This window comes from Mustela nigripes, chromosome 10, assembly GCF_022355385.1.
Source record: "Mustela nigripes isolate SB6536 chromosome 10, MUSNIG.SB6536, whole genome shotgun sequence".
Classification (NCBI taxonomy): domain Eukaryota; kingdom Metazoa; phylum Chordata; class Mammalia; order Carnivora; family Mustelidae; genus Mustela; species Mustela nigripes.
Window position 1 is genome coordinate 61,326,359 of NC_081566.1, and position 142,707 is coordinate 61,469,065.

At 49.1% G+C, this 142,707-nt stretch overlaps 3 protein-coding genes across 8 annotated transcripts in view; 1 reads left to right on the plus strand and 2 right to left on the minus strand.

The window, feature by feature from the left end:
* Positions 1-4,591, minus strand: part of LOC132025746 (carboxyl-terminal PDZ ligand of neuronal nitric oxide synthase protein-like) — a 262,674-nt gene extending 258,083 nt beyond the window's left edge. For 2 of the 4 annotated variants that reach the window (XM_059413435.1, XM_059413434.1), the window contains exon 1: positions 4,394-4,591. In XM_059413435.1, the coding sequence (XP_059269418.1) occupies positions 4,394-4,498 (105 nt within the window). In that variant the 5' untranslated portion in view covers positions 4,499-4,591. The remainder of the gene's footprint in view (positions 1-4,393) is intronic. The other 2 variants (XM_059413436.1, XM_059413438.1) reach the window with 2 other exon arrangements.
* Positions 4,592-43,870: 39,279 nt separating this feature from the next.
* Positions 43,871-78,047, plus strand: OLFML2B (olfactomedin like 2B). Of its 3 annotated transcripts, none has more exons than XM_059413439.1 (8): positions 43,871-44,254; positions 46,794-47,057; positions 48,808-48,915; positions 59,978-60,154; positions 65,153-65,384; positions 67,022-67,534; positions 76,381-76,557; positions 76,990-78,047. In XM_059413439.1, the coding sequence occupies exons 1-8, from the start codon at positions 44,078-44,080 to the stop codon at positions 77,589-77,591; spliced, it is 2,250 nt and encodes a 749-aa protein (XP_059269422.1). In that variant the 5' UTR covers positions 43,871-44,077; the 3' UTR covers positions 77,592-78,047. The 3 variants fall into 3 exon arrangements, with proteins under 3 accessions (XP_059269422.1, XP_059269423.1, XP_059269424.1); XM_059413440.1 differs by having other exon boundaries at positions 67,025-67,534; XM_059413441.1 differs by having other exon boundaries at positions 65,159-65,384.
* Positions 78,048-96,833: 18,786 nt separating this feature from the next.
* Positions 96,834-142,707, minus strand: part of ATF6 (activating transcription factor 6) — a 208,974-nt gene continuing 163,100 nt past the window's right edge. Inside the window, exon 16 of the mRNA XM_059413442.1 lies at positions 96,834-101,743. Within this exon, the coding sequence (XP_059269425.1) occupies positions 101,535-101,743 (209 nt within the window). The 3' untranslated portion in view covers positions 96,834-101,534. The remainder of the gene's footprint in view (positions 101,744-142,707) is intronic.

Below are 142,707 nucleotides of genomic sequence, written 5' to 3' on the forward strand. Positions count from 1 at the left end.
GGCAGGAGACAACATCCTCAAATAACATGCACATCTCTGCAGACAGTGTATGCAGAGGGGCACAAAATCTCGTAGCCAACCATGACCCAAAGACAGCTTCGGCAATCTCTCCCACCCCGTGTGCACCCATACAATGTGGCCTTAATGCTCACCCCTCAGGAATGAAGTCCACCTCTCCTCCCCTTGAATCTGAGCCAGCCTATGGCCTGATTTAACCAACAGAATAAAAAAATGACCCTGCGTTAACTTTGGACGACAGGACTTCAAGGCTCTGCCTTCGTTGCTTGGAACACTCCCTCCCCAAACCCAGCTGCCACATAAAAGGGCCATCATGCTATGAGGACATCCAAGCGACCCCATGGAGAGAACCACCCCTGGGAGAACCGGCCATGTGAGAGAGGCCTTCAAGGACCTTCCAACCCGGCCCAGCCACAGCTAAATGAAGCCAAATGACTGAGCCTATCAACAACAACACGTGCAACAGAAGAACAGCCCAGCCAAGCCCCGCCTGAATTCCTGGCACACAAAATAAACAGATGCTGCTTAAAGCCACTTCGTGTTCGGGTAATCAGTTAAGCAACAAGAGATTCCTGAAACTGACTTGAAGCCTGGATCTCATCTTATCTAGTGAGGTGAGCCTGGGTCAACAACTTCCACTGCACTGCAGTTTCCTCGGCTATAAAACAGGGGGTTGTGTCCTAGGTAAGCTGAGGTGCTTTCCGGTTGTGACAGTCTGCGCCAGACTCATGGTCTCCAGGAAAGGTTGAGGCGATGAGCCTGGGTATACAGACTGGGCATCAGGAGGAGGAACCGGAACCAGGAGACAACGGCCCTGGGGCAGCAGCAGCAGCTCCATGGCTCGTAGTAAGTTCTCACTAAATATCAGCTAGAATCAGATGGTCGGAGCAGTTCTGTGATGCTAGATGAGTTAATCCCTCTGATCCCCAATTTTTTTCATCAGAGAAACAGAGAGGACATGAATGCTTCTGTTTCTACCTGAAGAAAAGGCTTTGTATGGGAAAGTCCCATGTGAATTAAAAAAAAAAAAAAAAAAAAAAAACCACCTACAAAATGCATAAACACCAAAGCCATGCCCAGTCCCCTCCTCACCCAGCACGGGGAGACAGTCGGTCAGTGGCACTGGCTACCAGGAAGACACATGGGGACAAAGGGAGAGGCAGGGACAGAGCAGCCACATAAGCCATCAGGCCGAGTGAGATTTTACCACCCACCTCCCAGCAAGGATCAGTGGGCTAGGCACCCATGCTGCCCACGGAGGGCAGGTAATTAGGAGCAGCACCCAACCAAAGGGGATATGTGCAAACAGCCCGACACTAAAAGTTTACGGAATTTCCTACATCAGAGTCCAAGAGGCCAGCAACCTGAGAATGCCCCGCCAGGGAGCCATGAATCAGACCACCGCCCGGCAGAGTGGACACTCCATAAAAATGACTAAGTAAGCACGCGATCTGGGAGTCTGAAGGAGTCAACGCTCCCAGCAGTTGAAATGCTGGCTTTGCCATCCACAGCTGTGTGCACTACAGCAGGCAACAACCCCCCCCCAGCCTATACCGTCATTTATAAGACATGAGGAGACCCGCCTCCAGGGAAGCAGTGAGAATCACATGAAACCACGCATGAAAAACATCTGAGATTAAGTGCATGATGTTTTTTGTTTTCTTTCTTTCTTTTTTTTTTTTTTTTTTCGAGGGGAGAGGATGGGGGGGAAGGAAAGAGCATCTTAAGCAGGCTCCTCAACCAGCCCCATCGGGGCTCAATCTGTCGACCCTGAGATCATGACCTGAGCCGAAATCAAGAGTCCGACGCGTAACCCACTGAGCCACCCAGGTGCCCTCATGATGTTGTTTCTCAATGCGCCGACCGTCTGACTCCCAGACACCCTTCCACCCCAGCCGTACCCTTTCAATCCCTGCAGAGGCCTGAAGATGAGTGGCATCCATCCACACAGCCCCTCCATCCAGTGTTGATTCTGAAAAACTGCCAGCGCTTGGGACAGAAAAGACCTGGGCTCATTTTCCAAGGGGATCTGACAAGGCCCCGAGATTACATTTACATTTCCCAGCCCGTGCTTTTTTCCAAAACGAATGTGGTGCAGATTTAACCCTGACATCCCAAGGAGCGTGAAGGTCCACAGACCCTGCTCTGGTGGAAGGTGGAAACCAGCCCGAGGAGGCTGGGTTTTTTTCTGGGACAGAAAATCGGATTCCACCGCTACTCAGGTCCCGGCTGATGCAGTTTGAACGTCCTGGTGTCCAGCATCGATTACAAAGGGCTGGGAGTTAGGACCAGTCCTCAGTCAGCCCTGTGCTTTCTCCTCTACCTTGCCGTTCTCAGGGCAGAACCCCTTGGTCAGCTGTGTCTCAGATCTGCATTAGGAACAGCCTGGACCAGCTGTGGCTCCCCATCCTCTAATCAAGCACCACTGTGTGTCAACCTGGGGAAGTCACTAGAGGAACTACATCATGCCCCAGACATTTGCTTAGAAAAGAAATTCCATGTAGGGAAGGTGAAGGTAAGATCCAGCAAGTTGGAGGCAAGCCTCAAGCCCAATATTTCTCAAAATCTGGTCCCAGCCACTTGCATTAAATCACTACAATCCCCCTTAAAGGTACCCAGTCCCAGGCTCCCCCCCAGATGAGTCAAATTAGAATTGGGGGTGGCAAGAATCTGACTTTTCAATAGGATTTTTATGCCTGTCGCGTTTTGACACCTCGTCGGGACCAAAGGCAGAGACTGTGCAAAAAAGAATTAAAAAGGGTTTAAAACACTTTAATTCTTGATCCCCCTTCTTGCCCTCATTCTTGTGAAACAGAGCACTGGTGAACCAAACAAGACAAAGCCAATTCCCCAGTTTACGGATATCCAAGAAAACTGAATTATGGGCACAATGAAAAGCCATGCTGTACAGTGACAAAGGCTCACCAGAGCAACAGGCCTGGACAAAAATTAACCCAAACATCCCATCTTAGACCAACCAGATCTATTCTGAGAGAAACAAGATAAGATCTTGGCTACAGCCCCACTCTGGCCCCAGCCATACCCACTAACTCCGCTCTGCATTCCTCCACAGGGTCTGAGTGGGATGGAGGCAGGGGTGTCCTAGGTCAAGCAAATGTGGTTGGGGGAAGGTTATGGGGTGGTGGGGGAGTAAGATTCACCACTTCACACATCCCCATGAGAAGGAGAAAGATCTGAAGGTAACTGACTGCATTGGGCACATGTCAGACACTCAAAAAATGTTTCACAAACTGAAGGAAATAGCCACCTGACGGAATCACCCTTGCCTGAGATAACAACCTGCATCTTCAAAGCCAGGAAGGAAAAAAGGGAACGGAGAGTAAAACAGTCTCCACATCTAAAGTAGTGTCTTTTTTCAAAACCAGCAAGAACCTAAAAAACAACCTCCTGGCAGGGGCAATACCTTCTGTCACTTATCAGCGACAGGCACGCTGCAGGTGCTGAGAAACTCTGAGTCTTTGGGGTCAGGCGGCACGAAGGAAGAGCAGAAGCACTTTCCGCAAGCGATGGGCAGCGGGAGCCCAGCTGCGATCGCAGGAACCAGAACGCCTCCCTCTGGGAAGGGCATCCCAGGGGGCCAGCCTTACCGCGCACCTCCGGGTCCAGTCCCGAGGCTTGCGCCCCGCCCCCTCCCCAAGGACCGACCCGGGGCTCTGGCCTTGGCGCTGCAAATTCCAGTCATCCCCGCTAAATTCTTCAACAGCGGGTCCCCACTAGCTGCTGAAACTTAACATTACGCCACAAAACTAGCAAATGGGCAGCTTTCACCCCTCCCCCTTCAATGACTGGCGCCTGCAAAGAAGTCCTGGCAAATCAGGCATTTAAGAAGTGACTGACACCTGGACCCGGTTACCTGAAATCTAGAACAAAAACAAACACAGAAACACCCCTGTAATATTTTCCTCGATCAGGAAGTAGGCATCCCCCCCTTTAAAAAAGCAAAAACAAAAACAAAAACAAAAACAAAAACAAAACCTTCCTGAAAGCACCTCTCCCGCGGGATCCCAGCAGGTAAATAACACCAGAGCTTCCCCAAAGCGATTCTAAAGAATCAGGGGTCCAGGCTGCGCTCCCTCGCTGGCTTCTCCTGCTCGGAAGCAGGGATCGGGAAGTCGGGCAGTCCCGGGAGGTGAGGATGGGGGCGTCCGCAGGTGGGAGGAGGGGGCGCAGCAAAACCGCCCAAACTTCCCAGCCGCTCTGAAGCAGTTCTGGGCAGGAGCCCGCGGAATTCAGTCCCGACCAGGGGAGTCCCCTCCCTCACAGAAAGGCCCCCGACATCAGCCTGGCCCGCCAGCCCCGCGTCCGCTCGGACGTGCCCCCAGGCGGCTATTGCCCCCCCTCGGGGGCCCCTCACCTTGGCCTCGAAGCAGATGCCGTGCTGGAAGGCGTCCTCGTTGTGCAAGGGGATCCGCAGGTCGTGCCCATCGTCCACAAGGTTGTACTTGGTTTTGCTGGGCATGGTGGTGACCCGCGGTGGACCGGCTCCTCCAGAGGCGGCGGAGGGAAGGGGCTGGCCAGACCCGGGAGGGGTGAGGAGGGGAGGGGAGGGGAGGGGAGGGGCGCAGGCGGCCGCGGGAGCCGGGACCCGAGCGGCGCCGAGGGCCGGACGGCAGCGGGCTGCGCGGCTGCGGGCGGCGCTGTGGCCGCACGATTCCTGCGGGCGAGGAGGGCGGCGGCGGCGGCGGCGGGAGCGGGCGGCGCCGGGCCGGGGGAAGGGAGCGGTGGGCGCGCGGCCCGAAGCGGGACCCGGCGCGGCGGCTGCCCGGGACCAGGAAGAAAAGGCGGCGGCGGCAGCAGCGGCGGCGGCGGCGGCGGCAGCAGCGGCGGCGGCGGAGCGGGGCGCCTGTCACGGAGACGCCGGATCCGCCGCCCCGGAGCTGCTCCTCCTGCGGGGCGGGGCCTGGGCCGGCTCCTCCCACGGGCGCCCAGGCCCCGCCCCTCGCCCGTACTGGCCCCGCCCCGCGACGCCCGCCTGCAGAGCAGGTGAAAGTCCCCGGGAGCGCCGGACCCGCGCTGCCAGGCAGGCGAGCCCTGCGGCGCGGCCCGCGACCTGCACCGTGCTCCCGGGCGCCTGGGCTCAGCCCTGCTTCTGTTTTTATGGTCACATTCGGAGCCGGGTGCCGAGGGTCAGCCGCCGCAGCAGCGCCTTGGATGTTTTGTTTTTGCTGTGGGGGGGAGGGGCGGTGTTTATTGTCCGGTGTTTATGTTCTCCCGGGAAGGCCCAGCTCCTGGCCCAAATACATCCAAATCAGTAATTCTGAGAGTTCCTTTTCCCTGGAGAATCAAGATTGTACCCAGTGGGGGCCCATCACAGCCGCTTTTTCTTCGGAACGTTTTGTTGGAGCGGTGATTTGTGGCTTGTGTAATGGGACCTGGGGGATGCCTTTTGGAATGGTGTTAATATTAAAAAGCCATCAGCCTGTGGAAATGGAGGAGGCCAAAAAAGGAATACTAAGCACAGGAGAATCCTCAGCCTTTTCATTTTTCTTAATTAAACCTTCTGTAACCGGCTATGGACAAGATGAACTTCCAAGTTATTTCCGATTGTTCTATTCTTCCTCCCTCCCTAAATACTTCAGTCAGTTTGCCCGTTAAGAAGAGACCCCTTTGCTTTTCTCCTTTACATCTAGAGCTTTTGGCTTGCACAAGGTGCAAATGAAGGGGTCATAAGAGTATCTGCCAGAGACACCTGCCAAAACTTCATAGGCAGTGGTACAGAATAACTATGATTTCCTTGGCTTCCCATTACCAAAGCCCCCAAAGACAACCAAACACTCTGGTGCCAGTGGGAGTCCAACCTGAGATCACGGAGACCAAATAGGCACCTCTTGAAGGTTGAATTCATCACCTTTGATGCCCTTTGATCCCGACATGTCCATGTGCGGAAACTCTCAAACCAAACATCATTGACCGTTACGGGGCAAGCTTGGAATCACCACAAAGCAACACAGTACTGCTTGCAAAAGGCATATCTTCCTATGCCACTTCCATGATAAATTCATATAACAGAATGCCTTACTGCCAAAATTCTACTTCTCATATTGTCTCATAGTGCTTAAGTACAATTGTCCTTGCCTAAATTTTGCTCACTCCCTATCCGCTGAAATGACTGGTCAAGATGTAGCATCTTCTGAGATATCCCCTTAAATAAAAGCAAGCTGAGAACTGGAACAAATTCATCACATACTTTATGCTGAATAGACTTTATTATAGTCATAAATATTAGTTAGAGCCAAAAATCACTTGCACTGAGGAAAAGCACCACTAACATCTTTATAAATACAGAACATGAAAGTCTAATCAAGCATGTCTGACTCTTTGAATGTCACCATAGTTTTAATATATGCATCATAACCTGCTCTCTGAAATCTGGAACAGAACTCAACAACTTCAAGACAAGACCTCAAGCAACTACGCATTGACCTCTCTTATTTCCTCCTGAATTTAGTCTTTTGACTCCAAAGTGCCTTTTTTCTAGATTTCCTTGGGCCCTACTGGACTGCTAAATTTTTGGTATTTCCTATATAACTCTCTAACACACGGTAGATGAGACACAAAAAGCTGAAACCCCAAAGATATTTCAGGGTCTAATACAGTGACTACTCTGTAGTTGACATCTAGTTGTAATTTATGGAGTCCAATAATAATAACTAATGTTTGCTGAACTTTTTCTATGTGTCAGGCATTTTTCTTAGAGCCTTATGTGTATTATCTCATTTAATATTGACAACACTCCAAGGGTCGTCCCATTTTTTAAGAACCGAGGCACACATGTGTTATGAACTTTCCCAAGGTCACACCAGAAAGGAGAGGAGCCAGAATTTGAATCCAGTTCTACGTCATGAGGTGTTTCCATCATGGCCTGGATTGCCATGAAACTCTTCTTACTACAAACAAGATGCATATCAAATTTAGGGTCTATGTTTTATTTGGATGTGCATTGGTGCTAAGCTGTATTCCTTCCATTTTAGTTGGATGAAATGTTCCAAAAAGAAGGGGACTGTTCTCTGCTTTGACCTCCACATAATACGTCAGAGCCACACAGGCATAAAAACACCCTTCTTCCAGAAACAATGGGCATCCAAAGTGAATTTCCTTATTTTTTTAGCAGTGATCTCAATCTTGTTTTTGCACCTTTAAATATAATTGAATTTCCCACAGCATTTCCAAATCTATTTTTTAAACAAGTCAAGTTTTATCACTTTCCATATCCTTCTGTATTTAAAAACTGCCTAAAACAATTTTAATCTGAAGTACATTTAAAATATAAATTGCTAAGGCGTATAATACTTGCTGTGTTAAATTTTATTAAAACTTTGTTTAAAAATGAATTGAAAAAAATTCCTGAGTCCCTTTAGAACTGGAAATTTCTCAAAGATTCTCTAAGCCAGCTCCCCCCACCCTTTTTTTAAATAAGTGACTCTTTTTTTTTTTTTTTTTAAGATTTTATCCATTTATGAGACAGAGAGCAAGCAGGAGAAGGAGCAGAGGGAGGAGAGGGAGAAGCAGACACCCTGCCGAGCGAGGAGCCTGACACAGGGCTCCCATCTCAGGATCCCCCCCCCCAGATTGTGACCCAAGTCAAAGTCAGCTGCACAACCGACTGAGTCGCCGTCACCCCTAATTCACCTGAAAGAAACACGAACCTGGGAGAGTAAGTAGCTTGCCTACATCTCACTCTAAATGAGAACTCCTACTTCAGTGATCTTTTCCTTACACAATGATGGGTTATAAGTAAATTGACAGGAAACTTTATTTTTAACACATATTTGGAGCTGAGAAAATTCATTTGCTTTTGGTTGTAAAACAACTGCTTCTCAATGTACTTCCTGTGCATTTTCTTACCTGGTCATAGGAGATAAGTACGATCAGTATACCCATTTTACAGATGAAGAAACTAAGAGAGGGAAAACTTGTATACGTCATAGAGCAATAGGTCCTGGGAATCCTTCCGTGAGTTTAGCCACAAAGAATGAAGATAATGTCAGCTTGCCCAATACTGCTCAGATACACACATGGAAATAATTCAAAATCTTTGTAGAAATCTTATCAAATATTAAGAACACACAACGATTTCCTCCTGCTAGATAACATTTAGCTCCCAAAAGTTCAAATTCTTTTTTCACGGCATTGTTTTTAAGTTGCCTGGGGCACAGAGAGATAGAAATTGTTAGCCCCTATTTTATTCTCAGTGGACAAGGATGACTTTGTTCGAAACTACTGCAGAAGGGGTGAGAACTCAGAATTCAGGGTTCAGCACTCAATCTGAGCTCGAATCTGCTGAAACAAAGGACCGGCCTACATTATTTTTTCCCCTTAAAACTGACAGCCGTGACCTACACCCCTATGCCAAGGGCAGGCCACATTTCCCATGTATTTATTTTAAAGGTGAGCCTCTCTGTCGACAAAATCAGGTGTGTTATGTTTTTATAAACTAAATACTCTTTCAAATTGACTTCCACATGGAAGTTTGTGCTCCAGGCCTTCTGGCACAGCTGGCCAGTGCAGAGGAATGAGGCAGGAAGAAGGGAGCCGTGGGGAGCCGGGCTGCAGCTCCCCAGTTCTGGCCTTCTGCAGCGCTTTCCCACTCATCTCTGAACCCGAGAGGCAAGAAACAAAGAGAACGGAAGGTCTTGGACATTCTGGGAAGGTCTGCTCACTGCCTCACAGCCTTCGTTCTCTTGGAACACTTGTGCAATGAGATCTTGAGGACGGAGCACAGGCTGCAGGTCTTAGCCAAAAGCCTTGATCTTAGCCAAAAGGCCGAGAAGCCTTGGGTTTGCGGAATTTTGAACTGAAGGCAGAAGGCTGGGTGCCTGGCAGGGCTCTGAGCGCCCTTTCTCATGGAGATTCTTCTAATCTCTCCTGGGCGATGAGACCATTCCTTGCTTTTTGAATTCAGCTTTCCTTTTCAAGTTAACAGCTGTCTTTCTGGGTTCTGTTTAATATTTCAGGTGAGAAATTTTTATTAATTCAACAGCTTCTCACCAAAGTGCCTTGCGATCAAAGGCAATACAATCATTTTTGACAAAAACTAACAAGAGTTTCTTCATTGGGGGTGGGGGGTAGCAGGGGGAGTCAGAGAGGTATATACCGCAGGGAGACAGTTTTGAAGGGTGGAGGGTAATGTATGATCTGAGTATAAAAAAGGATCCTGGGAGGAAAGGGAAGTCTTCAAGAGGGAGGTGAGGCTCAAATCCAATCTGAAACAGGGGAAGGATTTAATAGTACGGCAGGAGGAGCACCGAAGACGTGGATGCAGGCCTGTAGAGACATTAATCTACAAAGTGTCTTCAGGAGACACTGAGGGGACCAGCTCCCTGGAGGGAGAAGCCTGCAAGTAATTGCCCTTGGAGGGAAGGCTGGTCCCAGAGTCTGGGTGCACTGTGCCAACGCCGTCAACACCGAACTGCCAGGACGGCGCTCCTCTGTGGGAAACGTGTGAACAGGGATGTGACCTGGGGTGCTAATTCAGAAAGATCACCCCGCAGAAAAGGAAAAGAAAACAACATGCTGTCCCTGACCCTTTTATTTCAGCTACAAATGAAAAAATTGGTGCCAAACAGATGATCGGGTTTTCATACCATGAGATTGTGTTCTCCCGCACCTGCAAACAAAGGATGATGAAACAGAGCTGCAGCAAGTTTCCCTCAGGATGGCGGGCCCCAAAGCACCCCCCTTCGCATGCTTCCAGATGCTTCCTAATTCTTGCTTCCATTCCGCTTCAGCCTCAGGCCTTCCCATTGGGAGACTATTTGCGGATTATCCGTATGGTCCTCCGTGCAATTCTCTGTGGTGTGTGTGTGTTTGTGTTAATGCTCTGTGATGGCAAGGAGAATTTTCTTTAGTTAACTGCTCTGCACGAAGTTGGTTTTAGGACCTTCACTTTTATTCCTCCTAACTTAAATCTCGGTTCCTAAATCTGGGGCTATTTTCCTTCGTTATCTATTTAAAACACAAAGTAAGCCCAGCTGTTAGAGTTGGAGCTTATCTATTCCACTCAATCTACTCTGTGGCGGTAGCTGGTCTTGGTCCCTCTTTATAAAACCCACATTCTTAAGATAAGAAACCATGGGGGGCTGGGAGAGGCCTGACCATTTGACAACACTGTGGGAAGCCTTGGAAATGCAATGTAAGTAAATATCTTATTTTCAGATCTCTCTTTGGAGGTGCAAAGCTGCTAAGCAGCTTTGTAGCAGCTTAAAAAATAAGTTTCCTCCAGACCACTTGTGTGCTTTAAAAAAAAAAAAAAAAACTAAAACAAGAAGAAAAGAAAAATACAGATGTGCAATGTGCCCAGGTGTGTTTGGGCATTTAATTTTCCCTCCCAGGTCCCAGATCACCCACTTTGGGCTTCGAGTGTTCCGAGAGCTCAGTTTCCGTGACCCCAGACTCTGATCACCTTTATAGGTTCCTCTCCCCACCACCTAAGGTTGTCTTTTGACCTGCATACAAAGGGAGTGGCATGAGACTTTTTTTTTAAAAAATTACAGGCATCTCAAGATAAGTTACCAGCAAATGAAGTGTTGAGGCCTTAACCAGACCCAGCTTCGGCAGTTTCCGTCATCAGCAACTGCCTCACTCCCTTAAAAGGTCTTGAAATCTCCTTTATAAATCCCTTGACATCACCAGCTGGCCCCTCTCCACACCACTCAGAGCGTTTTTCCTGGAGGGGCCTCAGAATTTTCCACCTCTCTGAACAGCCTCGTCTGTGCCATTCACCGGCTGGAGGCAGCCTCTGTAATTTGAGCTTCTAGGTACGTGATAACAGGGTAACTGCCGCCAAGCTTAATTCAGAACAAATGTTCCTCAAGTTCTTACCTTTTTCGAAAAGCTGCCAGTCTAACAGCTAGAACCCTGACAGGGTCGGGGGGCGAAGGTAGGAGCGGGGCGGGACTTCTGGATACAGGTCTGATTGTCCATTCTAGAGGCTGGGCACACCATTGGTGCGCTCTCGGGGTCCCGTGATCTGCCTGTAGTGGCCCGTGTCCGTCTGTGAGATGGGCATCCTTCCCCATGGCTGCCTACTGTGCTTCCAACACATGCTCCGAAAAAAAAGCCCTCCCGGAGCCTAATGAGGGAATGGGCCATTCTAATTAGTCAAATTTTCTGGTTAGTGGGGAGTTACCATGGATATAGGATTTACCAAGGAGAATGAGACGAGCATACAAAGCACATTTCTGAACAATATCTGCACACCTGTGTTCATAGCAGCATTCGTCATAATAGCCAAAAGGCAGAAGCAGCCCCAATGTTCATCAACAAATGAATGGAAAAACAAAATGGGATATATAAAAAGGGTGTTTCTGTGGGCACCTGGATGGTGCAGTCCAGTCGGTGAAGCATCTGCCTTGGGCTCAGGTCATGATCCCACAGTCCTGGGATGCAGCCCTGCATCCACTCTCTGCTCATCGGGGAGCCTGCTTCTCCCTCTGCCTGCGCTCATGCGATCACATAAAAACATAAAAAGTATGTGTCTGGAGATACTGTGACGCTTCCTTAAGGTGCATGGGTTTCTTTTGGAACCACAGGTCACCACCATGAATATCAATGATCGCTCTGTGGATGAGCAGAAAAGCTCTGGTTAATCCAGTGTTCCCATGGGACACGCACTCTGTACGATTTCAAGTCCCTCTGGAGACAAATTGGGCTATTGAATGAGAAAGCTAATAAACAAGAAGGCTCAGGGGCTACCTCAAGGCAGTTCTTAACGCTTATTTCCACGGGACTTTGACAGACTGGCGCTTCAAGGGTTAGAGGAAATGAATTTCCAGCTGAACCTCAAGGGTAAGGAAAAAGGCTTACATTTCCCAGCTGCTGGAGATGGATGTTATTTCATTCCAGATGCATTTATTGAGTGCCTACTATGTGCCGGTACGTCACTCATTCAACAGACATTAATAGTCACTGACTGTGTGCCCCATGAATGACTCTGAACAGTAGAAAGAAATCAAACAATTCCTATTCTCAGGGCGCCTGGCTGGCTCTGTCAGTAGAACGTGTGAATCTCGGTCTCGGGGACATGCGTTCAAGCCGTACGTTGGGTGTGGAGCCTACTTTAAATAAATAAATAAAAGTTCCTATTCTCCAGGAACTCACTTTGACCCATCAAGGAGTTAAGACTGGTATTCAGACAGTGCAAAAATATTGCTGTAAAAATGCCTCTAAGGGTTCAGAGGAAGAGAAGTCACTTGCCTGGCAGCCAGGGGTACGTGGTGGTGGGAGGTGATGTAGGGAAAGCTTTGTGGGGGAGGTACTAATTTCTCTTGGCATTAAAGGACTATAGTATATCCATGGCCAAGGTCAGAAAACGGCATTCCAGGCAGAGGAAATAGCCCTGAGACTCGCGCTGTCCTTCAATATACTGGAGGCAGTGGAGCCCCCATCCTCCACAGACGCACTGTGAGGTTACCCGAGACTTCCCTGCGGTCAGCCAGTGAGCCCTGCTCAATTGTCCACTGAGCTCTGCAGGTCCGTCCCAGATTAACGCAAGGCCTTGGCCACAGAGGTGCGGGACTGGCCAAGACCCGGCTGACTGCACACCTCCATCCTGCGTGTTTGCATATTATTCAGCCAGAAAATGATAGGGTCCCAACAAAGAGCTTTTCCTCCTGTTATAGCCAGTAAGAGGAAAAAGAGATTTTTTTTAAAGAGTGGTTGCTTATTTAAAGGCCACAATTACAGGAGTGGCTGGGTGGCACAGTCAGTTGAGCATCTAACTCTTGGTTTCATCTCAGGTCATGACCTTTGGGGTCATGGGATCGAGCCCTGCATCAGGCTCTGCACTCAGTGCAGAGTCTGCTTGAGACTTCCTCTCCCTCTCCCTTTGTCCTCCCATCCCCCCATCCCCTGCCCAAGCCTGTTGACAGGCCTGTCTTACACCTTTGCACACATATAGCCACATACATCCATGATTTCAGGGGCAAGAAGGAACGGGACCACCCTGATTCTGTACTCACACCCTGCACTGCAAGGCAAAAGGAGAGAATCCTTTATTTCACAACACAAATCTCCCAGCAGTGATTACACGTTGAGCTCTGAGAGTCGCACGCTGGCGGTGTGTTTTCTTGAAGTCTGCTTCTGTGGAGGGAAAGCAAGCCTTCCCCCACCCCGTCCCCACCACCCAGAAGGGAAGGGCAAAGTACACAGAATGATCTCCCTCCCGGGACATATGGGAAGATACCCAGCATTGACCCTGACCTTATCTCATCAAACTCTCACAACTCTGGAGGCTGGAGACCACGGACTCTTCTTAGAACTAAGAACTGAGACCTCAAAGTCAACGCCTGTCTGTTCCAGATTCCACACAGCATCCAAGTGTGTGTGTGTGTGCGGGGGGGGGGGGGGGGGGGGCGCGGAATGTAAAAAGAGGCACCAGAGACAAACTTTTCCAAACAGACAATTTTGCCCAAAGGTGACCTGATGCATGTGTGTGTGTGTATAAACACGAACACACACACATACACACAGAGTTGTGGGGAAGACGTACGAGGACAAGACCAGCTGTCACACTGCCTGAGCTTTGTTTTTTGGTTTTTGTTTTTGTTTTTAAAGTAAGCTCAACAACCAGTGTGGGGCTTGAACTCACCACTACTAGGATTAAGAGTCGTCTGCTCTACCTACTGAGCCAGCCAGGTGCCAAATGCCCTGCCCCCCACATCCCGAATTTAAATCTTGGCCCATCCCTCTTGAGCTCTGTAACCTTAATAACTAACCTTGCTGTGCCTCAGGTTTCCCATCTTTGAAATGGGAACAGTAATGGCAGGTATGATGTGCCCCCAAATCACATGGGATGAAAGAATGAGGTGGGGTTACAGATGAAATAGGATTGGCCATGAGTTGCTAATTGTTGATGAGTTGATCATAGTACAAGGGGGCTCATTAGATTTTTTGGTCTGCTTTTGTATGCTTGGAACTTTCCATTTAAAGAAAGTTTTAAGCAGTATTATTCACAAGAGCCAAAAGTCAGAAACAACCCAAACGTGCATCAGTAGTTGAATGGATAAATAGGGTGCCTGGGTGGCTCGGTTGGTTGAGTGTCAGGGTCACGAGGTCAAGCCCTACATGGGCTCCTCTCTCGATGGGGAGTCTGCTTCAGATTCTCCCTCTCCCTCTGGCCCTCCCCCAACACTCTCTGTCTATTTAAAAAATAAAAAGAAGAACAAAATAAAACATGGTGTATACATATGTTAAATATTATTCACCCTTAAAAGGAAGGAAACATTTTTGAAGATTTTATTTATTCATTTGACACAGAGGGAGAGCCCAAGTAGGCAGAGCAGTAGACAGAGGGAGAAGGAGAAGCAGGTTCCCAGCTGAGCAGAGAGCCCAACATGGGACTCGATCCCAGGTTCTCAGGATCATGACCCGAGCTGAAGGTAGACACCCAACAGGTGGAGCCACCCAGGCCTCCTCAAAGGAAGGAAATTTTGACACATACTACCACACGGATGAAACTTGAGGAATTATGCTAAGTGAAATAAGTTGGTCACCAAAGGACAAATATTGTGTGATTCTACTTATAAACAATACCTAGTGTAGAGATTGCCGAAACCAAGTGTTGGGCGCTCAACAGACAGAGCCACCCAGGCACCCCGCATTCCTTCTCTTTAGTTTTTGACTTCCACAACCCACTCCACTGTAAGTCTGTTTGCCTGTGGCTACCTTGACGAGAGGGACTTTCTGGAAAGGGGCATATTTGCAAAGTCAAGACCAAAGACAGGGTCCTTGTCTTCCTCATGGCTCCTCAGAAAGAGTGGTGAACTCTGAACACTGAGAGAACCATGCCCTCTCAAGAAGGCTTCCAAGGATCCTACAGCCTTGATGTCTCTCTGTACGAGATCTTCCTCAGACTTCTGTCTAGCCTGACGTGATATCCTTACAAAACAAGGAATGAAATGTCAGATGTTGCCTCAGTACAGGGGTAACATGGTCTCCCCACAGAGTCTTTTTAGAGTCCTCTACCACACCCTGGGCTCTGAGTCCAACCTCCATACAAGCACCCCTGGAGGCAGTGAACTTTGCCCCATCGACCGGCCTCCATGTTCCCTCTGCTCGGGAGCTGGAGACTAACACCTCAGAGGACTATGCCTCAGTCCAAATTGCCTCTACTCTCCTCACCGTCAAGACTCCTACTCAGTGCTCACCCTCCCTCCCACTCCCTGATTCACTCATCCGTTTATTCATGTAACAGTGCTACATGCGTGCATTCGTCTCCCTGCCCCAGTGAGTTGGTATGATGTGTGATGCCTAACTCAGGAGTGGAAATGAATTGTCGAGGCAAGCTCCTCTGGGCTTCGAATACTATTAAGACAACCGCCCACATGGCAGCGGGGCCGATGAGTGACAGGACCGTTGTGCTGTGGTGTACTGTGCTTCGAAGCTGTCACTCCACACACTGCTAGGCAGCTTGGGATGGTCACACAAAGGTTATTTCATCTTTCTCCAGATCCTGATCCCACCATTAGCTGAGATCCTAGATTAGGGAGACCTCATCATGAGATTTCCACCTCCAGTTTGTCTCCTCATTTCCCTGAGGAAATGTCGTTCGCAGCCCCGACATGGTCCCCATCACAGCTGTCTTGCCATACTTGCTCCTGGTCACCCTGGGGTCTGTGTCTAGGACAGGGACATTTCAAAGGCCCAGGGAAGCAAGAATCCATGCTGTTCTATCACTTCCCATTTCCCCTTAGTGTTAAAGATGGATGGATTGATTGATTGATTGATTTGAAAGAGAGAGCGAGCAGTGGACTCCCACTGAGTGAGGAGCTCCGTGATGCGGGGCTGGACCTTGCCACGCTGAGAAAAATCACCTGAGCGGAAATCAAGAGTCGGACGCATAACCGACTGAGCCACCCAGGTGCCCCTTCCCTTACTATTTAGAGCAATTTAAAACACTGAAGGAACACACTTTTAGGGTTAGCACCTTCCACCCCATCCTTTTACACAGGAGAAAACTAAAGCCCAGAGAAGTTAATGACTTTTGAAAGACCACACAGCTAGCTGATAGCATAGGTGGAGCTGGGACTCGAGCTTCTGGGTCCTTCCGTGAGCCTAGGAACCTGGGATTATCTACCTGCCACACAGAACTCCGCAGGCACTCCAGACACAGACCGTTCACAGCGGACTGCCGGACTGACGGACTGCCGCCTGGCTCCCGCAACTTGCTTTCCTTCCAGGGGCAGCTCTCTGTACAGTAACATAGTCTCTGGTGCCCTCAAGGGGCCAAACCGAGCAGCGGCGACTTGCTCACACAAGACAGCGTCTGGATGCAGCCTGGGAACCGAACCCTCTGATCCACCCCCACCCCAATTTTATAGAATACTTGGGAATCACCTTTTCATTTTGAAGACCATGAAACATGTTGAAATGTGTCAAAGCACATTTGAAACATAAACTGCCCCTGACACTTTCAAAAGCCTAGGCCAGAGCCGGGCCTGCTCCCAGAAGAGCCTCCCCAGAGCCTGAACTTGAAATGCCTGCGCAGCTAGGGGAAAGTGTGAGGTGCCTCAGCCAGAGAAAGGGGTGCTGGTTTTCGCTTTCTGGGTCCCAGGAGCCACAGAGCAGAGTGTTCAGGCCTGAGAGCACTGGTGAACGGTGGGTGCTGACAATGAAGCAGGGGAAAAGGGAAGCCATGGAAGCCAGAAGCCCAGGGGCTGTGGGGGAGGGAGGACGTGAGATGCTGCAGGGATGGGGGACCCACGACGGCTGACTTGGATAGGAAAGACCGCAAGACGGAGAGCCAAGATTTGGGGAGAACTGGGCGTTCCCCACTCTTTGTTCTGTGATAAACATCCAGAAACCATGGCCTTTCTTTACTAACCACTGACATAGACTATAAGTAAGCAAATTTAGCTATTCCATGATCTGTTCCCATTGCCCTGTTGGACAATGGAAAATGGATACTTAACTTGTAGCTCATTTCCTGTCCGACCCTCAGATGATCCAAGTCAACATTTATCGATGCTTCTCTATGACGGGCACCGCGATGCCACAAGAGACCAAAGGGACTCACACTCATTTGTCTCGACATCCTGCTTGGCCAGTGCAGAGCAACCTGGTAAGTATGAGATCTGAGCAGTGTGATTCAGGACAATTAGAGATGCTGATTCCCCGTGCCAAGTGTGGAATTCTAGGCCCTGGGCTTTCTGACTGGGTGCTGTTCTTATTTACCTGACCCATGGGACTGTCCCCTCCTTTCCCCTCCTCATGCCTCACGCCTTTGTCCCCTCCTCATACCTCGCTCTCAGGAAGATGCTTGTATGAGTCAGTCATTGATGCTAGCTACTATAACAAGCAATCCCGAGTCTCAGTAACTTAGCCCATGAAAAGCATTTCTCACCCATGCAAATTTTTTTTTTTTTTAAGATTTTATTTATTTATCAGAGGGGGTGGGGAGAGCGAGCACAGGCAGACAGAATGGCAGGCAGAGGCAGAGGGAGAAGCAGGCTCCCTGCTGAGCAAGGATTCCGATGTGGGACTCGATCCCAGGACACTGGGATCATGACCTGAGCCGAAGGCAGCTGCTTAACCAACTGAGCCACCCAGGCGTCCCTCACCCATGCAAATTTGAAGTGGAAGTTTCTGGTCAAGCAGCTGGTCTGCACAGCTTCTTCTAAAATGGTTAGTCAATTTCGCCTCAGGACCCGGGCTCCTTCTCCCTTGTGGCTCCGCCTTGTCATCTCCACGGGATCCTCTAAATGCTTCTAAAAGACAGCCAGTCTGAGAGAGGAAAGGCTGTTTCAGCTCAACCAGGGGGTTCACACATCACTTCTGCCCCTGATATTGCAGTGAGAACTAGCCACATGGTCCCTCACACACGCACCAGAAGCCGGGATCCAGGGGTCCCTGGCTGGATAGCTACTTGTTGGCGGTAACTCTGCATCTCAGAAGGGAGCATGACATTTTCTGCTGGTCATCCCCGCCCAAACAGCACTGTGGAATAATTAGGTGTTAAAGTTCTGCTATGAGACACAAGAAATAAAATGGATTTTTGACTTACAGTTTGTTCTGCATAAAGACAGGTCACAGATAAAAGTGTGCTCCCTGTTCCAGAAATTCTGAGCTGAGGGGCACCTGGGTGGCTCAGTGGGTTAAAGCCTTTGCCTTTGGCTTGGGTCATGATCCCAGGGTCCTGGGATTGAGCCCCGAGTTGGACTCTCTGCTCAGCAGGGACCCTGCTTCCCTCTCTCTACCTGCCCACCTCTCTGCCTACTTGTGATCTCTGTCAAATGAATAAATAAAATCTTTTTTAAAAAAAGAAAGAAATTCTGAGCTATAAAGGCAGAGATGGCATAAGACACTGTATTTGACACTAAAGTAAGATGTGGTTTGAGGAATTGGTGGCAGATGAACAGAAACTCCAGCCTCCTGCAGGTGCCTTGACCAGCTCAGAGAGAATTGGATTTGAGGCCCCTGGTATCTGCACCTGTTCCTTTAAAATTTGAGACCTAAACCTCAAAGGGTTTCTGATCCAAGGTGTGCATTTGCCATACCTAGAGGTGATGATTTGATTATATATTTTATTTTATTTTTTAATTTTTATTTATTTGAGAAAGAGAGCACAAGCAGGGGGAGTAGCAGAGGAAGAGAGAGACACAGACTCCCCACTGAATAGGGAGCCTGACTCGGGGCTCGACACCAGAACCCCAGGATCATGACCTGAGCCAAAGGCAAATGCTTAACTGACTGAGTCACCCAGGAGCCCCTTGATGATATATTTTAAATTGACTGACAATTTGGCTACCGAAAATAGTATCGTTAAAGTGCAGAGAGAGTTCTAAGATCTGTTTGAATATCTGAAACAGTCTGTTTTGGATAAAATGATTAACACTTCACTCTTCAATCAAAAAATAGATATTGGGGCTCCTGGGTGGCTCAGTCGGTTGAGCATCTGACTCTTGATTTCAGCTCAGGTCATGATCTCAGTGTTGTGAGACTGAGCCCTGCATCGGACTCCATGCTCAGTAGGGAGTCTGCTTGAGACTCTCTCTTCCTCTCTCTTCCCCTCTCCTTGCTTGTGCTCTCTAAATAGATAGATTGATAGATAGATAGAGATAGATGATAAAAATCTCTTTTAAAATCGATATAAATATTGCCCAAGCCTAAGATCCTGCCCAACCTTTTGTCCTTTTGTGTGGACCAGGGGGAGAAGGGGAGGGGAAGGGTCAGCGCAAAGACTGTATGGTCAGCTTTGTGGAATGAACCCACGAACTAGTGAGAAGTGGGTCCCCCAGAAGTAAGGAGGGTCCTAGAGTATGCACTCTCTCCCTTGCCTGGAGCTCTGTGCCAAACACAGAGAACAAAAGAGGGGTCAGAAGAATACTGAAGTCATGGAATCCTCATTCATTCTTAGTGCCAATCCCTGACCATGGACCCATGCATTCTAAAATTCTCCCTGACTAGGACTGCTCCAAAAGCCTAGGTGGGGACTGGCCTGTAAGCAGGGGCTGGGCTAGCTCTAGCTCTAAGGGCTTGAGAAGCAGGGGATGGGTAGACAGAGCATGATCATCATCAGAGAATGCAATACAAACCACCCGTTGTGGTTAGTGGTGTTTAAACTAAGATTAAATTGTCCTCAGGCTAATGAAGGGGCGCCTGGCTGCCTCAGGTGGTAGAACATGCCACTCTTGATCTTGGGATCATGAGTTTCAAGCCCACACTGGGTGTAGAGATTACTTAAAAACAAACAAACAAACAAATAAATAAATAAAACTGTTCTCCAGGCTGATGATCTAAACTTAGTGCACGTAAGTATCATCCTGGGGAGGAGATTGTACCAAAATGCCCCAGGGCACCAAGTAGAAAAGTTTTTTGGGTCAGGACCAGAAATCTGTGTTTTTCAACAGCATGACGAGGTAATTCTCCAGTAGGTGTTGTGGACATAGCCGACAACAGCTGTGGGCTCTGAGGCTACAATTTGGTGGCTTTAACAGAAATAGAAATGATTTCTATCACCATCCAGGAAAAATTAAAATCCCTTTTTTAAGGAAAATATTCGTGTCACTTGACATAATCTTATCATAGAGCTTTCAGAAGTTGAATATGTATATTTCACTTCTTGGCAGTACACATTTTACATTTTGAAGCAGTGATCCAATTTTTATATTTTTGAGGCTGATTTTGTGTCTCAAGAAAGCGAAATGTTAAGTTGCTCATTTAGGCACAGATGTGTGGAGTCAGTGCTGTTAAATATCCCCAGTGTGGCCAGGGAATCGTAGGTCCTTTTTGAAACAGGCGGTAGAAGGACAACATGGATCTTACACAACACAGCAGCTGTACAAAAGTGTTCTGTTTAACTAAAACATGCCCAAGAATTCTGAGTGCTTTTCTTCAAAGGTGGTGGGGATTCTAAGTTTTGTTTTGTTTTTTTTTTAATTTGGCAGAGAGATCACACGTAGGCAGAGAGGCTGGCAGAGAGAGAGGGGGAAGCAGGGTCCCTGCTGAGCAGAGAGCCCAATGTGGGGCTCGATCCCAAGACCCTGAGATCATGACCTGAGCTGAAGGCAGAGGCTTAACCCACTGAGTTACCCAGGTCCCCGGAGATTCTAATTAAACTGGCCTCTAGTGGATTTTTTATTTTTTTTTAAAGACTTTATTTATTTGAGAGATAGAGACAAAGAGAAAGCATGAGAAGAGGGAAGGTCAGAGGACGAAGGAGACTTCCCACCAAGCAGGGATCCTGATGAGGGACTCGATCCTGGGACCCCAGGATCATGACCTGAGCAGAAGGCAGATGCCTAACTGACTGAGCCACGCAGGTGTCCTATAATGGATTTTTAAAAAAACAAAAACCTGTTGTTTTTATGCCTTTCCTTTTCTTTTTTCTTTTCTTTTCTTTTCTTTATGTAATTTCTGTGCTCAGCGTGGGTCTCAAACTCACGATCCCAAGATCAAGAGTTGTAAGCTCCACCTCCTGAGGCAGCCGGGTGCCCCCAAAACAATTGTCTTTTGTTTGAAATGTTTCTTTTTTTCAGGGTGAGTCGCATGAAATACTGCAAATGTTAGTTTTTGTAGAAATAATGAAATTCTACATATAATAGAAAACATAATCAAGGACTCTGAGTTGAAAGTGGCCTTAAAAGTAAACTATTCCAGCTGCTCGTCTGATGCTCACTGTGGGAACGATGCTGGCCTTGGAAGCTAAGGCCTGCGTTTGAGCCCCGGCTTTGTCATTTGGGCAGTAGCTGTATAACCTTGAACATGTGGCTTATGCTTTTTGGTCTCCAGTTCTCCATCTCCACAATAATGGGGTGACCACCACGGTCTCTCCCAACCCCGACATTCTGTGACTCTTTTCTTGTGACAGTCTTCACCTTCCTCTTCGTATTTATTCATAATCTGAAAAAGACAGATGAACTGATTTTTACTTTGCAAATTACCCCTCGATTTAGAATGAATGGATTAGAATGATTTTGTAAAATCTGTACCTAAAATGAAAATTTCCTCATCTAAAGTGCTTAAAATGTGAATAAATAAATAAAACTCCCAACAAAATCAGAATGGGAGAGCATGCTCTGACGTAAGGCTTCAAGAAGACAATGGCAACCATCCTGACAATGATGCTTTTCTGTAAGTAGAACCTGTATTCAAAGTGGAATTACTGTGTTCCTCACTACAGACAAATAGGGCCATCAAATATACAGTTGTTATCACAAATGATCTCTGGAGACACAAGCTCATGCTTTAAGAGCTAAAACTCAGCATCTCTTTAATGCCTAATGGGATGCACCACCCTGCTTGAACATGAATTTCCATCTGGAAAGTGACTTCGTTTTAGCTTCTAAGTAATCCATGGAAGAACATCTTGCAAGCCTTTCTTCAAAGATAACAAAGATAATCATCTTAATTTTGAAAGAATTGATACAAATGCATAACTTTCTTTAGATGCTCTGCACTTTCAAAGCACACCGTATGAACTCACTGAATTATTTAAATTAAATAAAGCACCAGATACTCAACAAATTAGATCATCAGTGCAGTTTGAAACAGCCTGGGCATTGGAGTCTTGACTGCCTCTTGCTAGCTGCATGATTGTAACAATTTACATAACGTCTTTGAGCCTTAGTACTCTCATCTGTAAATGGGAATAATTCTACACAAACACTAAGCCTAATGGGAGAAGCTTTTTTTAAAAGATTTTATCTATTTATTTGAGAGAGAGAGGAGGGGGAAGAGAGCACAGAGGAAGAAGGAGAGATAGAAGCAGACTCCCCCCTCACTGAGCAGAGAGCCAGACTTGGGGCTCCATGCGAAGACCCTGAGATCATGACCCAAGCCAAGGCAGATGCTTAACCTACTGAGCCACCCAGGTATCCCCTAATGAGAGAATTAAATAGATAATACCAAAAAAGGAAATTGTGAAAAAACAACTCATATTATCCTTAGAGTGAAAATCTGATTTCTTTCTTCCCTAATGGGTTCTGATCACCAATTTCAACTTGTAGGTCTCCCCCTCCCACCACCCCAAACACCAAGCAATTCTCAGACACCAGCTTAGTCCTATGATTTAACTCAATTCTGACATTGTCTATGGAAATAGTATTAGATTCTGCAGGCTAAGTGACTGGGTCTGTAAGACGTCCCCCGCTCTACCTCACATGCCAATTTCAAGCCCAGGTTGTCACCTTTGGTCCCTTCTGAACAAATGGCTATAAATCAGAGGTTCCCATGAACCAGCCCCCTTAGGTTTGATTAATTTGCTGGAATGGCTCATAGAACTTGTAGAAATATTTCATTTATCTAGATGGTTTATTATAAAAGCATATAACTTTGGAAAAGCGAGATGCAAGAAATGCATAATACAAGGTGTGGGAAAATGCACAGAGCTTCCATGCCCATTCCAGGTGGACCACTCTCCCCAAATCTCTATGTGTTTAACAACCAAAAAACTCTCTGAATATGTCCTTTGAGTTTTCATGGAACCTTCATTACTTAGGCATGATTGATTAACTCGTTCGCCTTTGGCAACTGATTCAGCCTCTGCCCCATCTTCATCCCCAGTGGTTAGGGAGGTAGGACTAAAAGTTCCAAACCTCCAGTCACATGGTTGGTCCTCCTGGCAACCAGACCCCAACTTTTGGTGGGGTCTAAAGTCATCTCACAAGAAAAATAAAAAAAGACTTTATTGCTCTCATTGCTCTCATTACTTTGAAAATTCCATCAGTTTCAGGAGCTCTGTACCAGAAACTGGAGGAAGACCAAATACATGTTTATTATAAGTCACAATGTCACACCCCCACCAATGGCAACAAGTCCACTTTCATGTCTATTCAACGCCCTACTGGAAGCCATAGCAATAAGACCAGAAAAAGAAATAAAAGGCATATGGATTGGAAAGGAAGAAATAAAGCTGCCTTATTTCTCAGACAATTTGATCACCTGTGTATAAAGTTCTGAAGAATTTATAAAAAAATAAATTAGAAGTAATGAATGGGCATAACAAGCCACAGGACATGATGTGAATGTACAGGGAGAACATATGAGGAAACTATACTGGGAAGCTCAGAAGTCAAAGCAATAGCAGACAATTTAGATAAAAAGAAACCATACAGTCATGGCATGTATCCCACACCCTGGTTTCATGAGAATTGTGTGCACTCGGTTTTGCACATGGTCTGTTTTCATAGGCCTGCCTTGAAAGGAAAAATTTAAGTTTTTTAAATGAGCAAATATATCCATGAGATAAGCTAGTTTGCAATGTTAGTCTCAATCACGCACATGACCTTAGAGAGTGATGGGTTCCTTCTGGAAGTCCTGAACTTCTTCTTGCAACTTGAATACACAAGAGAGGGCTTCTTGTGAAAGCTACTGAATTTCAGTATGAAGTGAATGTTGCTCACAGTCACCACTGATCTGAGAAAAAAACCAAGAATCCATTATAATGTGATTGACACTTTTAATGGGTTTGTTAAATCTTCATGCTGTTCTCCAGTGGGAAAGACTTGCCTGTGCTAACATCAGTAAGCAAATTTTCCTATTGCTACTATAGATTATATATGAGAAATAATTCTTCTTATTGATTTTGCAAATAACTGAAAGTTTATAGAACAAAGACTTCAGTATTTTGCTGAAAAGAATACAAGAACTCATTATATGAGAAGCCATATAAGTGATCTATGTCATCTCTAACATCAGTAGCTTTATATAACAGAAGATTCAGTTACTGGAATTTAGAAACATCCATATACTTGCCTAAGCATATCCTGTGTTTTATGAGTTCTAAGATAGATTTTCATGGTGCTAATTTAACCCTGTCCTATGGAAAAACCTGTTTTGAAATAGAATTAATTATATTTTCTAATACACATTTAACTAAGACAACTGTTAAAATAAGAATATCTTCCCATTTGTCACTTAAGATGATCAGGCACAGTGGTATGCATACCAACTTGAGAAATAGTCTTATGGTGGGAAAAGCACTATAAATGGAACCAGAATACCTAAATTCAAGTCATAGTTCTGCCCCTTAGCAGTTATTTAACCTCAAGAAATTACTTAATATCTGAGCTTCAGTTTCATTTTCAAAAGGAAGACATAAAAAAAAAAAAGGTGTTTTGGGGGATCATCATATAATCGTATAACCAAATACTGCCACATACGTCAAGACCTGCATTTGCATTTGCGTCACGTGGAGTCCAGTGCAATTAGAGTGACTAAAACCTTGCTGGTAGTTCAAACAGAGAAAAATGGGGCAAGAACTGAGTCACAGGGCACAGGCATCCTGAACTCAAAATACCTCCACTTTAGGCATCAGCACTCCACTTTGGGAGTTTTACTTCTTTGAAAACATGACTAACGTCTCCTGCTGAGAGAAGACTAGATGATATTGCAGCATGAATTATCATCACAGAAGAAAAGTTTAGTCCTTAAATTATTAGAAGAATTCAGGGGTGCCTGGCTGGTTCAACAAGTAGACCAAGCGACTCTTGATCTTGAGGTCATGAGTTTGAGCCCCACATTGGGTGCATAGAGATTACTTTAAAAAATACTATTAGAAGAATCTAACATGGTAGCAGCAACACTCATGGGTCAATTATTGTTCGAACATTAGAACATATCAGACTTTACTGCAATGGTGTTGTCACTTAGAGGATCACTGGGTGACAATCATCAACACAAATGTAGCTGTGAACCCAGTTCTAGAATACCCTTATGTCTGACTTCTAAAATACTTTCAAAATAAAAATACGTGATTAAAAAATTAGGATGGAAAGATATAAATATCAGATTTTTCCTTATTATGACATCAGACAATCACAATGTCAGATTTACCCTCATTTCACTTTTATATCTACACCATTTATAGGATGTTTTGATGAGATGTTTATGCATGAGTACATGTGGTTGATAAAATCACTAGCAGAGGGAAGAAGTAGGCTAATTATGTGACCAAGAAAAAGAAAATTAATGTAGATAATCAAAATTAGATATCAGATTTTTCAAGACAGCATCTATTAAAAGTAGGTAATCTTCTTTATTTTGGTAGGGGTTTGCTGATTCACTCTTGGCCCTTGAAAGATAACACATGATTATAGCCCAAGAATGAGAAGCATCTCCCATTCATGCAGCAGTGACTAATAAAGCTCTAGGCTTATTTACCTAAGCCTTGTGCAGACCCATTCTGGGAGTTAGCAACAGGAACAGAACATCCTCATGTATTCTGGCTTTAACAAAAAGGACTTGTACTTTGCCCTATAATAAGGGTTTCAGAAGTTGGAAAGTTCTATGTATGAGTCACCAAGCTCCAACTCCTCCTCTCTAGAATCTTCCTGGTAGTAAGAAGGCCATAACAGTTCTAAACATGGTACTCAAACACAACATTCACAGATAGAAAAGGGATTGTCTCTCCTGGTGTGTCCTCTATAGGAGAGAGAATAACTTTTCCCAGAAAAATCTTACTAGTGCCCACCACATTCCATTGGCCAGAACTGTGCCACAGGCTCACCCCTAAATAAGTAATTGGCAATGGACATGGGACTAATCTGAGTGGCTTAAACCAATCAAGACTGAATCCTGAGCAGGGAATAGGGTTACCTTCTGACAAGTCACTTGGGTAAGAGATGGATCACTGTGGGAAAAAGGGAAAGAAATGGGTGCTAAATGGACATAAATATGTAAACAAATAAGCCATGTCTTCTACTCACCAAAATGCCTGAACTGGACATGAAGAGGATAGTTGGCCAGTTCAGCTCTCTAGAGATATAACTAGATTGTTTTTCACACCTGGGGAGGTTGTCTACTTTCTAATAATTATTATTTATTGACTATTTTTATAATTCCATTTAATCTCCACTTTGGGTTTATTAGTAAATAATGATATTATTTACTAATATCCAACGGTTGTATAGTGTCCCCCAAAATTCATGTTCACTGGAACATCAGAATATGACCTTACTTGGAGATAAGGTCTTTGCAGCGACCTTACTTGGAGATAAGGTCTTTGCAGCTCGAGTTCAAGTAAGGTCTTACTGGGTAAGGATGGGTCTTAATCCAATGACTGGTGTCCTTATAAGAAGAGAAAACAGAGACACACAGACACAGGAGAACACCAAATGAGGCAGGCAGGGATTGAAGTGATGTGTCTACAAACCAAGGATGCCATGAGTGCCAGCAACCACCAGAAGCTAGAAAGAGGCAAGAATGGATTTTTCCCTAAAATTTTCAGTCACATTGGCCTTGCTGACACCTTGAATTTAGACTTCTAGTCTTTAGAACCATGAGAGAATAATTTTGGCTGTTAAGCCATTTAGTTTGTTATAGTTTATTACGGTAGCCCTAGCAAACTAAAACATTAGCTATACACCTCTTAATCTTATTTTTAGGGGGTTGTTTTAGAGTTTACAATATTTTTAATTCTTCATCATCCTTTACTTCTGAATATTATACAATCTCAGGTATAATTTAAGAAACAACACTATATTTCACTCCCCCCCATCCTTTATTCATCCTTTATGCTATTCTACTTATGTTATAAACCTCAGAATACACTGGTTTTTTAGAAGTTTTTGCTTTAAACAATTACATTTAAACATATTTTAAATTAGAAAAATTCTCATATATATATATATATATATATATATATATACATATTAATCATTTCTTGATTTCTTATTTCCTCCTTGTATATCTGCCTTTCCATCTGGTATTATTTTTCTTCAGCCTGAAGAGCTTCCTTCAGCATTTATTTTAATGTAGGTCTGCTGGTGACAACTTTTCTCAGCCTCTGATTCTCTAAAGATATCTTGATTTTGCCTTCATCTTTGAAGAATATTTTTGCCAGATATAGAATTGTAGGTTGATAGGCTCTTCTTTTTAAAATTTCAGCACTTTGGGGCACATCTGTGTGATTCAGTTAGTTAAGCATTGACTCTTGGTTTCAGCTCTAGTCATGATCTCATCGGTCCGGGGATCAAGCCTTGCAATGGACTCCATGCTCAGCAGGGAACCTGCTTGAGAGTCTCTCTCTCCCTCTGCCCTACTCCCTGCTCTCTCTTTCTCTGTGTCTCTGGAAAAATAAATATTTTAAAATAAATAAATAAATGTCAGCACTTGAAAGAGTGCATTCCATTGTCTCCTGCCTCGCATTGCTTCTGATAAAAAGTCAAGAAATTCTTATTTTTGCATTGCTATATATAATGTGCCTATTTTTTTTTTTCTTCTGGTTGTTGCTAAGATTTTCTCCTTCCTATGGGTTTCCAGCAATTTAATTATTACGTTCCTTTGCGTGGTTTTTGTGTGTGGTGTGTGCGTATTTTACTTGTGATTCATTTAGTTCCTTAGGTAATTAGGTTTGTCATTTTTATCAAAATAGAAGTTTTTCAGTTCCTGCATTTTTGCAGTACTTTTCTTCTCTCCCCTATGACTCCAACTACACATATATTAGGTCACTTGGAACTGTCCCACAGGTCACTATGTGTTTTTTCCCAACTTTCTCCCCTCTGAAGTTCAATTTAGATTGTTCCTGTTGCTGTCTTCAAGTTTACAAATCTTTTTTGTATAATTTCTATTTAGTGAATGTATTTTTCAGTTCTAGAGAGTCCACTGGATTCTTTTGTCTTTCATTTTTCTTCTTATATTCAGATTTTATGTTAAACTTTTTTTAAGATTTTACATTTTTAAATTTTTAAAAAGATTTATTTATCTACTTCTGTGAGAGAGCGCGCAAAAGAGGGAACACAAGTAGGAGGAGTGGGAGGGGGAGAAGGCTCCCCGCTGAGCAGGGAGCCTGATGTGGAGCTTGATCCCAGGACCCTGGTATCATGACCCAAGCCGAAGGCAGTGCTTAAAGCCTGAGTCACCCAGGTGCCCCAGGATTTTACTTTTAAATCATCTCTACACCCAAAATGGGGCTCACATTCACAACCCCAAGATCAAGAGTCACCTTTACCGACTAAGCCATCCAGGTGTCCCCATATTAAACCTTCTTAAGGCTTGCTTCATTTGTTTATTTGTTGTCTGGGATAATCTATGTTTGGTTCCCCCCCCCCCCATAAATAGTGAACATGTTTTTTAAAAAGATTTCTTTACTTTTAAGTAATCTCTACACCCAATGTGGGGCTCAAACTCATAGCCTCAAAGTCCAGAACTGCTCCATTGACCAAGTCAGCCAGACACCCTGTACTTTTTTTTTTTAAAGCAAGTTTAATTTTGTGTTCAGACACAGTTATTTTCAGAATACCTTGAATCTTGTGAGAATTGTTTTTAAGATTTTTTTAGGGTAGACTCTCTATAGGTTTTACTCAGTGGTATTGAGAGGTTTTTACCTCTGACCCCAACCAATTCTGACATCAACTGGATGTCCCATGATGCTATTCAATTCTGTCACTGACTAGGTGGAGATGGTGTCAGACTCCACAGGTTTCAGGGCTCAGTCCCACCAGAATGTCATTGCTTCAGGTGCCAGCTGTAAGTATTGGATCCTGAGGTTACCCACCCTTCTATTCAACTTGGCTCTAAAGTCAGAGGTCCCCACACTCTCCCCCTTCAGTTTCCATAATTTGCTTGAATGACACAAAACTTGGGAAGCACCTTACTCACTATTACTGGTTTATTATAAAGATGGAAGTCAGGAACAGCCAAATGGTAGACATGTAGAGAGAAAGGTGCAGGGGCCCATGAGGGAGAGAGGCGTACCACCCTCCCAGCACGTTGATAAGTTCACCAACATGGAAGCTCTTCAAACTTCATTGTTTAGGGTTTTTTATGGAAGTTTCATTATGCAGGCACAGTTGATTAAATCATTGGTCATTGGCGACTTAACTTATTACCAGTCCACTTCCCTTTCCCAGAGGTTGGGCAGTGAGACTACAAGTCCTAAACTTCCAATCAAGGCTTGTTCTTTCTGGCAACCAGCCCTCATCCTGAAGCTGTCTAGGAGCCTGTCAATAGCCACCTCATCAGAACAAAAGACGTTCTATTGCCCTTATCACTCAGGAAATTCCAAGGGTTGTAAGAGCTCTGGGCTAGGAACCAGGGACAAAGACCAAGTATCTTCCTACATACCACTGGCATGCTGGCAACTGTTTAACAACTAACGCTCTCGGGGAAAATAAAACCCCAATTTTAGTGTATGTCATGAATGCGGATTTCCTCGGTGTAAATATCTCATAATGGCAGATGTCCGGCCTTCCACACAATGTCCCTGAAGGTGCGGTTAGGAAGAGACATGCACCATCGGCTCTCACAAACCAGCGTGAGCCAGCTCCAACACACCCCTGCCTTTACTCTGGTCCCAGGTAGCCCTAAAATGGAAGCGTAACAATCTTGGGTCTCTACTGAATGCATGGGTGTTGGAAGAGATCTTCCACTCCGAACTATGAGAAGTTGAACATCTGTCCATCCCATGTGAGCTCTGAGAATGGCTCATCATATCTTTCCAGTCACTGCTCCTTCTCTCAGAATTTTATTTGCGTAGGTTCCATGGAGTTTTATCCTACACACGTACAGCTTCGTGTTCAGCAAGGTTTCAAGAGGGAACCTTAAGATTTCTGAATCTTTCTCTTTTTATCTCCCTTCTCTCCAGTGCTCTGCTTTGCATATCCACATCACCTTCACCCACTGGAACTCTGTCTCCTCAGCTCGGTGAGACGGTGGGCATCTTCTTGGGTTTCCCACTTCTCCGCCACATTCTAGAAAGGGCCTCCAGGCAGGAAACTGTTAATAATTGTAGAACTCACCTGGTCCAGGCAGGAAACGGTGTTAAAAATTGTAGGGCTCTCCTTGCTTGCTTCCTTTCCCTCAGGGATCACAGTTCTATGCCGCCTGGGGTGTCGGGTCCACGCAGTTGTTTCTTACATTTTGTCCAATTTTCGGGGTTCTCTACAGGGGGAGTGCAAGTCTCCGTTGCTGCCAGGAGAGGGAGTCATCCTCCTGTTCCCACTTAAGTGGGGCAGGTTCCTTTCTTACAGGGAGATCCCCCGTTTCCGGATTTCGTATCTCGGATTTCATGTTTTCCTTTTACAGAAAAGGAGCTTCGCTGAGTTCTGCTTTGACGGAACCCATCAGCCTGCCACTCCTGCTTTACCAACTGGATTGCCCGCCCGCCCTGGAATGAGTCTTACGAAGCCAGCATCCTGGAAGAGGCACCATTCCTCTGGGTTGTCCTAAAAGAGCACAACCACCTCAGCAGCAGACTAAATTGCTATCCTCAGGTACCCCCGGTTGTTATCTGACATTGTCCATAACAGTGTCAGGAGGAAGGCTTTACCTCAGGAGATTCCGAAACCAGCACGAGGACTAATTCCGAGTAACAGAACTCACCTCGGCAAGTGAGAGGGCAGGACAAGTTGTTACAATTAGTTAGGCATAAGAGAATAATTACTCAACATTTGACTGTCTTTATATTAACGTCAACATTTTCCTTGTAAGGAAAGTGGAAAAATCATTAGGCAAGTATGTCTCAGAGGCTTGTGTCTGTTCTGAAACAATCTCAATTTCCCTTATTTATTCATTTTTATTCATTTATTTATTTATTTATTTTTTTATTTATTTATTTTTGAGAGCACAAGAGCATGAGCAGGGGGAGGGGCAGAGAGAGAGAGGGGGGGAGAGAGAAACTTCAGCAGGGTAAGCTCAGCACAGAGCCTAACAGGGGGCTTGATTTTAGGACCCTGAGATCAAGACCTGAGCTGAGCTTGAGAATCGGACGCTTAACCGACTGAGTCAGCTGGGTGCTCCCACGTTCCCTTTTTCAGCAGCCCTGTCTAGCTTGGCTGACCCTCTTCTGAGTGCCCCAGGCTGTCCTTGCTGCATGCAAGTCTGAGCTGGACACCTCTCTGTCAGCGCCTTTCCTGTCAGAGGCACAGCTCTCCTTCAGCCTCTGTCTCAAACCGCTCGCTTCTACTTTGCATGTCAGGGTCGTGCACAACCAAAACAGCGATGATATTTTTTTCCTTCCAGCAGGCTCTGCCAAATGCCCCCCAGTGGTTACCTGTCATCGCGCAACAGCCTGTTTTCTTACTGGTGTGGTGTGTTCCTGCGCTGTGGCTGGTGTAACAAATCACCCCCAAACTTGGTGGCTTAGCACAGCAGGAATTTAGTGCCTCACAGCTCTGGAGACCAGATGTCCGAATTCAGTTTCACGGGACCCGCTTCAAGGTGTTGAGAAGGCTGCACTCCCTCCAGAGGCTCTAGGGAAGATTCTGTTCCCTGGCTCCTTCAACTTTAGCAGATGCTGGCATTCCCTGCCTTGCTCCGACTTTTCAGCCGTCCCCTTGCAGTCTCCCTTGGCTCCTTCTATCACTTCTCTTTCTCCTTTGTGTGTATCAACTCTTCCTCTGCCTCTCTCAGATAAGGACATTTGAGACGGCCTGTGGGGCCCACCTAGATAATCCAGCATAATCTCCTTGTCTCAGGATCCTTGAAAACATTTCAAAGGCTCTTTTCCCAAATAAGGTAATACTTCCAGGGATTAAGATATAAAGGGGGCGGGACATCTCCAGCCTACCCCCTGGGGAGTTCATGTCTGTGTATATTCCTTTGTTACTGCTGAATTCTGTGAGCCTAGGCTTCTGGCTGTGGCACTTTGAGGACAACATCTAAAGAAAGAGAATCCTAGAAAAAAAAATGAACTGAGGAACAATATGGCGACCATGGACCCCTGTGTAATATTATTAAATTAAATACGCTTTCTGTCTGTAGCAATTAAAGATTTTCCTAGGGTGCCTGGGTGGCTCAGTGGGTTAAGCCGCTGCCTTCGGCTCAGGTCATGACCTCAGGGTCCTGGGATCGAGTCCCGCATCGGGCTCTCTGCTCGGCGGGGAGCCTGCTTCCTCCTCTCTCTCTCTGCCTGCCTCTCTACCTACTTGTGATCTCTCTGTCAAATAAATAAATAAAATCTTTAAAAAAAAAAAAAAAGATTTTCCTTTCATCCACTTTGGATTCACTCTAGTCAAGGTTACCCTATGGCTATAAGAAGTCCAGTGACATACACAGAGAGTGTCCAGGGGGCACTACCATCTCCATTTGTTACATGATCTTCATATATTCTAAAACAGCACAGTTTCTTAGCCTCAAGAGAACCTAGTCTCAGCTTCCCTATGACCCTGCAGCTGCACTACTGGGTATTTACCCCAAAGATACAGATGACGTGAAAAGAAGGGCCATCTGTACCCCAATGTTTATAGCAGCAATGGCCATGGTTGCCAAACTGTGGAAAGAACCAAGATGCCCTTCAACGGATGAATGGATAAGGAAGATGTGGTCCATATACACTATGGAGTATGATGCCTCCATCAGAAAGGATGAATACCCAACTTTTGTAGCAACATGGACGGGACTGGAAGAGATTATGCGGAGTGAAGTAAGTCAAGCAGAGAGAGTCAATTATCATATAGTTTCACTTATTTTGGAGCATAACAAATAGCATGGAGGACATGGGGAGATGGAGAGGAGAAGGGAGTTGAGGGAAATTGGAAGGGGAGATGAACCATGAGAGACTATGGACTCTGAAAAACAACCTGAGCGTCTTGAAGGGGCAGGGGTGGGAGGTTGGAGGAACCAGGTGGTGGGTTTTAGAAGAGGGCATGAATTGCATGGAGCACTGGGTGTGGTGCAAAAACAATGAATACTGTTAACGCTGAAAAGAAATTAAAAAAAAAAAAAAATAGAACCTAGTCTCACAAGGCAATGCTCACAGCTACCTTTAGTCACCTGAGAGTTAAGTGGGGAGGAAAAGATAGAAAATGCAAAAAGAAACATTCTGGGTCACAGACTGAGAGAGGAAAGCATAACAAAGAAGGGAAAGTAAAGGGGAAAAAATAGCTTCACTTGAAGAAAGAGTCAACCAACGAATCAGCAAGCATTTAATGAACAACCAAAATACACAAAACGTACAAGCCCTGTTGAGGGAAAGAAAACAAGTATGACATCATCCATGCCAGCAGAGGGTCTCCCACCTCAGAAAACTAAGATGAACTTACGAGCCCTCAAGACACCGTGACGAGAAGGGGCAAGATACATGAAATCAGCACAAATCAGACTGATAGACCTCGGCAGCAGATGGGTTGTGGGAGCAGGGAGAGAAGAAAGCATTGTCGATGCCTGATGACTTTGTCAGTGATCAAAGACCATGATGGGCGCAGCCTGGTCCCAGGGGACTAGGGGAGGAGGAGCAGCTGGCTTGGGCATGGAGACAGGAAATTGCTGGGTTTGAAGAGGGACAGCAGACAGCAGGTGTCACTCTACTCCAGGCAGAACAACACAAAGCACTCACTGAGCTACCAAGGGACCATAGAAAGCTGTGACCTTTTGTAGCCATGTCCTGGCCTGGGATCCTGTCCTGACTTTGTCTCCTGCAGGGCTGGTACAGATCCCAGCAAGCATTAGAGACTCCCACTGTGTACAGACATCTGCGCTGCTGGTGGCTCCCGGGAGCTCTCTGATCTGAAATTCCACCACTGAGGATTTTGATCTTGGGGAAGCTAAGGCCTCAAACCAGGGGTCACAGGTTCATACGCCTTGGAGTTACCTAGGATGGTATCTCGTGGAGAAGGGGTTCCATGCAAACCAGATTGTGCGCCGTTCAAATTCAGAAACTAACAAGCAATCACTGTGCTGGCCAAACTGAATACATCTTAGGCAACCACCTTACAACCTATGACTCAGGCCGTTCTCTCAAGGGATATGTTGACAGATACCTGATAGCAAAGTCTTGGATGCTCAGGAGACAAGGGTGAGGGTAGGCGTAGTAGATATTAGATTATGTAGACAAAGTAACGCTTCTGTATACATAATTTGTTTCTTTTCCGCATTCAAAGGCCTCCAAATGCCCAAGAATTGGAGACACTGTGCCAGACGTTCAGGAAGGCCACGGTCCTGTTCTGTCCACACGGAACCAGTGGACATGGGAACATACTAACTGATTCAGGCCCCGCCATACCTCGGACATTCATGAAGGTCCCCACCTTCCTGTTTTTGCCACATCATTTAGACTGACTTAACCCTTTTCTTTAAGTAGATCTTAAATTAATTCACTTTTTTATTTAGACTCTTCCTTTAGACTTTTCCTAAGAAAGGCTGAATGCAGTTTGGTGTTTCAGGGTCCTGACTTTGAAGAAATAAGCCCCGAGTGCCAATCTAGACTGTGCCCCCGCTCTGATCACCTCCACTGTCTGAGTCTCTGTGTTTTCATCTGTGCCATACAGAGAGCCACACGTGCCTCCCAACAATGCCTTGAGAATTCATGACAAGAACATTGAAATCACCGGAGAAGTGGTGCTGCTGTGAATGCAGGCCTCTCTGTTTGGCTGGTCTCCGACCCAGAGTGAGCTGCTGGGAGGTCTAGAGCTGGGACCTGCGGCCCGGGCCAGGAGGCATGCTCGCACGGACTGACCCACTGCTGCCCAGACCCGCCAGCCTCTCCTGCCAGCAAGCTCTGGGGCAGCACCGAGTCGAGTCCCATCTCTCCTCTCCCACCTGCCTTCAAGGGGCATGTGTTGGCTGCACAACCACCATGGTATAATTTGAGGGCAGCCTGATGCACAGGCGTTGAGGAAAATGCACCGAGGGTCTATCCCGCTCGGATAACAAATCAAGCTGCTTGGACAGAGGAGTCCAGAATGTTTGGGCTGCAAGAGGCCACCCTGGAAATCATGGAGTCCGACCACTTCTCTCTCGGCAAATGGGCAAAACTGAGGCCCGGGACTTGCTAGAGAGGCCACAGCAGGAGTAGCAGCATTGGGACTGAGTGCCACTTCTCCCGATGGGACTGCTCACTGCCACAGCCAATTGCTTTCCCTTAGATGTGTCCCTTGGCCTGCACGTGGCCAGAGAGCCTTGAGAATTCCAGAAGGAGAGGTTTCTTGTGGGTGAGAAGCTGAAGTCGGGTTTTAAAGGTTAAATGTTGGAGGATGTGTGTTGCTTGTGATGAATGGCGGGACCTTGGAGACAGACCTGAGATGGAAGCCACCTCACTACTCACTAGTCGTGCGCTCTTGTTCTTGGGCAGGTCAGGCGATCTCCCGACCTCCCATCCCTGCCTTGCCCCCCCCGGAGGTAACACTGCCCACAGCGCAGGATGGTTGTGAGGACGACATGAGATTTTTGCACCTGGCCATCGTCGGTGCTCCAACCATCCTGAACCCTGGGGGGACACACGTTTATACCGCATGGTCTGCCTGGAGTTATGCAAAGGCAGCCTGGCGCTGGACACGTGATTCTAGGTCCAAAGGAAGTGACGCTCACACACTGAAAATCTCTTGTGAAGCAATAAAAAACATGAACGGTTTGGAAGCCACACTTAGCACTGAGAGGACAGCTCTGAGGGGCTTTCTTCTTGTAAGAAGAATGGGAGGTGGAGCGCCTGGGGGCTCAGTCAGTTAAGCATCTGCCTTTGGCTCAGGTCATGATCCTGGGGTCCTGGGATTGAGTCCCTCATCAGACTCCCTGCTCAGCAGGGCGTCTGTTTCTTCCTCTCCCACTCCCCCTGCTTGTGCTGCTTGTGCTCTCTCTGTCAAATAAATAAATCTTTGAAGAAGAAGGAGGAGGAGGAAGAGGAGGAGAATGGGAGGGAAGCAGGGTGCTATCAACGGGATGGAGAATGACCAGGAATGATGGATGGAGGAGGGGTAGGGAAGCTTCAGGGTTAATTGAAACAAGCTTGAATTGGGGTTTCTTCTTTTCTTTTCTTTTTGAGAGAGAGAGGAAAAAAAAAAAAAAAAAAAAAAACGTGAGCAGGGTTGGGGCAGAGGGAGAAGGAGAAAGAATTTCAAGCAGACTCTACACTCAGCACAGAGCCCAATGTGGGGCTCAATTCCATGACCCTGATATCATGACCTGAGCTGAAGTCAGGAGTCAGATGCTTAACTGACTGAGCCGCCCAGGCACCCCAAATTAGGTTTTCACATGGAAGAAAGCAATTTTTAGAGGAAGTAGAAGAAAATTGAAACTCCGCGGTGATGCTGCTCTGTCCCAGCTGCATCACTGCTATCTTAGGTGTCTCTCCTTGGATGGGAGGGTTGGCTCTCAGAGCACAAAGCTGGGTTTCCTCCTGCCTGGAGTGAGGCGTCCCTTGGGTTTTTTCACAGGACTCCGCATTAGGCCAGAGATGCCTGTGACTGCCTTGCTCTGCTCACTTCCTAGTTCTGGGCTCTGCTCTAGGTCCCCTGCACAAAGCCCTCCCGGACCCACCTACACCCTCCCCCCAGCCCCATCCAAGGGCAGCTGCAGCCTCCAGATGTACCCGGGCCACCCTGCCAACAGCGGCGAGGGGGCTGGCCGTTGCCTCCAGGGCTCCATGTCCAAGGACACCACAGGAATTGCTCAAGTGTAAGAAAGTTACCTGTTTAAACCTTAGTCCCTGAAACAAAGCAAGACCCCCAAAAGGGAAAACTTGCTTACCGAAGTCACTATCACCAGATGGGAGGAGCAGAGATTCAAAAATTATAATTTCTCAGGTAACGAAATTGAGGCAGAGAGTTTCTACGAAATTCACATGGTGACCCAGAAAGGGGAACGGTCATCTCCCAACATTTAATACACGATGACCATGTGCTCAGTCAGTCAACATTTAAAATGCTCCTGTGTGTGAGTGCGGCAAGCAATGGGTCAGGCATTTTTGTATGTAACTCTAATCTCCACAACAACCTAGTGATGTTCAAAAAGTAAGGTTTAGAAGAGATAAAGCTTGCCCAGGGTCACCCACCGGATAGGTGGTAGAATTAGTATGAACCCAGGTCTGTGCTTCTGCAACCCCTACAAAGCTCAGGCTAGAATCACCTATCCTGTTCCCAAGTAAAGCTTCACCTTTGGATCTGTGTCTGAGTTTCCTCTTGATACTGAATCGGAGACCTTTATTAAGGCACCTGGGATCTTTACATTCCTCGTGATTTTTAGCATTGGAATTGGGGGGTGAGTTCATTCCTGTAAGGGTAAAGAAAGAAATGTTGCTGAGCACAGAGAAAATGGAGGATGGTGTCTAGATGACTCTCAAGTCGGAAGGAAGAGACCATAGAAGGGAAAGGACTTGCCCTAGGTCACTCGTAAGTATGAAAAGGCCAAATTTCATAGCCCATCTGTCTGACCCCAAAGCCCAGACTCCCCATGGCCCCAGGCTGCCTGATGAGGCTAGAATTAAATGCTCTTCATGCACCCTAGAGAAGGGAAGGAAGCGTCCTGAAGAGTACAGGAATGGACGGACCATTTTCAGTGGCTATCCTACCACAAGAAGTATCTACAACGAGCTCAGAGCCACAGGCGACCATTTAACCTGGTGCCCGGGGTGGGGAGAAGTCCCATCTGGACTCGTTTCATGCCAAGCTAGAAAAGATACCTCCTGGGGATGTGGGCACACAGAAAAGTTGCCAAGGATATTCTTAGATACTAATTTGGATTCTCTCTTTCTCTTTCTTTGAGGCAGGATAATTTGGATTGTCTCTTATAAGGAGATATTTTTGCTTTTCTATAAGATGATGAATTTACATTAAATAAGTGATTCTTTGGAGGTCAAGGGGAGACAGAGAGAGAGCCAGACAGCCATGGGCAAGAGTGAAATGGATACACTTTGACTTGTCCGGTCCTCCCAGGGACTTGCTCCTCTTTCCACTTTGTTTCTACAAAGTGACCTGCCCCCCTCCACACTCACCTTCTGTGATTAGCTCAGGGTTATGCACCTGATTCATGGTGGGTGAGACCCCCTTCCTTGGGCATCTGGCGTTGGCTCCGAGGAGGAGAACGTCTTACCCTCTCTTCAAATACCTGTGGCCTGGACACCTTCTGTCCATCATATGGACCCTAGTGACACCGAAGCCTTGGGTTCTGTGAGATACCCCTAGACCCTTATAATCAGTCTCCTTCCCCACCCCGTCCTTCTCTTTGTTACTTACAACTGAGGATTTTTATCAACATCCCCACCCTTCTGCACCCTCATACCCAGAGTCACCCAGGCACCCGAAGCAGAACTGTTACAGCGACATCAGGTGTCTGTGCGAGGCAGCACAGGCGCGTGAATGCTCGGAGAAGGCGCACTATAGCACAGCACCTCGTCCGTGGCAGAACTGCTCTGTTCGTGAGCCTGGAGAGGTGTGGGGGGGGGGGGCACGGGGAAAGGGGAGACAGAGAGGAAGGCAGGGGATATCATGGTGGGCAGGAAGCCAGGGGCTGCTTCAGTGTTCCTGACTTGTCCCTATTGGGGGACCTGTCCCTAATAAGGGGGCTCCCTATTCTCCATCCACGGGGACTCTGATGGGAACGGTAATTCCTGGCGCTGGGCCATGGAGCAGCGCTGGGAAATCCTGTGGGCAGGCAAAGAGCCTTTGTCCATCCATCCCTCTCTGGGTCATCACAAGTCACAGAAGACAGGGGTGCTCCCCTCCGAGTCAGAGCAATGACCCATCAAGCACAGGCCCCGGGGAGGTCTGCAGACAGAGACCGGTGCCTACTGCTGTCCTGTCTGCCTTCTCCTCTTCACCCCTCGGCCGTTCATCTCAGGGACAACAGCCCATTCATCTCAGGGACGACGGCCCTCTCCTCCTGACCCGAACCCTCTCATGGCTTCTCACTGCCTACAAGACACACTCCCATCTCTCCTGCAGTGAAGAAAAACATTTTTCTTTCCTAAAATCTCTTAAGACAGAAAAAGCTCTTTTGTGTGCTTGCTGGGGATCGCACATTTATAACCTTCAGAACAGGGGCTCCCCAAGGCCAAGGTCTTGTCTTCTTCGCCTTCGTGTGTCCCACAGGCCTGCAGAGCACCTGCCTCCTAACCCATGTTCCATAATGAGTTAAATGGAGTGAACGAAGAGAGAAACTGCCGAAGATCAAAGTCAAAATAAGAAGCGGAGCAGGCAGCAAAGCAGGGCGAATGGGGAAAAAAGGCTTCATTTTCAGCCGAGCATTCCATCATTCCTTCCCAGCATTTTATGGCAGTTGCCTGGCAAGGCTCCCACGCCGCAGCGAGCCAGGGAGGGGGGCGGCAGAATGACGTTGCCCGTGGGAGTTCGCCTCGCTCTTTGATGCTGTGGCCGTGGGGCAGGTGCATTGGGTAAATTACTCACTGAGGTGGCGGGTCATTTACAGCCGCCCCAGCTTCACCTGGCAGAGGAAGCCTCGGTCTTCCACGGGCGGGCGATTCATAGCAAAGCCGAGAGCCTCCCAGATAAACTGGAAAACAGATACTCTTGCCAGAAGCAAACTCGGCTGGGGAGGCCTGGTGGATGCAGCGGCGGGGGAACCCCAACCCTTCACCTGACTGGAAAAGGTCCTGGGGCTCAGGCAGCTCAAGGGGCATGTTCCAGGCTTTCTAAGACCCTGTCCTCTGAACATTTGGAGGGGAAGCGTGTCCATCTTTGAGCCTGCCTTCTCACTTGCAGAAGGGGGTGACAGACAATAGCCACCTCCGGGGTATCTTGAACATTGAATCATGCCTGGTGCCTGGTGAACAGTCTGTAGAGAGTAGCCCTCATACATTGTCTCAAGGCCTCAGTGACTTCATCTGTTAAACGGGGAGAGCAATACCTATTTTGCACTAATATGCTAAGGTTCAAGGATGCAAGGAACTTTTTGTTTCAACAGCTTGGAGGTTCTAAAGCCACATCAAGCTCTCCACGGGATCTTTAAATCAGGCGAGCAGTCCGGCAGGTGCGAGGAGTGCCATGGGCAGCGTACCTCAGTTTCTGAAAGGCAGGCGATAAAAGTCTCTCGAGAAACGTTTATAGACATGCTGAAGACATGGGGTGCTGGGCGCCGACGCCTCTGACTGCCTGAACGAGCACACACTGAAAGCGTTAATACTTTTCCTATTCTGGGCTTAGCTCTCTAGAACCTAGCCCTGTTGGAATGAATATGACTTATTAAAATTAATGATTAGAATTAAGACAGAAACCATGCTTACTTAATTCGGAAAACTTGGACAAGGGCAAAAGCGGCAAGATTTCAACAGGATGAGAAGATGGGCTGAAAGTATCATAATAATCAGAGGGAAAAAATGTAAAAGCCTGTACTTGGATTTAAAAACAAGAAAAAGAGGAAGACTATAGCTGGAAAGCACAGGATGGAGGAAACCAGCTTAAATTCATATTTTTTTTAAAAAGGAAAAAACTACATTAAAAAAATAAATTAATGTGAATCATTGGTGCAGTGTAACTGCCAAAAAAGCAAAGTCAATCTTGGGCTACATTAATAAAATAACAGTGGTTGGAAAAAGAGAAAAAATGGTTTCAATATGCCCTAACATCTACTCAAAACTGGGGCCTCTCTAGAGAAAAAATAACCAGAAAAATGGTAGATTTGAAAGACCATGTGGTCTGAGAAATAGGTGAGTAAAATAGAGACAGAAGGTGACCGTGGGTGTAATAAGCTCAAAAAAAGAGATTTAATTTTTTAAAAGATTTTATTTATGCATTTGACAGAGAGAAAGAGAGAGAGTGTGTGTGTGTGTGTCCAAGCTGGGACAGTGGCAGGCAGAGGGATGGGGGAAGCAGACTCCCCACTGAGCATGAAGCCCAACAAGAGACTCCATGCCAGGATCCTGAGATCATGACCTGGGCTGAAGGCAGACATTTAACTGACTGAGCCACCCGGCACCCAGAGAAAGAGGGGATTGAGAAGGTACTTGGTTTCTATCTTTAAGTGAAAGAAAAACTCTCTTGCTGGAAAGGTCTTAGACATGTTCTGGGTAGGACCATAGGACTGAGCTTTAAATATTATATATATATATTTGTTGTTGTTATTTATTTGAGAGAGAGAGAGCATGAGCAGGAGGAAGGGGCAGAGGCAAGGGGAGAAGCAGGCTCCCCGATGAGCAGGGAGACCAATGCAGGGCTCTATCCCATGACCTTGGGATCATGATCTGAGCTGGAGGCAGAAGCTTAATGAACTGAGCCACCCAGGTGCTCTAGGACTGAGCTTTAAAACAAAACTTTAAAACAAATCTTTAAAAGGAGATTTATTTCAGTTCTATAGGAGAAGGGCTTCATGGTCGTGGTCATGGTGCCACGGCTCCAGGCACCATGGCCACCATCAAACACAGGAAGTGGGGGCACCAGAAAGCTCCTCTCTCTTATTTGTTTCCTTTATCAGGAGGCAAACTATCTTTTCTAGACTCTGCAGATTTATTTTATTCTATTGGCCAGAACTGAGTCACATGGCCACCCCTAGCTGCCAGTGACTTCTCTCCGAGAGACTGGAGACTTGGAACGTCCGGTAGAAGAGAACAGCAAAGGGGTAAGCTAGGCTGGCTTCGACCACTTATGATGGAGTAAAAAAGCCAATACCCTAAGAATAGTAGATGGGGAAAATGGAAAGAGCTTGGGCCCTTGATGACATCACTGAGCTGCTGAACTAAATTTAAAACAGCCAACTTCCAGTCTTCTTAGAGTGAGAGAAAAATAAATTCACATTTGATTAAGCCATTGCTGAGTTTCTGTTCCTTGCAGTCAAGTGCACACTGGTGGATACAAAGATGGTCTTTATGAAAGTAACTGGGATATATCCAGCCAGACCACGTGTAGCTCCCATTCATCCAACCAGTTTGCTGGAGCATCTTCTTGGTTCCAGGCATGGGCTAACCTCTGGAAATGTAACAGCGACCAGAACCAGACAAAAGCGCAGCCCTCGCTGACTGTTACATTCTAGTGGAGAAGACAGGTACGGCTGAAGCCACCTACCAAGGAGAAGAAAGACGGAATTCCCATAAAAAGGGTACAAGGTACCATGGCAGCATGCGGCAGGGGAATCGTCCTGGAGTCCGGGAGGGCTTCCCTGACACGAGCCGGCCAGTCCGAGATCTGAACAAACCACTCTCAGGCTGCTGTCTCTGCCTGCAGTGGCCTCTCTCTATTGCCTGCCTGCTGTTGTTGGCCTACCATCTGCTCTGTTGAAGCCTTCCCGCAGTCCCAGATCCTCCACCCTCAGCCTCCCACGCAGTCCTGACCTTCCCGCTGGAAGGGACCCCTGCCTCCTCCAACGCTGTTGGGAAATGCTCTCACCTCAACTTAAAATTTGAGCCCATCCCACTCCTGGAAAACAGGGACGGGCTTATCTTCCCGAGAAGAGCAACCTCGCTCGTTTTCTTGCACTTAGCCAACATTCGACACTTACTTCAACTGAATTTGGAAAAGTATATTTTATAGCTTTTTACTCCCATCTAGTTTCAGAAACGATTTGATAGTTGCCATCGAGTACTTTGCAGATGTATGTATGTGTTTGTGTGAGAGATGTTTCCACCAACCCAGACATCCAGAACCTTGGATTTTTGTTCAAGAACTCAGATTTAAAAAAAAAAAAAAAAAAACTATTAAAGCATATTAATAAAGACTATCATTATACGTGAGTCCATGACCATCGTTCCCACGAGCTGAACTCGGCTTAGTTTATCACTGATTATTACAACGCTCATGCCTTAATGTGAGAGGCAAGGAGTTCGTATCTCCCCAGATTTATAACACTTTTCCCATCTTTGAAGGGGTCTGGCTCTGTTCGGTATTGTCTGCGTGACAGTTGTCCCGGAAGGCACAGTGCCTTTCCTCGGATCCACACTTTATTAATCTCTACAGTAGGTACATAAAAGGGACACAGACTAAGGGACACGGTAACATAATCGCACACCACTGAAAGAGGACGCCCTCTCGGGGATCATCTAGCGACCCGTCCCGAAGCAGGAAGACAGTAAGAGCTGGTCTCTGGGACAGTCACGGATTCTCGGGCAGAAGCTGCGCCCACGCGGACCCGCAGAGCCTCAGAGCCTCCCAGCCGCGCTCCTCGTGCGGAAGAGTCACAGCGGTCGGGACACACTCGGGCAGGGAGTTCGCCGGCCGTCCTCTGGGGGGAGGTATGGCCAGACGCAGCCGCGGCGGCCGGCCCGCGAGCCGCCGGTGGCGCTAAGTTCAAAGCGGCCGAGCGGAGCCCGGGAAAGGGGCGGCGGAGAGCCGGGCTCCTTCTCCCCCGGGGGCAATAAAAGGAGCGCGCCGAGGAGAGGGGCGCGGGCCCGCAGCGAGCGCCCGGTGCCCGCCTCCAACTCAGCGGGCGCGCGGCTCCCGCCGGACCCGCACAGGGAACCCCCAGCGCGGGGGCGAAGTTCGCGGGGGGAAGGGGTGCGCGGAGGCCACGGGGGGAACGAGCTGGACCCGGCCCGGCAGGCCGCCCGCACAATGGAGGCCCCGCCCCTGCCCCGCCCCTCCTCCTCCCTCGCCCCTTCCCTCCCTCCCTCCCTCGCTCGTTCCCTCCCTCCCTCCGCGCCGCCCCGCCCCCGCCCCCCAGCGCCGCGCGCGCCCGGCCCCCCGCCTGCCACCTGAGCCCTCGCGCGGACGCCGCGCTCGCTCCCGGGGCCACCGCCCCCGCCCCCCTGCACCGCCCCCCGCCCCGGGCCGCGCCCCCGCCCCGCGCCCGGCTCTCGGCCGGGGCCGCACAGTCGCGGCGGCTCGCGCCGGGGAGGACATGAGCCGGGGCCCGGGGGCGCACCCTCCCGCCGCGCTCAGCCGCGCCCAGCGTCCGCAGACGCCCTGAGCCGCCACTCCCGGGCCGCGCCGCCCTCGCGCCTCAGTGCCGGCCCGCAGCCCCAGCCCGCCGCTCTCCCACGGGCGCAGCCCCTCTGCCCGCGTCCCTCATGGCCAAGCCTCTGCTGCTGGTCGTCTGCGGCGCTCTGGTGGCGGCCGGGGTCCAGTGGGGGCCCAGCGCGCCCCCCGCCGGGACGAGCGAGCCCCCGGACGCGCCGACGGTGGCGCCCACGGAGGACGAGACGCTGCAGAACGAGGCGGACAACCAGGAGAACGTGTTGTCGCAGGTAGTCTGCGGGCCCTGGCCACCCCGCGCCCCAGGCCCCGGGCCGCTGCGCCCTGATTCCGGAGGCGATTCCTCAGCGGAGGGACGGGGTCCTCCTCCTGGCGTCATGGGGTCTTTCAAGGTTACCGAATCGGGAGAAAGGAGAGAAGGAAGGCAAGACTCCACACAGCTCCTTGAAAAGGAGGGTTAAAAAAAAAAAAAAAAAAAAAAAAGGATTCTAACCCAAACCTCTAGTTCCAGGGCTGTGAAAGCGTGGTGGTCTCTTGCCTGTGTGGCTCTTCGTGGGAAAGGGGACGTGACAGCAGGCGGGCGTGTGGGCCGGGAGGCAGACGGCTCTCCCCCGGGGTGGCACTTGACAGCCCAGAGTGGGACGCACACCAGGAAGGAGGGGGTGAAGACAGAACAGCGGCAGGTGTGATGCCCCCCGGTGGCCCCGCACAGGGGGTACCAGGACAAGAGCCAGCATATTGGAGAGGCAGGGGGAAATGCAGATCTGCTCTCCTCTGGTGGATAATCGGTGGGGGGTGAGTGACAGACAGCTGATTGTGTCGGGCTTTGTGAAGTGTCCCTTTGCAAAGTGCTGGGTTTGACCCAACTTCAAACACCCTGGTTTGTGTTCTATTAGCAAGGGACCGGTGGAGCAGTAAGACTTGGAATGGCAGGAGTGCTGGGTTGGGTAGGGCCGGGTCTCCTGACCGTCTGCAGCCCAGGTGCCTGCAAGGGACAGCTCTCTCGACCTGCACGCGCTCCAGAGCTGGATACAGTGTGGTGGGTGTTGCCATCACCCTAAGGATGGGGCTGGCCGAGGGAGGGGGTCTGTTGTGCTGCCTGCATCTTGCTAAGTCCTTGGGCTGGGTGTTGTCTCCTTTCCGGAGGAAGATCTCTTCACAGTGATGTTATCAAACGCTCGTGTTGCCCTCACCCTTTTCCTTCAGAAGTTACACTGCTTGATGCCGCATAGCCCGATAGCCTCACACTGGCTCCTAAATCGAAAGGACATAAAAATCTGTCACAGCGGGGCTCTGGAGGACCCTGCATGAAAGTGTTCCTGAAACCCGAGTCTAGGAGAGGAAGGAATCCACCCAAGGTCCCAGAGTGGGCTTTGCAGGAATCCAGGCAGAGTTTCAGCGAGCAGACAGCCACAATTTACTGTCTGTCAGCCCATAAAGAGCAGCCGCTTCGGTCACCCTGCGCGGTGACTCCTGCTCTGATCCATTCTGTATTTGACAACAGCTCTAAAACAAATATTAGTGTTAGAAGAAACCCAGCCTTTGCAAGAAAAACATTACAAGCCTTCTTCCCCTAGACGGCATCCCAGGAACATTCCCACCCCAGCAAGGGCTCTGCCTGCCTGCCAGGGTCCTTAGTCAAAAGAAGGGAACCCTTTTCTGTGCCTGGAAAGGGAGAGCTCCGCGGCTCTGTGGCTGGGGAGCTGGGGAGGAGCCTTTTCCCCCAGAAAGCCTGCTTCCATGGTGTGCTTTCCTGCCTGGGGAGGCTGGCAGGGGCGAGAGCTCAGAAGGAAATGTTTAGCATTGTAGAAGCAGCAAGTGCTGCCAGGTTGCTGTCCTGGCTGTGGCCTAGGGCTTGGGTTCAGAAGCTGTTCTAGGAGTGAAAGGAATCCTTAGGCTGAGTAGACCTTACCGAGTTCTGGGCCTGTCTCTTTTCTCCCAGGTCTCTTTTTGAAACCGAAACTATCCTTCAGGGACGCCTGGGAGGCTCAGTCGGTGAAGCATCTGCCTTTGGCTCGGGTCATGATCCCAGGGTCCCGGGATCGAGTCCTGCAATGGACTCTCTGCCCAGTGGGGAGCCTGCTTTTCCCTCTGCCTGCTGTTCTCCCTGCTTGTACGGTTTCTCTTTCTGTCTCTGGCAAATAAACTTAAAAAAATCATTAAAAAAGAAAAAAGAAAGCATCCTTCGAAGGTCAGATCAAGTACCACTTCTCTGGCACTCGGCTGGGGCCTCTCCGGCCAGTTTGAGCCCGGCTGTACTGCACCACATCAGGACACTGGCCTCTCTCTGTTTGGCATGGCTGTGATCTGTGTGGGTGTTGCACCGCGAGCTCCTGCGAGTGGGCTCTCTGGCCCGTCCACTTCCCTCTCTTAGCCCCCGGCACCGTCCCGAGTGGGCACCCTATGAGTGGTCCGTGAGGGATGAGGCTAGAGGCAAAGCAGCCTTCAAACCGGCGCCTCAGCCCTGCCATCCTCTCTTCCGTCCTGTCCTTTCCTTTTTAAACCTCAACCTGGGCTCTAGCGAAGGCAAGGGCTCATCTGTTTTTCCCTTGAAATGATGAAAGCCTAAGGCCCCCTGAGAAATGCACAGCTTTCCAAGACAAATGAAGACAGCTGAACTCCTAAGCGCCTTCAAGGAAATTTCAGTGTCAGCAAATCGTGTTCCGATGACCTCTTCTCCCGACTGTTCGGAGTCGTCTGAGGTCTCCGGCTAGTGCAGGATGTTCGACACAATGAAGGCAGACCCTTCCTGGGAGCCGAGCCGATACCTCTGTTTGCACACTCAACCCCTTCCTCTGTCTCTGTGTCTAGTTGCTAGGAGACTATGACAAGGTCAAGGCTGTGTCTGAGGGCTCCGACTGTCAGTGCAAGTGTGTGGTGAGACCCCTGGGCCGAGATGCCTGCCAGAGGGTCAATGAGGGAACCTCCAGGAAGGACGACTTCTACACCGTGGAAACCATCACCTCAGGCTCGTCCTGCAAGTGTGCGTGTGTGGCACCGCCATCGGCCCTCAACCCCTGCGAGGGAGACTTCAGGCTCCAGAAGCTGCGGGCAGCGGACAGCCGGGACTTGAAGGTAGGACCAGGGCGGTGCGATGCCACGAGTGGGAGGGTGCCCTAAGGCCTTTGGGTAAATGGGACCTGGCTCAGCCTGTTAAAGGTCATGTCCCAGCATCTAGCGTGCTGAGTGCGTGTCCGAGGCCGGTCATCTGGCAAGCCGGCCATCCACAATCCCGATATCTGAAGGGGATGCTGAGAGCAAAGTGTGCCGGCCTCTCCCTGTGGAGCCAGGGAGGCTGGGCCTGGGAGCAGCTGCTGTGCCCAGGGGCCAAAAGAACTCCATGTTCTTCTCCGTGAGAGTTATTGCCACGACTTGCTGTCGGCCCAGAATGCACCCCAGAGGCTAGAGACATAGGAGCGAGCCTGGTAGTCCTCAGCACCAGGGCCGGGGTGAGCCAGGGCAGCAGAAGCCTGGGGCCTGCCATAGGTCGGGATCAAATGGAGACCCGGGTCCCCAGGGTGGGGAAGCTCAGGCCTGCCTGAGGCCACTGCACGGCTGGGCAGAGAGCTTGGCCCGATCTTCACAGTGTGGGCTAGCCGCCTGCAGACAGGCCAACTTGGGTACAGATCTTGGCTTTGCCACTGACTGTGATCCTACTCACGGCGCCTCAGTCACTTGCCTGACCTCCGTCTCCTTGCACAGAAAGTGGGGACTACAGCATCTCCCTTGCGGGGGAGCTGAGATGGCATACCTTAGCAGAATGCCTGATACACAGTCAGAGTCAGGAGCCACTGGTCTCGCTCGTGGATGACCACGCAGAGGGCCACCATGGAGCCTGGTACCTGCCACACACCCTATGACCAGTGGTCATGGATTCCCTTCAAGCAGAGTGGGGTTCCGCAGCAGGTGCTTTAACATCCCGTCCCGGAACTCAGCTGGCCTCACAGAGCTGCAGCCCTGCCTGTAACTACTTTTGGGACTGCCCTGTTATGGGATTGTCTGGGCCCTGAGAGTTTCTGGAACAATCATCTATTAGGAGTCAGAAGACCTTCACAGATTCCATCCTGTGGCTCTCCCCCACGATCGAGCTGCCTTCCTCTGGTGGGAACCACGAGTGTCTCGTACATGGAATTCTTCACCCAGTAGCAAGGCCGGGAGACAAGTGTGTCCGGCAGGCCCTTCGGGGACTGGTCCTTGGCTGGCCGGCTCAGCTTAGGCATCTCTCATCGGCCCCTTTGCCTGCACTCGGCGTGCCCTGGATGCCCCCAGAGCCTCAGCCGCCATCCTCCCAGGCCGCCGGCAGAAAGGCTGGTGCATCTGACAGCTCTTGCCACCTCGGAGAAGGGTCACTGGGCCTCCGTTACCCCAGGGTCAGGTTAGCTTTCAGTGCTGAGGGAAAATCGCTGGTAGGTTCTAGGCCTTCGGGAGACGATGAAGGCAAGTGTTCCAGAAGCACAGAAGAAGTTCCTAAGCCCTGTTGTTGAGTATTTGGTTCGCTTGCTGTGGGCCAGGTGCTGTGCTGGGTAGCTTGGGGAGACTCCTTTGAGCTGAGAGAATAGGAGGTCTGGACAGTTTGGCGAAGGTTTTGGTGACCAACAGCTCTCTGTTGTTCACTTGTCCTTACAGGATTCTTCCATTTGTCTCATCCGTGTGTTCTAGTTGTCAGACTGTCTCCCACCCCTGCTCCTGTGCCCCCCACACACAAACGCTAGTTTCCAAGGCCACCTCCCTGTGGAGCCTCCAGCGTGGAGGTCCGACAGGAAGCATCTCGTCCCGGGTCTGTCGCACCCCAGCCTTTGACTAACCCCCCACTCCTGTTTCCTAGCTTTCCACCATCATAGACATGCTGGAGGGAGCTTTCTATGGCCTGGATCTCCTGAAGCTGCATTCCGTCACTACCAAACTGGTGGGGCGGGTAGATAAACTGGAGGAGGTAAGGTTTTGGCTATGCTTTTTTTCTTTTTAGCTTTTATTTCTTTATTTCAGAGAGAGAGCGTGGGCGGGGGGAGGGACAGAGGGAGAGACAGAATCCTCAAGCAGACTCCATGCTGAGGGCAGAACCCAACACGGGGCTCGATCCCAAGACCCTGGGATCATGATGTGAGCCGAAATCAAGTGTTGGAAGCTCTGCCGACTGAGCCACCCAGACCACCCTGCTGTATCTTTGTCTGATCAGGTCCAAAAGTTTGTATCAAACTCCCCACAGTAGTTTTTCAGAAAGCAGGTATCCTGACCAGACTTAACCCATCTTCTTCTTGGAAAGACAAAATAGTAAAAAGCTCACCCCAAATCATGCCAAACTGTTGATGACAAAGAGGATCTGTGACATATAAATGTAAATATCTTTTTTTTATAGACAAGAGCCATACACCCAACATATTTCTGTTTTTACCTTGACTTCCAGGAAACTCAGAGCTAAATGAAATCTCAGAGTACAGTAAGCATCTTACTTCCGGTTTTGAGGTGGTAGCATCTCCCTTCTGGGAGTAGGGTTGTTCATCTCTTCTTCTGGTTTTGTTTCATTATTTCAACTGTCCTGCCGTCCGTCTCCCTACGTGCGTGTGCGTGTGTGTGTGTGTGTGTGTTTGCGTAGATCCATCTCAAATCCGCTTTAGAGAAAGAAGACGTAAAAATGATTACTAATAAATAACATTCCCCACTGGAAAGCTTTCCGGCTCCTCTCCCGCTGGAAGGACGGACCGGTGGTGTAATTCTCCCAGACAGACATCACGTGGTTCCGACGGGGCTCCCGGGACGTGCATGGCTGGCTCCACGGTTTTCAGCAGGCGGTGCGGGGGGTCTGGTGTGAATAGAAGTCATTCACACAATAATAATGTTGATGCCGTTTTGTTGCTGTCCTGCTTCAAAACAGAGATAAGTCATTTGGTCACCAGGAAGGGAATGACGACCACGCAGCCTCCTTGGTTGGGAGCTTACGGGTATGTGTCGTCTACTGGTGCCCCGTTCTTCAACTGATACTTGAAACAGTGACTCAAAAAATTAGGTCTGTTTAAATTTTAGACTGCGACTGTCAGCACTCCCCTTACGCTTCAGAAAATGTTCCCGGAAAGTGAACACCACTTCCTTGTCCACCTGTCCTTGGGCCCGACTCCCGCAGTGCTTTGATGAGTGCTTTCTGAACGTGGCTGTCAGCTCTGGGAGGGTTGGTGGGTCCACAGTCACTTGAGTTCCCAGGTCTGGCGAGAAGGGTCAGGGCCGTGGAACCCGAGCTTTCTGGACAGTTTGAAGTGGCCAATAGGACCACGTCAGCCCACTCTTCCTGAGGGGCCTTTGCAAGAGAATTAGGCCTAATCTTCACTCTCTCTTTAACTTCGACGGGTGGAGTGAGGAGTTTGGGAACGGTCAGCACCATCCTGCTACCAAAGGCCTTCATCCAGGCCCGGGATTAGTTCTCCCATTTACAACTACTTTCTGGTTCCTTCAGATGGGTTCAGAAGGGATCAAGCCTGGATCCAAGTTGACCTTGGAAATTGGGAAGTTCTTTTTCCCTTGGCCCCCAGAGCCATGCAAATGTGAGATGCTCCCTTTAAAAGGGGGTTAACATTTTATAGGGAAAGGGCTGACAGCCACCTCTGCTGCTTTCACTGGACCTTGGCAGCCACTTGGTTTTCATTCTGTCTCAAGAGCACAGACCGGGAAAGAAGGCTCCTGGGTAGAGCACAGTGCTCAGGAGGCCACAGTCAGGTGCTCAGCCTCCGAGGGCTCTGCTCAACTCCATAGTCAGGCAGCGAGCCTTTCCTGCTGACAGAGGGTAGGCCTGCATGTAGTGGGCAAATCTGGTGCAGTGACACTGCCCCGGGAGGATGGTGTCCTCTGTGTAGGCACAAAGTAACTGGGTTTTTGCCAAAACCAATCTGAGGTGTATCGATCAGAGCGATCTCTTTTTCCAAAACCATGGTATGTCGAGTAGCAAAAACTGGCCCTTTATATTAACATCAACAGCCCTGTATACTCCCACAGCAGTTAAGGCTTTGAACCATCCCATAGACACTGAGCGCTTTTGCTGCCGCAAGCTGGGTAGGATGTGAGTGAGGCCTGTGGTAGGTTCTAGGGAAGTGGAGGCAGCAGCTCAGGCCTTCTGGCTCCTGGGCCAAGGCTCTTTCTAATCAACTCTGTAAGCTGCTTTGAGTCCTTGCTCTCTGCCCCGGGATGCATCAGTTTTTCCTAAGCAGAGCTTCAAGCAACAGCTCTTCCAAGGGCATTTTTAGGCTGAGCTGTGGCTGCGGCCTGTGAAGTCCTGTTGAACAAGATTAAAGTGGAACAAGAGGTTCCCCCAAACAGACTGTCCAGGGCTACCAGGCGCAGTGGTGTGGCCGATGGCACAGATGGGGCCAGGCTCCGGGCCCGCAGAACAGAGCACTGTCTCCTTGTGTGACATTCAGCCTCTGTCTCCTGGCTCAGGCTGGCGGACTCGGTCTGCAGTCTGCAGTCACTGGAAAGGCACAGTGTTGGGTAAATGGAAAAACCAGTCCTCCAGCCGGGCTCTGCAGGAGGAACGGACGTGAAATTCCGCTTCTGGTCTTTGGATATTCTGGAATCCCAAGGGGGGTGCTTTGGAGGTCAGACCAGACAAAGGGGTCAGATTGGAGGGGCATTTTGCCCAGAATAGGATCAGTGCTTGGCAGTAGAAGCGGGCACACGTGTGAACACCACCCCCCACCCCCCATGTGTATGTAGAAATGGAAATTCCATTTGCAGACGAAAGAGGAAGGAAGGAGAGAGAAACAGAATCTAAATGGCTTGAGTCTTGCCTTTTGGTAAAATCAGCTCTAAGAGCTCTGGTTAGTGGGGAGGTCTTGGTTAAGCTTTTGTTTTAACTTAAGGATTATTTTCCTTAATTACTTTCCTTTTATGTGTGTGTTATTTACACACATAAAAAAGAACATAAGCAACAAATGTACAACTTAATTATTACAAAACAAATACCCATGTAACTATCACCCAGCTCAGGAAAGCTCAGCACCCCCCACACGCCTCCCCTCCCCCAAAGGAACCTCTATCCTGACTTTTATGTTAATCATCTTCTTTGCTTGTTTTTTTTTTTTTTTTAAACATTCTCATTACCTAAGGATGCATCCCTAAATATAACAGTTTTGTCAGTTTTTGAGCTCTAGGTAGGTATATAGAGTCCTACAGAATTGTGTGTGTGAATGTGTGGGTACCCGTGTATGTGTGTTGGGTTTCTTTTACTCAGTTTTGTTTTTTTGGTTTGTTTGTTTTGTTTTGTTTTGTTTTGTTTTGTTAAGTAATCTCTGAGGCCAGCGTGGGACTTGAACTCACAGCTCTGAGATCAGGGGCTGTGTGCTGCACTCACTCAGCCCGCCAGGAGCCCCTCAATTTTGTTTTTATTTATTTAGTTATTTATTTTTAAAGATTCAGTTATTAGAGAGAGAGCATGAGTGTGCGAGAGCAGAGGGGGCAGAGAGAGAGGGAGAAGCAGGCTCCCCGCTAAGCAGGGAGCCCAACATAGGGCTCGATCCCAGAACCCTGAGATCATGACCTGAGCCGAAGGCAGATGTTTACCCCACTGAGCCACCCAGGTGCCCCTTTTCAATTTTGTTTTTAACAGTTACTTATGTTGTTTTGTATCCTGTGGTTCATTTATTTTTACTGCTGTGCCGTATTCTCTTGTGTGACTATAGCGTAATTTATCCAACTGTCCTACTGAGGAGGGATATGGGGTGTGTTTTCAGGTTTTTAATTCATAATAGCCCTGGGAGCTCCCCTGTATACACACAGCCCCATGTGTGTTCCCGGACCCAGGCCTGCGGGCACTTCTCAGTGCTGTGTAAGTGGGAACGGAGCTACCGGGATGTGAGTTAGGCTAACCTTCAGTTGTAGGGGCGATTGCAGAACTGTTTTCCCAAGTGCTAGTACAAATTTACGTTCCCTCCAGCAGGGTATGGAAGTGCCACACACGTCCTCACCAACAGCTGGTACTGTCAGACTTTCCAGTTTTTGTCAGCTTGGAGAGTGTAAGAGAGTCGGGCCATGTGACTGTATTTCAGAAACCTAACCCCCAAAACATCTCTTCTGTTCGCCTGGTGGAGGCCTGAAGCCCCATGGGCATTCCTCTAGAACTGGCCCCAGTAGAAGTAACATCTGAAGTGGTCAGCAGGTCAAAAACTTTTTTTTTTTTTTTTTTAAGATTTATTTATTTGACAGAGCACATAAGCCAGGGAAGGGGCAGAGGAGAGGAAAAAGCAGACTCCCTGCTGAGCAGGGAGCCCAATGTGGGGCTGGATGCCAGGACTCCGGGATCTTGACCTGAGCCAAAGGCAGACGCTTCACCGACTGAGCCCCCTGGGCACCCCCAAGCCAAGAACCTCTAATGTGGTAGACTAAGGCTGGCCATTGGGAGAGGCTGGGAAGGAGATAAGAGAGGTATGAGGGTGCATTGAAATTGGGGGTGAGTACACAGAACAGGAGGCAGCAGAGATGAGAATCAGAAGTGTAGAAGGAAAATCTGCAGCTTCCAAAGGCGAGGGCAAACCCTGGTCATGGCACTGATTCAGCTAAGAAGAATTTACCCCGAGCTCTGAGGGCACCCAGAGACCCAGAGCTGTGTGGGCTGCCCGAGCCTCGGCATGGGGACGCAGGCGCGGGCTACAACTCAGAATCCAACTGCTGCTTCCAGGAGGTTTATTAGCAAAGTGGAACAAAGGACGGAGGGACAGATCGCTAAAATAATCTCTTATAGCATCACAGTCTTAGTAGGATTAAGTCATTCCCTAAAGAGGGCAAATCTTTGGGAAGAAGCGCCCCACCCCCATTCAGCTGTGGGATGCACCTGTCCATGTTTGTAAGTACTTAGAAATGGGTATGACCGTGTATACACGTGCCTTTGTAGACGTGTGCGTGTGTCTACAAAGTGCCTGCAGCTCCCCAAAGTGCGATTTCTGTTGCCGAAGCCCGGCCCCGGCTGCCGGGTGCGACTCTTCCCTTTCTCTTGCCCTTCTCTGCCGGGCTTTGCGAAACGTGTCCATGAGCACAGGGCATGGTCACCGTGGAACCTTGTGTGTCATCCGAAGGCTTTTCTCCTAATGGCATTGTGTCCAAGTAAGATCTCACATCTGTGATGTGTTTACCAGGCTCAGAACTGGCCTGCTCCCCAGAATGTGCTAGCACAGACATTGCTACGGCTTCTCCTTCAGCCCTGACGATGTGGTGGCCTTTGGATTTCTGGTCTGAAAGGCAAGATCAAAGAGCATTCCCGACTCTGGGGGGATATATCTTTTCACCAACTAATAGGAAAATGTCATGTGCGTCTGTGCAGGCCTGGCCGCGAGTTAGGTCTCTTTCCAGGCCTCCCCTCTCTGCCCGCCCTCTGTGCCCATCGAGACACCCCAGGTGTTCACTCTCCTTCCCGAGGAAATCTGCGTTTGCGGTGAGGCATTTCATGCCTCTCCCACTCCAGGGCAGCCTTGGAGAGGAGTCTCACCCACCCTGTCCGACCCCAGTGTTGTCACCTTGGAAAGGGAAAGGCTTCAAGAGAGTATTTCTAAGCTACATTTCAGCTTTAATGTTATTTAATTCAGCTACATCTGAATATGAGTTCTCCTGGGGTTGTATATATTTCAAATCTAATTTGTCACTGTGGAATGAAAGGTTTTCTTTTCAGCTAAGCAGACTGAAGGTGTGAGAGGCAGCCCTCCATCTGCTGCCCTAGGAACAGCTTCTAGCTGCCAGGACTTGAAGGGGACATTGTGCTATATAGACGGGTGAGGTTACCCCGATCCAGAAATTCAGCATCAGAGGCCTGGGACTTCTTGGTTCAACTTGTCTGACTGTCCTTCCAGGCTCTGGACTGCTTGAAAGCGACCTGAGCCTGAATCATCTCTATTTCAGTGTGCTGGCTCCCCACCCAAGGTAGACTAGACACTCAGCAGCTGTTTGGTTGGGGGAGTGATTGAAGGGGCAGCTGGTGGCCCCTGCCCCTGGGCCAGCCTGTCCAGCTCCGTCAGCTGTGGTCCGGGATTGTGCCAGGTCCTGCCTGTCTGCTCAGCTGGGACACCGGCTGTTTCTAGCTGCTCTCACCCTCCAGCACTCTCACTAGGGGCTGGAGACAGCTGTTGGCTGGGGTGGCTGTCCCAGGCCACCAGGTCCTACCTGTGTCCTGGAGGGCTCAGAGGGGGAAGGGCAGGTGAGCTGCTGGGAGCTCAGAGCCCCCAGAATCCGGTCGCCCACACGCTCACTTCACCCCCTCAAGGAAGGCCGTTCCCTGTGCCCTCTGGCTTGCCATCTGCATCGGGCCCTGGGCACATTCAGCTAGCGAGTGATAGGGGTCAGGTGGCCTCCTCGGATGTGGAGGCACATGCCTGCTGCAGGACTTAACCCAGCTGCAGTCTGGCTTTGTCTCCTCCTGCAGGGGCCCAGTGCGTCTTTTTACAACCCAGCAGCCTCTCCGGGGGACGAGGGTTCTCACCTTCCCTCTTGCCCGAGCTGCCAAACCTTAGCTCACTTCCCCTTTTCCGCCTACATATCTGCTCCGGATGGCGAGGGCCAGCCCTGCTCCAGCTTCATCTGGGGGCATCGTCGGCCTTTGTGCAAGAACACAGAAGCCTTCCAGAGCTCTGCACCGTGCTCGCTCCCGTCACCCCCAACGCTTTCTGCTTACGCTGTCACCGTCTCACCCAGACACCCCTGTCCCTGTCCAACAGCCAGACAGGGTCAGGACACAGTCTGTACCTGTGAAACAGCTTCCCTACATCCATTCCACCGGGCTGCACACCTCCCACGGCCTGACACCCGTGTGCCGGCTCTGCCCCCAGCTCCACCAACTTCCAGTCCCCTGTGCCCAGCAACCCTCCAGGTTTGCATACTTCCTCCCCTCTGGTGTGCATGCCTCTGGCTGTATCAATGTGAGACACGTGTCCCCTTCTGGCAGTCTGGGCTTGCTCTCGGTGGGCATCTCCTGGGCCCTGGGGCCAACGCCAAGTCCCTCCAGTCCATGGCACATGCTCTGTGAACCCTGCTCATGTCCTTGCCTCTGCTCAGATCTTTATGTGCCGTGGCTGGCTGTGTCCAGCCTCTGAGCCAGCCCCGTCTACAGGCCCTTCCTTTCTCCTCCCTGCCCTCCTCTTCCTCACATCAGCATCCTTGGCGGGGGCTAGATAGGCCCCCATGCCTGTGTCCTCCACCGCATTGCTGGCACCACCTGTGGGCCAAGCTGCACACACTATCACCATCATGGCTGCAGCTGTCCGGAGGGGAAGAGCCTGAGGCCTGAGGCCATGGGCTTCGCTGTTCGGCCAGAGCAGAGTCAAGAGCGCCCCATGTGGGCAGTGCCCCGCGTGCTTCCTGAGAAGTGGCACACGAAAAACCTTGGTGTGGGGAAGCAAGAATCTCAGGGGATGGTGGGGGGGCCCTGAAAGGCCAGCGCCCCCCCCCCCCAGTAGAGGCGGCCGAGTCGGGGGTGACTGAGGGGGTGGTCGCTGCCCTGGGGGACGCCCGCTGGCCCAGCCTGGCAGGCCAATGGGGTGATGCCCCTGCCTGTTGGCTGTTTACTCGGCGACTGGCTGACTTTTCTGTTCCTGGGCGGGGGGAAGGAACCGTATAGCTTCTGTGGGTTCTCAAGGCCAAACTGTACCAGACCCTCCTCTGTGGAAACTCCAGATAACGGCTCCTTGCTCAAATGGGAAAGGGTATTGGGGATTTATAAGTCAGGGAGAAGAAGTCCCGTCCAGGGACCTAGAAACCCCAAGATCTGGAGAACGGGAGCCGAGTCCATGGGGCTGCCCCTTTGCCTCACAGCGAGTGCAGAGGCTGGTGCAGACTCTTGCAAGGTATTCAGGAATCCGGTGGGATCTTGTTTGTAGCAAGGCTCTGCGGGGCCAGGCATTGGGTCCACCCAGCAGGGAGTCCTAGGGCCGCACCGCAGCCCCCATCCTAGAGACTGGGTCATTGACCTTCCTGACGTCTCGGGAGATACAAGTGTCACCCGCCGTGACTTTGACTTTTCATTGGTTGGTACTTTCCTGGTCCTTTGACTTTTCATTGGTTGGTGCTTTCATCCCTTTAAGGAGGGTGGTCTTCATCAAAGCAGGGTCCTGCAGGGTGTGGCTTACACTTGACCCCTGAGGCCCAGCATGGAGCGCGTGAATGTATTAATGTGGAAGTAACACCCAGAACTCCTGAGCCTGCTGGGCTGTGTCGTATGTCTCAGGACCTTGAGTGGTAACAGGGGGGAGGGGCCCGAACCTGACACAGCAGGTGCTCGGGGATGCACAGAAATCTGTGAATCCTGGGCGCCTGGCTGGCTCCCTCGGTGGAGTGAGTGCTCTTGATCTCGGGGTCATGAGTTAGAGCCCCATATTGGGTGTAGACGTGACTTAAAAATCAAATCTTTAAGAACAAAAAAAGAAATGTGTGAATCCCACGGAGGCACCTGGCACCTTTCCTGTTGGCCCCAGAAAAATCTGGGTCCTATAAAACTGCCTCTTTTGAACATTTGGGCCCCTCTTTTCCAGAGGTGTACCCCAAGCTTCCTACCTTTAAAGCAGCACTTCGCAAACTTGTCTGCAGATTGCCTGGGGGTCTGGTTAAAAAGCACACTTCGATTCAGCAGGTTTGGGCGGGGCCCCAGACTGTCTTCCTAACAGCTCCTGAAGGTGCTCCCCGCTGCTGGTCCGTCCCACTTTGCGGGTCCACTGCACCCCATGTCTCTGCACATGCACATGCGCAGTCTCTCAGAGACCCCAAGGCCACACTGCAGTATTCAAGGCCCCTCTGATGGGCTCCCCATGGTTCCAGAGCTGGCTGAGCACCAGGACCCTCCCGTAGGGATCTTAGTGGTCCTGTGAGTGAGTTTCAGAGACAAGGACCAGGAGACTAGGTGCTGGGCTCAGCTCTGCCACTTTTATTTTTATCATCCTGGGCAAATCCCATCATTCCTCTGGGCCTCAGTGTCCCCATCTGAGACATATTTGAGTTCTGGGATCCTCCAGGGGCCTAGAAACCTCAACTGTAATATCCTATGAAATATAATAACCACTTTGTGTGTCCCAGGCACTTCCTCATATTTTAACTTATTTACTCATAGGAATTCATCGGGAAAGTGCTAGTATTGCCCCATTTTACCCCTAGGGAAACAGGCACAGCGAGTCTGATTAGCCCAAGATCAAAGAAGTAGCAATAACACCAACATGTGAGCCAGACGGTTTCCTCCAGAATCTGTACTCTTAACCATTGCCCTCAACTGCCACTGGTAACACCTGTCAAGAGTGACTATTCATCCACTAAGACTGCTCGATCCAGCTGTTCCTGAAAGAAGCCTTCTTTCTCAGGGGCATTATCTCTTCCAGTGAACTCTGTGCAATTTAGAGAGGCGAGCTTGGCTTGAGCCCCACAGAAGCACAGCAAGCCCTTCCATGTCTCAAAATCTGCCATGAAATGAAATGCCAGAAAAACGGCATGGCCAGGGGTCCTGGAGTCTGGTTAGTTTTAACAAGTACCTGGTGCATTCTTTGGGGCAGCCCCTGTAGGAGCCACCAGAGCCACAGTGTCTGGGGGTTACTATCTGCCTGGGTACTTAGATACCCTCTCTGAGCTACTGTGCCTTTCCTCTGTGAGTTTGAAATATCTTGCCAGGTGGCAGGGGTCTGACCCTTTACACTCCTCGTATCTGTCTGCTAAAGATGGAAAGCAAATGCATCCTCTGTTTTACGTGTTTGCTTCCTCTACCCCCATAAACAATGCTTAAAGAGAACATCCCATCTGAAAACTCAGATGCAGGACGCCTGGGTGGCTCAGTTCATTAAGCGTCTGTCCTTGGCTCTAGTCATGATCTCAGGGTCCTGAGATCCAGCCCTGCGTCAGGCTCCCTGCTCAGTGGAAAGCCTGCTTCTCTCTCTCCTTCCACACCACCTCCATGTCCTTTCTCTCTCAAATAAATAATCTTTTGTAAAAAATAAATAAAAAATAAAACAAAAACTCTAATGCTTATGGAAACTTTAGAATACCGGCCAGAGTTGGACAATGTTGGATCTCAGGCCAGTAAACGTCTCTCAAAATAACCTGAGGAGAAAGGGCACCTCTGAGCCTGCCGGTAACTGTCCCTGGTTCAGATCCCGTGCAGCGTCCCCTCCTCTAGGACACTGTCTCTCCCCTGTCCCCTCCCTCCTCTGAACTCCGTCAGTTCACCCTTGCCACTTGCAGAGTCCAGTGTGCTGGGTCATCTTCCTCCCGCCATGTGGGCCTTTTTCCCAGTTACAGTCGGCATCTCCCCAGCACCCCAGGACAAAGCCCCAGCAGTATTTGAGCCTTTTTTTGGTACCACACTCTACCTTAGACACACGGGAGATGCTTACTAGTATGGGTTGGCTGAAGTACACCTTTGGTCCCTTCCAGTATGAACCAGACCTGGAACACAGGTCATTTGCCAAATGGGGGTCATTTAGGGAAACTTTTTATGGGTCAATAGGAAAGTTTGAAACCTGCCCGTGGGTTTTCTATGTAACCAATGCCTTTAAAAAGTGCCAGGGAATAGTTTGTGTTCACTAGAAAAGCAGACTAAATAGGTATCTTTGGCCACGTCTTCTCAAATTGCTTTTTTAAAGACTCTTCTTTCATTAATCGAGCTCCTGGTTCACATGTTTTGGGTCCAAGTGAGTGGAATTTTTTGTCGTGTTCGTATTCATGGGTTAAGGGGGCACGTGCCAAGTACCAGTGACGAAAAAGAAGCTAGGTGTCCTGGTGACCCAAAAACACGACAGCATCAGGGTTAGGAAAGCCATGGGGGCTTTGGGAGGGGGGGTATCTCCTGCTGCAGGACATGCTGGAGACGGGCTGCGCCCGCAGGACTGCGCGGGGCCTGGCCCGCAGTGCAGGGGGTCAGATGCTCTCCAGGACTCGGGTTGCTCCCTGGCCGCTTTCTCCACCCGTCTCCATGCACCCAGCTCTGAGCCAAGAGAGGGGCTGGCTGCCTCCTGCGCAGCTCTTCCATGGATCTTCGTGACATTTTTTTCCTTTCTCAGGAAGTTTCTAAAAACCTCACCAAGGAAAATGAACAAATCAAAGAAGACGTGGAAGAAATTCGGACGGAGATGAGCAAACTAGGGAAAGAGAACTGCTCCGGCGGCGTCCTAGACGGCATGCCTGACGTGCGCTCGGCTCTGCAGAGGGACGCGGCTGCAGCGTACGCCCACCCAGAGGTGCGGCCCTGGCCCTGAGGCAGCTGGGGGTGGGGGGTTGGGAAGGTTTGGGGGGTGCACAGCCCCGGGAAGCACACGGCCAGGCTTGCACCTGTGCCAGGCTCTGTGCGTTTGGATCCCTTCACAGCCATGGTCACATTTCTTCTAGACGGCCCTTCTGTAGGTGTGATGGGGCAGGGGACGGGTCTGTGGTACCTAATGGTGAAGCCCACAGGGGCTCCGAGAGGAAGCGGTGAAGCCCTGGCCCCACCCCGCCACCCGAGTGAGGAGTGAGGAGGAGCGGGCATGCTCCTGGGTTGTCTGGGCCCGTCGTGGTTCACTCCTGCCGCCCTGACATCATTACTGACAGAACCTTCTTCGGCTCTCAAAAGCTCCCCAGTTAGAAACAGGAAGTTGTGGGGCCTCCCTGTTCACACAGGGCTTGTGGTGCACTCCGGCCGTCCATCGCCCTCCCGGGTGGCTTTCCCCCGGTTGCGGCAGGCCAGGCGGAGATCAGGATCCTCACTTTCCAGAGGAGGGGACACATCCCGGGACGCTCGTGGGGCACCTCACTCGGCCACGGAGGCGGTGGCAGGGCTTCTCAAACCTCTGTCTCCTCCCACCCAGTGGCATCCCGGCGCGAGCCCCCCGCTGCCCGTGCATAAAGGGGAACGTTGTGTGATGGGGTCTGGAGCGATGCCACAGGACCTGCTTATCAAAAATGCCCCCGCATGGCACTGGTTCCTTTGACCCCAGTTAGGAAGTGACGCTCACATGCATTTCTGTGGCTCTGAGTGTTGCCATTTAATGTGGTGGTTGTGTCCCAAGCTGGTGCCCAAGAAACAGTATCTCTTTGGGAGCTAAGCCCTAAGAGCGGAAGAGGAGGAAACAGTTTTGGTGGCAGAATGCGGTGTGTGAGCCGGTCTGGGTCAAGTGTCAGAAGAGGGTCCTTGGCAACAGGGGACAACAGCAGTTAAGAGAGGCCTTGCTGGCGTTAACCGGGCCAAGGGTGGGTGGTGGACGGCAGAGCCTGGATTCCAGATGGACCCTCCTGGGGCAGCAGGCGGGGTGGAGGGGAGCAGGGCCCGGGACCTCCAGAGTCGCTGAGCTGCGCCGTGTGCCAGGGCATGGAGAAGGGCTAAGCATTGCTACCCCGGACTCCGCCGGGGTCAGTAGGAACTGGGACAGGAGAGGAAGTCAGCCTGGGCTTGGAACTCTTGGAAACTCATCACCGTGGTGCCAGGTGGGCAGCAGCCGTGGGTTAGGAGGGCACCCCGGGCACATGTGTTCCCAAGGTAGGACGGCAGGCGGATTTGGACTTTGGAGGCAAGAAGCCCCAAAGACGGTACGGCACTCGCACCCTGCCCAGCGTGTAACTCAAAATAAAACCAGTTCCAAACCAGAAAATAAGGATAAGGAAGGCCAATAATTTTCTGGCTTTACCCATGATGACTACTTTGATGCTTTTTTGGACGTATTATATTTCTTCAATGATTATTTTTATTCTCGTTTTTAGTTGTCCCCCAAAAGGCTAGCTACTGAGCATGTGTTTAGTCTGCTTGGTGGGTCATCCTTGAACAGATCTGAGCTTATAAACCAAAAAGCCAAGGACATTTGGGCTGGAAGGGACCTTGGCGGTACCCCCTCCCCCCACCCGGGCCCAGCGGCTCCTGTCTCAGCCCATCTGGCATGTTCCGCTGGCCCCGTGCCCCGTGGTGTCCGGCATTCCCCATCCTTTCTGGCTTCCAGCTTCCCGCTCGGCTGAGCTGGAGAATTCGGCTGTTGTCTTGATGATACATTACGTGGTATGTTCAGCAACCCAGCTCATATTTCCTGAGGGCAAACAGTAACCCAAATCAAACACACCAAACTCTTTTTCTCTTTGCTCAGCAAAGCCCTTTCCCCTCCTGAAATTCCCATTCATCACTCTGCTGAAGTTAGCACAATCCACCCAAACGGGTTGGAGGGGGTGGTGGTTAGAGCCAGGGCCAGGGAGGGGTGGGAAAGTGGGAAGCACTTGGGAAGAAGTCCCAAGACTAGGATCCAAGAAGTCCCAAGACTAGGATCCAAGAAGTCCCAAGACTAGGATCTTCCTCCCCTTCTTTATCTTTCCGTGTCTTTAGTGCACCCAGTGCTAGAAAGGAGGCACGTGGAGGCGAGGTTTGGTGGTTATTTTCAGGGTTCTCCGTTGATACTGGGGCTTCTCGGAGTGGTGAGTGGCAATATGTCAGAGGCCTCTCTCCAAGAAGGTCTTGCCTGGAGGGTTGGCAAGGGGCTCCGGGGGCTGGGTTGGCAGTGGAGAGGGCAGGGTGGGAGCTGGGACATAGGGACGCCAGGAGGTGAAGTCATACAACAGGCTCCCGGATTAGCAGAGAGAGGAAAGCAAAGCGTGGTGGGGGCAGCTGCCGCCCAGCTCAGCCTGTCGCCAGTGAATCCAAGGAAATTATATGTTCTCTGGCAGAGGCTGCCATGGTCTTGCTCCATCTCCTTGGCTGGGAGAAGGAACTGCAGTTCCCGCCTGTCCCGGAGAGCCTGGAATTAAAGACAGTTCCTGGGGTTTACCATGAAGAAATGGCAACCCGCTTTCGCAATGCACAGGAGACCAGGGTCCAGCAATTAGCTGGCCCACAGCGTCTGAGTCAAACATGGGGCCTTTATCTGCTTCCCAGCCTCCTTCCCCAGTGGGAAAGGAGGGATCCCCACGTCTGCTGGGCACCGGCCAGACCAGGGCCCTGTGCGCTTGAGGATGTAGACGAGTTTTTGGATAGCAGACAAGTTGGTCCCATGGTCACGGGTGTGGGCAGCGTGGCTTCATGGCTGGAAGGGGGAGGGCTCTGAACACAGCAGCCCTGCCCCTGCCTGGTAGGTGCCCCCTCTGCCCTTCAGCAACTAACCAGCAACCAACTCGCTAGATGACGCCGAGCCCCCTTTTCCTGGCTTGCAAAGTGTGGATAGTGCTGTCTGCCCTGCCCCGTTGTTGTAAGGGCCAAAACACCATGAAGGTCAAGGTGGGTGCTCCCTGAAACCCATCACCACGGGCCCCGCATCCCTGCATCTCTCGTCCAGAGCACCACGGTGGCAAGAAATGGGAATTGAGGACAGGCTAGTGGCAGGTGTGGGGGCTCCCCAGGACCCCTCTCAGACCCCCGCCATGGGGGCTGGCCGAAGGGTGCTCCTGGCTTGCAGGAGTCCTCTCCACAGTGTGCTGGGGCGTGAGGAGCTGTCGCGTCAGCTCTGTCACCTGGGTCAACTCTTTTGTCACAGGAAAGCCTGTAGCCTACTGTAAAGCATCATTTGACAAAATCCCAGTGCCCGTCATAAATGTAGCCTGTTCTCTGGGATTTGTAATGGGTGGAAAACTCACTGTCACCAGGGTGCCTCAATCAGAACATGCAGCTCTTTGATTTCAGGGCTGTGAGTTCGAGCCCCATGTTGGGCATAGAGATTACTTTAAAAAAAAAAAAAAAGTGTCAGTGTAATAGGTCCTAAGGAGCACCCACTCGGGGGACTCAGAGATGCGCAAGAGATGGCTATTCTTCCAGCTCCTTCGAGTCTGCAGAGGCAAAATCCTTCCACAATGCCCGTGGAAGGCAGGTGGGGAGAGGGGCTATGACAGGAGGTGTGGACTTAGTCCGTTGGAAGTTGTGTTCAGCTTTGAGGAGAAGCTGCTGTTCTTTCACAAAGAAGGAGCCTCGGAGGCAGGCCGACCTGGCCACTGTGCTTAGCTGCACGATGCCGTTAGTGAGGCCCGTCCTCAGAATCCCTTCGTGGTCACAAGATGGGTGCCCAGTGGAAGCTGCCCCATGCACATTGCAGGCCACACCGACCAGGAAGAGTGCGAAAGATACCTTCCAGCTGACAGCAACCCCCCCCCCCCTTTTTTTAAGGATTTTATTTATTCATTTGACAGAGAGAGATCACAGGTAGGCAGAGAGGCAGGCAGAGAGAGAGGAGGAAACAGGCTCCCTGCTGAGCAGAGAGCCCGATGCGGGGCTTGATCCCAGGACCCTGAGACCATGACCTGAGCTGAAGGCAGAGGCTTTAACTCACTGAGCCCCCCAGGCGCCCCTGACAGCCCCCTTTTAAGGAACTTTCCCAGCAGCTCTTTCCACCAACTTGTCCTATACCCCACTGGCCAGAACTTTGGGCCGCTCCCGCAGAGCCAGTTTCCCACTGGAAAGGAACAGGAGACGGGATTTGCATTCAGTCAGTCAGAAGTCTCTGCCACAACGTGTGAAGTGAGGACTGAGAAAGAAAGATTAATTACGAACGAGAAGGTCTGGGAGTATTTTTTTAAGGACCTGAGATGCTAGCCAGGCCTTGAGAAATGGGTAGGTTATGGTAAGTGGCTCTGGATGGGAGAAGGAAATGGGCTTCCAGACAGAAAGAGCAGTCAAAACCAAGAGCCCGGAGCTTAGGAGAGCCAAGGCCGAGAGGTCAGCCAAATGCCTGATGGACCAGGGGTCGGGGCTCGGAGGGGCAGAACTAGAGAGAAGAATGCTGAGCTGGGTCAAGGTGCATTTTTAAGAGGGGTGTAAATGCCAGGCCAGGGACCTTGGACTTTCTTCTGGATGCATCAGGGTGGGTTGGGGTCATTCCTTGTGACGGTGGAAGTAAGAGCTTCCCCCAGAGGTGGGCATCTTGGGCCTCAGGCCTCATGTCCCGGCCCGGGCACCATTGTCCGTCCACACAGGGATCTCCCTGGAAACACCTGATTCCAGATCTAAGTCACACAGCAGCCCTAGCCCAGACTGAGAGGATGACTGCACGCTCTGAGAAGTACAGCGTGGAGGTCAGAGACACACGCTGGAGTCCGGGTACCAGGGTTCAAATCCTGCCTCCACCACTGCCCAGCTGTGGGACCTGGGGCAACCTCTCTGTGCCTCAGGTTCCTAACGTGTAAATGCGAATGGTAAAGAGTTCCTACCCCGGAAGACAGTGCCTTGCCTGCAGCTTTGCCTCCTCCCGACCCCTGCCTATCTGACCAGTGACCCGGCCTTCCCTTGTGTCCCCTCCGAGGAGCAGTATGAGGAGCGGTTTCTGCAGGAAGAGACCGTGTCCCAGCACATCAACTCCGTCGAGCTCCTGCAGACACGGCCCCTGGCCCCGCCCCAGGTGGCGAGGCCCCAGCGGCCCCTGCAGAGGCAGGTGCACCTGCGGGGCCGGCCAGCCTCCAAGCCCACCGTCATCCGGGGCATCACCTACTACAAGGCCAAGGTCCCCGAGGAGGAGAATGACATCGAAGAGCAGCGTGAGTTGGGGTCAGCAGGCCGCTGCGGAGGCAGGGCGGAGGGGAGGGAGTCAGTATTTGGACCCTCCCGCAGTCTAATGACTGCTGTGGCCTCGCAGAGCCAGCAGGGTCATGGGGGAATTGCCTGCCGAGACAAAAGACCGGAGTTCCTGCTGTGTTTCCTCACAATTTGCTGCGCTGCCTCCTCCGGCGGGTCACTTGAGGTCTCTGGGCTTTCGAAGATCACGATCACGTAGCAAAGCTATAGGGGACTTCAGTGCCCTCCAGTCCTGTTTTAAGGACCCTGAGGCTTGTGGGGAGAGGGGTGCTGTGCTCAGGATAGCACCTGCTGTCCCTGCCTCCAGGGGACCCGGGCTTTTCCCCTCTCCAAGTTTGTGCTCACCTAGCTGTTGACGTAATCAGTTTGCCTGTCTGTTCTCTTTTTTAATTACTGATTTGTGGGAATTTTTTTTTTTTTTTTTTTTTTTTTTTTCTTGAACAAGTCCATTGTCAGTGGTAAGTGCCGCACACGTTTTTGCCCTGCCCGGGGACTGCAGCTTCAGTTCCTTAATGGTGGTTTTGACAAACAGAAGAAACGCAATTTGCTCTTTATTTCATTTGTGGTTAGACCTCTTTGTGTCCTAACAGAGCTTTGCTTCCTCATATGCCTTCTCTGCTCAAAACCCTGCCCCCTCCTGCATTTCACTCAGAATAAGAGCTGAAGGCCAAACACAGCACCCAAATCCCAGGTGACCCAGTTCCCGTGCCCTCCCCGCCATCATGGGTTACTCTTCCTGCACACCCTCTGCCTTGTCCACACTGGACCCACTGTAGGCATGTTCTGGCCTCAGGGCCTTTGCACGCTGCTCCTTGCCCCAGAATACTCTTCCTCAGATGACTGCTTGGCCAGCTCCCTGAGCTCCTTCAGGCCTCTCTCATCTCCATCCTGACCACTTGATTCATTACTGCAAGTCTCCCCCTGCCCCCTGCCAGCTCTCCAGACACGCCTCATCCTACTCGAATTTTCTCCTCAGCACCATCAAGTGTGCTGTCTATCTGTTCTTTAGTGTCTGTGCCACTAGACAGAAGCCCCATAAGGGCAAGATGTTTGTTTTGCTCACGGTTGTTGAGTGTGCGCCATAAGCGTGCTGGACGAATGGACAGGGTGACTGGCTTCCTCTGGGCTCCATGGCCGTGGGTGCAGGTCCTCCCCACGTCCCCGAGCCTGGGTGAAGCTGAGAGGCAGCCCCGTCAGAGACCCTCCGGGGAACGCGGTGCCCTCCCATCCCTGCAACTTCTCACCCTCTTCCGGAATCCCAGCCGGGCTCCATCTCTGAACCAGGGTGTCGTGTTGAGGGAAGGAACCCTCTCATTATTTTTTTCTAAAGATCTTGTTTATTTGAGAGAGGGTGGGGGAGGGAGAATACAAGTGGAAGGAGACGGAGAAGCAGGCTTCTTCCGTTGAGCAGGGAACCCGACTTGGAGCTCTATCCCAGGCCCCTGGGATCATGACCTGAGCGGAAGGCAGATACTTAACTGGCTGGGCCCCCCAGGCGCCCCAGGAACAGTCTTCTTAATCTTCCAAGTGCCACATGCTCTTGCTCCTCTGACAGGGTTCCTCCCCCTGAGTCACAGATGACCTTGTGTTTGTTTCCCAGAAGATGAGTTTTTCAGTGGTGACAATGGAGTGGATTTGCTGATTGAAGACCAGCTTCTGAGACACAATGACCTGCTGACCAGTGCCACCCGGAGGCCAGTGGTCACCCGTCAGGGCACCACTGGGATGAGTGACACGCAGACCTCAGTCCTGGCCGCGCCCTCAGAGCCCAGCACCCCGGACCCCACCCTGTCTGCCTCAGTGGAACAGTTCTCAGCACCACTCCAGACCTCCTCCGTGTTTCCAGGTCCCACAACAGAGGCAAGCCTGGAACCTTCCACTCAGGTACCAGCCACCACCGTGGCGCACACAGCCACCCAGCAGCCTCCGGCCTCAGCTTCCCCGCCAGCGGCCTCTGGGAACCCATTTACTGAGGCTCCACACATGGCCCTGGTGCCTCCTACCACAGTCCGGACAGACTCGCTGGGGAGAGATGCTACCACGGGGCAGGGCACAGCCCCTGCCAGCCCCACCCTGAGCCCAGAAGAGGAGGATGACATCCGGAATGTCATAGGTGAGTTCCCTCCACCTGGCCACTGTGTCCTGCTCAGCTCTGGTAACGGGCTCAGCCTGGGGGTAGGAGAGAGAGGAGAGAGAGGAGCCAGAAGGCCGGAAGTTCCTTCCTTCTTTGGAAGGAAAAGCAGGTGGACTTACACATCTAGGGGTGGTGTTGTTGCTGCTGTGGTTTTTAGAGAGAAAGAAAGTGCGTGCACATGCGTATGACCGACGGTGGGGAGAGGCAGAAGGAGAGAGAGACTCTCAAGCAGACTCCCTGCTGGGCCCAGAGCCCGACGCAGGGCTCGACCTCACGACCCTGAGATCATGAATTAAGCCAAAACAAGAGTCAGTTTCTTAACTGACTGAGCCACCCGGGTGCCCCAACATCTAGGGTTTATGTATTCCAAACGAGCCAGTGGTGCCGGTGGGAAGCTCCTCTCTGAGGTATACATAAGTCAGTGGAGAGAGGGCCCTACCTCATGGGTCAGTTTTGTAAACATTTCTTGAGCGCCTTTTGTTTCCTAGGCTTTGTGATGGGGGTTGGGTATCTGGCAATGACTCGGTTTTCTGCAGTAGGTTTACCAGGCTGTGACGGAACAAGGGACTTTTAGTCGTGGAGGTCCCAAAATAAGAGAGAAGAGGGAGCACGGTACCACTAGTACAGTGGGCCCCAGGGCCCGGTCCCCCGAGCGGCGGCCTTGGAGAGTGTGGAGCTCTGTGGCTTCGTGTGATAGATGCTGTGGCGGGAGAGGGAGGGAGAGACCGAGGGAGCACCAGCATAGCCTGGATGCTAAGCAGGCTGGGAGGCTGTTCTAAGGAGGTGTCATTTGAGCTGGGTTTTGAAGGATGAACAGGAGTTTTCTAAACAGAGAAGGGAAACCTTCTGACTGTTAGATCTAAAGGAGCAAAGCACATTCCAGAAGTGTGACAAGTTCAGTCTGTTCCGTGAGCTCCAGAGCCACATGGTGACCCTGAGAACCGTGGTTGGAACACGTGTTGGGGAAAGACAGCAAGAGAAGGACACGGGAGCAGGCTGCAGGGGTCTCTCCCAAAGAGAGCACAGCCAGACATCCACTGAGGCACCACTGAGACCGACTATTGAATAAGAGTTTCATCAAAGTACTTGTTGGAAAATGTATGTGCTTTGACAGAAGACATGGTTTGCCTTCTACCTTTTCCTTCTTCCCACTTTCTGCTCCCTTGGCCACCTTGTCTCCATTCCCTGCTCAGAACAAGGTGCTGGCTGCTGTCAGACAAGGTTGGGGAAGGAGCACCTGCCAGGAGCAGACACCTGGGTCAGAGCTGGGTCTCAGCCACTGACAGCTGTGTGACCTTGGCCGAATCCCTCCCCTTCGATGGGGCTCCGATGTAATTAGCTATTTGCTAAAGCCTGTTTCCTCCACGAAATCCTGTGGTTTCTTGCAGTGGTTTTATCAGGCGGTGATACAACAAGGGAAATTCCCAGAATAATGGCACCGTGGGAGCAGGGAGATAACCACTAGCAGCAGACCCCAGGGCAAGAGCTCATGAACCTCTAGAAGAAGCCCGTGCTTGGGCCACAGAGGGGTGGGAGCAGGAGGGGGTGGTCTTTTTCATTTTCTTTCCCTCGCATGGTGGAAGCAAGCTGACGTGGCAGAGAAGGCAGTCGCTCTGCATGGATGGTGAATTCTGAAGCTGTAGGTCCTGCTTGATTTCTGCAGATTGCCCTGGGGCCTGAGCCCGAGGTTTCCACTTCCTCCCTGGCTCTGGGTAGCCTGACCACGCTCCTGGGGCTATAGCCCCTGAGCCCCACATCATACCCCCCACTCTGCCACCGCCTCACCCACGAGTGGGAGGATCAGTTCCCCCAAAAACGTTGCTGCGACCCTCCACGGCTGGCTTGGATAGGGACAGTGAAGACAGGTAGGCCTGCACAGCTTTGTGCCCCCAGAGATGCTGTCCCTCAGCCTCGGAGTCGCTTCCCCAGGTGACTTCCTCGCCAGTGGAGTGGAGCCTCCCCTCCCTGCTGTGCCTGCCTCTCGGGGGGCCGCCGGCAGTGTAGCTTCCAATGGGCACCTTTGTGGGCCCCTCAGGAACCCCCCTCCTCTAGGAGCCTGAGATGCTGATGCAGGAAGGAGACACCGGCATCCTAGTGGCCATTTGCCTGGTGGGAGCCGGAGCGGGGAGAATGTTTCCTCTTGCTGCTCCGGATTCTGTTTAACCAGAACGACAGCAGCGCGTGGAGGGTGTGAGGTTCTGCTTCCAGACTGGCCTGTAGGGTTTTGTCTCGCTCGGGTCCACCACCGAGAAAACACAGGGACAAGGACGTGCACGTGGGGTTTTCTTCAAACACACACAGGTGAAAGACGGCGTGGCTCGGAGAAGGGGCAGGGCTGCGTGGACTCCTGACTGGCTTGTTTTGGGGAATCATCTTTTTTTAAAGATTTATTTGTTTGAGAGCAAGAAAGCACACGTGTGCTCATGTGCATGCCTGAGCACGAGCAGGAGGGGCAGAGGGAGATGGAGAGAATCTCAAGCAGACTCTACCACCCCCCCGAGCCCGCCCCACTGAGCAGGGAGCCCGACACAGGGCTCCATCTCCCGGCCCTGAGATCATGACCCACGAGATCACAGGCTAAGCTGAAACCAGGAGTCGGACGCTCAAACCAACAGCACCACCCAGGCGCCCCTTGGGGAATCATTTTTAATTGCTTATTGCTGTCAGGTGCCTCCCTGAAGCTGCTGTGAGTGTGGGTGGGATTTCCCTTCTGGATCCTTCTCTGCAGACCCCTGATTATCTGTGCCGGGTGAGTAAGACCAGGTTGCGCCGCGTGTCCTGGTTGCAGGTAAATGAAAACCATTTGGCCGAAACCGACACAGGCCACGGGTCTGCTGCCCCTGAAGGTTGTTTGCTGCGTAATGAGTCCGTCCGTTTTGATTTTGAGCTGTTTGAGGTGTGGTCTTAAACAGGGCTGCATTTAAGAGGAACATCCTATCCCATGCTTTCCAAATCTGATTTTGTGATGTCCTAAAATGCCTAACCATGATCCCTAGGGGAATTATAAACCTTTCAGAAAAACTCCAAAAACAAGTAAATTAGAATTAACTTTTGGTTATGGAAACAAGCATTTGGCTGAAGTGTAGTCACTGTGGGACCGGCAAGGGAAAAATACTGTCAGTAATGGCAGCTGGCTCTCCAAGGGAGGGGTCGGCCACCGTCCTGGGGCCTGGGGAGGGGTCGGCCACCGTCCTGGGGCCTGGGGAGGGCTGCTCAGTTTCTGCAGAGCAGGGAAAGGCTGTGCCACGTGGGCCAGGCTCCGCAGAGCCCCAGACTTGAATGGCTGCAGCTCCTGATGCGAGTTTTTCCACGGGGCTGGTTTGGGGTGGGGAGGGAGAGGGGAGGAGCCGACAAGAGGACTGTCAGGATGAGGACAGCGCCAGCGAGAGCCTGTCCCTGTTGAATCCAGGAAACTTGATCTGGGAAGACGAGGCTCCCAGACTAGCCTGAGACCTTAACAGTCCCTGAGGTTCGCTGGCCCTCCAGCTGTGGGCAGGGAGGGGACTGGAGAGGGGGAAGGTGGCCAGGCCTGCCTGCCACGCGTCAGGGGGACTGGCCTGGGCTGCCCGAGAAAGGTGGTGCTGGCAGGGCAAGAAGGCAAGACCCATGAGGTCCCGGCCTCTGCAGCGGCCAGACCAGATGCTGACAAGACCGGTCCCTGCCCCGGACTCCACAGGCTCCCTGCTCCGGCCGCTCAGTCCAGCCCCCTAGCCAGCCCCCTGCAGCCACAGGGATCTTCAGTCGTAACAGGGGCTCTGGCCATGGAAATGAGAATGGAAAGTAGGACCTTGTGTGGAAGTGGGTGAGGAATAAAGTCTTCCCCTCTGCCATGAAAAGGTTCCTCCAGCACCACTCTTCACCACCCTGACGGGGTGAGAGGGCTCACTTGCCGAGAGGACCGCTGGTGGAGGGTGGCAGGTGACCAACGTGGCACGAGGGAAGCCTGGCAGACAGGATGCTCTTGGTCCAGCCGAGGCCATGGGCTCTGACAGTGAACCCCCATCTCCTGATGTGGTCGCCAGCTTGTGCGTCCCTAGGGGAGAGGACGCCCACACAGGCAGAGCACGTCGGGGGCCGTGAAGGGAGCCCAGAGCAGGGGCACATACTGGGGGGCAGGGACAGGGCTCTGGGATAGGGAGCCAGGGGCCTGATGGAGGGGAGCACAGCCTTAACGCTGGAAGTGGTAGAGAGAGTCGGAAGCCCCTGCCCTCAGAGCTGCGGGGGGAGGTTCTCGGGCAGGCCGGTGGAAGGTGACCCCCACAGGTGACAGCGCCTCAGAGAGAGGCAGGGCACCGACCCCCTCGCTTGTGTTTCAGACATGAGAACACCCCTCCAGCTGTGGGGAAGGGATGCATCGGGTGTTTGGGGTCCGAGGGACTCTCTCCTGGAAAGAGACGCTGACCTGGCCATTTGAAGGACTGGCCGGGCTGCAAAGGGTGGTGGTGCCACAGCGAGGAGGAGCAGGGCCATGGGAGCAGCGAGCCAGCGGGCTGGGGCCGCGGGGGGTCCTGGCCCCGATGAGCACGTGGGGGCCGCGCCAGTGAAGGTCGTCAGTCAAAAGCTTCTCCCTTCCTTCTGGGGTGACTCACTCTTTCTCGCTCTTTCATTAGGCTCTTTCCCCCCCCCCTTGGCTATTTCATGCCATTCTAAGTGAAGAAATATTAAAAATTCCCAGAATTAGCCTGAGTTTTACCATTCATTTATATACCATGAATGTCGGGTTTTTTCACTGCAAATATAAGGTCATTTGACTCCGGTGTGGCAGTCACCGAAATGACATGATGCCTGTGTCATAGCTCCTTCGTACACATGCATTTTGTTCTTGGTGGAGCAGGGGAGACGCTGCCCAAAGCCAGCTCAGCTGTTCTGTTTCCCTCGCTGGTGTGTGCCGTGTTGGCAGCACTGCCTCTCTCCGGCCACTGAGTAGGGAAAGGCGGACAAGGAAAGGACTGTGAGTCACCCAGTCTTTCCGTCTTATCATTTTTAGCCCAAGTTGTTGGCGAATACAAGGAAGTAACACAAGTAAGAAATAATACGGAGCTCTTTACTTGGTTTTTCATGTTTCTTAAAGCACCGCCGTCTTCTTCATTCAAAGCCAGCTCTGGCCCGATGGAAGGTGTAACCTCGGGGGCCGTGAGGCCCCCCTTACTCAGTTGTGGGGGGAGCGCGCTCCCCTGAGTCTGGCTGAACGCCCACATGCACTGGGTCTGCCCGTGCTCATCAGGGGTAGCAAACACTGCGTGCAGACGGGTGGCAGGAAGGCACACAGAGTCAGGGGGCCCGCTCCCAGGCACACACACACTCTCCACTGTCCTGTTAGACTTTGCTTCTAGAACACGAGGTCACAGGTAAAATGACGAAGAATGTCAGGATGGGGACAGCAGGGCATTACCTTAGGGTGCCTCTCTCTGAGCAAGGCACAGGTGACATGGCAGGAGGGCCCCTGGGAAGACCATCAGCGGGGGACCGGCCAGAGAGGTCAGGCTGGCAGCCCGAGGGCTGCGCTCGTCCCGAGGCTGCTTTTAGTCCGTAGCTCTCCATCGGGTCCGCGGCTCTCCCGCCCCACCGCAGCCTCTGCGTCTGCCCACTGGCCCGCACTCCCCGCTGCACCCCTTCAGTCCCTGCCTAGCCTTCCAAGCCATCCGAGTTCAAGAACTCTGAAGCAGGGGATGGCAAGAGCCAGCGTGGACAGGATCAGGGTGCCCGCGCTCCCCACCGTGGCCGGCAATGGCTGTTAAGGCTTTACGCAGAACACAGCTCATGACTGCCACAGTGGGGCAGGAGGGGCAGGGAAGATCCAGAGGGGACCGCGGGGTAGCCAGAATGAACCCAGAAAGACACGGTCCTAACTGAGCCACGGAGGTGAAAAGGAAGGGCAGGGAGAGGGAGGAGACGGCGACCTGTGGGTGTGGGGGCAGGAGGCGGCCGCAGAGAGGCCCGGGGCTCCTGGGGTGGCTCCTGGCTGGTGCGCTGGGCCGGGCTCTAGGACAGCAGCGGGCTGTCCACTGGGGCACACAGATTCTGCTTTTCATCCAGTAAGTCTGAGGAACTGGGAGGACACACAGGAGAAACGTGTGGGGGACTGTTGAGGTGCTCAGGGAGGGTGGAGTCTGCCCAGGGGATGCAGGACGAGCGAGAGGAGGCTCCAGGGCCAGCTGTGAGGATGACGGGGAAAGGCGGCGGCGGCGGAGGGAAGGCAGCTGGGGAAGCAGGACGCGGCGTGGGGAGGGCGGTCAGGAGAGAGCAGCGGGAAAGCCCAGCTGGCAGGGAGGCGCCTGGCCCCTGCAGTGGGCAGACGGTCGTCAGGGTGCTGGGGGTAATGGGATGATGCCCCAATGCCCCCGTGGCCAGGCTTCCCCGGGAAAGGCCACAGCTGAGAGCCTGGGTGGCAGGGGAACCTCTCCGGCAGATTTCCCTTTTAAGATGGTGAGGTGTGGGCAGGTTTAAATGCTGAGGGGAAGAGCGCCTTCTTTTCAGACCCTGGGACCCTGTGTTGTGAGCCCCTGGCTCCCAGGACTACCAACGATGAGAGGGGCCGATGCCTAGAGAACGCTTTGTACTTGGTCCCTGTCTCCGAGTCTGGGGACACTTCCAGGGTGAGTCACAGATAGCGCTGTCTTCTCTGTGGCTCCTGTCAACCGCCCCCCACCTTCTCTCCTTGTCCCTGAGGAGCATTATCACACAGTGTCTTCTCTTCACAGCTGACAGTTCCTTCCAAGGGCAGGTGCATCTGAACGGCTCTGACCCTCGTACCGTGGTGATGGGTCCGGGCCTCATGGCTTACTGAGCTTGAACCTATGTACAAGGGCTCTGAAACCACATGTGTCTGCCTGCGTGTGGGTCAGCACTGCTCTGTCTCTGGGCCTGTAGAGATGTGCCCCCAGGTCGTGGGTGCCCACCAGCTGGGACTCCCCACAACCCGAGAAATAAGGACGCCCGGCTCCAGAGCTCACTGTCTCCGTCTGTCCCAGTGTCCTTGGCCACCTGGAACAAATTACCACAAACTTAGTGGCTTAAACAACAGAAATGGATTCTCTGACGGGTCTAGAGGCGAGAAGTCTGAAATAAGTCTTAGAGGGGCTAAAATCAAGGTGTCAAAGTAAAGTAAACACCCTAAGGATCCGTACCCATGGGGCACATCCCTTGAAGGAGACCCGGGTGATGACAAACTGGGGATTGGTCAGTCCCCAATCCCAAGGTGTCTCCAGATTGCCCACTTTAATCACATCAGGGCCAATGGTAGCAGGGCCAAGACCCAGGCCAGGCCTCTGGCTCCAAAGCCGGGACAGATTCTAGAGCCCCCCAAGCAGGACCCTGCTACTACAGAGCCTCAGGGCTGAGACAGGATTGTGTAGGAATTTAGGGGGCTTCCCAGGGCACCCCAGTACTTCAAAACTCAGATGAGTCCTGGCTTGCAGGAGCTCATCTGCGGCTTCTGAGTCTGGTCCGGGAGGTGGCATGGTCATGGCAGCCCCCGATGGAAACCCCTCGCCTCCCATCTGCAGGGCTCTGGGGCGTGGGTGAGGGAGACAGGGAGTCCGTGCCCTTGCTGGGCTGTGCCAGGGGCAGGGGGCACGTGGAAATGCTCCTCCCTGGGGATGGCACACTAGGGCTTACCTCCAGGCACAGGAAGCATGGCCCCCGCTCAGCACCAGGGAAGGAGGGATTTTCCAGCAGACCGTTGCTGCCTGGGCCAGCTAGAGCTTTCTCTTTTATTGTCTTGAACAGATGAGCTCAGTTGTGGGGGAATGAGGCTTTGGCTACTCAGCTCTGTTGTTTGTCTTGCGGAGACTGGATCCCTCCCTCCCCAGTCGGTCAGATCAGGACCTAATGAACCCCACACAGAGCTGCCCGAACCTGCCAACTGCACCCCACTGCGGGGGCTGCCTGGGAAACAGTGTACACCCCACCTCCAGCCGCCCGCTGCCCCAGGCCCGGCGCCAAGGGCACGGTGCCTGCCCTGTCCTGCCAGCTTGCGCTCCTTCCTCAGACCACAAATGGGACAGTAGGGTGGATGGAACAGACTGGAACAGTTAAGAAGTGAGGGTGGCCTGGAATTGAGAGAGCCCTGAATCCGAACTGGAGGCCTTTGTGCTTTGTCCATGTGAACATCAGGGACCAGTTACTCTGGCCACTGTCACCCATCTGGCTGCCAGAGCTTGGCCCCCTGCTCCTCCCTGTCCCCAGAAGGGGACCCTGGCACCTTGTCCACAGTAGTGACAGGAGCACAGGCTTGAGGTCAGCTCTCTAGGACCCAGCAGGTGGCAGCTCAGCGGCTGGTGGAGCTCCGTGTTCCTGGGTCACGTGTGGCCCAGGCCCTCAGCTCTGCTCACGCTTCCGGGGCTGGCATGCATTCCTCCGGATGCTGTTTCCCCAGGATGGAGGACAAAGAGGAAAGTCCCAGCCCAGCTCCCTCGTGCTTGGGTGGGGGTGGCCATGGGGGCGGGGCAGGAACAGAGCATCCTTGAGCAGGTAGAGGACATCCTGGAAGAGGCTCATTCACAGCACTAGGGGAACAGATGGAACACAAAGACTGGTTTTTCAGAGGAGGGTGTGGTGTCAGGAAAGAACATTGGAGCTTAGATCCTGGAGGGATGAGTCTGTAGGATTGAGAAGTCAGAGGACGGTGGCAGCAGGTGGCTTTGTAGGAGTGGTGTGTAGGACTGATGGTGGGGCCGTGGCAAGTGGATGATGCTGAGGTGTCCAGACTTGGGTTAGAAGCCCCCCAGGGGCCACAGACCACAGCGGGGTTGGGGGAGGCAGGGCACAGGTTTTGGGGCTTCAGGCCTTCCTTCATCCCAACCCTGTCTCCCCCTCTCTGTCAGGAAGGTGCAAAGACACCCTGTCCACAATCACGGGGCCAACTACCCAGAACACATATGGGCGGAACGAGGGGGCCTGGATGAAGGACCCCCTGGCCAAGGACGAGCGAATCTATGTCACCAACTATTACTACGGCAACACCCTGGTAGAGTTCCGGAACCTGGAGAACTTCAAACAAGGTAGGCGCCGTCGGCCCCCCTCGGGGTTTCCTCCCGTCTCTGCGGCCCCAGTCCTCATCACAGCCAGATCGCTTTGGGAGGTGCCTGCGGTCCAGAAGCGGGACGCCCCGTCTTCCGATGGTGAAAGGACCATCCTGGTGGCGGAGGTCCCCCTTCCATGCCCCACATTATCTGCGTTTGGCTGGGGTCCAGGGCCGGGGGTGGGGGCGTAGCCTAGTGAGATAGCCCCCTTCCTACAGCGGGGCCCCAGGGGGTGAGCGCCTGGGCCTGGAAGTGGGAACAGTTCCTCCGGGTGCGGGTGAGCGTAGGGAGGCTCAGCAGTGTGAAGCTGCTTGCTGCACAAAACTGGGCGCGCTGAGACAGCCCCAGGGCTGCGCCCCCTGGGCCACCGGCTGCCCCGCCCCCACCCTGAAGCCCCACCCTCGCACGCAGGCCGCTGGAGCAATTCCTACAAGCTCCCGTACAGCTGGATCGGCACCGGCCACGTGGTGTACAACGGGGCCTTCTACTACAACCGCGCCTTCACCCGCAACATCATCAAGTACGACCTGAAGCAGCGCTTCGTGGCCGCCTGGGCCATGCTCCACGACGTGGCCTACGAGGAGGCCACCCCCTGGCGGTGGCAGGGACACTCAGACGTGGACTTCGCTGTGGACGAGAACGGCCTGTGGCTCATCTACCCGGCCCTGGACGACGAGGGCTTCAGCCAGGAGGTGATTGTGCTGAGCAAGCTCAACGCCGTGGACCTGAGCACGCAGAAGGAGACCACGTGGCGCACGGGGCTGCGGCGCAACTTCTACGGCAACTGCTTCGTCATCTGTGGGGTGCTGTACGCCGTGGACAGCTACAACCAGCGCAACGCCAACATCTCCTACGCCTTCGACACCCACACCAACACGCAGATCGTCCCGCGGCTGCTGTTCGAGAACGAGTACTCCTACACCACCCAGATAGACTACAACCCCAAGGACCGCCTGCTCTACGCCTGGGACAATGGCCACCAGGTCACCTACCACGTCATCTTCGCCTACTGACACCCTGGCCCCACGTGCAGAAGTGCAGAGGGGCTCCCGGCACCTTGTGTGCGTGCGTGAGTGTGTGTGTGGATGCGTATGTGTTGTTTAAAAAATATATATTATTTTGTATAATATTACAACTGTAAAAGGACAGTTTGGGTCTATTTTTTTTAAGTGGATTGTAGATCAATCCATACACGTATGTGCTGGTCTCATCCTCCACGGTTTATATTTTTGTGCAAATGGACTTCTCCTTTTGACCAGTAACCACCTTCCTTCAAGTCCTCAACCTCTCCCGCTCCCAGATCTTAGCAGTGGAAAAGAGTTCTCCATCTGGGGCTTGCAGGCACCAGGAGCAGGAGTGAAGGAGGCAAGAATGAAGTGTTAAGGGGCGGGAAAATTTTTATGTTTTGGAGAAGTTTTAAAAACCCAGAAAAATGCTTTTTTTTTAATAAAGAAAAAATGTTAAACCACCCCCGAGTGTGTTTTTGTTCAGCATGGTTGTGTGGGGCAGGGCTGATCCTGCTCCCCAACCCCCCAGGAGTCTCAGTCTACATGGAGCCCACTCCCCTGCTCTGGGGGGGAGGTCCTGCACCCCGCTGACCCTGTGTGTGGGAAGCTGTTCATTCCTTAGCCCTTGCATGCGGGATGGTAGACACTCTTGAAAGGAGGCTCAGGGCGCCGGGGTGGCTCAGTCTGCGAAGCGTCTGCCTTTGGCTCAGGTCATGGTCTCCTGGTCCTTGGGATGGAGCCCCACTTCAGGCTCCCTGCTCAGAGGGGAGTCTGCTTCTCCATCTGCCCCTCCCCCTCCTCCCTACTCATGCTCTCTCTCACACTTTCTCTCCAATAAATATCCTTAAAAACAAAACAAAACAAAACAAAACAGGAGGCTGAGTGAGGGTAACAGGCACTGCTGAAGAAGTTCAGGGTCAGTCTGTCTCCCTCATCCTTGTCATGAACATTCCCCAGGCTTCCCTGCCCACCTTCCTCTCCAGCAGAGGGGCCTGGCTCTGAAACCAGCACCGGAGGGAGGTTGTGGTGGAGTGAGGCCTTAACCCCTCCCCAAGCATGGCTGAGCCCATGGGCCTCCCCTTTCCTACAGAGGACATGGACCAGGAGACAGAAAATCGGGAAAAGCCTGAACAGGTGACTCCTGAGTTTTTGGGAGGAGGGCCGACTCCCAAGATGAAGTAGGAAGGCCAGTGCATCAGCATGTCACCACCACGCTGTCCCCACCAACCCCCCGCCCCCCCCCCCACGACGAAGTAGGAAGCCCAGGGCATCAGCATTCCCCCCCCCCCGTGCCCCCCCCCCCCCCCCCCCCCCCATTGTTTAAGGAGCAGCTGCCGGGTGATTCCTTCTGCACAGACTTCAGACGCCCCCTCCACACACGCACACACGCGCACGCACACATACACACGTGCTCCCGTGTCCATCCCTGTGCTGCTTACAACCTCCATGCGAGGTGGGGACGTCCCACCCCCTCCCAGCTCTTCGCGTCCACCACTTAGGTCTCAGATAACAAATACCCAAACGACCTCACCCCATCCGGGGCTGTTGGGTCACATTTTCCGCAGGAAGTGCCCGTCAGGTTTGGGGGAAGCGGGAGCGTTGGAGGGAGAGAGGTGTGTGTCCGGGGCTCAGAAAGACGGCAGGCGGTGCCCGTGTCCTGAGGCCCCGCTCGGCCAGCGGAGGGAACGGGTTGGAAACCGTGGCCAAGACTCAAGTTCACCAGGTAGGGCCGCTGTGAGGGCAGGGGGCGAGCCCCGAGGGAGTCGCTGGTGGGAACGTGGGTCTCCGGGAAATGTTCACGGACCTCCCTCTGCCTGAGGAATGTGAGTACAGCTGCCAGCCTCGCGGACCAGGACTTTCCCGCCACCGGCTCCTGGTGACCTCGTGGCCGGGGACCCCGGAGGCCAGCGCCAGCGGTCTGCCCGCTGCTACCTGTGCCAGGGCCTCCCAGACTGCTTACTCTGGAGGTCTCCGGGCTAACCCGAGGGCCGGCTGCCCCGCGGCGTCCAGAAAGGCCTCCGACTTCCGGCTTCCGGTTCAGGGCGGCCATGGCGGACCGGCCTCGAGCAAGTCGCCCGGGGCAGCCGGAAGTGCGGCAGCCGCACCCAGGGCCCGGCTGTGAGGCGAGGGGACCCGTTCTGAGAGGTCCGGGCGCAGCGTGCAGGGATGCCGGGACACGGGCCGGCGTCCCCGGAAAGCCAGGATCCTGCCTGAGAAGCCTCAAGTGGGGGCGGCAGAGGCGGGCCCGGCCGCGGTTCCACCAGAGCCCAGGAGCAGCCGCCCCGACGGCCCGTGTCTGGCGAAGCCCGGGGAGCAGCCGGGAGCCGGGGCCCAGGATGCGGGCGCTCAACCGTCGGAGGGGCAGCTCCTCACCCGGTCGGTGACTCTGGGGTCGGGCTCCCACCTGGAAACCGGCCTGGCCGCGCACTTGGGCGTCCGTGCTCCCGCTCTAGGCTTCCCAGAGCCCTCCACGGGCCGCTCGGCGGGGCGCCCTCTCCCGCCCGCCCTCCCGCGAGGGCCCGCCAGCGGCCGCTCCTGCGTGCGAGCGAACTGCCCACCCCGGGCAGGTGAGGAGCCGCCCCGCGTGGCTCCCTTGGGCTGGAAGGAGGAAGCGGAGGAAGAGGTGGCCGCGCGGGCCGGAGCGGTGACCGCAGGCCTGAAGCCGGGTGGTGGGAAGCGGCTTCCCCGAGCACAGGCAGGCCGTCCCAGGAATCCCACGGTGAGTTCCTCAGATGGCCGCAGAGGCGCCGTGGCGGCCCGGTAAGTTCGGGCCTTCCCGGGTCTTCCCCTTTCCGGTGAACGCAGGGATCTCAGCGCTTTCAGGCTTGTCTGAGTCTCTCCTGATCTCTGCCACCCTCCCCCGACCTCGGGCATTGGAAGAGCTCCGGGGTAAGTGCCCCAGGGATGGGAAGATAGACTTCCAGCCCGGGGCTCAGGGACGCCAACCTCTATGAGAGCTTTTGGTTTTGTTTTTGTTTAGATTTTTCTATTTATTCATTTGAGAGATGGAGAAAGCCAGTGAGCGCACAAGTAGGGGGAGGGGCAGAGGGAGAGGGAGAAGCTGGCTCCCCGCTGAACAGAGCCCGATGTGGGACTCGATCCCACTCTGAGATCACGACCTGAACCAAAGGCAGGCACTTAACCGACTGAGCCTCCTCAGTGCCTGAGAATCCTCTGTAACTTTTGACTGCTCCCAAAACTTAGCTTATTAACCTGCCTTTGACCAGAAACCTTACTGATGACACGGTTAATTAACACATACTTGGTGTGCTGTATGTGTTATAGCCTATATTCTTACCATAAAGTATGCTAGAGAACAGGATATGGTGAGAAAATTGTAAGGAAAATACGTTAATGACCCTGTATCTATTGAAAAACAATACACACGAAGTGCACCTGCTCAGTTCAAACCTGTGTTGTCAAGCGTCAGGTATACTTTTTTTTTTCCTCCTTCTATAGTAGTTCCCAACAGCTTAATTTTCAGAAGTAGAGAAAAGAAATGACTATTCTCCGTCTTTTTACATTCGCTTTCTCGCGTGTACGTTTATTCATTGAACAAATGTTCATGGAGCCTCCCCTGGGGGTCCTGAGTGACCAGGGCTAAGTCCTGACCTCACCGGGCTTAGATTGTAGAGCAGGAGGAGAAAGAAATGCATTTATACATAATGTGACAGGTGGGAATATTAGCAAGCAGGAAAAAGGTATGGAGAAAAACAGGATGGCTTTTTATATGGGCAGCTCAGAGAAAGTCTGTGTGATGAGGGCACATTTGGGCAGAAGCAGAAGACAGCGAGGGGCTCAACCTGAAGACCTCCAGAGGCTGACAGCAAAGGATAGGAACTGGGGTGGCCTTGCCCACCTGAGTTGGCCCAGGTACCCTGGGCACTTGGGGAGGCTGGCGGAAGCACCTGCAACCAACCCAGCGGTGTGCGGAGGCGCTCTAGTTGCTGCCACCTCTTATGCCAGCATGCACCTGGGCACAACTGGGTGATGCGTATATGCCTTCTTCCCACCTGCTACCACCCAGGGAAGCCGCGCGTCTGCTGGAGGAAACTGTCTCCGGGGCCTAGAATGAGTCCTGGCTCCCCTACTTGGCGTTCGCATGACCTGGATCAGCCTCTCTGCATCTGGCTGTCCTCTGCAAAAAGGAGCACACTCTGGGGCACCTGGGTGGGGCAGTCTGGGGGGTCCGTTAAGCGTCAGACTCTTGGTTTTAGCTCAGGTTGTGAATTCAAGGTCGTGTAATCCAGCCCTGTGGTGGGCTCTACACACAGTTCAGAGTCTGCTTGAGATTCTCTGGGGTCTCCTTCTGCCCCACCCCACTGTGCTCTGTCTCTCTCTCTAAAAAATAAAACAAATATATCTTTAAAAAGCACATTCTGCCTACAAAACGAGTATGTTCACAGGAGGTTCAAGGAAGGCAATGCAAGGAAAAGTGAGAAATACAGCTGTTATTGCTGTCCAAAGCCGAAGTCCTTATCTTGACTCCTCTGCCCAGCTCCTCTTTTGGACTTCCCTTGATGGTCCCCTGGCCCCCTGGTCCCCTGGTATATAGCTTCACACACCCCCCCACCCCGATACTATCCTTCTGCAAGCGGCATGATGAGAGGTGGGTGCTTGTGGACACACCCTGGGTCAGCCCTGTTCTGGCTGTGCGATCTTGCACAAAACACTGAACTCTGAGCACTCAGTAATGGATCTGTCTTACATGGATGTTTGGGGGCTTAACGAAATAATATCTAAAGCACAAGTTAAATCATAGGGACTGAGTTTTTATGTGCAAACTTGCACTCATAAGAAAAATAGAAAAGTGGGGCGCCTGGGTGGCTCAGTGGGTTAAAGCCTCTGCTTTCGGCTCAGGTCATGATCCCAGGGTCCTGGGATCGAGCCCCGCATCGGGCTGTCTGCTCAGCAGGGAGCCTGCTTCCTCCTCTCTCTGAATGCCTCTCTGCCTACTTATAATCTCTGTCTGTCAAATAAATAAATAAAATCTTTAAAAAAAAAGAAAAGAAAAGAAAAATAGAAAAGTATATAAAACCCCTATCACCGAGATATAATAATCATCTATATTGCATTATATTTGCTTCATTGGATTTTTTGATATACAGTTTTATTAACATATAATGTATTATTTGCCCCAGGGGTACACGTCTGTGAATCATCAGGCTTACACATTCCACATCACTCACCATAGCACATACCTTCCCGATATCCATAACGCAGCCACCCTATTCCACCACCACCCCTGCCAGCAAGCCTCAGTTTGTTTTGTGAGATCGAGAGTCTCTTATGCTTTGTCTTCCTCCTGATCCAATCTTGTTTCATTTTTTTTCCATGCCTGCCTCTAAAAAATTCCTCATATCAGAGAGATTGTATGATATTTTTTTTTCTCTGATTGAGTTATTTCACTTAGCATAATACCCTCTAGTTCCATCCACGTCATCGCAAATGGTAAGATTTCAGTTTTTATGGCTGAATAGTATATATATACATACCACATCTTCTTTATCCATTCGTCTGTCGATGGACATTTGGGCTCTTTCCATAGTTTCGCTGTTGTGGACATTGTTGCTATAAACATTTGTGTGCACATGCCCCTTCGGATCATTACATTTGTATCTTTAGGGTAAATACACAGTAGTGCAATTACTGGGTCATAGGGTAGCTCTATTTTCAGCTTTTTGAAGAACCTCCATACTGTTTGAGTGGTTGCACCAGCTTGCATTCCCACCAACAGTGTCGGAGGGGTTCCCCTTTCTCCGCATCCTCGCCAACATGTCATTTCCTGACTTGTTAATTTTAGCCATTCTGACTGGTGTGAGGTGGTATCTCATTGTGGTTTTGATTTGTATTTCCCTGACGCCAAGTGATGTGGAACACTTTTTCATGTATCTGTTGGCCATTTGGATGTCTTCTTTGCAGAAATGTCTGTTCATGTCTTCTGCCTATTTCTTGATTGGATTATTTGTTCTTTGGGTGTCGAGTTTGATAAGTTCTTTATGGATTTTGGATACTAGCCCTTTATCTGATATGTCATTTGTGAATATCCTCTCCCATTCTGTCCGTTGTCCTTTGGTTTTGTTGACTGTTTCCTTTGCTGTGCAAAAGCTTTTGATCCTGATGAAGTCCCAATACTTCATTTTTGCTCTGCTTCCCTTGCCTTTGGTGATGTTTCTAGGAAGAAGTTGCTGCCTGTGTTCTGCTCAAGGATTTTGATGGATTCCTGTCTCATACTAAGGTTTTTGATCCATTTTGAGTCTATTTTTGTGTATGGTATAAGGAAATGGTTCAGTTTCATTCTTTTGCATGTGGCTGTCCAATTTTCCCAACACCATTTGTTGAAGAGGCTGTCTTTTTTCCATTGGATATTCTTTCCTGCTTTGCTGAAGATTAGTTGACCATGGAGTTGAGGGTCTATTTCTGGGCTCTCTATTCTGTTCCATTGATATATGTGTCTGTTTTTGTGCCAATATCATACTGTCTTAATGATTACAGCTTTGTAATAGAGCTCGAAGTCTGGAATTGTGATGCCACCAACTTTGGTTTTCTTTTTCAACATTCTTCTGACTATTCAGGGTCTTTTCTGTTCCATATAAATTTTAGGATTATTTGTTCCATTTCCTTGAAAAAAAATGGATAGTATTTTGATAGGGATTGCATCAAATGTGTAGCATAGACATTTTCACAATATTTGTTCTTCCAATCCATGAGCATGGAATGTTTTTCCATTTCTTTGTGTCTTCCTTGATTTCTTTCATGAGCACTTTATAGTTTTCTGAGTACATATTCTTTGCCTTTTTGGTTAGGTTTATTCCTAGGTATCTTATGGTTTTGGGTGCAATTGTAAATGGGACTGACTCCTTAATTTCTCTTTCTTCTGTATTGCTGTTGGTATATAGAAATGCAACTGATTTCTGTGCATTGATTTGAAATCCTGACACTTTACTGAATTCCTGTATGAGTTCTAGCAGTTTTGGAATGGAGTCCTTTGGGTTTTCCACATAAAGTATCATATCCTTTGCAAAGAGTGAGAGTTTGACTTCTTTTTTGCGGATTCAGATGCCTTTTATTTCTTTTTGTTGTCTGATTGCTGAGGCTAGGGCTTCTAATACTATGCTGATTAGCAGTGTTCGTAGTGGACATCCCTGCCATGTTCCTGACCTTAGGGGAAAAGCTCTCAGTTTTTCCCTATGGAGAGTGATATTCGCTGTGGGTTTTTCATAGATGGCTTTCATGAAATGGAATGTTGTGAATATATTTGTGATGTCCATCTGGTACGTGTGTCATTTAAAGCCTTTATTTCCTTGTTGATTTTTTGCTTAAATGATCTGTCCATTTCAGTGAGGGGGGCGTTAAAGTCCCCTACTTTTATTGTTTTATTGTTGATGTGTTTCTTTGATTTTGTTATTAATTGTTTTATATAATTGGCTGCTCTCATGATGGGAGCATAGATATTTAAAATTCTTAGATCTCTTGTTGGACAGACCCTTTAAGTATGATATAGTGTCCTTCCTCATCTCTTATTATAGTCTTTGGTTAAAATCTAATTTATCTGATATAAGGATTGCCACCCCAGCTTTCTTTTGATGTCCATTAGCATGATACATTGTTTTCCACCCCCTTACTTCAAATCTGGAGGTGTCTTTGAGTCTAAAATGAGTGTCTTGTAGACAGCATATCAATTGGTCTTATTTTTTTTTATCCATTCTGATACCCTGCATCTTTTGATTGGGGCATTTAGCCCATTTACATTCAGGATAACTACTGAAAGATATGAATTTATTGGAAGATATGCCATTATATTGCCTGTAAGGTGACTGTTACTGTATATTGTCTCTGTGTCTTTCTGGTCTTTTACTTTTAGGCTCTGTCTTTGCTTAGAGGACTACTTTCAATATTTCCTGGAGGGCTGGTTTGGTGTTTTCAAATTCTTTTAGTTTTTGTTTGTCCTGGAAGCTTTTTATCTCTCCTTCTATTTTCAGTGATAGCCTAGCTGGATATAGTATTCTTGGCTGCATATTTTTTTCATTTAGTGCTCTGAATATATCATGCCAGTTCTTTCTGGCCTGCCAGGTCTCAGTGGATAGGTCTGCTGCCAATCTAATATTTCTACTGTTGTATGTTACAGATCTCTTGTCCTGAGCTGCTTTCAGGATTTTTCTCTTTGTCACTGAGACTTAAGAGTTTTGCTATTAGATGATGAGGTGTGGACCTATTTGTATTGATTTTGAGGGGGATTCTTTGTGCCTCCTGGAGTTTAATGCTTGTTCCCTTTGCCAAATTAGGGAAAATCTCTGCTATAATTTGCTCCAGTATACCTTCTGCCCCCTGTCTCTCTTTCGTCTTCTTCTGGAATCCCATTTATTCTAATATTGTATTGTCTTATGGTACCACTTCTCTCTCAAATTCTCCCCTTGTGGTTCAGTAGTTGGTCTCTCTTGCTCAGCTTCTTTATTCTCCATCATTTGTTCTAATTCTCTCTTCTGCCTCATTTATCCTAGCAGTCAGAGCCTCCATTTTTTATTGCACCTCATTAATAGCTTTTTTATTTCAACTTGGCTAGATTGTAGTTCTTTTATTTCTCCAGAAAGGGATTTTATTTCCCCCAGAAAGGGATTCTCTAGTATCTTTCATGGTTTTTCCAAGCCCAGCTAGCACCTTCATAATTGTCATTCTGAACCCTAGTTCTAACATATTACTAAAGTCCATATTGATTAGGTCCCTAGCTGTCGGTACTGCCTCTTGTTCTTTTTTTTGTAGTGAGTTTTTCCATCTTGTCATTTTATCCAGATAAGAGTAGGTGAATGAGAGAACAAAATACTAGAAGGGTAGCAATGACCCCAGAAAAATACACTAATCAAATCAGAAGAGACCTTCTGGAAAGCAGTCGATTGTTCCTGGAATTGCTGCTCTTCTTCTCTTCTATCTCCTGTTAAGTTTGTAGGTGTTCAGAATGGTTTGATAACTATCTAGCTGAACTCTTGGGACCTGATGATATTTAGGTCTCCTACTCTGCCATGTTGCTCCTCCTTCTCCCAGAATAGACTTTTGTTAGCTTAGGCTAGAAAGATTTTATTGGAAAGAATCTGGAAAGTTTGTAGACTCAAGGAAAATCTGGAAAATCAAGACATGGGAAGAACAGAACTAGGTCAGGCCTGGGGCCCCAAGTAGCCCAATGTCCTGAGATGAGTTGTCTTATGCATAGCCTCACAGCAGACTCTGCTTTAACACCTGCAGTCCCCAGGTGTCTCCATTCAGGATGCAGATTTCCAAGAGAGGGTCTGATGTGTATGATTGGCTCTAAAGCCTATCGCCCTAATGAGGCTGGGATTCTGTGAGTGACAACCCACCCCGATCACAGGAGGCTAGGAAGGGCCACTTCCCCCAAAGAAGGGCTGCTGAGCAGACAAAAAACAAAAACAAAAAATGAAACTAGAAGTCTGCTACGAAGGTTTTCTTTAATAGTAATGACACTAAGGTATTTGAAATGTGATTCAGTTTCTCAGTGTTCAGTTTATACATTATAATTTGGGTAACCAATCAGATTTCTCTGTTTGTGCAGCTGCTGGAGAGTTTATGGTAATTGTGTCTCACCCATTGCGAGTCTGTCTGTTTGATGGTGTCCATGCTGATTTTACCTCTCTCCTGGTTCTATTTTATGTTTTTATATTTTTTATTTTTTCATTTCATTTTATTTTATTTTATTTATTTTCAGTGTTCCAAAATTCATTGTTTATGAGCCACACCCAATGCTCCATGTAATGCATACCCTCCATAATACCCATCACCAGGCTCACCCAACCCCCCTATTTTATATATTTTTAATTATTTTATTTTATTATTTTATTTTTTCAAGATTTTATTTCTTTATTTGACAGAGATCACAAGCAGGCAGAGAGGCAGGCAGAGAGAGAGGGGGAAGCAGACTCTGCTGAGTAGAAAGCCCGATGTGGGGCTCAATGCAAGGACCCTGAGATCATGACCTGAGCCGAAGGCAGGGCTTAATCCATTGAGCCACCCAGGCACCCCATAATTAATTTTTTAATTTTAATTTCACTATAGTTAACAGACAGCATTATGTTAGTTTCAGGTGTACAATATGGTGATTCAGCACTTCCATACATCACCTCCTGCTCATCGTGATGAGTGTGCTCTTAATCCCTTCGCCTTTTTCCCCCATCCACCCCACCATCAGTTTGTTCTCTTTAGATAAGAGTCTGTTCCTTTGTTTTGTTTCTTAAACTCCACATATGAAATCATATGGTGTTTCTCTTTCTCCGACTGATCATTTCCGTTAGCATTGTACACTTTAGCTCCATCCATGTCGATGCAAATGGCAAGATTTCACTCTTTTTGATGTTGGAGTACTAGGCTATTGTATATATGCACCACAGCATTTATCCGTTCGTCAATTGATGGACATTTGGGCTCCTTCATAATTTGGCTACTGTAGATAATGCTGCTCTAAACATGACAGTGCCTGTGTCTCTTTGATTTAGTATTTTTGTACTCTTTAGATAAATACCTAGTAGTGTAATTGCTAGGTCGTAAGGTAGCTCTGTTTTTTCAGAGCTACTTTTTTCCAGAGGGGCTGCACCAGTTGCATTCCCACCGGCAGTGTAAGAGGGATTCCCCTTTCTCCGCATCCTCACTGACCCCTGTTGTTTCTTGTGTTGCTGGTTTTAGGCATTCTGAGAGGTGTGAGGTGCTATCTCATTGGTGTTTTGATTTGCATTTCCCTGATCCCAAGTGATGTTGAGCATCTTTTTGTATTTTATATTTTTAAAGTTCTTTTTTCTAACTTGCCATCTTCATGTTTGCTGTGCTTTTGTGTTTTGTTTTCCTGGAATAAGGCAGAGTAGAAATGAGTAGATTATCTGTGACTCTTCAGGAATGTGTTATGGTGTAAAGCAAGGTTCATCTGTCCTGAGAGCTTTCCCCCTGGAAGGCCTTGTAGTTTGGAAGCCAGCGGTTACAGGAACCTTGTGGCAGGGTGTCCCGGGAGTTCTCTACTTTTTAAGTGTTCCCAGAGTCATTAGATGCAAACAAGTTGTCTCAAACGTTTACTGCATGGCACTCCTCTGTATAGGGGCATGCAGTGTGACCTGTGGGGGTGCAGGCCTGTTTCTTCTGTGTGTGTGTGTGTGTGAGAGAGAGAGAGAGAGAGAGAGACAGAGAGAGAGAGAACAAAGGGAAGTCAGCTGAAGCAGCTTGGAGCAGGGCTCTGCTCTGGGGTTATTTTCCATGTGACCTCAGCTGAGCTCTCTCTCTGGAGGAGATCGCCTGGCCTGGGAGCACCAAGGAAAATTTGGCAGTGCCTTGGGGAGTTAAAGTGCAGCCAATAGCAGCAGGTGCCAGGAACAGGCCGGAAAACTCTGGTGAACTTCCCAGAGTCACATAGCCGCCTCATTACAGGGTTGGAGAGGCAAAGCGAGGGCTGGCTAGAAAGTCGGAAAGTCCGCCCGCTGCCCTCAGAATTATCCAGCTCCACCCGCCACAAGACATTGGCTTTTCCCCCCTGAACCCTGAGACCCGGTCAACGGAAGGGGGTGTCACCAGGGATGTGTAGGTGTTAGGCTCTTTCGGGTCCCTCCTCCAGGCTGGCTCAGATGGAGAGCAGCTGGTGGCAAGGACACGGCATGTGTCCCAAAGTGATTTGGGGAGGTACCACAGTCCTCCCAGGACCATGACAGAAAATTCAGGAAATTCCATCCTCTCCTCCCTGTGGGGCCTGAGCTCCTGCTTCCCACTGCTCACTCATCTTGTCCATGGCCCCCCACGGTGGCAGCCTTGCCGAGGTCCCTGAGCTTGAGGACCCGTGTGCGCACCAGCTTGTTCAAGCTTTCAGCTCCTCTGTCGCGCTGGGCATGGCGGCTGACTGCATTGATCCCTTGTCCACCAGCCATGGCTGGGAAGAAGGTCTCAAGAGTAGGGCTTAGTCAAGGTTAACTCCGCTAGCTTTTCCTCTTGCCAAAGGGCCACTGGGAGGGTGCTTAAGACCTTTCAAGTCAAGAAAGGCTCTTGTTGAAAGTGTCATGGAAGGAATCCTTGGGCCCCAGGGCCACTTGACCCGTGAGGCATGTCTGGTTGTTGGAGAACAGCAACTCTCTTAACTTGCGGTGAAACACGCTCACTTTCGGCAGGTTGATCCTTCTTTCTTTCTTTCTAGGAAACTCCTCAGAGTATGACTTTGCTGAGATAGGGCCATCCAAGCTCCAGGAACAGTTCGGGGCTGTTCAAAACCACTCTCAGCATCACAGTGGCGCTCTAAGAGTCAGGAAGTTATCTTCCAGCGGGTTTGCCCCCACTGGGCACAAAAGGCCCCCACACAAGAGGGTACACTGGCTGGAGCTCACCTTCCCTGCCCCAGCTCAGGCTGCTCCCCACCACCCCCCCGCAAGGCCCTGAGGGGTGACCCTCCCCAGTCACTACCTGTGGGAATTCTCCCCACAAGTAAGGTCTTACCTCAAAGCCACCGCCCTCATGAAGACCTCCCTGGCTCACCCCGGGCGGCGCCCATCCTCGTCGTCTCCCTCTTCGCCTGCGTCCTAGCACACCCCCATCACCCAGGCCTGCGTGCGTTTCCACCAGCCTGGCTGCTGCTAGAGGACGGCTCTGTGTCCCTGTCGGAACTGGGCCGGGGCCTGGCTCAGAGGGGTGCACGCATGTACTGATGTATAGGCTGCCACCAGAGAGCCCCATTCTGGTCACACAGAAGGACCTATGACCCTTAGGCCACAGTTGCCCTTCAGTCACCCTGGCCCTTCCAGCCCACTGTGCTCTGTCAGCAGTGGAATAAAGACCTTGGTCCCATTCTGACATCTTTGTCTCACAATGGCTCTTCTGTTTCAGAGGGGCCATTGTCCTCCGTGTTGCATTTCTAGAAAAGACAGCCTTCACGGGGGCGCCGTCGGGGTCATGGCATTCCTGAAGGATAGACTGTACTGCCCATAGGGGCTCTGGAGGGGATGGGTTCCTGACCCTGGGGTCCCAAGAGGCTCCCCTTCTCCCCTTCTTTCCTCTCCCCGAAGCACAAGACCATTGTGGTGGGCTCCTGCTCTCCGGCTTTCTGCCGCTGCTGCCCACCCCCCCCACCCCGAGGGAGGGGCAATCTGTGGCCGGGGGAGGCCAATCCGCCAATCCACTTCCTGCTCCTTGGTGAGGCCAGGCCGGTGGTCGGGGTGGACGGAGGCAGAGGGGGAGAGGGAAGTCTTCAAGGAAGTGGAGAGCTGAGGCCCTGGCCGTGCTCCCACAGGAAACTGCCAACTGGAAGCTCTGACGGTCTCAGAGGTGACTGTGGGGATCCCGGGCTCCTCCGGGCAAGCTGGCAAGCCCCTCCGGGGGAGGGAACAGCTTGAGCCGAGGCATCGGGGCAGATAGCCTGGCATGGTGGGGCTGGTGCCCAGGGAGAAGGAACACTGACTAGTGGGGACCAGTCGACATCTTGAAGTGCTTAATGTTGAGATCAGTTTCCATAACCCCAGATGGTTCCTGGAGCTCCAACAGCCTCTCTCTTGACACCCTCAGGAAGGCAGCCCGGTGGGGGAGAGCGTGGATCCCCCCACGGGGCAGTGGGGTCTTCATGCCTGCGCTGCCCCGACCAGCTCACTGGCAGAGACAGGACCTTCCTGCCCGCCTTCCGTGCGGTTCGCAGGGGCTACGTCGTGCCGCTGCTTCGTGTGTTTCCTCTGCGGGTGCTCGTTGCAAGCACGTGGGGTATGGTCACACCTGGGCTCGGGAAGTCTCCTGATTGTGCAAAGCAGGTGGAAAGCCTTTCACCCACGAATCTAAGAGCCTGTGTAATTTTTCTCAGTTTAGTCTGCAAGGCTTTTTCTCTCTGTGACTTCATATTTGGGTGGCTCCCCTGGAGGGAAGCCATCGGGGTGAGATCTAAGAATGAGGGGCTGGAGCCAGGCCTCAGATAGGGGACCTGCACCCCAAGACAGGAGCCAGAGGCCTATGCCTGTCTGGGCTGTCTCTCAGCCTGAAGACTCCCGGGGGACGGGTCTGGCTTCCTTTGAGGCCTGCAGAGCTGGGGGCGGGAGGAGGAGGAAGGGGAATCAGGTCATCCGCCGTATCCCTTCCCTTCCCGAGGGGCTGCTGTGGAGAGAAGCTGTCCACTCAGCCTTTTCCCAGAGCCCTCCGCGTGGCCAGAGCTGGGTGGGTTTGGGTCAACCCCAGCATTAGTGTGATTCCTTCTCTCCCTCCTGCCTCATCTTTCCTCTGTGGCTTCAGGCTCCTCTGGGTCAGCAGTGGTCTTCCCGCACCCGCTCATCAGGGCAACCCAGACCATCTCTCTTTCGTACGTCAAGGCCGGGGAGCCAGCTGGCCTCTGGTGCCCTCTCTGGTCTGGCCCTTCTCCTCCCCGGTCCCTCTCCTTCCAAGAATATGCCATTTCACAGAAAGTTCCATTTTCACCGCCCTGGTCTTTTCACGCGTTTCCCAGTTCTAACATCACAGGAATGTCTGACATCATCTCCACTAGCGAATCCAGTGTTCACCAGACGCCACCCCTACCTCTCTGCCCTCCCTCCCGCCCCTCCTCTCCTGACCAGCTCTTTGCTGAGTCTGGCCTCTGACGATCCAGACACACTTCATTCTTTTCCCTGGAACCTGCTCTGCCCTCCAGCTCGAGGGCTGCGCGCTGCTCTGTAAGCATTAGAAGGCGAACTAGGTCTTGGCTTCCAAAGACAGTGTTTGTTGGTTCCCAAACTTTGCTGCACATGAGAATCCCTTGGGGAAATGGTAGCAACCCCCACCCACCCACCCACCGCCAAGCTGGGCCACAGCCTGTCCCCATGAAGTCAGAACGTCTGAGGGTGTGGGCCAGGCGGCGGCAGGTTTTAAAGGTCCCCGGGTGATTCCAGTGTGCGAAGTGTGGGCACCAGGAACTGAGCGATGTGCCGGAGCGGGTTGGAGCCCCAGCCAGCCTCGTGGCGTGTGGGGCACAGGCAGACCTTCAGAGCTGTGACGGAGGGGGATCAGGGGGCATTTTCTCCGGGGGCTCTCCCTTCCTCAGCGGAGGGTGCTGGGTCCAAGTGGATGAGGTGGCGGGCCCAGGAGCTCGGTCCCTAGGAGAGCCTCGGATCTGTAGGGAGGCAGGTCTCCAGCTCGGTGTCTCGCAGCCCAAGCCCTGGGCTTGTGGACGGACCGAGGGCACACTTGGGACGAGGGGCCTGGGCCTGGTTCCCGGGCTGTAGCTGATGGCGAGGCCAGATGATGCGACCACGGGTGGGAGGCTGGGGAGGCTCAAGCTGCGACCCCCGTGGACTTTCAGAAAGGGAGTGACAGCAGGAAATTCTTTCCTGGTGTTTCCTTAAAAGCCCTGGCGATGGCAGCCTGGGAAGGTCGGGGTCTGGCAGAAGCCTGCCGCCCTCCCTCCTCCAGCCTCCCCCGACAGGCAGCTCCATGGGTGGTTCGCAAACTCGTATCAGAACCCTCTGGAGGGCTTGTGAAAACACAGATTGCTGGGCCCAGCCTCAGAGTCTGACTCAGAAGGTCTGGGTCAGGGCCAGAGAGGTGGTATTTCTAGCAAGTTCCCAAGTGCTGCAGAATGGAGGTCGCCCCCACAGACCCACAGTCTGCAGCTTCTTCCGAGGTTCCCTTCCAGCTTGCCACAGTGGCCTCCTCTGTTGAAGGAAGGCAGGCTCTCCCGCATCCTGGCGTCCTGGCCCAGCACCGGCAGCAGGTGTCCTGCTCTGCACGGGCTCCGTGACTGCTTCCTTGTAGGGCGATGTTGCGAGTGTGTGGCGCCAAAACAGGCAAGAAATGCCAGTCTGTCATGTGCACTCCAGGAAAGGCAAAGTCTGTCCATCGCTTTCTAAATGCTCAATACTTCAACTCAACAACAGATTTAGCCTAAAATGCCCCAAAGTGCCCTGTTCTAAGCACTCTGGCTCTACTGGGGACACAGCAGTGGCTTGGGCGTGGAGAGCCTTCCAGGCACTCTGGAGCTCACTGTCACGTGGGGGGCGTGGGTGTGCACAAGCCATTGCAGGGGTGAGTTTGGGAAGGAGAGGACGAGATGTGGCTCTGGAAGCCCCCTGCCCTCCATCTACCTAAGAGGAGATTTTTCCCTCCTTGGACTGTTCATGCTTTGCTGACTTGTACCAGGCTATAAATCTCGGGGAGACGGAATTAACCCCAAATATGCTGCTGGCTGGAACGTGCTGCTAGTTGGGCTCACCTGAGTGGTGACCCGTAGAGCCATTTAACAAGAGGTTAAATGTTTCAGCATCTTTCCTGCTCATACTGTTCAAATTAAGACGAATTTCCAGTTCCCCTCCTGCTGAGGTTTGATGGAAACACCCAGGCTAGTGGAAGGGGGTTGCGGTAACTCTGCCTTCCTCCAGGCTGCCAGGCTGGAGGGGGCGATGTGTGGGTCTGATGTGAACAAGTCACTTAGCAGAGAATTCTAGTACCGCCAGGAAACCAGAGACAGTGTGGTGAAGTGCATTCTTTTATGTCCTAGGACCAGCAGCCAAGTGAGTGGGTGAGCTCTGTGGCTGTGACAAAGGCACCGGCCGATGAATCTTCCATTCCAAAGCTCTCCTGAGAGCAGCCTGTGTCTAAATAAACTAATTTTGCAGGCTATCCAGAAATCTTACCCTCTTCTGGAAATTCTTTTTATTTTTCTGTGGGAATAGAGGGGTGACCCCATGGACCTGGGGAGGAGACGTCAGTCACATGTCTTTGAGGACAAGGATATTGTCTGGTTCGTTGTACTGTTTCCCACAGATCGGTGATACGTGTCTGAGCCTGGGCCAACACTTAGAGTCTGTAGCGAAGTTTTAAATTCCGGGGCCACCACCTATTCGCCATGGCCTATGCTGAAATGCAGCCCAAGAATGCACATTCCGCTGGGTGCTCAGGCAGTGTAGATAACCCTGGAGGCCTCGAGAGTCAAGCAGGACACGGATGAAATGATTCAGGGCTGGCTTTTGGGTTTCTGTTCTTCCTTTGTAACCAGCTGACACTCTCCTGCAGAGGGCTATAGTGTCAACAGGGAACACCTTATAGTTGTGGGGTTTTCTGGTTAGCACCACAAGGCCCCCCACCTAAATGAGCACAGTTTTCAGGAGACACAGTGCTGCAAATAGTTGTCCTGACCAGATGACCCACTTCTTCATATGGCCATGTTGTATCTCTTTTAAAGATCTGTCCTTTTGTACTAGACGAAAACATTTCGTTTTGGAAATGTTTTGGAGCTGCACAATAGCTCTCTCTTACAGCAGCATCTTTTCCCATCTTATAGTCAGTATCCATACTAGAAGTTAATTCAGCAGTGAAACCCTCGTAGGTAGAGCTTTGATGGAGAGAGTAGGCAGTGGATGCAGCCTGGGGACAGGGCTGAATGTTCCTCTTAGACGTGAGTAGGGTGGGAAGGTCATCTGTGCCTTCAATTATGGGAGCACCCAGCTCATCTTCACCCCACTGGGTCGCTCATCCAGGATGCAGACCACAAGGACTGAGGTCCAGGAGAAGCGGGCATAGCCCCCTGTGGGCTCCGCACACAGCCAGCACTGAGCACGTGGCTTTAGGGGGATGGAGTTTGCAGAAAACCCACCGGCACTGTTGGATCTTGCATCTTAGCTCTCGGAACATACCTCCAGCCCCTGGTTGCCTGTGATATGTGGCTCGGTTTCTTCCTGTCTACCTTGTCTCCTGTTGCTTCCTTTGTGGCGTAGTGGAAGGAATGTGGCTTTAAAATCAAGCTCTGGTATGTGCTAGTTGTAAGATCTTGGGCAAGTTCCTTCATCCTTTTGTGCCAATTTCCTTTATCTGGAACACATGAGTGGTGGTACACACATATGTCATAAGGCTGCCGTGAAGCCTGATGACCTAATGTTGGTAAATGCTTGGGCCAGTCTGGCATGCGTGCTTCAGCATGGGTCAGCTGTTAGGAAATGAACCGAGGGGCGGATTCTCTGCCCATGTTTGTGGGCAGATACACCAGATGGGTGTGATGGAGTGAAATAGGCCATCGATCCAAAGAGTAACCAAAGCACCGGAAGCGGTCTGCCTTTCTACCGAGAAGGACAGTTAGACCCATCGCAGAGCGTGTGAGACGAGCCCTCTGTTGGTGGCACCGTGTCTGGTTCAACCCAGATGTCAGCAGTGGTTCTCCTTTGAGATCCACAGATTGGCTTGAACTGTATCCCACACACAGAGCGGGGGCCCAAATCGCATAGGATTTGGTTGGGGAGAAGGAAGATGGATTTCCCGGATCCCCTCTGTGGCTTCACAGACTCTTGGGTTTTGAATCATCCTGTTTTACTGTCTGCGACCTGTTATCACTAGTTCCACGGCAAGCATCCTCTCTGTACCCGCCCCCCGCCCAACCCCGAGCAACACTGACATACAGCTGTGTGTGCAGCAGCCTTTTACAGAAGGTTTGGGACGATAAGAGGGATTTACACATGACAGCTCCAGCACCCAGAGACCGAGCCTGTGGCTCAGTCCCACTTTCTTTTTTCTGCTGCTCAGCCCTTCCTCCAGTGTCGGCTTTCTTGGCAGAAGAGGGGACTTGAGGTCTTTTTCCAAAGAGGTCTGTTACAGTGTCTTTGGAAACACATGTAATTTTGTGTCTGAGAGAACCCTGATGTTATTCATTTGGTGTATTTCTAGAAGTATCTGGCTCCATAGGCCAACTGTGAGCTCCCTCAGGGCAGGACCTACACGAGATCTGGGACTCTGGAGGTGGAACTGTATGGTGGCCAGAGTCCACGTGCTGGAGTGGAATTGCCTGGGTCCAGATACTGGTTAGTCAGCGGTAGGGACCGGGTTGTTGGGAGGACGGGAACAGGACAGCGGGACTAGTGAGCCTAGAGCAGTGTTTGATGCAAACACTAGGCACCCAGGGAATGCCCGCACTTATCACCTGTGGACGGACTCTGCTGGCAGTCTGCAGGACGGGCGGCCTGCATGGTGACATTGGTCATTCCAAGCTAGGAAGACGCCTGTGACATGACTGAGTAACCCAGGTTCCTGATGGAGAAGGATGAAGTAGCTGTTCTTAGACAAATCTTTCTCCTTGGTAAGATTGTAGTTGAAATATCTGGACACAATAAAGGAAACTTTTACTTAACCAGGCTGGGGTGGGGGGGAGAGTGGAAAAGAGTTCTATTGTTTTCATCTAAACAGTAACAGGCCACAAGCCATTTTAGGTTTCCCTTCTCATTACTCATCTCTTCACATTCCAGATTCATTTGGGGTCTTTTTTTCTCTATATATACAGAACAAAATAAGGCAAGTTTAAAAATTCTTTATTTGAATCTTAGACAAAGAACAAGTATTGCATTGTGAAGACTTGCTTACAACCGCGTTAAGTCTGTTGTCACGGTTTCTTGATGCACGGTAAACCGACGCAGCTGCCGCAGGAGAGGATGGCGCCTTGTTCCTCCTCACCTTTAACTGCTCTTCATTTAGCGCAGATGCAGCCTCAGAAGGAAAACCCTGGTGGAAGGCTTGGTGGACGCTCTCTCCCTGGGTTCTTATGGCTCCGGGGTGAAGCACATGGTCTTAGCCCAGCCACACTTGCCAACATGATGAGAAACAGGAAACTGGTGTCTTAAGGCCAGTAGTACCTGGGAGCTTTTATCTAAAGTTCTTTCCCCTCTTATCTAGATGACTGACCTGGCAGTTAGGGCTGAGTGTGAGTTGAATGGGCTGATAGACCCTGACTGTGAAGACGTCACCCCGCCGGTCTTTCTCTGGGGTGGCCCCCCACTTAGATCAAGCCTCTTGGTTTAACTAGTGGTTACGAGCGGTGCTGTCTGCTGACCCTGGCAGATGACAAACTATGATTTATTTACTCCTTGGTTCCCCAAACTAATATAATTAAGTCTCTTAATGTGGCATTATTATAAGTCTCTTATGCTTAAAGTCAGCAAACTGCTATGTCAAGACCAGTGTCCACTATTTGGCAGTGGCTAGCCACGACATGATTCACACCCAGGAACAAATTTCCTGATCACGATGCCTTTGTCAGTCTTTTCATAATCCGACAGATAACACAACTATTAGAACAAGCTGCTCAAAGCTCTAGACTTATCTAAAATAAACGTTGTTTTAAGCTTAGTCACTAAAAATATAAGTTAACAGGCTCCACTCTGATTTCTGTGTCAGGTGGGAGAAAACGGCATCTCTTACGTGCACGGTTGCATCTGGACTCAACGTGTTTGGGTAGCCCAGTGCTCTCTCTAGAAAATAAAAATCAACCACAACCTCTAGGAGTAGAGGACACAGAAGTTGCCCCCCTCCCCCAATGTGACTAGGGGTAGGAACGAGAATTTCTCCCATTTGCTTTCTTTAGGCTTTATTCTTGTTTCTAAGGTATGTGATATAATTAGTGCTCATATTAGCAGCAAAGATCCTAATTTCTGTAAATCAGAATGACTCTGGAAGGACAAAAGTAGCATTCTGTAAAAATGTGGGGATGCAGAGGTGGTGATAAGCATCTGTCGATTCCAGCATGAAGTGATCTTGAGAGGTGAATGTGCATGAAACAGCCAATGGGATGAAAGGCTTCATTCAAAGTTCAGTTCCTGGGAATCTCCTGCCGGAGGCAGAGTCGGCCCATGTGAGTGCAGTGGACCGAGCTTAACTAGGTGGAAACTGTCCTTGAGGTCAGGCTGCAGGGGACATGGGGTCAGACTCTGGCTCGTTGGTGAAAAGGGGTGACTTCTTCTATGTAGCTGAAAGTAGAAGTCATTTGGAGACTTTTCAGTGTTTGAAAGTCAAATACGGGTTTTTCCCTGTGCTCTTTTTTCTGTCAAGTTTTATAACCTGAGCTGAGTGAGAGGGCAAGAGCCAGAAATTAGTGCAAATGTCACAAGGAGCTGAAGAGGGGTCTGGTTTCCATCGCACCAAAGGCCACAGCCATGGCTGTCTCATCGGGGTCGCTGCTGTGCCGACGGGGGCTCATGCCTGGGGTGGAAGAGTCAAGCCAGGAAGGTTTGTTGGGACAGTGTCTCTTTAAAAAGGATAGAAAAATCAGTTTGAATCCCAAGTTGCTTGTCTGTTTCTAAGTCCTGTTTATTCCCGCTCAAGAATGACTCATAACATTTCTGCTTTCAAATACCTCCGTGGCTGCTTCTTGCTCACAAGAGAAGGCAGAGACGTGTCTGCTTGGTGCTGGGGCCTGTGGGCATTTAGAGAAAAGTTCGGAGATGCTCTGAGCTTTTACAGTTACGGATTGTTTTTGTTTTTGTACTTGTGAAAAGATAAACCTCACCCAGTAATGTAATGGAAAGCTTCTGGATGACAAGCATGGCAAACTTTTGATTCAAGATGATTCTTTTAGAAATCCCAGCTTTGGAGAGAGGCTATTCACACAACCAGGCTGATGGAGCCGTTTGTCTGTTCTGCTGGGGGCGCTAGCCTGGAGGGCGGGGAGCCCCGACGCCTGACTCAGTAGTTAGCGCGAGGAACCATCTGCCACCACGAAGCCTCCGCACGCGGGGCTCACAGGCAGGTGGGAGAGCCGCTCCCGGCCGCGCCTGCCAGCACTGCCTGGGGGCGAAGGGGTCGGGGGACAGAGGGGACAGAGTTCTCTACCCCATGGGTGGACTTGACTCCTCTAGTGTATCTAATTATCCCACAAGCTTGCAAAATCCCACTTAATAAAAAAATAAATTAAGATACTGATATATATCCCAGGCTGCAATCCCCAAAAGGCAATTTTATCCTAAAACTCAAAAAGCAGCTTAATATATTCATCAGTCAGAGCCGGCTTCTCCTTCCCAGCAGGCCGACGGGTGTGAGCACAGACACTACGTCAAAACCGCGCAGGAATTAGTGAGCTTTGACGGCAGTTATAAAAGCAGAGGACTGCTTCGCAATGGCTGCGCTCTTCCTTCCGGGCACTTCACCCTGAGGAGAAGGCTGCTCTCTCATCTCAGAATGATCCCCTCGAGAACCGGTAATGGAGAGAAAGCAGGCGCGGCTCCCAGGCTGCCGGCCCCCGCATCCCCACCGCGGGAGAGGCGTCTTTCGGGAGCAGATGGGACATGACTGCCACTGTCGGTCACACCGGTCAGGGACGGTGTGCGGGTGACAGTCGGAGCTAGGGAGAGGCGGCACTGTCCGTAAGGCTGTGCCTGTGACCGCTGTGACAGCTCCAGTGGACTAACAGCTTGGGAAGGACCACGGCCCCCTTCCCGCTGGCTGGGGCCATGGCTCTTGGCTCGGCTGGTGCACACATTGGGTAGGAAGAGCCGGGACGGGAGGAGACACTCCCGAGGGAAGGCTGTCCTCCGCCTGCAGCTTTTGTCCGACAGGCCCGGAGCCCATAAGAGGAGAAGTGGCCCCGGGAAGGGGGTTCCCATGTGGACGTTGCCCTGACAGCCGCACTGGGGGCCGCGTGGCCTGGACTCTCACCAGCTCGCGTGGGGCGGGGTGGGGGCAGAGTGAGGCTCATTAACGTGGCCGAACCCCAGATTGCTGGGGAGCCGGGCAGCAGAGTGCCCGCTGGCCACACGAAGTCACACGGATCTCAGAGCACATCTGATGAGCTCAGGCAGAGGCGCCGCTATCCAGAAGTTTCTTCGGGATTATTCAGGAGCCAGGCTGGCCCTCGTGGGCAGAAGGGGGCTGGGGCACCCCGCAGGACTCGCACCGACGGGTCTTTCCTCAGGCTCAGAGCAGCGGAAGGCCGGAGCAGGGACTGGAAGGCATGAGAGCTGACCCAGGCAAGCAGATTAGGGTAAGAAGCCGCGTCTGCAGAACTGGTTCTAGCAAGAAAGTGTGAAGCTTCATAGACAGGACTCACTTTAAAACTGAAGGCAGAAGAACATCAGTGAGAAGAAAGTAGTCAGAGTACAGGGAGAGATGAGGGAATGCAGTAGGGCTGTTTTTTGTTTTTTGTTTTTTTTTTTTCCCAACCATGGGAGGACAAAAAAGTTAATTCCTTCACTGTCTTTTCACTGGAGAAACTGGGAATTCTTGCTGTATTGTGGGATGCCCTCCGCGAGCCAGCCTGTCCGCAGTCTTGAGGAATAAATCCTTGTCAATTCTCATGAGGAGAAAAAACTCATCTGCTTAACAGCACACTGCCTGTCCCTCAGCCGAATTCGGTGTCATCGTGTTATGTGTTATGGGTGGGGATTCACAGCAAAGCTGAAGGGTCTCTCCCAGGGTCCCTGCGGACCTGCACCGGACGAGGAAAGAGCACATACATGCACGTACGCTAACCTGCAGGGCCTTAAAATGAAGGCTGCCGTGGCTTTCACCCTCCGCTCCGGGCACATCAAAACTTGCAGCGCTTCGAGCGTGTAACGGAGCCGGCTCCTTCCCACAGCGCGCGCTCTCTGCCCTTCCCTGACGCTCTCTGCCCTCGGCCTTCCCCCGGCGCCCCGCGCGGTTCTGCACACACCGGGTCAGGTGGGAGCCACCATTCCCTGGCCAAGACCAACTTTACCAATGGGGATTTTTTCCCCTTTTACTAAAGTTCTCAATTGTCTTGACTCTTTTGGGGACATTTTTCACTGTTCTGGTTTTGAAATCTATTTCCAATAAGCACTATATCTACAATGGATTGGCTTTAAATTAATAAAAACTCTTAATTGCTGGGAACATCAGTGTGCTGTACAGCTGTAAATAAAAATCTGTCAGTAAGTGAAATGGCAGAGAAGGGAAGAAGATCTTATTTTAACGATGACTATTTAAACACAAAAGAAGTACAGAAGGAAAAGCAATTGAGGAAGGTACAGGAAAAACTCGACACCGGGCAGCCACGGAGGACGCCGGCAGCATCTGCCACTGGAGAAAGGCGGTCTGCCTCGTGTCTGAATGTCAGTGCTTTCCGGCAGATGGTGAGAAACAACTTCTTTCACCGTCACTTGAACCCCAGCTCTCTGCCGGCCACCAAGAGGGCAGACAGGAACAGGTCTCTCCCCTGCTCGCCAGCTCGGCAGGGTCCCACCGGGTTTTCATGCGCGGCCTCAGAGGCTACTGTAGTGACTCCGGGATGGTGCTGAGCACGTGGGCTGCCTCCGGGGCTGCTGCGGGCGAGCCGAAGAACGCGTTGGTTTGATTCCTCTGCTGATCTCGGAGGTAAGGGGGAACCGACGAGCTCTTGATGTGGAGGATCCGGGTATCCATCACCTGACAGTCAATCTGCATCATCACTTCATAGTCCTGCCCGTTGATGACGTTCTCTGTGGGGAGGGACACACAAGGCATAAACAGTCACCAGCACGTACGATTCTACCGTAAGCTTCTACCCCAGAGAGAACCTAAATAAGCTTTATGGGTGTGAACTGCCAACGGGCTTTCAAGGGACAGCGGGACTCCATCAGTCACCGAGCAGAGCGACAGCTGGGTTAGGCGCTGGGACGGCCTGTACTCCTAGATTCCGGCTCCCAAACTGGGAGGGTCTTGGAGCAGTGGCAGAGTCCGCCCAGAGCAAGACGGTTTCAGCGGAGGACGGAGGGGAGACACCTCAGAGCCCCCCTCCCCTTCAGCAATGGGAAGGAACACTTGTCAGAAGAACCAGCCTGCCGTGTGCATGGTCAGGACACTCTGGCTGCGCTCACTGCCTCCCACTCATCAGCACTGTTTCTAATATCAGTAAGACACCCCCGGCTACAAATTTAAGGCTTGGCCTTAGCAGCATGAAGTACAGTAAAGACCGACAACAAGGTGCAGACGTGGCAATGATGCTCTTGCCCACGGGATAGTGTGTGATTCCAGAGCTCTTGATTCTCGGTGCAAGAGACAAGGACGTTTCTGATTTGGGACTAGAAGGAGCGCCGCAGGACTCGCAGGTGAACTAGAGGCCAGTTGCGGAGGGAGCAGGGAAACAAACGGCGTCGCTCATGTACCACGTCCAGGGGAACTCACCACACGTTTCACACACACACGCTCTTCCTCAGAGGATGAACACTCGATTTTAGGGAGAGGGCCAAATTAGTTCCTGATCTGTAATTCTGGGTAGCCATTTTCCAACTTGTAGTCAATGAAACTTGGGCATAAGACTGAGGAGAGATTGTAGACAGTCTCTACAAGCCCAGCCGGACATTCACAGCAGGGCAGTTAGAAGGTAGGCGAGTGTTTAATAACGCTGGCATCTGTTTGCATGTCCCCGTGAGTCCGAAAATGGGAATGGGGACTGGGCGAAGTCCTAGTCTTACTGCGTGTTTATGAAGATGACCTACAGCCAGCCACTGACTTTTAAAATTAAATATCTGGCTTCTCTAGGACCAAGAACTGAACTTAGAAGTAGAATTAATATTTTTTTGTTTTTACTTCAACACTATACATGCCAAGTGTTAGAAATCTAGAGGAAGAAAATCCAAAGTTTGACATTTGATCTTCAGATTCCATTGTTATGTTTGGGAAAATTAAGCCATGGAGTGTGTCACAGTTTAGGACTTAGGACCTAGGACCTATGACCTTTAGAACCTAATCCAGGGGGTCTTAAATTAGGGTCTAATGAACAGACTTCAGGGAGTCTGTAAGTTCCCCGAAACTGCATGTGAAGTTTTATTTGTGTGTTCATTTTTCTGGAGAGGAGCCCCATCAGATTCTTAAAGGGGTCTTAAAGTTTCCCCAAAGTTGATAACTACTGGATCCAATAACCTACCAATTATAAGTTCCTCAAGCAGATGTTATAGTCTGTGTTAAAACCAATGGAAGACATCATTCCTCCATTTCTACTTTTATTTTTAAAATAGTCTCGGTTGGTGATTAATTTCTCATTACAAGTCTTATAAATCTCTTCTATTACCGTTAAAGCTAATCTCCTTTCCCAGCCTTACTAGAGAGGATGAACAGCCAGCTGCCCCATGCACTAAGCCTCCTGTTCTTTAAGACCGTCACTTTAAGACCACCAGAGTGGACACTTTGGTTTTATAAGTCCTACCGATATGCAATGAAAATAAGTGTTTTAGCTTTTTTAAAAACAGGTATAACTGGTATGAAATACAGTATTTTAGTTTCAGGGTGTACACCTTGGTGATTCCACATTTATATACATTGCAAAATGATTGTCACGCTAAGTCTAGGCACCGTGTGTCACTACACAAAGTCAATACAAAATTACCACCTGTATTCCATGCTGTGTATTAAATCCACAGGACCCAACTTACTTTACAACTCTACGTTTGTGTACTTCTTGATCTCTTTGCCATTTTGCTCCCTACTCCAACCCACTCTCCCCGCTGGCAAGGGGCAATCTGTTCTCTAGAGTCTGGGTTTTATTTTTTAGATTTATTAGGTTTTATTCTTTAGATTCCACATATAAGTGAAGTCATGCGGTATATGCCTTCGTCAAAGTCTGCTTATTTAAATTAGCGTAACATCCATTAGGTCCATCCACATTGCAAAAGGCAAGATTTTGTTCTTCTTTATGGCCAGATACGCTTCCACTGTATATACATATATCACACACACGCGCGCGCCACATCTCTATCCAGTCATCCGTCAGTGGACGAGAAGGTTGTTTCCTTATCTTGGCTCCTGTAAATAATGCTGCAGTGCACACAGCGGTGCATATATCTTTTCAAACTAGTGTTTTCAGTTTCTTTAGATAGATAACTAGTAGTGGGACTGCTGGATCACAGGGCACTTCTCTTTTCAGACTGTGAGAAACTTCTGTATCGTGTCCACAGTGGCTACACCGATTGACAATGCCATACACGAGGGTTTCATGATTTCAGGTCTTCAAGTCTGTAATGTACTCTGAGTTAATTTTTCTATATGGTATAAGATAATGGTCCAGTTTCATTCTTCTGTGTGCAGTGATTTAGTTTTCCCAACACCATTTACTGTCTCTTCTTCCTTCTTTCTTGCTTCCTTTGTCAAAAATTAATGAACCTGTGGTTTTGATCTGTTTGTGGGAATGCAAGCTGGTGCAGCCACTTTGGAAAACAGTATGGAGGTTCCTCAAAAAGTTGAAAATAGATTTACCCTGTGACCCAGCAATTGTATTACTGGGTATTTACCCCAAAGATAAAAATGTAGTGATCCAAGGGGCACGTGCACATGCATGTTTATAGTAGCAATGTCCACAATAGCCAAACTATGGAAAGAACCTAGATGTCCATCAACAGATGAATGGGTAAAGAAGATGTGTGTGGTACGTATATACATGATGGAATACTATGCAGCCATCAAAACCAAAATCGTGCCTTTTGCAACGATGTGGATGGAACTAGAAGGTATTATGTTAAGTGAAATAAGTTGATCAGAGAAAGACAATTATATTATCTATCTGATACGAGGAATTTGAGAGGCAGCGAGGGGTCGTGGGGGGAGGGAGAAATGAAACAAGATGGGACCGGGGAGGGAAACATACCATAAGACTCTTAATTTCATGAAACAAACTGAAGCTTGCTGGAGGGGAGGGAGGTTGGACAGATAGGGTGGTTGGGGAGGGTATGTGCTATGGTGAGTGCTGTGAGTTGTGTAAGACTGATGATTCACAGACCTGTATCCCTGAAGCAAATATTATATGTTTTTTAAAAATTAACTATATACATGAAGGTTTATATATGGACTCTCAATTCTGTTCCACTGATCTTTGTGTTTTTTTGCACTAGTGAAATACTGTTTTGATTACTATAGCTTTGTGTTCTAGTTTGAAATCAGGGAGCATGATACCTCTGGTTTTGGTCTTTTTCAACATTGCTTTGAGTATTCAGGGCCTTCTGTGGTTCCACATAAATTGTGCAAGTACTTGTTCTAGTTCTGTGAAAAATGCTCTTGGTATTTCGATAGGAATGGCAGTAAATCTGTAGGATACTAATATGGATATTTAACAGTATGAATTCTTCCAGTCCATAAGCATGAAACATCTTTCCACTTACCTATATCTTCTTTAATTTCTTTATTAATGGTTTATAGTTTTCAGTATATAGGTCTTTCACCTCCCTGGTTAAATTTATTCTGAGGTGTTTTATTGTTATTAACATAACTGTAATTGGGATTATTTTCTGAACTTCTCTGACAGTTCATTATTCATATACAGAAACAACAGATTTTTGAATATTGATCTTGTATCCTACAACTTCACTGAATTCATCACTACTAATCCTTTTTTGTGGAGTCTTCAGGGTTTTTATTTTGTAATATTATATCATCTGGAAATAGGGATAATTCTATTTCTTTCTTTCCAATTTGTAGGCCTTTCATTTCTTGCCTAATTGCTGTGGATACAACTTCCAATACTGTGTTGGATAGAAGTGTAAGAGTGGGCATCCTTGTCCTGTTCCTGGTCTTAGAGGAAAAGCTTTCGGCTCTTCGCTGTTGAGTATGACATTAAGCTGTGGGTTTGTCTTATATGGCCTTTATTATGTTGAGGTATGCTTTTTTTTTTAATTAAAAAAGTATTTATTTTAGAGAGAAAGCTCATGAGTGCAGCAGGAAAGGTAATGGGAGAGGGAGAGAGAGAATCCCAAGCCGACTCCATGCTGAGTGCAGAACCTGACCAGGTGCTCCATCCCATGATCACCCCTGAGATCATGACCCAAGGCAAAATCATGAGTGACTCAACCCGCCCTTTCTTTTCAAATTTGTATTTAAACTCTAGTTAACATACAGTGTAATACTGGTTTCAGGAGAATTTAGTGATTCATCACTTATGTGTAACACCCAGGGAGATATGCTCTTTCTATACCTACTTTGTTTAGAGTTTTTTTTACAAGTGGATGTTTGATTTTGTCCAATACTTTTTACTGCATCTTTTGAGAAGATCATATGATTTTTATCCTTCCTTTGTTAATGTGCTATATCATATTGATTAATTTGTGGTTGTTGAACCATCCCTGCAATGAATCCCACTTGATGGTGGTGTATGATCATTTTAATATATTGCATTTGGTTTGCTCATATTTTGTTGAGGATTTTTACATCTATGTTTATCAGTGATATTGTCTTAAAATTTTCTTGTGGTGTCTTTATCTGGTTTGAGTATCTGGGTAATGCTGATCAGATAAAATGAGTCTGAAAGCATTCCGTCCTCCAATTTTTTGGAAGAATTTGAGAAATTCTAAGTATGGATATTAAATCTTCACTAGTGAAACCATCTGCCCCTAGATCCTTTTGTTGTTTGGAGGTTTTTGATTACTGATTCAATCTTCATAATTGCTCTACTCAGATTTTCTATTTCTTTGTAGTTCAGTCAGTCTTAGAAAATTGTGTTTCTATAAATTTATCCATTTCTTCTAGGTTGTTCAGTTTGTTGGCATATAATTTTTCATAGTATTTTCTTATGATCCTTTGTATCAACTCTCATTTCTGAAATTATTTATTTGAGCCCTCTCTTTTCTTGGTGAGTCTAACTAAAAGTTTGTCTAGTTTGTTTATCTTTTCAAAGAACTGGATCTTAGTTTCACTTATCTTTCCCATTATCTTTTTAGTCTCTATGTCATTATTTCTGCTCTGATCCTTATTTCCTTCCTTCTATGAACGTTGTGCTTTGTTCTTTTTTCTAGTTTCTTTAAGTGTAAATTGTTTGAGATGTTTCTTGAAATAAACCTGTATCATTATGAACTTCCCTCTTTTGCCCATCTCATGGATTTTACATTTGTTTTCATTTGTTACTCGGTATTTTTAAATTTCACCTTTGACGACTTCTATGATTCAGTAATGTGTTGTTTAGTTTTTCTAGTTTTCTTCTTGTAACTGATTTCTAATTTCATACTGTTGCAGTCAGAAAAGATGCCTGAAAGGACTTCAACCTTCTTGAATTTACTGAGACATGTTTTGTGGCCTAATATGTGATCTATCCTGGAGAATGTTCCAGAGGTACTAGAGAAGAATGTTTATTCTGCTGCTTTTGGATGTAATGTTCTCTATTAAGTAGATCCCGTCTAGTGTGTAATTTAAAGCTGATGATTCCTTACTGATTTTCTGTCTAGATGATCTATCCATCAATGTTAAGTACTACTGTCAATTTCTCTCTTTATATATCTGGTACACCTGTGTTGGGTGCATATATGTTTATAAATTTATATCTCCTTGATAGATTGACCCCATTATCATTATGTAGTTCCCTTCTTTGCCTTTTATTTGTCTTTAGCCACTCTACATCTTTTGACTGGAGAATTTATAGTCTGTTTATATTAAAGTGACTATTGATAGGTATGTACTTATTGCCATTTTGTCACGTGTTTTCTGGCTGTTTTTGTAGTTTCTCTGTTTTTCTTACCTCCCTGTGGTCTGATGACTTTTAGTATTAAGCTTAGGATCCTTTCTCCTTTTCTTTTGTGTTTTTAAGTTTTTGTTTTGTGGTCACCATGAGGCTCACATTATCCTAAGTATGTAACAGTCAGCTTAAACTTGAACATTTTCCAAAATTCTCCATTTTTAACCCCTCCTCCCTATATTCTGTCTTGGATGTCACATTTTACATCTTTTTATGTGTTCCTTAACTACTGTAATTTCAGTTGATTTTATCAGCTTCATACTAGCTTTGTAAGTGAATGAATCCACTATTTTTACTATAGATTTAGCTTTTCTGGCGAGATTCTTACTGTCATAGGTTTTCTTGTTACAACAACTGACATTTCTTTTCAGTGTAAAGAAGTCCCTTTAACATTTCTTGAAAGGCTGGGTTAGTAGAGATGAACTGCTTTAGTTCTCCTTCAATTCTGAACAATAACCTTGCTAGATGAGTATTCTTGGTTGGAAGTTCTTTCCTTTCAGCACTTTGACTATGTCTTGCCACTCACTTCTGGTGTGCAGAGTTCCCACTGAAAAATCTGATAGCCTTACGGGGTTACCCTTGTACATGACAATTTATCTTTCCCTTGCTACTTTGAAGGGTCGATCTTTAACTTCTGACATTTTAATTATATGTGTCTTCGTGTGGATCGCTTTGGGTTCATCTTTTTTGGAACTCTCTGGGATTCCTGGATCTGGATGTCTGTTTCCCTCCACAGAGGGAGTTTTCTGCCCTTCTCTTTCTTCTGGGAACTCTATAAAGTGAATGTAATTCTCCTTGATATCCCTTTGGTCCCTTATATTTTTAAAAATTCCTTTTTGTTTTGGCTGCTGTGTCTGGGTGAATTCCATGGCTCTGTCTTCCAGCTCCTTGATCATTTTAATGTTTTACCCAGTCCACTATTGAACTGTCATGTATTTTTTAGTTATTTTGTTCTTCAGGTCTGTGGGTTTCTCTTTGGTACTTTCTTATATTTCCTTTCTCTTTGTTGAAGTTCTCTGTTCATCCATTCTTCCTCTGAGTTTGGTAGTCATCTTAACTGACCATTATTTTAAATTCTTTATTTAAAGAATAAATGAAAGATTACTTATCTCTATCATTGAAGCCTTTTTCTCTCATTTGGAAGATTTCTTTGTTCCTTTGTTTTACTTGGTTCTGTGTTTCTTTGTATCAGGTGGAGTAGGTACCTCTCTCAGGCGTGAAGGAGCGGCTTGTGTGCGTGATGAACCTCATGAATCACTCAGTCTTGCCCTGGCTCTTGATTGTCTCTTGAACTTTGTGATGCTCTAAAGCACCTGCTAATTCTTGAGACGCACCTGTTGTTGAGAGTGTGCCAAGGCCTATCAGTTGTCCCAGGGGGAGGAATCTCATATAGCACCTAGTTTCAGGCAGTTGAAAGCAAAATCCCTCAGGCCAACAGCTTTTAAAATATGCAAGCAGATACAGTCCTGTGGGCTCTGAGTGTGATTGCTACCGGCCTCCAGACCAGGAGTCTGGACGTACCGGCCTCCAGACCAGGAGTCTGGACGTACTGCCGGGTAGCAACTACAGTAACTGGGGCTCCAGAGGACTGTAAGCTCCTTTCTGGCAGGTCTCACAGAGCTGTAGTGAGGCCAAGGGGCTATGCAAGGAGGTATCTCCTGGCCTTCATTCCCTGGGAGCGCCTCATTAGCCTCTCGATGTGTGGGAAACCTGAAGCCTGTCCCTCAGGCCGAAGCTCCAAGATAGCAGGTCTTTTCCTCAGAAGACCAAGGTTGTGTTTCAGTCTCTGTCCGTGTGGGGCTGTAGGGGTGGTGGCCTGCCATGACCTGTATTCCCAACTGTACCTTCCCATGGAGCTCAGAGATACCAGCCCCCTTGGCCACTAGAGCCAGGCAATCAAGGGGGCCTCCCTTGCATAGACCATGTACACGGGTTGGCTTTAACTAGGGTGGTGGTGGGGAAGACAGGGGGCAGGGCATACTCGCAGGCTGTGGACAGGCAGCAGGAAAATGAGCATGTCTGTGGGCTTCAGGACTGGAGCGGGAGAGCGCCGTGCCTGTGTGAGTGCAGTAGCCTGAGGCGGGGAGTGGGAGAAGACTGCTGGCTGGCTGGCGCTCACCTGCCCTGGCCTGGGCATAGGACAGAGCTGCAGTGCCCGCACTCTCTGGCTTCAGCAAGGCAGGGGGATGGTGCTGCATCCAAGTTCACCTGCCTGTGTGCTGGGAGGGGGCAAAACTGGCATCACCAGGGCCTCTCTTCTGAGGAGAGTTTCAGCTGTCCCCTGCCCCTCCAGCTTTTCGACCAGCAAATGATTTCCTTCTAGCTGGTCTAAGCACTTTCAAACAGCTGTTTTTCCCCTGGGTCTTGGGGTGAGTGAGACTGTAAAGTGAGTCGTTTAAATTCTGCAGCACTTTGGGTCTCCTGGACATCAGCCCCATTCATTTTTTTAAGCCAGATGTTTTGGGGGCTTGTTTCTTCAGCGCAGATCCCATGGGTTGGGATGCCTGATGTGGGGCACCAACCTCTTTGTCCTCTGGAGAAACACCAGACTGGTGAGACCCTCCCCTGTTGTTTCTCACTGTGCTGGGGATGGGCTTTTTGGTAAGACTATGTGTCTACCTCTCTTGCCCGTCTGGGGTCTTTCTACCCGTTGTGGTGGAGAAGCAGTTCATCTAGTTTTCAGAGGGAAATGCCCTTATGCAGCTGTGGGTTTGGAGTGGCTGTCAGAGGGGAGCTCAGGACCTTCCTACATTACCACCTTGTGCAAGTCATTTGCTCATCCTTAGAGAACTGCATCTGAATCCTGTAAGTTGGCCAGTATTTCCTATCAGAGTGTTTTCTCTTCCAACTACACAGGCAGCTGCAACCCTCTGGAAGAGAGACGATGTGCTAATGGATTTGGAGCCATTTCATTTAGAACGTGTGCCAGGCTCAGCTTTCTAGGTGTCACACCAATCATTTACTTTTGGAACCAGAATCACTCCCTGTTTTAGAAAAATGAAAAAGTTTGTGTGTGTGAGTGCAGGAATGCTCACATGCACACAAGGGCATACATGACCAGATAATGGAAAACACGTGTGTTGGAGACATGCAATACACAGTATTAACTTTTACTGCTTTTCTGGATTAACTTGGAATCCAGATGACAATTTAAAATCAAGACTAGGTGCCCTCATATAGCCCAAACCATCTGCAAAACTCATTAAGCTCATATGCCTGCGAGAGAGAGAGTGAGAGAGAGAAAAAGAGAGCGCATGTGCGCACATGAGTGGGGGGGCAGTCATGATGGATCCCAGGACCCCAAGATCATGACCTCAGCTGAAGGGAGGTGCTTAACCGACTGAGCCACCCAGGCACCCTGGAATGGCGCTGTTATCTTACGCCCAACGACGAGACTCAGACGAGGCATCATCTAGGCGGCCATAAAACTGGGTTCTGTTCTTCACTGCCTTCTCAAGGCACCAACCTCTGCGGCAAGGAGGCGAGCAGCACTGTCACAAGACTGCCACAGAAGATGAGAATGCCCTCAGCTGAATTCAGGAAGCCCCTTCTGCACACAAGTTGGGTACTTTGGGTAGGAAGTGACCTCCTGTGGGGAGCATTTTAACCACTGCCCGTCATCTGTGCCTCCTGTGCATAAGGAACACGAGCGCAGGTTCTACTGGAGAGAGAGAACCTGAAGGCTCTGCTGGCTCTGGGAGGCAGGTGAGGACAGGCCCCTGGAGGAGAACAAGGCGGGCGGATGCTCGCTTGCAGCATGGGCCAGGTCTCCACTGAGGATGCACAGTGCCCTCGTCCAAAGAGCATCAAGGCGCAGGGACAATGTTGGGCGGGGGGCGGCGAACATCCCCCCAGGGGCTTGTGAGAGCCGAGTTACGTGACAGGCCTGCTAAGCTGTTTTGGGGTAGGTACTTAGTGAAGACAGACACTGCGGAAAATCAGCCCAAAAGGAACGGCATGGAGAGACATGTAAAAGCTCACTCTCCCTCTTCTATCAGCCAACCTGTGGGTACTGCACAAGAGACACAAGGAATCTTCTGTTTTGGGCCTCCTGAAGTAAGCAAAACGAGACGAAACACTGATCAGAGTCAGAAAAAAGGTGTAAAAAAGGAATACTTCAAATTCAAAATGAATCAGGCATATAAAAAGGAAAAGAAATGAAGGACTTTGGATATGAACATGAAACTGATTTCTGAGGAAGCAGAAAAGGCGCCTGGACACTGGAGGTGGAAAATCTCCGGGCAGTGTGGAATTCTGAACAGCCTGTAAACGCACAATAACTCAGAATGGCCTGCCAAGAGACTGTTGGCTGGGAGGTGACTAACACACACATGCCAGAACCTTGACCAGAAACAGAAGATCCAAAAACTTACAAGAGACTTTAATCTTAAAAAGTCACAAGATTTCAATGCTTTGCAAAGAAGCATATAGGATAAAACATTTCTACTGGGAATCAGACGCTAACCCTAACAAGAGGTAGTTCGCTCTGTGTCAGCTAGGCTGCGGACAGGCAGTGACGGGCTACTAGTATCTGTGCCTGGATCCGCTGATGTACGGGGTGTGTGTGTGTGTGTGTGTGTGTGTGTGTGTGTGTGTAGGGGGAGGCATGGAAAAGAGATATAAATCCACCAACTCACAGATCACAAGAGATATCTTCAACCAAAACAAAAGCAAAAAAAGGGGGGGGGGCAGCCTGAAAGGGGAGACCTAGTAGTGGAAGGGAAAGGAAGGTGGGAAGACAGTGAACAACGAAGTGGTGTAGAATCACAGTGGACAGAGGCTTTCCAGAACATCCATAAGCTACTCCACTAACCCTAGTCCATCTTTTCTTCGGTTCTCAGCCTGAGTCCAGCTTTTGACCATCTCAATACACCGTGCGCTGGCTCTGTGGGTATGTTTTCCTCTACTGGGAAAAGCAGCCCCTTTGGCTTTTCTTCACCCAGATTCTCTATCCCGTCAAATTCTCTCAATCCTTTTAGGCCCATTTCAAGTCCCACTTGAAATGAGAGCTCCAATATTGATTTTTTTCCTTTATAGCCAATATGTAAATGTCCTGATTTATTGAACAATGTCAAAATACTTACAGAACAGAGTTTTGGCTCCTTGAAGCCATGTCCAGCACTTCTGGATTGGGGAGCAGGGGGTGAGAGGTGCAGCCAGAGCCTCTCCCCGCTCAGCCGGAAGAGCACGCGCTCTCGCTGCACATGCGGACGCAGCTGTGCCCCTGACGTGAGTCTTTCTGGAGACACAAGGAATGCGGGCAACCACGGGGAGTTCCTTGTAACCACCATGTCTGCCCTTTGCCAGAAAAAATTAAAAGCAGAGTGTCTCTGACGGGGATATTGGGTTGGGAGTGTCCAAAGGCAGGGAGACAAGCAGGGAGGAAGGAATATCATATATTCACTGTGAGACACACCAGACTCTGTTAAATATTATTCAGGTGTTATGGACACTGAGCAACTGGGAGCCAGATGAAAAAGTTTATCTAATTTTTAGATCTTCAATAATTTCACAAAAAATGTGTGGGCCTAGAATAATGTATACAAAAGCCATTAACCCTGACAGGGCACGTGGCATGGTGATGATGAAGGAACCACCAGAATTTACCAGGCAGGGGCCAAGGATGCCGGACAATCTGCAATGCCCAGGGATGGTCCCACAGCTCATACTTGCGTAGGTTAAAACAAAATGAAAACCCTGATTGTTACTCTATTAATCAAGATAGAACATCACTGTTTTACATTTAAATTACTTTTACATAGGTTTTACTAGGCAATATGGCCTCGGAATACATTCTTATAATTATTCCACTATGCTGGGAATATTGTTTCTTTCTGAACTCAGTAAGTGTTCATTTCAGAAAATCACATCACCTGTGGCAAAAACCCTCTTGGTTTACCAAGACAGTATTAGTCTGCACTTCTCTCTGCTGCACTCAGTGATAGCCCGCATCGGTGTGAGCACCTGGCTTCTTCATTCCCTCTTCTTTTAAAAATATTTTTATTTATTTGACCAAGAGCATAAGTAAGCAGAGCGTCAAGGAGAGGGGGAGAGAGAAGCAGACTCTCTGCCGAGCAGGGAACCTGATGCGGGGCTCCATCCCAGGACCCTGGAATCATGACCCGAGCCAAAGGCAGCCGCCCAACCAACTGAGCCACCCAGGTGCCCCTCCACTTCTTCTTCTAATACAATACAAGCATTATTACACATAATGCCTCAACATTATAGAGTCATGAATTCAACAAATATTTACTGAATTTCTACCATGTGCCAGGTACTGAGGATCAAGTAGTAAATAAAACATGGGAAGAGGGGTACCTGGGTGGCTCAATGGGTTAAAGCCTCTGCCTTCGACTCAGCTCATGTTCCCAGGATCCTGGGATCAAGCCCCACATCGGGCTCTCTGCTCAGCAGGGAGCCTGCTTCCACCTCTCTCTCTTTCTGCCTGCCTCTGCCTACTTGTGATCTCTGTCTGTCAAATAAATAATAATCTTTAATTTAAAAAAACAAACAGAAATTCCTGTCCTCGTAGAGCTTAGTTTTTATAAAAGGAGAGAGAAGGGAGAGACAGAAAATACACAGAGAGTGAAGAAGTGCTATGGAGGAAAACGATGCACAGAGGGTGGTTGGGGGTGGGGCGTGCAGTTTTTGACACAGTACCCAGGGCACCTCTCCTAGAGGGTGATCTCAGAGTAAAAACCTCAGGAGGGGAGGGGTGAGCTGTGCAGCCATCACGGGGAGGGTCTCGTGCACATCTGAGATTTTAGGAAGACATTTAGTGGACAAGAGCAGCAATTGGAAGAAATGGGGTAAGGACTGGCAGGAGAAAACGGCTAGAACTGCAACTTGGGGAGTTGTTTGGAGACAAAAGACAGATGGCATCCTGGGACCAAATGGTATCACTCCTGGGGAAAGAATGATGGGAACATGTATGTTAAGAAGGAGGAGCATGAAGAGAAAAGGGAAGGTTTGTGCCTTTATCCGATCACTGAGCGTACCTCTGAGAACCAAACTCAAGTTTTAACCAACTTTCCTTCCTTCCCAGTATTTGAGCACTGATCACAGGCCAGACACTGTTACAGACTCTTATAAACATTAGATCCCAGTTTCTGTACCCAGTTAAACCTGGGGAGCATTTTCTAAAGGAAAATGTCAGTCAACATTCACATAGTGCTTTAAACTCTGAGGAATTACAGAAGAAAATGGGTTTTTTTCCCTTACCCAGATTACCGGACTGTTGCAAAAGCAGAACTTAAAGTATTTAAAACATTTAAAATATTGGCTGTCCAAGACTGCGGCATAGGAAGACCCTGAACTCAATCTCTGCCCATGGACACACTGCACCTGCACCCACACACAGAGCAGTTCGTCCCAAGGACACACCGAGGGCCACCTGGACAGCTTCTCCGCAGTAGACCACAGAGGGAGCATGCAGAGAATGGAGGCAGATGGAGACATGGTAATGACGGGAACCCCACCCCTGCGTGGCGACCTGCAGCAGGAAGGGATATCACTGAAATGATACCACACACTTGGCAACCGTGGGGCACAGTGAGAAAAGAGCAGTTTAAAGGGCAACTGGACTATAAGCGAAAGAAATCCACTTATTAACCCTACAGCATCTGCCCAAAGGGTAGGAAACAGCTGAACTCTCTCTGGGGTTGGAAGGGCCAACCAGTACCACTGTTTATGTCCCCTCCCCCCAAATCAAATTATAATAGCTCACGTGCGAACTTGAGTCAGGCGCTCTAGCCAACCTGCTAGGGTTACCCTAGTACACCCCAGGACCACACCAGCTCCAGCTGTCCTTCCCCCCAGGGTGACTCCAGCATGGCACCCCCAGGGACACCTTGTCTTCCCTGATCTAGCTGCTCTGCCAAGAATAGCCCTAGAATAGAGCACCCTGAGACCTCTCCCCCCGCCCATGCTCACTTCAGCTCCACGCATTTGCCAAGGTGACCCCAACTCAGCAGGCCCAGTGGTCCCCCTCCCAGAGGCCTGAGCTCATGCAAGCTCCGCATGTCCTACCAGGGTGGCCTCAGCACAGAGCACTCTTGGACTCCTTGGCTCATGTGCCCACTAAAGATCTCGTCATCCCACCAAGATGATCCCAGCGTGGAGTGTTCCGGGACAGCCTGGCCCATATCTGCTCCAGCTTTAGCTGGTCTGCCCAAGCTGCCAGGCATACTACACATGACACACTCCCACATATGGCCACTCCTTTAAGATCAGGAGAGGCAGCTGATCTGCCTTATGCACAGAAATAAATGCAAAGTCAAGCAAAATGAGGAGATAGAGGAATATGTTCCAAATGAAAGGACAAGATAAGATGCCAGGAAGAAAACACTAATAAAAACAGGGAGTAAGTAACTTACCTGACAAAGACTGCAAAGTAATGGTTGTAAAGATGTTCACCAAACTTGGAAGAAGAACAGAGGAACACAGTGAGAACTTTAACAAAGAGTCAGAAAATGTAAGACAAAAGTGATCACAGCTGAAGAACATAGTAACTGAAATGAAATACAGGAGAGGGAATAAACAGCAGATTAAATGAGACAGAAGAATGTACCAGTGATCTGGAAGACAGAATAGCAGAAACCATCCAGCCAGAATAACAACAAAAAACCTTAAGAAGAGTTTAAGGGACCACTAGGACAACAACTAGCACATGAACCCTCCTCTCACAGGGGTCCCACCGGAGACAGAGCCAGGGGCTGATGAAATAATGGCTGAAAACTCCCCTAACCTGGGGAAGGAAACATGGCCAGGCCCAGGCAGCAGAGCAAGTCCAGAACAAGAGGAACCACAGATCCACACTAAGATTAGCATGATAAAATGGCAGAAGTTAAAGAGAAAGTCTTACAGACAGCAAGAGAAAAATAGATACAAGGAAATCCCATAACTACCAGCTGATTTTTCAGCAAAAACTCTATAGGCTCGAAGGTAGTGGTGGGATATATTTAAAGCACTAAAAAGGAAAAACTTATAACCAAGAATACTCGAACCAGTAGGGCATCAGTTAGAATTGAAGGAGAGAGAATTTCCCAGACAAGCCAAAACTAAAGTTCATCACAACTAAACCAGCTTTATAAGAAACGGTCTTCTTTAAGCAGAAAAGAAGGGTCTTCTTTAAGCAAAAAAGGCCAAAACTAGAAATGAGAAAATACATGAAAAGAAAAACATCTCACTTGTCAAAGCAAATATATAGTAAAGGCAGTGGATCAGCCATTTAAAAAGCTAGCCTGAAGGCTAAAGACAAAAACAGTAAAATCAACTATAACTACAGTAAGTGGCTAAGGTATACACAAAATAAAAATATGTAAAATATGACATCAAAAACATAAAATGTGGGGGCAGGGACGTAGTGCTATTGCTTTTTCAGTGAGTTCAAACTTAAGTGACAGTCAGCTTAAAACAGAAGATTGCTCCCTGGGGATAAAAATATATGTTTATAAAAAATAAAAAATTAAAATAAAAAAAAAATAAAAAAAAAACTAAGCATAAAAAAAAAAAAAAAAAAAACCAACCACACACTGAACAAAAAAAAAAAAAAAAAAAAAAACAGAAGATTGCTATATGTGTACTGGTTCTCAAAGATGAATCATATGGGAAACGCAAACCGGAATTCTACAATACACACACAAAAAGAAAGGAACCCAAATATAACACTAAAGAAAACAAGCCACAAGGGAAAAGAGCAAGAGAAAAAGAAAAGAACAGAGGAAAAACTACAAAAACAACAAAATGGCTATATTATTTATCAATAATTACCCTAAATGAAAATGGACTAAATGCTCCAACCTAAAAACATAAGGTGACTGAATGGGGGTGGGGAGCGGGAAACAAGACCCGTCTATACGCTGCCTGCAAGAGACTCACTTCAGATCTAAGGATACAGATGGTAAAGGGATGGAAAATGATATGTAATAGGGGAAAAAAAAAAGCTGGAGTAGCAGTACTTGTATCAGATGAAAGAAACTTTAAAAAAAGAAGATTCTAGGAGAGCCTGGTTGGCTCAGTTGTTAAGTGTCTGCCTTCGGCCCAGATCATGATCCTAGGAGTCCTAGGACTGAACCCCATATTGGGATCCTTGCTCAGTGGGAAGCCTGCTTCTCCCTCTCCCACTCCCCCTGTTTGTGTTCCCTCTCTTGCTGTCTCTGTCAAATAAGTAAAATCTTTTTAAAAAGTCAAAAAAAAAATTTGTAACAAAAGACAAAGAGGGTATTACAAAATATCCAAGAAGGATATAACATTTGAAGTATTTTTTTTTTAAAGATTTTATTTATTTATTTGACAGAGAGAGATCACAAGTAGACAGAGAGGCAGGCAGAGAGAGAGGAGGAAGCAGGCTCCCTGCTGAGCAGAGAGCCCGATGCGGGACTCGATCCCAGGACCCTGAGATCATGACCTGAGCCGAAGGCAGCGGCTTAACCCACTGAGCCACCCAGGCGCCCACATTTGAAGTATTTATGCACCCAACACAAGAGCACCAAAATATATAAAGCAAATATTAACCAACCTAAAAGGAAAAATTGACAGTAATACAACAATAGTAGGGGACTTTATTTTTTAAATTATTTTTTAAAGATTTATTTGTGAGTGAGCATGTGTGAGCGAGGGGGGGAGGGTTAAGGGAGAGGGAGTCAGAGTCAGAGTCTGCACAAGCAGATTCTGTGCTGAGCATGGAGCCCAACATGGGGCTCAATCTCACCACCTCAAGATCAAAACCTGAGCCAAAAATCCAGAGCTGGATGACCAACTGAGCCCCCAAGTACCCTTTCTAGGGAACTTTAATACCCTACTTACATCAAAAGATCATCCAGCCAGAAAATCAATAAAAAGCCAGCTTAAGTGACATATTAGACCAGATGGACTTACTAGATATTTTTAGAGGGGCACCTGGATGTCTTAGTCAGTTAAGTGTCTGGCACTTGATTTTGGCTCAGGTCATGATCTCTGGGTTGTGTCAGGCCCACCTCAGGCTCTCAGCACAACATGGAGTCTGCTTGGTCTGCTTGAGATTCTCTCCCTCTGCCCTTACCCCTGCTCTCTCTCTCACCACTTTTATTCAACACAGTGTTAGAAGTCCTAGCCACAGCAATTAGGCAAGAAAAAAAAAAGTCCTCCAAATTGGAAAAAAAGCAGAACTATCACTATTTGCAGATGACAATGCTACATATAAAAAATCCTAAAGACTCTACCAAAAACTATTAGAATTAATGAATTCAGTGAAGATATATATACAAAATTAACATACAGAAATTCATTGCATTTCTATATATTAGTAACAAACTAACATAAAGAAATTAAGAAAACAATCCCATTTACAATTACATCAAGAAGAGCAAAATACCTAGGAATAAATTTATCCAAGGAGGTAAAGCCCTGTACTCTGAAAACCACATAAAACTGACCAAAGAAATGGAAGACAACCCAAATAAATAAATGGAAAGAAATACCATGCTCACAGATTGGAAGAATTAATAGTTTTAACTATTAATTAAACATCCATACTAAGCAAAGCAATCTACAGATTCAATGCAATCTCCATTAAAATACCAATGACATTTTTCAGAGAATCACAACAAAGAATCTGGAAGATTTGTATAAAACCATGAAAGACTACAAATAGTCAAAGCGATCTTGAGAAACAACAACAAAGCTGGATGTACCATGCTGCCTGATTTCCAACTATAGTACAAAGCCACAGTACTCAATACAGTAAGGTACTGGTACAAAAGAAACATGTAGATCAATGGAGAACAGAGAGCCCAGAAATAAATCCACACACACATGGTCAGTCTTTGACAAAGAAGCCAATAATAATATATATATATTGTATATAACAATGGTGGTAAGGACAGTCTCTTCAATGAACAGTATTGGAAAAACTGGGTAGCTACATGCAAAAGAATAAAACTGGGCTTCTACATTACACCATATACAAAAACAAATTAAACATGGGTTTAAGACGTGAATGTAAGATGTGACACTGTAAAACTCCTAGAAGAAACCATAGCCAGGAAGCTCTCTAACATGGTTTTAGGAATATTTTTTTGGACCAATCTTCTCAGGCAAGGGCAAGAAAAGCTAAACTAAACGGATGGGACTACATCATAAAAAAAGCTTCTGCACAGTGAAAGAAACCATTGGCAAAACAAAAAGGCAACCTATTAATGACAGAAAATATTTTTAAGTCATACACCTGATAAGGGGTTAATAACCAAAATATATACAGAACTTGCATAACTTAATATAAAAAGGACAACCCAATTAAAAAATGGGCAGAGAACTTGAATAGAAATTTTTCCAAAGAGGACATGCAGATGGCCCACAGACACATGAAAAGATGTTCATCACTCTGCATCAGGATATGCAGACCAAAACCATAATGAAATACCACCTCCCAGTTGTTAGACCGGCTGTTATCAAAAAGATAAAACATAACAACTGTTGGCAAGGATGTGAAGGAAAGGGAACCTTCATACACTGTTGGGGAGAATGGAAACTGGTGCAGCCACTCTGGAAAACAGTATGGACGTTCCTCAAAAAAGGAAAAGTAGAGCTATCCTATGATCCAACAATTCCACTTTTGAGAATTTATTAAAAAAAAAAAACAAAAACAGGGGCGCCTGGGTGGCTCAGTGGGTTAAAGCCTCTGCCTTTAGCTCAGGTCATGATCTCAGGATCCTGGGATCCAGCCCCACATTGGGCTCTCTGCTCAAGCGGGAGCCTGCTTCCTCTTCTCTCTCTCTGCCTGCCTCTCTGCCTACTTGTGATCTCTGTCTGTCAAATAAATAAAAATCTTTAAAAAAATAAAAATTAAAAAAAAAAGAAAACAAAAACACTAATCTGAAGAGATGGAAGTACCACTACATTCACTGCAGCAGCATTTACAACAGCCAAGATTGGGAAGCAACTGAAGTGTCCATCCACAGATAAGTGGATAACGAAGATGCGGTGTTTACGTACAAATAAGTTTTATCCAGTCATAGAAAGGAATGAAATTTGCCATCTGCAACGACATGGATGGACCTTGAGGGTATTATGTTTAGTGAAGTAAGACAAAAGACAAATATTGGATTTCAATTGTATGTGGAATCTAAAAAACAAATGAACAAACAGAAAACAAAACAGAAATAGACTGGTAGATAATATGAAACTGTTGGCTAGTTTGTAACTGTTGGTTAACAGAAGGGAGAGGGATGGGGGTGTCAGGCAAAACAGGTGAAGGGATCAAGAGGTACAAACTTGCAGCTATATTAAATCCAGATGTAATGTACAGCATAAGAAATACAGCCAATAATACTGTAGTAACTGCGCAGGTCATTTTGTGATGTATAAAAATATCAAATCATCATGATGTACACCTGAAACTAATAGGCTTATCATATGTCAGTTATCTTTCAGTTAAAAAATATATATATACACACACACACATACATATATATGTATGTATGTATATAAAATATCAAACAAGTGAATTTCCCCAGAAAGGCCTTTTCTTACTACCAAAACTCAATCAGCATCCCCAATCACATTAGTCCTTTTCCTTCAAAGCACTTGCCATACATATAATTAAACACTGGCTTGTTTACTTGTTTAATGATATCTGTCTTCCCTACTAGATCACCAACTCTATAAAGTCGGGAAGGGCATCTGTTTCATTCACTACCACACGCACCCAGAGCTAGTATCGTGCCTGGCACCCATCACACAATGAAAACTATAGAATATGACCTTCACATTAGGAAGGCTGTCCTCTCATACTTGCTAGTTATGTCATCAGATAACACTTTGCTTTCTGAAAGTTCCACCATTCTTGGCTCCAGCCTGAGAAAGTGCCAGCCCAGAATGGTTCCAGAAAGTGTGCTAGCAGCAAAGAATTTCTAACATCCTCAAATATAAAACCAGACCTGTTAAGACCCTGTCTCTGAAGCACAGCCAAAGTCACTTCTCTTCAACCTCTAGTTTATATACTGAATTCCTCACCACCAACAATGATTCTTTTTGTTATTATTATCACTGAAATATAGTTGAGATGCAATAATAAGAACTCCTTTAAAGGTGACCAGATGAAACTTATCCCCTGGGAAATTCTGCAGCCTGTGCTACAAAGGTCTAAGCTTTATATATGGTCAGGTCAAGTTCCGACTTCTCAAGTCCAGCTCCTCTAGGGCTTTTGATAGTCTCCTAGGATAGTTTCAGGAAATGTGCCTGATCTCATAATTGTCTGAAGACTAATGATATTAGATTTGCTTTTCTCTGGATGTGTCTGCTCTTTCCCCAAGAATGCTGCCTACAAATGTGAGCAACTGCCTCAAGAAATCATAGAAGAGTTCTGTTTCATTGATCTTAGACAGCTCTCCTGAGATTAAAAAGGGTATAATTAACAGGCTTATTACTCATTTCTTCAAACTGAGTTCCTGAACTACCAAACTGACATCTGATTACATAATTTCAATTATTGCCCCCAAAACTGAAAACAGATGAACTTTAGGTATGGGATCCATTAGAAGACTGGGTTGGAGTTAAAATTTATTTAGGTAGATTAAGGGCGGAACTTCTGCTATTACTGCTACTGGGTCAGAGCACTCTCTCCTCTAAAACACTGTGCTCTTAAACTGCACTTAAAATTAATGTATGGAATTCCACACTCTTCTCAGTGCACTAAAACAGCTTTCTCTGTAGTGCTATCCTCTACAGTAGTTCTCTGCTCATTGTGTTGGTCAGACTCAGGTTCTAAAGGGAGTCACTGAATATGAATTTTAGAGCATGAAGGATCCTTAAAGGGATAATGAGGCCCAATATTACCAATTGACTCCCAGCCTATTAAAAAGCCTAGGGAAAAAAAAAAAAAACCTAGCATACTTTTTATTCATCAAAGGGAATCTTGTCCTACAGATTTGGATTAAGTAGAGGATTCCTTCCCCCTCGGAGGGGGGGAAAAGAAATGCAGGAGTAGAGGTAGGAGGTGTGGAGGGCAAGCTCACAGGTCAGTTTTCAGAACATCACTGCCATTCTGGGTGTTATTTTCTCCACTGAAATGTCAGACGTTCTCAGTCTGCATTAAACTTGGCTGCTTTTCAATCACGTAACATTCAGAAAAGCCTAGGCATTCGAAATGCTCATGTGTTGACTTCGCTCAGTTACTTACAGCTGATAGTACTGAAGCCTTATAGAAGTGAAACTAAGGGAACTGGTCTTCAGAAAGGTGTCTGCATTTATAAACACTTTTACTGCTTTAAGCTTTGCAACATGCAGCCCAGTGTGCAGGCAAGTTTCATTACCAACAGGGAAAGCCAATATATGCTGAGATTCTGAGACTGCTCATTTGGTCTCATTCTTAGCTGAAAGCTGGGTGCTGAGTCATTTAAGATTATACTTCTTTGAAAATTTAAAAAAAAAAAAACCACCTCTTAGAAAGGTCTTTGATAACAAGTAGGATTTGTAAAAATCATAGTGAAGAGACGAATGCAGATACCACTGATAGGAAATACAATCACAGAAAAGAAGGGATTGGTGATTGCCTTATTCAGACCTTCCAGTAAAGGACTGAAGCTCACTTGGGCATTTTCAGTGTTCAATACTGGCAGATGAATGATCAGAACAGATTCTGGAAAAAATGGAAGGAAGGATTTTCCTTTTGCTAGTTTTGGAAACCAATCTACAAGAAGTCGAGCAAAGAAAAGAGGAAGGATCTCTACATTATGTAGAGAAGAAGTACTGGAGGACGGGTGACTGAATGGCTAGCAAGGTCACCACCAAGAACAATTAGGTCTGTCCTCTGCTGTGAACTGAGGTCCCAAACCAAACCAATTCGGAATGCACTGGCTGTTACCCTTCTTCAGATACAAAAGAAATGGCTTAGCGACTGTGGAATATTTTTGATCTCCATAACACAAAGAAATTTGGAATATATGACTCTACATGTGGAGGGATTTTTCCATTCAGTGAATGCTGACACACTACCACATATGTCCACACACAGCACCACTTAGGAATCTTAGAACAAATGCACCTTTTCCAAGAATTTATCATGATTTTTGAATTATTATAAAGTGGAACACAGACAAGCCACTGCTTGCTGTCATACTATTATTCTCTGAGCCATAAAAGGTTACTTTTCTTTTTAGCAGGGAAGCCATTTTCTCACTCCCTCCTGCTTCTGTTCTTTCGGAAAACCGCAGCACTCATGTTTGCAAAGCCCCTGAATAAATTCCCGCTAGTGTGGCTCTGTAGGCAAGAAACCAAATGGCATTTTGGAAATTTTAAAGGTGGATCAACCATAAAATGCTCTGATCAATAAACATCCTCCGACTTGCTGAAGAACAAGCAAGAAGAGAGTAAAAGGATAAAACCCAGGGCAAAGTCCAGTGCAGAGAAGGGTCCTGCTCTAGTGTGGTTTACCAAACTCACAAAATCGAAAAAGGTGTTCGCTTTTAACAGAAGACCTGCCATGGTGAAAATGATCAATACTGAATGAAAAATGGGCAAAACTGAAGAGGCGTCACATTCCAGGGCTCCACTCAGCTGTGACGGTGACAAAGACTGCTGGAAACTAAAACCTAAGCATGCTCCGTCCCCCAGGCCCTTGCGGAATGTAGGCAACACATGCTCTGAGAATAGCTTTGAGGGCAAATTCCCAGGGATTCCTGGGTTTAACTATGATACTCAAATCATAAAGAGATTTTTTTTTTAATCAACGATGTCATTTTGATTTTTTTTGAACTTCGAATTTCTCATGCTCTCTAGCGGAACAATTCCTAATAGGTGTCACTGACACGGCAGAAACATCATCTCTGCAGAGGAGCCACCGCCGTCTCAGGGAAGCGGTAACATCAGACACGAAATGAACGAGGTTCCCCCCAGGCTCCTCCTCAGGTGCCCTCCTGTGTGGTGTGGGCTGCGGGTGAGGAGGCAGGCGCCCCGCGACAACTTCTGCAACACGTGGGAGGGAGACACAGGAAATGGGCTCAGTGGACCCAAGGTGACCCCAGGGCAGAAGCTGCCCGCAGCCCAGATGTCCCACCGCGTTCCCAATCCCCTGGGGCCACCCCAAGAACACGCGCGTGTCCTGCACCAATGATCCCACAGTGTCTGCCGAAGCAGTTCACGGTCAAGCTGGCGGGGGGAGAAGGGGTGAGAGATACAAGTCGCAGTTCAGAAACCGGCTATGAAGACGCTGCAAGGCGACACGACTGCACACCTGCGCGTGACAGACATCGACAGGGTGAGCTTTCGCAGGGTCCCACGTGCAGCTGTGTAGGGACAGTAACTTTCCCCGCGCGGCGTCACCCACAAGCCGGAGATCGACAGTCGCCCGCTCCTCTGACTGAGCCAGCCAGGGGTCACCACGTACTGTCCCCTCCGACAGGGGCGTGGACGAGGCGGCCGCAGCGCCAACCACTACACGTCAGTCTCTGCCAGAGCTTCGTGCGCGCGGGCCGCGGGCCTGACGTACGCGCTTCCTTCCCGTCACAGCCCGGGCGCGCGTCCTGCGTTCGGAACGGAGGGCGCGGGCCGCCGTCACAGACGATTCCTCCTTTCCGGCCCCGCGGGTCGCGGCGGCTGATCTGTGCCCGGGCCTCGCCGCGCCCGGCCCAGCCTCCTAGTCGCCGCGCCCTGGGTGCTGCGGCCGCAGCAGGCTCGGCCTCCCGCCTCACGAAGCGTGCCGACGCGCGGCGCCACGCGGCCAGACGGAGAACCCATGCTCCGACAACCGTGAGGAAACCAAGCACGAGAAAAGAGAGGCTGCCGAAAGGCGCGCGCACGTTCCTCTCCAGAGCAAACTGCGCTCGCCCTGCGTGCACGAGCGAGCGGATCACCAAGAGCCTGGCATCGCGTCCGTCTGCGGCGGCTTCAAGCTGAGGCAGAGCCGCCGGGACTCGGAAACGCTCCCGCGGCTTCTCTCGGAGGCTCGAAGACCCAAGGCCCCGCGACCCCTGTGCGTCCGTGCGTCTGTGCGTCCGCGCGTCCGTGAACGTCGCGAGCGTCCGCGAGCGTCCGCGACTGCACCACCGCCGCCGCTTGGAGACGGCCCACAGGGTGGCCATGAGACTCGGACTTGGGACCCAGCAAGAACCAGAAGGGCCAGAGCACAGAAGAGCCTGGGAATCAGCGGGCCTGGGACCTAGCCTTGACGCTTCCCTGCTTCACCTTCTTGTCCTCGCCCTCTCCCCCATGGATGGAGGGGACAGTGACTGCCATCTGCCTGGAGGTGGCGTGAGGGTTAAGGAGTTAATGCCTGTGACACCAGCACACGAAAGGATTTACCACATGCTGTTTCTCCTGGTAACACGAGTGTGACTAAGACTTACATTAAGGAGACAGTGAAAGAATCCAGAGGAAGCTGGAGCACTGGAAACAATGTGGGATTTATCTGTTTATCTTGAGGAAATTATCCAGTCTTTTCAGTTCTATGATTTAGCGCATGGAAAGGCAAGGCAAGGCAAACAGAATCTGGGGCAGCAGCTCTCTGTCTCCCAGCAGAAATGGTTCCAGAGAGCAAGACTTGGCAGATATGAAGACCTTCTTTAAGTCCTTTTTTAGTGCTAAGAAAGCACTAGAAAATCTGGCAGGTTTCCTATCTCTCTCCCACCAGCAGGGTAAATTATCCCAATTGGCTTCTTATAACTTAGTGCTCCTTCTTCTTTTTTGTTTTTATTTTATTTATTTGAGAGACAGAGAGCGAGCACAGAGGGAGAGTGAGAAGAGAGAGGCAGACACCCTGCTGAGCAGAGAGCCCAGGGTGGGACTGGAGCCCAAGAAGGCAGACACTTAACCAGCGGAGCCACCCAGGCACCCTAACTTACTGCTTCTTACCAGAACCTGGGGCAGCGCCTCTTTCTGGGATCCTTCAGTGAAAATCTTGGGGCCCTCCCTGAATAAACTGGAACCACCACGTAGTGTATACAGGTCACCATGAATCCCTACGAGAGCTGGGCTGAAAACTGGGTTCGTTTATGACTTAGAAAATGCAGGCTATAAACTTTCTTAAAAGAATCTACCTTTCTTGGGATTTTTTTTTTTTTAAAGCAAAACTTTAAAGCAGAGACGGCCTGCCACCCAACCTTTTCCACAGAGCACCAATGACTTGTTAATTGTACGCTTATTAGCTCATCTTGTCAAAATACCACCCAACACAGAAAGCTCCCCTATGCAGCTGGGCATCACCCCCACCCAAACAACCGTATAGTGCAGTCACTACCTACGTTTGTGCACGAATAGCCACTACGTAATCTTAACAGAGCCATGAATATGCTCCATTTAACCTCTATTTTCTAAGCAGGGACTAAAATACCCAACTTAGTATGTATAGCACAGCAGCTCTCAATTAATAGACTCTCATAAACAAGGGCTTTTCTCAGATAAATAAGGCAAGGCAGATGTTCTCCCAGTGGGAGTCTGCTCACAGGATCAATATGATTCAGTTACATAAATGTTTACTGAGCAGCTGTTACATGTTGGGCACTGGGCTGGGTGCTGGAGAGGCAAGGATGAGTAAGCCCCGGCCCCTGCTCACGGCATCTGCCAAGCGGTCGGGCAGGCAGCTGTGTAACACACACAAGTCGGGGCCCAAGCGTGATACGGGTGTGTAGATAGTGGTGAGAACAAGCGAGAGAGGCCTCCCCCTGTCCGGGGAGGGGAAGAGATGGCAAGGAAGGCTTTCTTAAGGAGGTGACACTTGAGCTCAGCTCCTAAGGCTTTTTCACCCTGGTCTGAGCCGGGGTGGGGGGTGGGGGGACTTCTCGAGAGGGACAAGCATTAGTAAATACATGAAGTCATAAGGGAATGTTCTGTGCAAGGTGTCGCTGAAGTAGAAAGTGTGAGACGGAAAGTGGGGCTCGACGCTGGAGCGGAGAGAAGGGATTTTTGACTGTCCACAGCCGGCACAGCTCACGCCCAGCATTTAGCCGGCGGAGGACACGAGAAAGTCTGCCCATCTCTCCTGTGCATCCGCAGCCGTGCCACGAGCGCTCAGGGCCTGCTTCGCCGGCTCCACGCGGCCGGGTCCGTTACAGCAGCCTCGGCGGCCTCTCCGCCCCACGGTGAGACTGGAGGACGGCGCCGAGGCCCAGCAGACAGTAAGCACTGACTCATCTCAGGTGCCATCTCAGAGGCTAGAGGTCGATCAACGAAACAGTCTGCCCTCATGGCACTTGTGTGCAGTGCAGAGTTTCATGTAGGGACAGTACTGCCGAGAAGCCACAGCAGGACAGTGAACGCACCGCACAGCCCAGGACAAGCTTCCCGATGGAGTGCAGGGCGCGCTCAGATCTCTATCAAGTCAGACTCTATCTGCGACAGAGGGTCAGCTGGAAGGAGGGTGAGGAGAGAGGTCACGTTATTTCCGGGAGGAAACTTCCTGGGAGTGGTGAGCACAATGGGTGATACCCCAGAAACAGAGCAGGGAGTGGGGAAGCTTGTCGTGACTCTTCCCCTGCCCCTCAGAAAGCAGGCGTTCCGGGGAGCACGCGTCTAGTGCTCTCAGTGGCACGATGAGCTTACTGCCTGGGAAACACCACACTTCAGACTTTGCAATATGCCACGTACCATGGAAACATCTTTGTTATCTCCACAAGATGTGAAAAATACAGAAAAAAAAATTAAATCACTGAGCTTAAGAACATGGGGCAAACAATTAGAAGGGAGCTCAGAAGAAGAGAAACCACCAAATCATAACTCCTTTGGACTAAACTTCCAGTTGAGCCCACATTCCTGAGAGTTATGGGGCTTTACACAGAGTGTTGGCTGCACACTGCCTTTAAAAGGTCTCTGGGTAAGTATGTGGTGCCCCGAGCGGAAGCCCTGCCAACTCTACTAGGAGATATCTATGGACTGAGGGGAGTCTCGGGGGCAGCAGCACCCCGATCCATGCATGTCACTCCAGAGAGCTCACTGCTCCCTCCAGCAGATCCCTACCATCAGCGGGTTTGATTCACAATAAAGAATTTCCTGATACTTCCTTGGCACTTTCTATTTTTATCCGACTTTATCAGGGGTTGGGTAGTGACGTGGATCTGTTAAAGGACCTACTTAGCCACAATAACATCCCTGCGGTCTCTGAAACGTCCTTGGCACAGGCGGGTGACAGAAGAGTATATGCAAAGAAACCTTATACGTATTCCAGAAAACACAAGAACCTGAATGACTGCAGTAACCATGGTCTGAAGGAGTTCATGGGCCTTTGGCAAGCTATAGATAGAGACAGGGAGTGGAGCCAGTGAAACTCATCCTCAGTCGCCATGAATGCTTGACATGAGTTCTGAAAAATCCATGGGACTCTGTACACCAGCAGAGAAGCAAAAAGAACAGTTTGAATCACAGAAAACTCAAAGATAACTGGACTGCCAGTTCAGGAAAGGCTGACCCCATACATTCCTTATAACTGGTAAACAGCAAGATTAATAGATGTTTTCCATGTAAGCTCAGAGAACTTTTAGTTTAGTTAGAACATTTAGTCCCCCCGGTGCTAAATGGAGATGCTCACACAGTAACCATGGAGATCCTGCTGTCCTTCGACATGACATTCATGTTCACGAGGAAATCATTTCTCACAAACGAGTCTCTGATCCCCAGGCAATAAAATGGACAGAACTGTATGCAAAGAGCTGAACAGGAGCCTTTAAAAAATGAGGTCTATTATTAAATGGTCAAGAAAAAGCAATGTGGTTTTGGCAGATTATCTGCCACCTTCAGTAGTGTCTCGTGTTCTCCATAAGAATACACAGTCCTAACCTTTCTTCCACGTCGGACCATTATCCCTTTGCATCTGAAGGAGTGTGCAAGTTCTCCCCAAGCTCTGTCCTCATCCACGTTCAGGGCAACCGACATCAACTTGCAAGTTAGTCTGTACATTGCCGGCAGATTAATCTTTCTCTAACCTCACTTTCATCATGTCCTTGGCCTTCGATGGTCCTCACTACACTATGAAGAGTGGCGAATGGATGCCTCTTTACGGTACTGACGCCGGAGAGAGAAGTGAAAGAAGTGAAGCAGCGAGCCGTGTGATGATGCAGGGTTCCAGAAAGACAGAAAGGCCCGAGGCATGTATGAGCAGTCAGGTCGAGGAAGAACAAGCTGAACCGTGGGCTGGGGTGGAGTGTGCAAGGTGTGTGGGGCGGTGCTGATGCAGGAAATAAAGCTGGAGAGATGGAGAGATCAGCTGAGCTGTGGAGGCCAACGTGAGGAGTGCGGGCTTGAACTACCGGGCGGCTCATAATGAGTTACGAGAGTAACTTAATAAGCCTTGTTGAACAAATAACTAGCAAAATCCATTCAGAACGACTTATTTTGTCAAATTAGGTCTGAAGTTTATGGTAGAATTTAAGAGGAAGAAAAATACTCTTTGGCTTGCTAAACATGCTAAACTGAAGTCATCTTTATGTTGGCCAAAGTCTCCCATTACTGAAACTGTGCAATGTCCCTCTTTCTAAGTCAAGGGAAAAAAAAACGAAGTTACACATAAAAATTTCTCTCCTAATTGTGCCTCAGGACTTCAAGGCTGTCCTCCATAAAGTGAATTAACAGGAAGTAGTTACAATTAGATGCTTATAAATATCACACACACATATATATACATATACATATATATACACACGCACATTTTATATACATACCCATACACATGTACATATATTTTAGGATGGAGAGAACTTCTTACAGATTTTCTGAAAATAAAATTATCATTTGCCTGCATGATGGAATCACATAGGACAGCGTTCTGTCTACACACACACGACTTCTGGATACTTCGTGATTGAACAATAGACTCACGGACTATACCAGGCAGCCTTTAACATCAGTGGACCCTACATCCAGTATTCATACCCTCGGTACCATCCTGTTGAGCACTGGCTGTATATAATGATTTGCTTCTAATGACCGAAATACGGTAAAGCTGGTAGGAGATCGAGTCTGAGGTTAGGTCACAAAGAGACTGTGGCTTCCATCTGAGAGGAGCCAGGTGCCATGTTGTGAGCTGCCCTGTGGAGAGGCTCGGATGGCGAGGAACTGAAGGAGGCCTCTGGCCAACAGCTAGTGAGGAAGCACAGCTCCCAGTCCAACAGCTCATGAGGACTTGAACCCTACGGCGACGGCGTGAGTTACCAGAATGAGGCGGCGGCCCCAGCTGGCAGCCGTGCTGCAGCTCCACCAGAGACCCAGGGCCAGAGGCACCCAGCCAAGCCCCCGTGGACTCCGGACCCACAGGAGCTGTGACATCATAAAGGTGGTTTTAAGCCACTAAATTCTCGGGGAGTCGGTTACACGGCTTGTGACTCCTACACGAGCTACTAATAATACATTTTAAGGGAGAAGCAGACAGTTAAATTGCTGACAGTGGCTAATTCAAAAGACACTTCAAATGCCTAAAATAATACATTTAATTACTTTGTAACAGCAAGTTGACCTTGATAATATTTTTTAAACATTGATTAATATTAGTTAGTTTGAAATGGCCAATTTGGAAGGGACAGTGAAAAAAATCAAAAGGTTATATTAATGGAAAGATCTGGTCAGAAACTAAGAAATCCAGTTTCAAAAAAGCAGAGCTCTAAGAGCAGAAGTCAACAACTACTTTCTAGTGGGCCTGAGAGAAATCTAGGGATTGTGAGTGAATGAAAAATAAAAGCTATAAAATAACATTGTTTTAAAAAACATGAAAGGGAACATAAAGGTACAAAATAAAATATGAATACTGGTTAAGAAAAATAACATGTATTGGCATTCTAACTTATTAGTGCTTTCTGATTTGGTGTAACTCAATCTCTTCAGACCTCTGTTTCTTCATACATAGAAAAGGAATAGTAAGTATCCCTACATTTCAGGGCTGTAAAGTATATTCAGCATAATGCTTGGCTCATGGTAACAAACTAAACAATGTTGGTGCCCGTGACAATTATTATTTTCTGTTACAGTCTTAAATTAGAGTCTGGTTCTACTTTCAAAGAATTTGGGGTTACTTCACTTGAGACACTTAGAAAGTTTAACAGATCAGGAAACCAAAATTTAACCAGAGTTAAGAATAAGATTGCTCAAGAAAGTTAAGAGAGACCCACAAACTGAATAAAAATATTTGCAAATCATGTATCTGATAGGTGACTAGTATCTAGATTTATAACGAACTCTTACAACCCAGTAATAGACAAAATAACCAAATTGAAAAACGGGGAAATGATCTAATGGGACAGTTCTCCAAAGAGATCTGCAAGTGGCCAATAAACACATGAAAAGATGCTCAATATTATTAGCCACTGGTAAAATGCAACTCAAAACCATAAGTGACATACCATTTCACACCTAATGGGTGCATATACTCAAAGGAAAAGGAAAAAAAAAGTATTGTCAAGAATGCTGAGAAAATGGAAACTTCGAACCCAACTGCTGGGCACGTGAAGCTCGCAGCTCCTGAGGCCAACGGTTCGGCATTTATTCCCTTGGTTCACTCTGTTCATGACATAGGCACGGTGCGTGGCCACCTCCACCACGAACTCAGCTCAGTCTAAACAGGACATTAGCTGCTCAGCGATACAGAAAGTCTGCAAAATTTTCTACTTTATAAAAATTATGAAGAACCTTGTGTTTCATAGTGAGAGAAAACTCTTTTTGAAAGAAACATGGTGACATTCCATTTATTAACATAAATACAATTTAGTCCTCAAATGTTAGCTATGCTACGGTTTAAAACCTATTTGAAGAACATATATATATATATAAATATATTAAAAAATATGTGTATATATATATATATATATATATATATTTTTTTTTTTTTTTTTTTTTAAAGAGAGGGGCTGAGGCAGAGGGAGAGAAAATCCTAAGCAGACTCCACACCCAGAACAGAGCCTGACTTGGGGCTTGATCTCATGATCCTGAAATCATGACCTGAGCCAAAATCAAGAGCTGGAAGCTCAACTGACTGCACCACTCAGGCGCCCTGAGAATAAATTACTGAAACTAGAAAACGAACAAGGCTCTTGTAAAAAGAGAAGCCAAAAATAATAATGACAAATTCAAAGAGCATTTCCCCTGTTGCAACTTGAATGCCTAAACAGTACTGTGTGGGAAAATACCATTGTTTAAAAAACAACAACAAAATAAGTGGAAGGTAGAGATTAAATTCTTTGAGTTCATGGAAATTTATCGTCATCAAAAAACAAACTCAGGGGGCGCCTGGGTGGCTCAGTGGGTTAAAGCCTCTGCCTTCAGCTCAGATCATGATCTCAGGGTCCTGGGATCGAGCCCCGCCGTCGGGCTCTCTGCTCAGCTGGGAGCTGGCTTCCTCCTCTCTCCCTGCCTGTCTCTCTGCCTACTTGCGATCTCTGTCTGTCAAATAAATAAATAAATAAAATCTTTAAAACAAACAAACTCAGGGCGCCTGGGTGACTCAGTCATTAAACATCTGCCTTTGGCTCAGGTCATGATCCCAGGGTCCTGGTATTGAGCCCCATGTCAGGCTCCCTGCTCAGCAGGAAGCCTGCTTCTCCCTCCCCCACTCTTGTGTTCCCTCTCTCGCTGTGTCTCTCTCTGTCAAATAAATAAATAAAATCTTAAAAAAAAAAACCCTCATGATTTATTGGCTTTCTAAAACATACAAACAATTTAAGTAAAAATAATCATTAGCCTGTCATGTAGAAGTTACAGAGTTTTGGAGCCCACAAGTCTCGAGACGGAAGAGCACCTGCCGCCACCATCTCAATTTCCAGAAGAGCACGCGCAAACCCAACTGCTTGCTTATAGGCCATGCATCTGGCTAAGGGCCAAGCAGGGCACAAACTCGGGGCTCTGACTCTTAAGTGTGGGCTGTTTCCCTGGGTCAAGCTGAGGCTCACCCTTCTGAGAGAAGACGGCTCCTGAATGTGCAGAGAGCAAAGGAGCCTCAAGGGGAAGAGACGTTCTTTAGCACCTTATGAACTTCTAGTATCAGCTTCCACCCAGCCTTCCATTAACGGAGAGTAGCAAACGGTTTAGGAAAGTAGGTTGGTTAAAAACAAAAAACAAAAAACAAAAACACTTCTTTTAGTAACACTGAGGCCAAATTCATGGTATTTCTCCTTTGATTGTTGGTTTTCTTCTTCTCAACTCGTAGGTTTAACATTGTCTGATTATTCAAAATGCTATTGATAGAAGGTTTTTGTCCACTAAGCATCTATCTTCCTATGTTCAGAGAATCTCCTTTCTTATGAGGTAGAGCTGACCTCCCACTATAGAAGTTTAAGTACCTGTGAGATAATAGAAAGTATATATTGGTCTCTGCCCCTGGCGCAGAGTTCCTGAAACCTTGGAATTTCCTGGGTGACAGGAGTGTCTTTTGTTCTAATGAGATGACTCTGGGTGGGCTCCTGGATGGGGCTGGGTCACCAGAAAGACCAAGACCTCATTAGAAGCTTGGAATTTTCGGCCCCACTCCCCATTCTCCGGAGAAGGCAGATGAGCTGAAGTGGGGTTGACGATCGATCACACCTACGACAACACGATGAAGCCTCCGCAAAAATCCCACCAGTATGGGGAGCTCAGAACTTCCAGGTGGTTAAATACATACCCACGCCTGGAGGATGACATCCCCCAACTCCGGCAGAGACAAAAGTTCCTGCACTTGGGACCCTCCCAGACCTCACTCTATGTATCTCCTCAGCTAGCTGTTCATCTGTGTCCCTTATCATATCCTTTAACAGACTGGTCAGTGTATTTAAGTGCCCTGAGTTCTGTAAATCAAATCTGGGGGCGGGGGAGATTGGCTACAAAGCTTCCCAGCTTTGTAGCCAATTCGGACAAAAGTTGTGGGTCACTTGGGAACCTGCTATGGGTGACGGCATCTGAAGTGGGGGGGAGCAATCCCGAGGAAGAGAGCCCTTTGATGCAGAGATCTGGTGCTGTCTCCAGGTAGACGGTGTCAGAATTGAGTTAAACGGCAGGATGCTGAGCTGCTGTCACAGAGAACTGCTTGGTATGGGGGACGACTCCCACCCAATGCATTTGGTGACCAGAAGTATTCTGAGTGATAGTAAAGGAGAAAAATACAGGAGAGGGGAAGCAGCGGTTTTTCTAGTACAGTTTCCAGACTTGCCGGTAACTAAGGTGTGGGCACTGGCAATTCGATGCACCAGGCTCCAGACTGCAAAGCAGCCACGGCTCTGAAAACCCCTCTGGAGAGGGTGGCGGTCCCGGCGGCACAAGCATCTAGTGCAGAGAGCCAGCCTCAGGGGCCGGGCCTGAAGCAGAGTGTGGAATGAGTGTCCTCCACCACGGGCTATGGCGGGTAACGCAGGGCTTTGTTTTCTGCCTGACAAACCTCCAAGTCTCACTCTCTGGCTCTCCTAGAAATTCTGCTTAACTTAACAAATTCCGCTTAAATACCCTATTATCTGGGGCACCTGGGTGGCTCAGTGGGTTAAGCCGCCGCCTTCAGCTCAGGTCATGATCTCAGGGTCCTGGGGTCGAGCCCCACATCGGGCTCTCTGCTCAGCAGGGAGCCTGCTTCCCCTCTCTCTCTCTGTCTGCCTCTCCGTCTACTTGTGATTTCTCTCTATCAAATAAATAAAATCTTTAAAAAAAAAAAATACCCTATTATCTGACACTAAAGAAAACCGATTGATAAAAGCAGCTAAAACTTAAAAAAACCAAAAAACTATTATATTGTGAGCTTACCTAGGGCAGGTGTCCACCTGTAACTTTCATATTAAATAGTATCTCAGCTCATAAAACAATACCTAACATTTAGTAGGTTCTTAATAAAGGCGGAATCGAATCGGTGCTTACAAAGGTCCTCCTTATTAAGGACCTGAATGGGGCTCTGTGGACTAAGGGGGAAGACAGAATTAACGGAGCAGCGCATCTGCTAGAATGTGCACGAACAGCACAATGAACTGAACTGAACTCAGCAGAGCGGGCGGGAGAGCCTGCATGTCCACAGCCTCGCCCTCCTGACCGAACCTGCCGCTGTCTTCGTCCGACCGCAGGCCCGCTTTCCTGGGCAGCACACAGCCACGTCTACACAACTGTGGCCAGCAAGTTCATTAGTGAGAAGGCAGACTGCTCAATGTCCCTGCTAAGTGATAGGCTTTATTTTGAAAGTAGAGCTCATTATTGGTCTGGGACAGGCCAGTTAAGGGAAATGACTAACATTTATTTACTGGGAAATGTGTGTGTGTGTGTGGGGGGGGGGGGGGGGTCTGTTTAAGTACCATGGAAAAAGCAACCAAACTTTGAAATCAATGCTTGCTGTATGTGGATGGAATGAATTTTTAAAGTGGTGCTTTAATGAGGTAAATTTATGATGTCGAGGAAGCTAGAGCTTATGGACTCCCAATTTGTTTCTTCGTATTTTAAGATAGTTAGTAAAAAAAATCTTTTTGGTTTACCATGGTAAGTCCAGGGAACTAGTGGGCGAACATGTCTATCTTATAGGAGTATCACATGTCATCTTTCTGCTGGCCAGCATCCAACTTATGTGCTTAATATTAAAATACTGAGAGATGACCAGAACGGAACGCAGTAGCTGTTCTCTGAAATGATGGCAGCATAAGCTGGTGTTTAATTCTACTGCCTCAGCTTCGTCACAAACGTGCTTCAGGGAAGGGCAGAAGGCACGTGAGGAGCTAGCGCTGGGCCGCAGAAAACAGAGCGTGAAGGAGTTCTCAGAACATTCCGTCACAAGCCCCTCTGTCTCTTCACCGCCTCAGCCATGAAACACAGATGCAATAACGTCACAGAGACTTTGTGAGGACCAAATGCCGTTATCTCTGTTAAAGAACCCCAAAATGTGCTTCATATACATGACGGGCGCTCACAAAAAGAAGAAATAAACTGAATGTGCCACTTGAACTGTTTAGGAATACAGGCAATGCGTGATTAGCGTGTGTTATGCGTGTGTTCTCTAACGGATTATAATTTAGTTCAAAGTCACACCGTAGCGTGTGTTCTCTAACGGATTATAATTTAGTTCAAAGTCACACCGTAATCAGTGACGGAGCTGGGGGGCGTCTTCTCACAAAAGACAGAAATGTCTTCTAAGACATGCCTCACCTTTCCCCACATCAAATACCAGGTCACTCTGCTTCAAATACAAAAACAGTTTATGTTTTCAAAGAATGTCCTTGGTGGTATAAAAAACATTACATTTGGGGGCGCCTGGGTGGCTCAGTCGGTTAAGTGTCTGACTCAATTTCGGCTCAGGGTCATGATCTCAGGATTGTGAGATCAAGCCCCTTAAGCCTACTTAAGATTCTCTCTCTCTCTCCCCACCTCTCCCTCTACCCCTTCCCTGCTCCTCTCTAACAACCAAACCAAACAAAAAAACATCACCTTTCACATTTAAGACAAGCCCGCTCTGCCTGGGGATGTGGAGATCGGGCCTCAGGTCACGGCCTCATCAGCCTGTGCCTCCCCCAACCTGCCTCCTTATCTACATCATGAGGCCGCCGTGTGAGACTGTCCCCAAGTTTCCTTCCAACTCTGAGACTCCCTCTGATCTATGCATGTCCTGTTTCCCAGTACGCTTAGCTCTCCGAAGGCATAAATCACACCCCAGAGCCCCTCGGAAACCGGCACATTGCTTAGCAGAGGGCCACGTGACGGTTATTTGTAAACCTGAGGCACAACTGCATCACCCCATAAAACAAACACGGAACCAGGCTATCCAAGCACAGAAAAGAGCGGTGATTGCAAACTAGCCATTACTTAACATTTATAATGGGGTCTTAGTGATCTTTTCAGTCAAGCGAATGCTCTGGGCAGTAAGAAGCTGGGAGAAAGGATTAACAGGACATTTCAGTTTCTCCGTGGAGCATTCTGTCCCTCTGTCTCCATAAACCACCACAGCGTTCCCGACTTGCAGAGGTGCTCCTCGTCCGCTGCGACAGGCAGCATGCCAAGCAGCCTCTAAGAGGCCCCCGGGGCCCCCTCCGCGCACTCGCACCCTTGGGAGTCCCTCCTACAACTTCCCAGGTGCAGTCGATGTAGCTCACAGCACACGGGGGGGTGGCGGCAGGTCACTTCCGCCATCGGCTTCCACAGCCCAGCTTCTCTCGGGCCGGGGAGTTCTCCCATTCCCGGATGGGATGCTCTGGGGGAAGCGCCAGGAACGGCCCGCAGGTGAGGAGCCGAAGCCTGTTGCCAACAGTGCGTGAGCCGGGACAGATCCTTCGGCCCCAGGCAAATCCACCAACAGGCTCCACCAACAGGCTGATGACAACCTCCCGAGAGACCTGGAGCCAGACCCACCCCGCTAAGCTGCTCCCACCTCCCGGAGCCCCAGAACCTGTGCAGTAATCCGTGTTCAAACTGCTATCTCTAGACTAGGTGATTATAACTTTCCAACTGTCGTCTCTGTAAAAAGTCTCAGCCCTCTAATCCATCCTTGCCGTCAGGGAAACGTCTGAAACACGAATCCACCTGTGCCTCTCCTCTGCCCAGAATCTTGTAGTAGCTCCCGATTACCCGCAGGGTAAAATCAAAACACATTATGTCCCGAGGGCTTCCGGATGGCCTCTCTGGCTTCCTCTGCACCTCCTGGCCCTTTTACTCCCCCTGGCAGGCTGGCTGGCTTTCTTGTTTGCATATCCCTATTGTACTGTTCCCTCTGCCCAGAATGGTCACCCGCGTGGCCAATCATATGAATCCTTCAGGATTCAGTTCAAAGCTCACTCTGTGTGTGTGGATTTAACGGATTACTTTTTTCTCTTGGATACAAATGGCCGTGCCCAGCTTACACAGAGGCCATACACGTTTAGTTCAATCCCACCCATTTGGTTGAGCACCTACTGTGTTCCTTGAAGGCACTTGTTCTTTTAGAAGGCACTAGGAATAACAAAAGATATTAAACAAACAGGGTCCCTAACCTTAAAGAGCCTACAGTTTAGTGGGCGACTCAGACAATAAGCTGCTGATTATAAATAATATGAATGTTACAAAAATAAGGGAGTTCAGAGTATTCTGCACAGTGGAGGTAGGAGAGGGGCACCTCACTTACTCCATGGGCTTAGGAAAACTTTCCCTGAACGTTTGAGTAAGGGATTTATGAAAAACCTTATTAAGAAGATGTTAAATCAGGAATTTTTTTAAAAAGCCCCCAAAATCAAAATCAGGAAGTAAAATGGAAGAGACAGGATTTGGTAATAATATACGTGAAAAGAACCATGGACTAGAACTGACAAGAGGCACAATATAGGTTGTACCTGGCAAAAACACTCTGGTGTCATCACTCAGAAGGCACTGCCGAGCATCTGGAGCTAGTCCTCCATACCCCGTACCACGGCCCCCCGTAAGAGGTGGAAAAACCAGAACCCATCCAGAAGAGAGTGACCAGAATTGAGGCTACAAGAAGAGCTTCTGAAAACTGGAAGGCCTTGATGTATGAAGACTCAGAAGATATATACAGAGCACAAGTAGCCAGAGGGCTGCCATGTGGAAAAAAGATTATATTTATACGTAACACTGTGATTTATAGGTAGAATGAGGGAGAGAGAGAAAAGGAACAGTTTACAAATTGCCCGAGCTATTTAAGGCAGGCAGTCTTCGTCCTCGGAGGGGACGGTAGCTGAAGTGGCTGGCCGGGGCGCCTGCGTGGCTCAGTCAGTTAAACATCTGCTTTGGCTCAGGTCATGATCTCCAGGTCCTGGGATCCAGCACCACGTCCGACTTCTTGCTCAATACGGAGTCTGCTTCTCCCTCTCTCTCCCTTTGCCCCTCCCCGCTACTCATTATTTCTCTCAAATAAGTACATAAAATCTTAAAAATAAGTAAATCTAGAGGCTGGCCACGGAGTGAAGAGTGGCAGAAGGAAAGCCTGACCCTGGGAGGGAGTTAGCGTGGGTGACTGTACCAAAGCCTTTTGCCCCTGGTACGCTATGGCTTGACAACATGAAGATCAGTGAGTCCTTCTGTGCCCTAATCTATACTGTGGTGATACCAAGTGGATCACATTTCCCACAAGTTCTGTCCTGTGGAGTAAGCAGAATGAAAACAAAGACATGGGCTTCTGATATCCTCACCGAGGCTAACGGTATGCTCTTCCTCACAACCCCGCTCCTGGCGACAAACTATTTTATAGTTCACATTTGTCTCATTATTTAATCTAAAACTTATGTTTAAGGCATGCAGTTGTTTCTGTAAAATCTGTAATAAATATGGAAGAAACTATCTCTATGGATATTTGGTTAAGTTCAAAGGCATCTCTTGACTGATGTACTCAAGATTCCCAAAGCAAAATCTCTAACAATATGTACCATATTTTCAACGGCAACATTCTAGGTTCAGAAAAATATAGATTTCTGAGGACTCTCTCACCTTTCCTACTGCGAGCCCAAGAAGAGAAGCAGTCTCCAATGTGAACCGAGTTACAGCGTCCTTGACACGGACATCCCTGAGATGACACCAACCTATCACCCGTTCTCAACTGTGTCTCAGCTGACAAAGAAATGATCGGAAGAACTGCAGAGCACTCTACGGAAAGTGAGGGTCCCTACTGTTTCCAGCTGGTGTCATGGCAGAAGAGAAAACAGACGCCTTGAGCCTGCGCTTGTTAAACAGTTCCTCAGAAAAACAGAAACTCAGGACTATGTGAAATGGTTCAATCTTCTGACTCACTACAAGGTTCTTGATTTTCCAGTACAAAGATAAATCCATTCTGGTGAGCTTACTATGTGTAGAGAGAGCTTTCAGATTTTGAAGTTAGTAGGAACCTCAAACCAACTTTGTTGGCTTAAATAGATGCTGATCCCTAGTTTTTATTAGTCGAAAGCAAACCATCTGTTTGAGTAGAAACAGATTTTTGCCACAAGGGAGAGGGAGCGAAAGTGACTTCACAGCGAGCTGGCAGGACTCGGAGGTGCGTTAGGTGCGGCGGGTCCGGGAGTCGGCTCCTTGGGGCACAGAAGTACTCGGCGCCTGGAAGGTGCAGGGCAACCTGATCCCCAGGTAAACCTCTGGAGGCTCACAAGAGTTCCCAGATTGAAAGGTTTATTGGTAAATCAAATACTGAATAAGACAAATGTCTCATAAAAAAACGGACCCGTGCAACTGCCAATGAACCTCAAAGCACTGTCACTCCTGACAAAGTGTAAGTCTGCAGGTGCAGAAGGGCAGATCCAGCATTAATCTCGTCTTTTCCATTTCAAAATCCCATTTTCAGACTTTTGTAGAAGAGGGTTCGGAAGAGGCCACGCCACGTGGGGATAACCGAACAATCTGGGAGGAGTTAAGGGCGGTCGCCCTGCGACTTCACCCAGAGGAAACAGGGGGGAAAGGCGGGCCATCAGCTTCCCTCCCTCCTTCCGCTGCCTGGGGCAACAGATTCTCCCTGTGAAATTTCTCTGGACAGTTTCCTTCCTCTCCACTCCAGGCCCTTCACAACCTCACCCCCAAATCGGGGCACTGCACCCCAGCTCATCTCCTCTCCTAACGTCCTCACACGCGCAGACAGCCAGGGTGAGTCTCTCGAAGGAGCTCTCCTTCTCATTCTTACGCCAGAGAGCCTCAAGTCACGTCCTTAACTCGTTACTGACCTACATCACAGAGCTGCGTCCCTGCAGTAAACGATTTCTCCTCTTTGACCCGAGTCCTCTCTGCACTGTCTCCTCCCAGACACTTTGTTCAGTCCCAACACAGCACATGCCGGAATGCCGCAGCAAGCAGCTGCTGCCGATCTGTCCACCCAACACCCATTACTTCCACAGTAAGGGAAGGCTGTATTTCTTTCAGATCACAGCGAGCCTAGTTAAAGCACTGTATTTCTGAGCCTCCCTTGAAGCTCGGCCTATGGATGTGACACAAGTTTGTATGTCCCATGAGACAGCAGCAAAAGTCTGCTGGAAATTTCTGGATGATGTTTGCTTTCCTGAGAGATGCCATGCTTTCCTTTTTTCCATCTGAAATACAGATACGAGGGCTTGAGCCGCAGCAGCCACTTTGAGAACATCTGAGAAAGGCCAAGAGAATCACAGCAACCTTAGTCCTACCTAACATCTCACGTTGTTGAACGAACACCAGCACTTACACTGGTTCATTGCTGTGGACTTGACAATATATAAGAAAAAATGAATCCAATTTATTTAACAATGTTAAGGTTTTCTGTTACTTGTAGCCAAATGCAATCCTTACATTAAGAAATATCCTTCTTCTTATTGTCCTCTAAGTTTCCTTTACAGTCCAGTTCAAGTTTTACCTCGCAAGGTACCAAGATTCTAGAATCTCTCATATTCTTCAAATTTCTGATCTGATGCCAGAGAGGCATTACAATTTATAATTACTAGAACTTAACTGATTTCTCTTAAAAAATTAATCAGCATGTTGTTTCCGGTTTAGAACTGATCTAAAGCATCACTGTTGGTCTCAGCCTGGCTGGTGATTTAGCATCACCAGAGAAGGTAAGCTAAAAAAGGGATCTGAGGAACTGAGCCAAAATTTTACAATTTTACACATTGTAAAGATAATCTGAGTCCTATTCTGCCTCCTGTGGTGACTGTCTTCTCAAGAGGAAACTGCCAGTTCAACCCCGATCAACAGGAAGACTCAGGTCTAGAAGAAAGTACTGTTTATCATGGCAAGTATGGTCAGTGGTAACACTCCTCGTTATACCTGCCAGCTACACAGAATTCCTAAATCTCTGGATATACACTGAAGGAAAAAAATCCTTTTTGTGAATAGTGTTATTTTTCTCCTTTTGTCAGCAGAAATTCTCAGTGTGGAAATTGTACTACTGGTTTCAGTAGTGAGTCAAAAGTCAAATATTTGATTATATGTTTTTAAAATATTAAAAACATGGTTGGAAGAGAAGACTCCACTCACTCAGCTGTCTGAACACAATTACAGAACAACTGAAACGGAAAAACTGCAATGAAAACGCAAGGTTGTAAATGTATTTTAAGAAAGCAGATAACCTGCAGGACTTCAAGAAGAACAGAAGAGGAAAAGCACAACTTTTAGGCACGATTCTCTGACAGACAAGCAGCCTACTTAGACAGAACATGTCTA

Excerpts from the sequence above, each read along its gene's own strand:
- OLFML2B (XM_059413439.1), top strand. The coding sequence starts at position 44,078 with ATGGCCAAGCCTCTGCTGCTGGTCGTCTGCGGCGCTCTGGTGGCGGCC. Across the intron at positions 67,535-76,380 it reads TGACATCCGGAATGTCATAG|GAAGGTGCAAAGACACCCTG; the intron begins GTGAGTTCCCTC and ends CCTCTCTGTCAG. Across the intron at positions 76,558-76,989 it reads CCTGGAGAACTTCAAACAAG|GCCGCTGGAGCAATTCCTAC; the intron begins GTAGGCGCCGTC and ends CCTCGCACGCAG.